Here is a 144,179-nt window from a genome sequence, read left to right as displayed (position 1 = left end):
TTTAAATTCTGGATCAGCTCTACAGTGGGTTCAACAACCTCCTAAATTTTATTTTCCTCTTGGGGTCTCTTTTCCAGAACCTTCAGGTGGGGGTGCCTTTGTGTACATGGCCTCTCTTTTGTTTGGTTTTTAATTGCTCTGGTGGCTTCTTTTGGGGAATACGGCTAATAGCAGGGAAATTCTAGGGTCTTGGAGTATGTTTTCCCTGCCTCTGAGTTCCCACCCTGCTTCTGGCTTGTTGTTTGGACCAGGATAAGATTTGGGGTTGCTGTTCAAAGACATTCAATGGGAGTGGCCGTGGCAAGGCACCTGGCACAGCCAAAAAGCTCTGGTTCCCCCACAGTCTTGTCTGAGAATAATGGGGTCTAAGTGGAAAGTATCCTTTATGTTCCTAAGGCATAAAAACAAAGCGTTTGTCAGTGAGGCCCAGCAGGAGAGAGACTATTGCCTCTTGAGAGGAGAATATATAGATATAGGTATAGAGATGTAGGTAGAGTTATAGGTTATAGTACAGTTATATAGATGTATCCTAATGGAGAAGTATTTCCACATTAAATTATATTATTGAAAATAATGAAGGAGTGAGGACATATAAGTTATATATGTATAATATACCTATACCTACATCTATACATTCCTCTCCATATCTACCTATAGTTACATAGATAGTTATATATAATACTAGAGGCCCAGTGTAGACAATTTGTGCACTGGACAGGGGAGGGTGTTCCTCACTGGGCCTGTGCCCTCTTGCAGCCTGGGACCCCTCAGAGGATGTCCAGGACTTCTCGCTCCTTACTGCCTGCCTGTAGCTTCTGGCTGAGCAGCGCTCCCCTGGTGGGACTGCACTGACCATCAGGGGGCAGCTCTTGCATTGAGCATCTGGCCCCTGGTGGTCAGTGTGCATCAAAGCAACCGGTTGTTCTACTGGTCATTCCACCGTTTGGTTGATTTGCATATTAGGGCTTTATTATATAGGATATAGTTATAACATAATATATAATTATGTTACTATATAATATATTGTAATATATAATGATTAGCAATATTTACTAATGTTAACATATATTATATAATATATAACTATATCTATTTATACCTATATTTACATCTACCGTGTTTCCCTGAAAAATAAAACATCCTCTGAAAATAAGGCCTACTTACAGGTTTCCTTCTGAGTGAAATATAAGGCATCCCCCGAAAATAAGGCTAAACATGAGAGACTTGGTCCACTGATTCTGAAAGAAATGGAGTCACAAGAAATTCACCAGGAAATTCAGGAATTGGATTGTTATGATGATGTTCCAGAAGATGATGACATGATTGTCATTGAATAAATGAGTAAATTCTTGATACTGTAGGATTCACAGTTTGTCTGGTTTGTGTTGACAACTACCGTACCATATACAGGTAATAAATTTCCTTTATTTTCATTTAACAATAAATGTGTACCGTATCCTTCTTCATGGAAAAATAAGACATCCCCTGAAAATAAGACCTAGCACATCTTTGGGAGCAAAAACTAATATAAGACACTGTCTTATTTTCGGGGAAACAGGGTACATATGTACCGGTACTTTGGTTTTGAGGGTATATTAAATGTAGCAGAGTCTGCAAGAAAGAAAATATTCTAAGGGAGATCCCTCTGGAAAAGCTCGTTGCTTTGACCAGTGTGGCAGTGGCTCTTTCAAACTGCCAGGGAGAAGACAGGAACAACTAACCCCGGCGCTGGGCAGGGTTGCCCTCGGAAGGCTTTGCTGCTGCTGATTGGCATCGGTGAGGGGCAGGTGAGGTGTGAAGGGGAGTGTGAGTGTGTCCCAGCCAGAGTACAGCTTACCCAGCACTGCCCTCTGAGTGGAGCCTGAAACGCAGTTCTGGGTAATAGGACAATTTATGTCAGAACAGCCTGCTCGTTCCTTGTGTAGGACATGCCCGGTTCTTTTCTGCCTCCTTCAGAAAACACCAGCAGTGCCCTAGCTGGTTTGGCTCAGTGGATAGAGCTTTGGCCTGCGGACTGACAGGTCCCAGGTTCAATTCTGGCCAAGGGCATGTACCTTGGTTGTGGGCACATCCCCAGTAGGGAGTGTGCAGGAGGCAGCTGATGGATGTTTCTCTCTCACCGATGTTTCTAACTCTCTATCCTTCTCCCTTCCTCTCTGTAAAAAATCAATAAAATATATTTTTAAAAAAGAAAAGACAAAACAAAACATCAGCAGGTTCATCTCTTGCTACCCAAGAAGCAAGCTTGGCATAGCAGCCGACAAGCCACCTTCCTAGCTGTTATTCAGCTGTAACTCAACTGTAACTCAGGAGAATTAACTTCTATCCCATTCAGTACTTAATAATCTCTTGTTGGTTGGTTGAGAGGCAAAGGACATTTTCGCCTTATAGATGTGCCATATGATCTCTTTAAAAGTCACCAGGATGTAGGGACATAAATATGGACTTTAGAGTAACGTAAGAATTGGGCTTAAACCTCTATTTTGTCTCTTATTAACTGCATATTCTTCAGCAAGTTGTTTCACTTATATATAAAACTAGAGGCCTGGTGCATGAAAATTCATGCACTAGAGTGGGGGGTCCCCTCAGCCCAGCCTGCCCCCTCCCATAGTCCAGGATTCCTCAGGGGCAGGAGGCAACCCGGCAATCAGGGAAAGGCGATGCCCCCATCACACCTCTGCTGCTGCCACTGCCGGCAGCACAAGCCTTGGAAGGCCCCAGTGACCTGAGCCTCAGGCTGGGCAGCCACCATGTGAGGCTTGCCTGCATCTTGGGCCAGCTCTGGGTGACTGGGGGGCTGAGGGGACTGGGGGATTCTAGAGGCAGGCGCGCAGAGCGGCCATGGGCCTGCCTCCCTGGCAGACTGAGGGGACTGGGCGCTGCCATCTTTGAGGGTGTGGCAGTCAATTAGCAATTCCCTCCTTATTGGCTGTGGGTGCTGCCATATTTCTGAGGGTGTGACAGTCAATTAGCATATTCCCTCTTTATTAGATAGGATGAGCTTAATAGTGGCTACCTAATGGGACTATTATAGAGATTAAACAAGCTCTTGTACATAAAATGCTTGCAACATTTAGTAGACAATAAATGTTGGTTAAACAATTTAAACTTTTTTATCTCTATTTTGTTAATTTTTTTAATATTCATTTTATTTTTATATATTTAAAAACCTGTAATTTTAACCTGCATGCCTATTCCTCAGTTTATTTTCTTAAAGGAAGAGCGTAACGATTTAAACAGTAAATGATGGTTTGTCTTTTCTGGAACACACACACACACACACACACACACACACACACCACATGTGTGCATACACACACAGAGGCAGATAGGTGACTTTTCAAAGTGCCTTCAATGTTGGGTTGTCATAGTAATTAAGAAGGGGACCTGGCTCATGTGAGAAAACACTGAAGCAGTTAATGCGCGGTGCATCATGGGAGATGTAGTCTTCCCTGATCTTTAAAAAACATGCTCTGAACTGAAGAGCCCAGAAGAAGTGGGATGTAGGCCCAATTGCCTGCTGGTGAGGACGACCAAATTCTGTGCACTTATGTTGGAAGGAAATTTAAAAACCAGAACCCAGCAATCGCTTGCTTTCATCCAACTCGATGGCAGCTGCTAATGAACATTACTGGCGATTAGTTTCACTCTGCCCTGGAACCTCTGGCAGGAAAACTGTAGGCAGAGCTGCAGCCAATAACTAGAAAAGACCGTGTCTCTGGAGAGAATAACCAGACCACGACCGGGGTTTCTTCTCTCTGTCCCAATTACCCTTATATTTTTATCTGACAGCGCCCTGTGCAGTGAGCCTTTCTGTTAGTGCTCGTTCGTAAATGGGGAGTGAGTCAAACACCCTTTCCCATTTCTCTCTTCTGCCGGGTGACTTTTTGTATTTGGTATTGCTCAAAGACAGGCGGGGTTCTGGAGAGTTCAACCAAAGGACTTGGATGCATGCATATAAGCACCACCAATGGACACAAGACTCTGGGAGTGTGGGATGAGGGCACATGACAGGGGTTAGGGGAGAGTGGGGTAAGGTCAATGGGGGAAAAAAGGAGATATATGTACTACTACATGTAATATTTAAACAATAAAATTTTTAAAAATAAGAAAATAACCTGAGGAATAGGCATGAGAGCAGGTTAAAATTATAGGTTTTTAAATATATAAAAAGAAAATGGGTATAACAAAAGTTAACAAGCCGGCCAGGCAGAGGGCTGGAGAAAGACTGGGGAGAGACCACTGTCCCCAGGTGGAAGGTCCCCAGAAAAATTGTGTTGGAAAATTAAAGGCCTAGGAGAGCACAAGAGAACGCTTTTATCTCAGAAGGCTACCAATCTTACAGTCAAAGGAGGAATTCTTTTAAAGCAGCCAACAAAGAAGAAAGACAGCTGGCAGGTTCTTTTTAAAACTTCAAAATAAGGAATGCAAAACCGTGGCTTTTAAATTTTTTATTTTATTTATTATTTTATTTTACTTTATTTTATTAAATTTCTTGGGGTGACACTGCTTAATAAGATTATATGTTTCAAGTGTTAATTCCATGTACCATCGTCTGCATATTGCATTGTATATTCACCACCCAAAGTCACGTCTCCTTCTATCACCAGGTATTTGACCCCCTTTACCCTCTTCAACCTCCCCCTTTCTCCCTCCCCCTTCCCCTCTGTAACCACCACACTAAAGCGCCAAAGTCCGGCTTCAGGTGTGACTGGTTAAGGGGTGGATGCAAGGGAAAGGAAATAGAAATAAAGACCTTGGGGAAGTGGGATGGTTTAGGAAGATGAGCTCCGTGTTATGGGCGACCCGCAAATGACGACCACCAGTCAGCCAAATTGGAATGTAGGAGGCCTTTATTATGAACTCGAGTCCGGGCTCACATCTTAACTGACACAGCAGGGAGCAACGAGAGCCCCGACCCACTCTAAGCATGCTACTTTATCCCCGTCTTAGGGATGCCTGGCAGATTATGATTGGCTAAAAGTTTTAACAAAGAAACGTCAGTTATAAGTTATAGAAAAATTCCACTAGTACAGTAACATTTAGTTTATACAACAGCTGGGGTGAGGGTTTATTTTCAGCTTAAGCAGTCTCTGTTTCACCTGATTTGGTCTGTTTGTCCGGCCTTGTGGCTACTGGAAACAGGACGTGCCTGCCTGGGGGTTGAGCCTTGCAGCAGAACTATTTTATGACTAACAGTTATGCTACATTCTTTGTTGTGGGTCTGGTTGCTCGTTCCTTCTCTGGCCTGGAGTCCTGCCTCGACAGGGTGTTGCTAGCCATCTGGAGCTCTGCCTCCACCGGGTCTTGCTGGCCACAACATCCGTCCAAGCACACACTGGGGAGACCCTTAAATCCTAAACGCGTCTCTCCTTTCAGGGATTTGCAGAAGGCCGGAATGCAGTGGCTGCTGAAGAAGCAGTTTCCAAAGCTGCGCCAGTGAAAAGGGGCCCCAGCTCAGGACAGAGCCTGTGGGGACCCCCGCTGTCCACCTCCAGCCGGTCCAGCCGGGGAAACAGCCCTGATGGGAGGCTGATGTGGAATGAAGAAAAGAAGTATAGCCTATCGCCCTAGGCTGAATGAAAGGAGGAGCGGAGCCCTGGGACTCCTGACACCACCTCCCATGTGCATGGGCACATTCACAGCCACGCTGAGGACTGGGGCCTGAGGCTCGGGACTTGGGGACCAAGGCATCCAGCCGGTCATCTCATGCCACTTACCCCTGTTTATGTCTTTTTCTGAACTCAAAGATCTTTCTTCATTCCTGCACACTTCCTGCAATTCAGTTCAGCATATCACATTTTGGACCCCATTTCCCACCTTTTCTCCTGAAATGCTTCCTCTGTGCCATCTGGAATTCATGATCAGCCATCAACAAAAGCCCGTCCCCTTTGCCTGTTCTCTGAACGCTCCCTTCTTCTTGTTCAAACTTGCTTTTCTGAGGACAGTGCTTCTCCTGTGGCTCTTCTAGTAGAGCCCACTCCCTTCCCACCCCAGTCCATTGATCCATTCCCCCGTTCCCAGTCCATCAACCCCTCACACCCTCTTTTCCCAACTTAAGTTCATGGGCCAATTATTATAATCACTTCCAAATGTACATCTCAAGCCAGGACTTCTCTTCTGAGCTAGAGTCAGTTGCCTACTTGACATCTCCACCTGGATGTCTAATGGGCTTCTCAAACTCTAGCTGGTCCAAAATCAAGCTTATGTTCTTTCCCATCCTGCAGTCTCCTCTGTGTCAGTGAATGGTCGCCTTTTCTTCTAATTGCTCAGGTCAAAGCACTTGTTGCATCTTTAGGACTCTCCTCACCCCTCAATATTGCAACTTATTGGAGATATACTAGTGAGTGCAATATAACATTGTGTGTGTTAAGGTTATGCAGCATGATGACTTGATGCATGTATAGATTGTGAAATGATTGCCACCATGATGTTAGTAAACACATCTATCACCTCACACAGATACCATTTTTCTGTGTGTGTGATGAGAATGTTTAATATTTACTCTCTTAGCAACTTTCGAGTGTACAATAAATACAATGTTGTTAACATAGCACCATGCTGTACATTAGGTTTCCAGAACCTAATTCATCTTATAACTAGAAGTTTATATCCTTTGACTGCCTCCCTCCATTTCCCCCAAGTCTCACACCTGGCAACCACCAGCCTAATCAGCCTACTCTCTATTTCTATGATTTTTTTTTTTTTTTTTTTTTTTTTTTTTTGTGTGTGTGTGTGTGTGTGTGTGTGTGTGTATGTTTTTTGTTTTGTTTTCAGATTCCACATACAAGTGAGGTCATATAGTATTTGTCTTTGTCTGACTTAACTTCATTTAGCACAATGTCCTCAAGTTCTATCCATGTTGTTGCAAATGGCAGGACTTCTTTCTTTCTCATGGCTCAATAAAATCCCATTGTGTATAAAAACATACCATTTAAAAAAAAAAACCCTCATTTGTCCATGAACACTTAGGTTATTTCCATGACTTGGCTATCTATATCTATATACCGTGTTTCCCCGAAAATAAGACATCCTCTGAAAATAAGACCTATTTACAGGTTTCCTTCCGAGTGAAATATAAGGCACCCCCTGAAAATAAGGCCCCCCCCTCTAGGCTAAACATGAGAGATTTGGTCAACTGATTCTGAAAGAAATGGAGTTACAAGAAATTCACCAGGAAATTCAGGAATTGGATTGTTATGATGATGTTCCAGAAGATGATGACATGATTGTCATTGAATAAATGAGTAAATTCTTGATACTGTAGGATTCACAGTTTGTCTGGTTTGTGTTGACAACTACCGTACTACCGTACTGTACACAGGTAATAAATTTCCTTTATTTTCATTTAACAATAAATGTGTACTGTATTCTTCTTCATGGAAAAATAAGACATCCCCTGAAAATAAGACCTAGCGCATCCTTGGGAGCAAAAATTAATATAAGACACTGTCTTATTTTCGGGGAAACAGGGTATATATAAAAGCCTAAGTGACCATTTGACTGGTAGCTATGATGCACACTGACCACTGGGAGGCAGATGCTCAACACAGGGGCATGGGAACATGAAACAGATTGATGACTCTCAGAGGGAAGGGGGGGGGAGAGGAAATGGGGGGGGGGGAGGAGGGGGGAAGAGATTAACCAAAGATCTTACATACATACTAGGGGCCTAGTGCATGGATTTGTGTACCAGTGGGGTCCCTTGGCCTGGCCTGCGGGGATCGGGCCAAAACCCACAGTCAGACATCCCACAAGGGGTCCCGGATTGCGAGAGAGTGCAGGCCATGCCGAAAGACGCCCCTGGTGCGCGGATCCTTGAACCAGGCCTCTAGTTGTGAATGATGTTTCAATGAACAGGGGAGCACAGGTATCTCTTCAAGGCAGTGATTTCATTTCCTTAAGAGATATATCCAGAGGTGGGATTGCTGGGACATATGGCAGTTCTGTTTTTAATTTCTTGAAACCCAATACTGTTTCTTATAGTGGCTGTACCCAGTCACATACCACCAATAGTGCACAACGGTTCCTTTTTCTCCACATCCTCATCTATACTTCTCTCTTGCTTTCTTGGTGACAACGATTCTAACATTTGTGAGGTATTATTTCATTGTGGTTTTGGTTTTCATTTTCCTGATGATTAGTGATGTTGAGTACATTTTCATGTACCAGTTGTCCATTTGTATGTCTTCTTTGGAAAAATATCTAGTGAAGTTCTTTAGGTCTTTTCTTTCTTTCAGATCTTGTCAACTGTCAACAAATCCTGCTGGCTCTACTTTTTAAAACTTTATTCTTGGTTTGACCACATTCCACCCTCACATCCTGGTCTGGCCACCATTCATCTCTTACCTGGATTCTGCAGTAGCCTCCTAATTATTATTACTATTTTTAAAAATATTTTTTAATTGATTTTTTACAGAGAGGAAGGGAGAGGGATAGAGAGTTAGAAACCTTGATCATCTTCCTCCTGCACACTCCCTACTGGGTATGTGCCCACAACCAAGGTACATGCCCTTGACCGGAATCGAACCTGGGACCCTTCAGTCCAAAGCCCGATGCTCTATCCACTGAGCCAAACTGGTTAGGGCCTAATTATTATTTCTTTCTCTCCTTCAGAATATCTCCTGCACAGCAGCCGGAGTGACCCTGCTAAAACTAAGACATACCAGGTCACCCCTCAGCTTGAAACCCTCCTATGACATCACACAGAGAAAAGCCAAGTCTTACAAGACCTATCTGGTCTGTATTCCAGCTCAGTCTCTGACCTCTTCTCCTGCTCTTCCCCTTGTATCCTGCTTCAGCCACACTGGCCTTTGAGTTCTTCCTCAAGGTACCAGGAATGGGCTTCTACCTCAGGGTTTTGCACTTGCCATTCCTTCCTATGTTTGGACCATCTCAAAGGGGCCCTGCCCTAGCCCGCCCCTCTAAGCCCCATTCCAGACTCAACTATCCCCTTTTCCTATTTTTATCACTGCCCAACACACTAATCTGTGATTGCTTTATCTTATCCTATTTGTTGTCTGCTTCCTTCTACTCCAAGAAGGGATAGACTTTTGTCTCTGCTGTTCACTGCTGAGTTCCCACTGCCCCAAACAGTGCCTGGCACACAGCCTTTAATAATGTGAATACTGCAGGCTCTGGGAGTGGATCGTTGGAGAGAGCACAGAGGAGGGAAGTGGGATTGGAATGCAGATATGATGGAACTGGGCTCTGGAGGAAGAGAAGATGTGGGAGGAAAACAGCTCCTTGGGAACAGAGTCTGCCTTATGGTCATCAAATTTCCACAGCATCAGGCACACAGCTATGCCTCCAGCAGCCACTGGAAATACACTGAACTAATGGACACACCTTCTTCATATTGAAGAGTCTGAAAAAGGTTTAAGGCAAAACCAATCTGATTTTTTTTTTTTTTTTCCAAAATCCTCCTATCACCTCAGATCGTCTCAAAGTTTATCAACAAGCTGTCCACTTGCTCGGTTAACTTTTTCTTTGCTATTTAAATTAAAACACCTCAAGTCTCGCCGGCCAAAAGCTATGGGATGTCTAGTGACCTCTCCAAAGGATCTCAGTGAACCCCTGGGGCCTGTGCTCTCTGAGCTCCCTCTCACTAGCTCCCCAGGCCTGCTAAGTCTCCATTAGATGTGTGTCAGAATCATCTTGGGCTGCTCCCCTCTCTCATCTGGGGAGACCACACCCCCACACACCCTAATAATACAGAGTAGTGTCTGCAGCGACTCATCCTAAAATTAGGAGCTATGCAACTCTTCGGCACATCAAACAATTAAGCTGAAAATTGTTCTTTGGCTCCCTGATGCCCCAGGACGTCTCACTGCACCACTTTTCTCCTCAGGCTACACACATGCGGCCCCCAGCGATCGCTCCCCTCCCTGGGGCTGGCAGCGAGTTCCCTGAAGACCCTCGCCTGCAGTGACAGGGCCATGGAGACTACGTCTCAGAAGCTGCTCTCCGTTTCAGTGAACTGTGTATGATTTAGATTTTAGAAACATGGTTTAGAATTATCTCAAATGTTTTATGAACACAAGTTCCCGCTTGCAAATAGTTACAAAAAAATTGCTTCCTTCTCAACCTAAGTGTGTTGTGGAAAATGAAGATCAATTTAAATGAGTCTCACCTTACCCAAGAGCTAATCATTCAGGCCACCAGCCCCACTCAAACCCTAAGTTAATCAGCCATTGTGATTTAGGAGAGGAAATAAGAGGCCAGGCATTGGGGTGAGAGAGGTGTGCTCTGTAGGAGCCCAGCAAACTGTGCCAGATGCTGCCTGCATTCCTTCATTTCACAATAACCCGAGAGCAGGTACTTCTTCTCCATGTTATCACTGAGAAAACACACAGGCGTGGGAACATGAAACAGATTGATGAATCTCAGAGGGAAGGGGAAAGAGGAAATGGGGGTGGGGAAAGAAATCAACCAAAGATCTTATATACATACTAGAGGCCTAGTGCATAAATTTGTGTACACAGTGGGGTCCCTTGGCCTGGCCTGCGGGGATCAGACCAAAACCAACAGTCTGACATCCGCCAAGGGATGTTATCACTGTTCCGGTTCACACAGGGAGCAAGTGGTGGGGCTAGATTTTACCCCAGAGGTTGGACTCTAAAACCCTGCCCTCACCTGCAAAATCCTGCCCTTCTGATTAGAAGCGGTGAGTGGATTTGCAGGGAAGCACGCGGTGAGCAGGAGGAAATGCTAAAGCGGGGAGGGGCCCCGAAGCCACAGCCAACAAACTTATGCTGCTCAGTAGCTCCACCAGCCACTACAGGGTGGTAACTGGTAACAAGAGTTCATTTCCACAAAGAAAAAGTTAGTATATGTTCACTTAAATCCAAAAGGTAGGAAGGTATGCAAATATTAAAAGGGCTAAAATGCAATATAGCTTTACATTAAATGGGTAAACACAAAATATCATTTATTTGCTTTTATGGAAAACAATTTATTTGCTGATAACAGCTGATTTTATGGAAAACAATCCACTTACTGGTAACAATTGGTTTAGCTAGATAAATGAGGTATTACCGCTGTGTACTTTGTTCAGGTGCATGGTGAGTTTTTCGAAGATTGGGTTTAGTGCTGAATTCTGGACAGAGGAAGAGCGTAGCCATTCCTTATTCCACCCATGAACTCTGGCTCCGATGGAGGCAGGCAGCTCAAAGCACGCCTTCTGCAGCCTGCGCAGCCGGCATCCTCTCAGGAATACACTGTCAACTAGAAAACTTACCAAAGTCAAGCAAATGTACCCACTTTGTTATTACTCTTATTGTTTTAATTAGCGTCTTCAGCAAACTCACCAATCTCATCATCCTGAAAAAAAAATCTATTCTTTCCCCCTGGTAACAAGGGAATAACTTATTAAAATAATGCCTCACAACACATATAATGATGCAATGATGGGCAACACGCAGACGGGTGGTTAATTAGTCCTGGGCCTCCTGCCTGCTCCTAATATGTTTATTAGTTTTGCCCTCGCAAGGTGGGGCTCTGGCACTCCCCACGCAACACCAGGGAAGTCGAAAGCATTCCTATTCTGAGGATGGAAGCAACATTAATTATTCCTTTGAATCCGATGGGGTGAAGTGGGACTTTTTTTTCTTCCCTTCCCCAAACACAACAGGGAGAATTATTTCCTAATAAAATTTCCACTAGGCCAGACAGTGCTGATGGAACATAATTTTTAGTATGCAGTGGGCAGGAATCTGACAGATACTGGCAGAGTGGGCGCCCCTGTTTTAAAAAGCCGAATGTGGCTGACAGTAATCTCACGGCTTCCTTATGTCTATTATAGTCGGTGCAAGGTTAGACAGATCCATTCCCACCAGCACAAAACAGCAACCTTCCAAAATGTATGTCAGCGGCGTATTTACAGCCAAATCCGGGAGGAGCGTGTACTTCTTATGCGGCTCCCATTAATGAGACAAATGTCAGCATCCACGAGCTATTTTTTTGTTCCTGCTTATCAAATCTTTCAAAAAATTGATAACTAGTCTTTATAGATTGTGAAAGTCAGATATAACTCTGAATGTATTGCTTCGCGGGACCCCTCGGGGTAAACTTATCACCTGGAAACCATTTTACATGGACGATTTGACTTTCATGTGGAGTGTCATAAAGCACCCTAGATGGAAATCGAAAATAAAATATCTGGACTGCAGCCTTCCTCTTGGTGGAATTTATGATTCCCTCAGCACAATAATTTTGAAAATTGTATCCCTTAAGCTACAAGACTTGATATATTATTAACTGCTTGAATTGAAGGAGCTTTCCAATAGGCTTACGCGCTATCCAGAGGCACGGATTAATTTCTATGGAACCGCAAGCTTTACCGCAAACTGTTTTTCAGCGATCTAAACTACCGGCTTCATCTTCTTCCCGGGACAGTGTCCGCTTCGTCTCTGGCAGCTCCTGGGCGCGCTGCTCTCAGCAAAGCTCTTCTGGAAGGCGATGGCCATTGATCCACCAGAGAATTGGCCGTGTTCAGTCAATCACACCCCGGAGAGAGAGACGGGCATCCCCGGGGGCTCTTATTTTCCCATTTCTTGTGGCATTTTCTGGTTTTAATCTCACTCTGGCCGAACTGAACGGGCCTGTAGAGAGAATGCTGGTCGGAGGGAGTCTGGAGGGCATTGTTTTCATCAAGTTAGAGATCAGCTTTTTTTTTAATTTTTAAAAAAATTTTATTGGAGGGGTTTGTGCTGCCAGAGGGAAACTCTGTTCAACTGTCCCCTGCTGCCTTCACCCTTCTTCCCTCATCACAGACACTGTGCCCTGAAAATCAGCAACAACTGACTGTCCCAAGGCAGAGAGGGCCAGAAATTGTCCCACAGACGTTCCCATAAAACGCTTCCCTCCTTCACCCATGTCACAATTGAGCTGAGAATACATTTATTTACATGCTTTGCAGTTGATTCTGTCTATAGCAAAGACATCGCTATCTGTCCTGATACAGGGACAGCTTCCACAGCCCTATTTCCACGGACACAAGCAGACAGAGCTTGAGAGCGCCTGCAACAGAACCCAATGCCCCGGGCCCGGTCCTGGGAGCCGGTGGGCGTGTTGAGGTTGGGCTGCTCCACAAGAACCCCTACCAGGGGGTTCGTGTAGGACAGAAACAGAGGTTTTTCTTGAGTTGACAACAATCCCAGAACGTTATGTCACATTACCGGTAGCAAGCTGTGGAGATGAAGTAAATTTCTTAAAGCTATTATTAATAAAAACCAAATTTTTATCTGCCACAGTAAAGGACGAACTGCAGCTGGAACAGAGGGGTGGAGCCAGCTAATCAAAGTGTGTTTGTTTGGTGTGTGTTTTGAGGTTTGTAATTGCTGTGATTTTTTTTTTAAAATTTATAATGTATTGGGATTTTTTTTTCTTCAATCTAAATAAATAGTCATTTTGTACCTAATTTTGTACCAGCCATTTTGTATTCTTTTTCGTAAAGAGAACCCTCCAAAGTGTATGTGCTTCAGGCCTCACAACTGCTGGTCCACCCCTGGGCAGTTTAGTCATCCTTCTCTCATCCTGGGGTTCCGAACTTTGGGTAACATAATCCTCTTCTTTGTGCATAATTTGATCAATTACCAGGATTAAGCTTTTAGAACTTGTCATTTAAAAATCTTTACTAAACCTTAAGTATCACGTGTATCTCCATAACACACTGACTCTATCGGCAAATAGACATTGAGATTCTTTTTTCATGTTCTCTAACGGCTCTTAAATTAAACATGGGTATTTACGGCAAATTTCTAAGTTTGCCTTTTTTTCCTGCTAGCTCTTTAGTTATTGACTAATCATCTTCAATCATCTCTTTTAAAAATACGTTGAGAACTAGATACCTGACTTATTGAAACAGCTCACGGATCTAATGCTGAGGAAAGTCTGTTACTTCAAGGAACACCAGGTACTATTTTTGTACAAGAAAACCAAGAGTGATCACTTAAAGTGACCATCCCTTACAGGAAAACCTTCGCGCTGAGGGGTCTGAAGGCTGGCTGGCCAGGTGGAGGTAGTGTTATATACTTCGGTGGCCTTCCGGCAGCCAAACACAACAAGCAGCTTCCACTTTGGGGAAGGAACCCATCATACTCTGATGCCGGGCCCAGACTCGGGCGGATTTCAGAGGAAGCCGCCTAGCCCTGCAGGTGGGGAGGGGAACCTGCCAGGAGGCGCGCCAGGCTGCCAGGGGCTGTGTCTGGCCAGCTGAGACGTGGCTGCAGGCCACAGGGTCAGCCGGCACTGGGCAGACTTGTGCGAATGTCTGAGCTGCGGTAATTTCTCCCTCATCTTGTACCCGGGCGGTTAGAAAACTTCTTAGAATATGGGAACCGGGAGCTTCCCCAGGGCCCTTTAGCGGAAGGCCGGCCCTGCAGGGACAGACTGAAACTGGGAAAGTGCCCCGGCCTTGTCCCCAGGAGGCCCCTGGGGGGCCACATCCCCCTTTGTTAGCGGATGGAAAAGTGGGCAACTTTGGCTGTCACAGAGCCTCTGCATTTGTAGAGCATTTAGCTTATTGACCTAAATGTTCTCATGTTTAGGGAGGGGGCGGGGGAAGAAACTTAATTAATTCACAATAAAAAAAAAAGCCTTCATTTCAGAGGAGATAAAACTCACATAACCCAAACAGAATTGAATGTGTGATAGGATGCAGTCATCAGCAGGTAGCCGCCTTAAAAATTACACTATCTGACCTTAATATGTGTGAATCTATCAGGATTCCATTGTCGACATGTATATTTTTTCAATATTCTTCTCCCAGCTGAAATCATGTCATTTATATGCAAATGACCACATCTTCCGCAGCTGCTGCTCCTCCGAGGCAGCCCAGGGACTTATTTGCACTTAATAAAGCCTCATAAATAGGTTTTGCCTCTAAACGGGCGGGGGCGGAAATCCGCCGCTAGCCTTTCGCAGCCACAAGCTGCTTTTTGTGTTGAAAGCGAGCAGCCACCTCTAACTGCACGGTTCTCAGTTGCAGGAGAAACAGTTCCTCGCACCCAGCCCGCTCTCCCCGTCCCTCCCGAGAAAGTCCGACCCCCATGGCGCCTTCCGCCCCTGGCCGCGGGGGGCGCTGTCCAGCCCCCGGCCGCTCCCGCCTCCCCGCCCCGCCCGCCGGGCTGCTCTGGCCACGTGGGAGGAGCAGGTCCGGGCCCCCAGAGTTGTCCCGGCTGAGGAGGCGGGGAGGGGGGAACTCCCGGGCAAGGGCAGAAGCCTTTCTCCTTTTGTGAGTATGAGTTTCCCCTTACACACACTCTCCCTAGGGAGCGGGCACATCTGGGAGCTGCGCATGCTGATGGCCCAACCAAACAGCATTAGGAGAACATGAAACACGCGCCCTAATTCGTGCTAAGTATTCGTGCTAATTCTCCTTTCCCCTACCACGCCCGTCTTCCTAGCTGGTGGTTCTTTTTCGACAGAATTCGATGGAAAGGGACAAGATTAGGTGCGTTTGGTGTGCACCATGCCATGAATTCTACCCATTTTCTCCGACTGTTCCTGTATAAAGCCACCCAGGCTTTTTGTACTTTGGGGTCAACAGAAACATTCTGTTTACCATTTAAGACCTGCTTTAAGGGGGGGGAGGAGGGGGGAAGAGAAGGAAAAAAAAGGATATTATGAGATAATTGTCTCCTGCTGTTAGACACTAAGACAAACCTGAGGCACTTATGGAAAATAATGACAGGCAGCAGGTCGTTTATTTTTAAGGCACCGCACTGCCGCTGATTTGGCAATAATGACCTATTATCCTTGTCAGAGTAATGACTGCTCCTGGAGCTTCGCTTCCGGTGTGTGAGCAACTTGCCTGGTAGGGATGATTGCACTGTCTGATAAATGTGTATAATCATCGAAGACACTGGTTGACAATACTATCATTAGATTGTCACTAGCTTGGCAAAGAGACAAACATCCCCACCACATCAGCCTACCAGAGATGTTTATAACTGCAAAATATCAAAGCATAATGTTAACGTAGATAACTGAAATCACACACACCTTAAAAATTCACACACACACACACACACACACACACTCACCTCAAAACACACACACACACACACACACACACTCACCTCAAAATACACACACACACACATACACACACACCTTAAAAATTCACACACACATACACACACCTCAAAATACACACACACACACCTTAAAAATTCACACACACATACACACACCTCAAAATACACACACACACACACTCACCTCAAAACACACACACACACACACACTCACCTCAAAACACACACACACACACACACACACACACTCACCTCAAAATACACACACACACACACACACACACACCCCTCAAAACCCAGACACGAGGAGCTAAGTTGGCCAGGGAGAGGTCCCAGTGGAGCAGTTCCTGGCCCTCAAGTCAGGAGTCTCGGAATCTAGTCTCATGTCTCTGAGCCTCCGTTTCTTTAATTCTAAAAATTGAGATAATGTCTGTACTGTCCATCTCACAATATGAGTATCAAAAATTTAAAACATGCTAAATACAAAGTTATCTAATAATAGATTCCATCTTGTACAAAGTTGCTCTTTTATAGTTAAAATTTTACATTGGTCTTTTAAAAAATTGTGCTAAAATGCATATAACATAAATGTACCATTTTAATCACTTTTAAGTGTACAGTCATCGATCCTTTATCCACATAACTCTTTCCATCTTGCATTATCCATTAAACAATTATTCCCTACTCCTGTCCCCCACCCCACAACCATCATTCTACCTTCTGTCGCTATGAATTTGACTATTCTCGGTATCTCATGGAATCACACAGTATTTGTCCTTTGGTGACTGGCTTATTTCACCCTCAAGGTTCATCCATGTGTCAGCATATGTAATAATTTCCTTTCTTTTTAAAGCTGAATAAGTGTGTGTGTGTGTGTGTGTGTGTGTGTGTGTGTGTATCACTTTTTTTTAATTCATTCATTCATTGATAGATACCCAGGTTGCTTCTACCTTTGGACTATTATGAATAATACTGTGATGAACATGGGTAAACAAATATCTCTTTGAGATCCTGCTTTGAATTCTTTTGGGTATATACCAAGAAGTGCATTTGCTATACCATGTGATAGTTCTATTTTTAATTTTTGAGGAACAACCATACTGGTGTTTTTTTTAGTGGCTGTATCAATCTGTACTCCCCACAACAGTGCATAAGGGTCCTGATGTCAGCACACTCTCACAAACAGGTATTTTCCGTTTCTTTTGGTGGTAGTCATCCAAATGGATACAAGGTGGTACACTTGATTTACTTTTTGATAAATGATACATAAGAACCACTATCTAATATTATGAAAGTTTCTGCATCTGGGATGACTTATTTTTTAAACCATAAATTAGATATTAATTTGCCAAGTGTACTTGCCGCTATGGTAGAGAGTGATTTAGAAGCTTCTCTGAAACTTGTCCCCTCAAATTATTTATATGCTTAATTATATACACACATATAAGAACTCATACATGACTAGTGATACCTAAGAAGTTTTATAATGTACATATGCCTACATCAATTATAAACCTTCTCAGTTCTATAGGCCCCGATGTCAGTATTTTGGTGATTCCAGTGAGCAACCAGTGTGGTGAACCACTGCTGACCTATCTGTATCCATCCCATTGCAATTTAAAATCTGATACTTCTGCGCTAGCCAGTTTGGCTCAGGTGACAGAGCATGAGCCCTCTGACAGAAGGGTTCCGGGTTCAGTTCCAGCCAAGGGCTCTTACCTTGGTTGCAGGGTTGGCCCTGGTTCGGGTGCGTGCAAGAGGCAACCAATGGATGAGTCTCACATCGACGTTTCTCTTTCTTTGTCTCTCCCCCTCCCTTCCACTCTCTAAAAATCAATGGGGAAAAACATCCTTGGTGAGGATTAACAGCAACAAAAGAAATCTGTTACTTCCTTGCTTTTCTATCTGTGGGTTTGGGCTCATCATCATCATCATCATCATCATCACCTGAGAGTTTAGAAATGCAGACTCTCAGGCTCCACCCCAGATCTACTGAGTCAGACAGAATCAGTTTCCACAAGATCCCCAGGCAATGCGGATGCAACTTAAAGTTTACGAAAAGCTCCTCGGTGAGATGGAGAGTTCACCGTTAACCACACACTAAGCCCTTTCAAATGCAGTTCGCACTGTGATATGAACCAGTCTCCACTGAAAATAGTCAACAAAAGAGAACGTTCATCTCAGCCTGTTGCAAGTGGATGGCAGCTCAGGTCGGATGGCAGGTGTCCAGGTAGCCCTGCCTGCCCTTCCCCGCTGTCATCACTGCTGTTGGTGTTGCATCAGTCTTGCTCAAGCCACACCCCAGGCAGCCACACTCCACCTGCCTGCTGGCTGCTGGGGTGTGGCTGTGTCCACGATACCGATACTGGGACTTATGGCTGAGCTGTCTGCAGGCGCCACTTCTCCCATTTCTGATCAGCAAAATGGAAGGTACCGCTTCTAGCCTTTTGGCCTCTCTGGTATGCAGCCTTTTCCTCACCTTCACCTTAGTGAACTCTGCTGAACAGGTCACCTCTCAGATCCTCAGGACGCGCAATGAATGGGGGAGGGAGGGGAGAGACACACAGGTGTCCTAAAACCTTGATGGTCATCTAGCACAGCCTGCCATCCACAGTGGAATCCCTTCAATGACATTCTGTCTAGTGTCTATCTTCTCTGCTTAAACATCTCCAGGGATGGAAGCAAAGCCCCACAATTGAGTTACACTGACCTTGCTCTTGAATAAAACCTCAAAACACACACACACACACACACACACACACACACACACACACACCTCATACCCTGCTTATAGAGTTTGATATTGGAATAAGGTAAAAAAAAAAAAAAAAAAGCATTTTTGTGGATAAATTTTGTGTAGTTTCATTTGGCTTGTTGTTTCAGCCAGATGGGAATATTTTGGAAACCTAATTTTGTGACTCGGCATTCTTTCATTGATTGCCATGCTATAGATGTTAGCAAAAATGTCACTAGTGAAAGTGTTGAAGAATTTAGGACAGAGAGGCCAACATCTAAGTAATTTCTCCTGGAAAACTTCCTCTGGGTGTATAATACTTCTTAACTATCGCTGTTTGGATTATTCAACAAGTTAACAATCCTCTTATCTGTAAAACCAGCCCACAGTTCTTTCATGGAGGCCGCATGAGATTCTCAGTCATGCTAAAATCACACTTGTTGTCTACAAAATTCCTGATCCCCACCTATAGCTCTTTGGAAAAAGGAGAATGCATTTCGGTTGGCATGATTTATTCTTACTGAAACTACGCTATTTTTAGAGATCACTATTTACTTTGGAAAGTAGTAAAACTATGTTTAAGTAATTAGTTCTAGTTTTATTGACTATTTACAATATTTATTCTTTGCATTCCTAAAGATTTCTGGTGTCATTCAAACTATTTAGTCTATAAAAATAATAAACTGGCCGAAACCAGTTTGGCTCAGTGGTAGAGCGTCGGTCTTCAGACTGAAAGGTCCCAGTCCCAGGTTCAATTCCGGTCAGGGGCATGTACGTTGGCTGCGGGCACATCCCCGGTAGGGGTTGTGCAAGAGGCAGCTAGTCGATGTTTCTCTCTCATCGACGTTTCTAGCTCTCTATCTCTCTCCCTTCCTCTCTGTAAAAAACCAATAAAATATATTAAAAATAATAATAAAATAAATAAATAAATAAACTGAACAGCTATTGTGCATTATTTATTATGGGCCAGAGGCTGTGTTAAAGTGCTTTACTTTGACTTGTCACCCTAACCCTAACAGGTATGTACTACTATTCCAATGTTAGAGGGGGAAATGGAAATTTGTAATCTGCTAGAAACAAAGTAGCCTCTAGGGTCTATCTGACTTCAAAGCTCTTTTTCTCAATCAATATGTTACCTTCCCTTGGATTCAGATGTGGAATCTTAGATGAGTTGGAGGCCCAGTTCCTTCTGATCAATATTCATTCCTTCCTTTTCAGTCAATTCACTGATTAGCAGTCTTCTTTCCCAGAAAAAAAAAAAAGTTGTAAAATAGGAGTGGACAAGATCTGCTTCCTCATTGCTGGTCCATGCAACCTAGCATCATTATTTTCAAGCTGGAGGCCTTTCGCTTCTCTGAACTCTTTCTCCCACTCTGAATTTCTTAGTTTCTTCAACATTTTTACCAGGTTCTGAGTGTTAGTCTTCCTCAAGACCTTGGGTATGTGTCCTCCTGTTCACCTTTCATCCATGCTCATCAAAAGCTTGCTGTCCAACCTAATTGGTACCCACCAGCTTTTCCTCCTCATGGCAGTGGACAGATCAGCCTGTGCACGCACTCATTTCCATTGTCCGCCTTACTTCGAACAGAGCCACTACCATCAGTGAGGAAGCTTTTCCATTGGACTGTGCGAATGAGTGTGCTTCAGAGAAAGCTGACTTGCGGTGCACAGTCTGCCCATCCTCTCGCTGCATTTGGCTTGGTATAATATTGGATGTAAACTGTAATTGAAAAAATAATTTTTAAATAGTTAATTAAAAAAAAGATTTTGCTTGGTGTTCATATGTGATATGTATGTTTCCTCAAGTAGCCCTTTTTATATTCTCAGGACTTTGCTGGGGCACTACAATTGGAACATCAAGAAAATAGCAAATCAGCCACGACTGTCAAACTCTCCGAGTTACAGCTCTATGGGACACAGAGAAAGGACAGAGGCGGTGAGTAACAGCTCCAGATTGGAGTGAGTCAAATCTACAGCAAGTCTGATATGGGGGATGGTGAGGATAGTGCCACTCCTTAAGCCTTAATTTCCTCAATGGGAACAAGAACTGAGGCCCCACGGGAGGATGAGGGATTGTGGAAAGCTTTATTTTTGTGGGTTTTAACCCCTGAGTTTCCAGTGTCCCATCTCCCCCATCTCACCATGGAAAAAGCCCGTTTGTCTTCAGAAGAACTAGGATGAAAGCCACTCCCCAGAATTTCCAGTCCATGTTTGCACAGTCCAGTCCAGCATCTGGTTAGGTTAGCCTGTGGTCACGGTTGAGTGCACTGCATGTGGGGTCCGCATGGCCATGGGCAGTGCAGCTTCTAGGGCCACGTGGTGGGTCAGCACGGTCACAGGTCATGGAACAAGCAAGAAACAGTAGCACAAGTGGCAAGAGAGAGCAGTAGTGGAGTGGAGTAGTGATGGTTAATTTGCATACTACTCTTTTATTAGATAGGATTACCACACATTTAGTAGCTTTAACAACACAACTTTAATATCTTAGATTTCTGGAGATCGTAAATATAGAGATCAGTGTCATTGAGCTAAATTCAAGGTTGCTTCATTTTCAAATCCAGGGCTGTGGTCCCTCTGGAGGTCGAGTGGGGAATCTGTGGCCTTACTCTTTCCAGCTCCCAGAGGCTGCCTGCGTTCCTTGGCTTGTGGTCCCTTCCTCCATATTCAAAGCCAGCAGTGCTGTCTGCTCAAATCTGTATCCCTCTCTTTCCCTTCCTTTCTCTGATGTTTGCTTCTATCCTCACATCTCTTTCTCTGACTTTCCTGCTTCCTTCTTCACTTATAAGGATGGTTGTGAGTACATGGGGGCCCACCCAGATAACCCAGTATAATCTCCCTACTTCAAGGTCCCTAACGTTACTTCTGCAAAGTCTGTAATATGACACAGTCACAAATTCGGGGGTTATCATGTGGACATCTTTAGGGGATCTTCTTTTGTCTGGCACAGGTGTGAAGTATACTTTCTTTCCTTAGTCACAGGGCCTGGATGTTATCAGTCCCAGTTTATATTTTGCAGTCAATACTTCAAATGGGACAATTTGGCATTCATAGAAGCTGAAGTTAATAAAATAAGAAGCAGGTATCAGCATGCACTTTATCACATCACCAAGAGAATCAAAACAGTATGATAGTAAATTTGACTTCTTGTCATGTTGAATTCTTCTTTCAGTGCTACGTTATCAGAAAGGCAGTATTTTTATAATGTAATTTATATAGTGCCTTCCCCTGAGTAATGAACAGAATATTCCTCGGTATCCTGGGAGAATTAGTCTATCTCTTTTTATCCCAGCTCAGCCACTCCAGCAATACAATATGCAGCTATATCATATCTGTCTGCAAGAAATAAATCAGACTCACCAAATTTAAGGATGTTCACTTAAAGAAATTCCTTTTGGAGTTTCTTTATCTTTTTTTTTTTTTCTCATTTGAAAAATGTTCTTCTTTGGGTTTTATAGAGCTGCTGGCCCTCCTTAGATTAATTAGATCAATTAGCCTTTATATAGTAATTACTGCTCAGATGGCTTTGAATAAGTCCCTTTTAATAAAGATGTGCCTTGAAAAGAGATTATCAACTTAAATTCCTGCCACATAGTAGCATTAGGAAAACATGCATTTAGCAATTTTTTTTTTTCCTGCAATGTGGCCTTGGGTATAGCAATGATATTGGGTAGAAAAAGCTTAAGGACTTTTCCTTGATGAGTTGATTATTCGAATTCACACATTGTTAAAAGCCACAGGGTATTTTCCATTCGGAGAGGCTGTTGGCAGTCCTGACAGCTGAGCCTAATTCGGAGCAACTCCCTTTCTTAAACCTGTCACTGGCCCGGCACCTGTGCTCAACTCTCACCCACCATCAGGATTATCTGAAATTTTTTGCTCTCTGCTTCTCCCCTTCAGCCACAATCCCATATTTTATCTTACTATTGCAATAGCTATCACTTAATGAGTATTTGCTAGGTCCCTGACATTTAACATTCATTATTTCTCGTTGTTACCTTGATCCTGAGAAACAGCCAAGTGGATATCCTCATCTACCTGTAATAGTTGAGGAAATTGAGATGGAGGAGGTCAGTGACCAGCTAGGGGTGTCGAACTCAATCAGAGAAGGGGCCAAAATCTAAAATCCAGCCTAAATCGTGGGCTGAATGGTTTACTGAACAGTCATAAACTGACAATGTCATAAACTGACAGCGGAGTGCAGTGATGACAACGTGGTGTGGGCTACATTGCAAGGCCTGGCGGGCTGGATTTGGCCCGAGGGCCTTGTGTTTGACACATGTGAAAGCCCAGGTCTAACGGGCTGCACAGCTCGGCTCTGCACACCCACCAGAGCCGTGGTATTGGACCTGCTGTCTGACTCAGTAGCTATGTTTGGAACTCTTTCGACTGTTTGGAGCATAAGGTTGCCAATGAAGTCTGAACCTTCAAGAAAACTTAAAAGGTACTTTCAGAATGAGGTTGAAAAGTAGAAAACTCAAATTACTTAGGACACAGGTCCCACCATTAGCAATTAAAGGCTTTAATTTTTTTTTTAACTTCAGGGTTCTAATGCATATAGAAGCACAAAGGAAGTTGATATACTATTTAAGTGAATGTGTGTAACTGGAAGGAGCAGTGCTGGGTGCTTTCTTTCCTGCTTTCTTTGCTGCAGTTCACTCAGTCCCCGGTTCTAAGTTGTCGGTTGTGCTCTATTGCTATCACATGTTTGTTACTCTTCAGTCTCCCATCAAATAGAGTGGATCTGTGAGTAGAATTACTCTATTGTTGAGATCTGGACACTTGGGTGTCTGAAATTAAAGATACTTTTGTTGGTTGATTGGTTTTACAAATATTTTACATTTTAGAACCTTGTAGGAATCAGAACGTTTCATAAGGGAAATGTAAAAATTGTATTTCTGGATGGCAATTGAACAATCTGTTTCAGTAATTTAAATATGTATTTGTAAAATAAGGCATAAAGGTAAAGATGTATAAGAATGCTCATTGTAACATTAGTTATAAACTGGAAATGACTTAAATACACATCATTATGGTAGTCATTAAATAAGTTATGTACATCCATGCATGTGCTACATAAAATGATTATATACGTCAACATGTTTATATTATACTAGAGACCTGTTGCACTAAGAAATTCATACAATAGTCCTTCCTTCCCCTGGCTGCTGGCACTGGTTTTCCTCTGGCACCCAGGACCCAGGCCTTCACTCTGCACTGCCTTCAGTCTTGGCTTCGGGTGGAGTGCCACGCCTGTAGCTCCCTCTGCCCCCGTCCTCTCCCTCATAGCAGGCTTCATGCCACACCAAGCCACTCTGTGATTGCATTTATGTTGCCCAGAGGGCCGGAGCGGCTGGGGGGCGGGGCCACCATCTTAATTTGTACAGTCACTCCTGATTGGCTTGTGGGCATAGCAAAGTGATAGTCAATTTGCATGTTTCTCTTTTATTAGTGTAGACTAGAGGCCATGTGGACAAAATTCATGCATGGGGGAGTGTCCCTCAGCCCAGACTGCACCCTCTCCGATCTGGGACATCTCTCTCACAATTTAGGACTGCTGGCTCCCAACTGCTCGCCTGCCTGCCTTCCTGATTGCCCTAACCACTTCTGCCTGCCAGCCTGATCACCCCCTAACCACTCCCCTGCCAGTCTGGTCACCCCTAACTGCCCGCCCCTGCAGGCCTGGACCCTCAACTTCCCTCCTCTGTTGGCCTGGTTCCTCCTAACTGCCCTCCCCTGCTGGCCCATCTTGTGGTGGACATCTTGTGTCCATATGGAGGCAGTCATTTTTGACCGGATGAGGGAAACCATCTTGTGTGTTGGAGTGATGGTCAATTTGCATATTACTCTTTTATTAGATAGGACAGAGGGCTGGTGCACTGGTGGGGGCCAGCTGGTTTGCCCTGAAGGGTGTCCTGGATCAGGGTGGGGGTTCCCTTGAGGCGTGGGGCAGCCTGGGTGAGGGGCCTGTGGTGGTTTTCAGGCCGGCCACACCCCCCCGGTGACCCAAATGGAGGCCCTGGTATCTGGGATTTAGAAGATATAGATAGATAAATAATCTTATATAATTGAGATTTTCTAGCCTTGAAGGAAGGCCAGGGCAGGCCAGGGCGGGCAGGAAGCTTGGCTTCCTCCATTGCCAGGAGCAACCCAAGCCTCCGGCTCTCTCCAGCTCCGTGGCTGCTGCTATTTTTGTGGGGATTTATTTATCTCCTATAATTGAAACTTTGTAGCCTTGAGCAGAGGCCAGGGCCGACCAGTGCAGGCAGGAAGCTTGGCTTCCTCCATCTCTGGGGGCAACCCAAGCCTCCTGCTAGCTCCAGCTCCATAGCCGCTGCCATATTTGTTGAGTTAATTTGCATACTCACTCCTGATTGGCTGGTGGGTATGGCTTGTGGGCGTAGCAGAAGTATGATCAATTTGCACGCTTCTCTTTTATTAGATAGGATTGTTAAATTAAAATAAAGATTAATAACAAATTAATAAGTTTGTGTGTATATGTGTATCTGAATGGATATGTTGCAAAATATGCTAACTGTGAAGCTCCATAACACAGCACTGCCCCACAAATAGCAGGATTCAGGGGTGATTTTTAACTTCTCTGTACAATTCTATATTATCTGAAAGTTCTTCTTTTATTCTCTTTTATTCACATTTTCCACTTAGATCATTCCAATTCTCCCCCTCCACACACACAACAACTATTCTAATGAACTTGATATCAATCTTTCAGTTTGTATGTATTCCTATAAAATATCTTTTTTTGTTTTTGTACAGGTATTTTAAATTTACTTAGTATTACATCCTGTTTCTTACATTTTTCACTTGGTATTACGTTTTTTAGATCTATATTGCTATGAGTACCAGTCTATTTCATATAACTGATATTTTTATCATATAGGAATTATAAATAAACATATGTATTTTCCATAATCAGAAAAAAATCTAATAACCATTTCTATTGGGAAAAAACACAATATTTATTCTATCAAAAGAGCATAAAGCCATACATTACTTTACATAATTTTGTCAATGGAAATACTATACAAATGTAGAAATAATTTTTACACCTTTATTTAAAATAAGTGGACACATGACACTCTTTTCTATAGATACATAAAATTCAAAGGGAAAAGAGAAATTTATTTTTATGAAGATCCTAAAATGCTTGACTTGCCAAAACTGGTTTGGCTCAGTGGATAGAGCGTCGGCCTGTGGATTGAAAGGTCCCAGGTTTGATTCCGTCAAGGGCATGTACCTTGGTTGCAGGTACATCCCCAGTAGGGGGTGTGCAGGAGGCAGCTGATCGATGTCTCTCTCTCATTGATGTTTCTGACTCTCTATCCCTCTCTCTTCCTCTCTGTAAAAAATCAATAAAAATATATTTAAAAAATAAAAATAAAAAAATGAAATAAAATGCTTGACTTATTTTAGGAGGCAAACATTTCAAAAGGCAAAGTTATTTTGAAAATGAAAAGTAATGAAATGAACTTATTGTAATATGTTCTCACTATATATTAAAAATGAAATTAAAATCATTTAAAACAAAAGAAACATGGCATTGTAATACAAACAGAAATTGAGGAAAATCCCAAAAGGATAGAAAACGGTTGATGGACAGCACAGGAAAATGAAAAGACAATCAGAAGAAGTAATAAAGTCTATTGGGGAAACCTGAAATTTATATATTGAAAGTTAATAATTTTTAACATAAAATCTAATAATAACTGCTAATCCCCTTCCTTTCTTTAAACTTTAATTTAAGATAAAAATAGAATTTCAAAAGTAACTTTGTTCAGTCATATTTTTATAAGATAGATATCAAATACTTTTAGTAATGATTTGTGTTTAACTTTCAAACTTTTCTTCAAAACAATATATTTCTAGATGAGAAGTATGGAAAAGACCACATATAACTATATATTAGGACAAAAAGAATGGGAAGATGAGAGCCATTTGACAGCAAATGTTACTGAAGAATCATGGTCCCAGAAAAGGTCAGAGGGAGCTGAGTTTCCTCTGTCTCTTACTCAGGCCAACTTCACTGACAGCAGCAGAGCTCTGTGCCACAGGCCGCCCCGCAAAGCCACGCTGCCTTTACGAAGAGTGTTTTGTTTAAAACAACCTCCTTCTCTCTCTTTTTCTCCAAAATATTGAGTTTCAGAATAAAGTGACCTAGGAAAAAATAAATAGTCTTCAGAAAATAGAAAAGCTTATACGTGAACACACAAACAGTGATCAGACAGTTCATAGCCAAATGGAAAGATGTCTACGAAAGTTATAGGTGAAATGCCTAGCACAATGAGCAGATGCAGTGTTTCCCAAACTTTTGTACCCCTTCTATCATTTTCGTATCGCTGAGTACCCCTCGTCCTCATGAGAACGTAGAATTAGGCGCAGCTAAGCACGGTGCAGTGCCTATCCCCACCAAACTCCGGTGCAACGCGTACCCCCACCAAACTCTTCCCGTACCCCTGGGGGTACGCGTACCACACTTTGGGAAACACTGAATTCTAGGGCATGGTCAGCATACCGCGGCTCGCGAGCCACATGCTGCTCTTTGGCCCCTTGAAGTGTGGCTCTTCCACAAAATACCACGTGAGGGCACACATGTACAGTGCAATTGAAACTTCGTTGCCCATGCACAGAAGTTGATTTTCTGCTCTCAAAAGAAATTTCAATCATTGTACTGTTGATATTTGGCTCTGTTGACTAATGAGTTTGCCTATCACTGATCTAGGGAGAAGGTCACAGCAGTCTTGCTTCTTTGGAAATCAGAGTAAAATGGGAGACCAATTTGTAGGATATGTCCTGGCTAAGAAATCTCGAATTTTCCTTAAATTCTTCAAGGGAAAAACTCTTGAGATTAAGAAAAGCATGAATGTTGATGATTAGATGTAGTCAGTTTTTCATCCATTTCTAGCCACAATGGCATTCATGCAAAGGATTCTCAAATCACACCAAGTTCAAGCTTTGTGCCCTTTGGCGATCTAGTTAGCTTATTCATGTATAAAATACTGTATCTCTAGTAATAAAAGGGTAATATTCTAATTAGACCAGACGTCATTCCGGACGTCCTTCCGGAGGAAGCCAGGGCTGCAAGGCAAGCTCGGGTCCCAGGTGTCTGCTGGTGGCCAGAAGGAAGCCCGGGTCCTGAGTGCCTTTCTTCACTGTAAAAGTAGTGAAATGAACTTATTACAGTATGGGCAAAGTCTATGAAACTTCTGTTTGCAAACACTGGATAACTGGTAATGCAGAATTTTGATCACTGAGAGAAGGGAAACAAAGGGAGAGAGCCCCAATATGTATCTCCCCGATTTTTTACCTGGAGAAAGTTTCTGGATCATATTAAATACATGGAAGGGAATTCTAAACAGAGCATGGTGGTCTCACTGCGTTGGGGAAACAGATCAGGGATCAGAGAGGCTGCAGTGGCTGGATTTTTGTGGGCCAGTGTATCAGAGGGAAGGGCATTGCCCAGATAAAGAGCCCCAAACATCTGTGTAGTGTTTCATTGAGTCTCTAGCTCAGGGGTCCTCAAACTTTTTAAAGTGGGGGCCAGATCACGGTCCCTCAGAGAGCTGGAGGGCCGGACTATATGAACTACTAATTCCTACTGTAACACCTTGGCTGCGCTCACTGCCCAAAAAACCTGGCGGGCAGGATCAGACTCCCCTGGGGGCTGCATGTGGCCCGCGGGCCGTAGTTTGAAGACCCCTGCCTAGCTGAATACTGTGCCCTGCATACTTAGAATGAGATTTCAAGTGGTTGGTCAAAAAACAATTACTGAGAACAGAGCAAACTATCAATAGTTGGAAGCTATAGGTTAAACAAATCCCAACACTGACAAAGAATAGAGAGATAGTAGAATTATGATCCCACCCAGTAATGAGACCTTTTTGAACATCTGGTACAATTAATAGAGATCCCAGAAGGGCCATGTCTTTTTTTTTTTTTTTTTTTTTTTTTTTTTACATTTTTTAAATTAAATTATTATCTGTGTACATATTTTAACCTTGCCTCTCCCTCCCATACATACCCTCCCTCCCCAGAGTTTTGTGTCCATTGGTTGTACTTATATGCATGTATACAAGTCCTTCGGTTGATCTAATATCTCTATATTAAGGTTAAATAGCCCTATTGTTAAAGCCACCATAAGTCCACACCAACAGAGCTTAAATTCAAGTCTTGAAAGTTGATCTGCTGTCCTTCAAGTAAAACTGCTCTTTAAAAGAAGAACAAAAAATTTAGACACTTAGCAATTACTTGGAAGAAGCAGGACAGTGGGAATCAAAATCAGGAAATATAGACTAAAAGAAAACCCAATAATGATTGAAAGCAGACAAGACTTTTAGACAGCTATTATAAATATGTTGAAGAACTTAAGGAAAGCATGAACATAATAAGGAGATAAATAGAAGATATAGAAAATAGTGAAATGTGCCATAGCTGATTAGGCTCAGTGGATAGAGCATCGGCCCATGGACTGAAGGGTCCTGAGTTCGATTCCAGTCAAAGGCATATGCCTGGGTTGCTGGCTTGATCCCCATTGTTTTTTGTGGGGAAGGGACATTTAGGAGGCAGCCAATCAATGATTCTCATCATTGATGTTTCTAACTCTCTTTCCCTCCCCTGTCTTTCTAAAATAAAAACATATGTAAAATTAAAAAAAAAAAAAAAAGGCAGCAATGTGGAACTTCTAGAAATAAAAGATCTTATATAATAAAAGGCTAATATGCAAATCACCTGAATGGCAGAACTGTCCGCTATGACACACACATACTTAGCACCAGGGGGCAGACACTCAACACAGGACCTGCCCCCTGGTGGTCAGTGAGCTCCCACAGGGGGAGTGCCGCTTAGCCAGAAGCCCTGAGCTGGGTTCATGGCTGGTGAGTGCAGCGGTGGTGACTGGATGTCCAACTGATGGATTAGGCCTTCCAGGCAGCTCTAGGGATATCTGACTGATGACTTAGGCCTGCTCCCGGACTACAAGAGGGCACAGGCAGGGCTGAGGGAATAGCCCTATGAGGTGAATTCTCTTATTGTGTATACCAGAGGTCCAGTGCACTAAATTCGTTCACTGGGCCTCCAGTGTACACAATAAGAGAATTTACCTCATAGGGCTATCAGAAGGATTAAACTAAATATGCCATCCATAGGGCTTAGGACAAGACCAGCACATAGTAGTATTCACTAATGTTAGCTAGTACTGGTAGCCGTTATGGTAAGACGGTTTTTTTTTAAAGGAGGTGTGTTTAGCATTAGAGTATCTACCTGGTCTGCTGATGAATCACCTTAATGTTGTTCTCCTTTCATTTTGGGGTATTGTTTTATGTTTGTTCTTTTTTTAATGTGGCCTTCACTGAGTTGATCTTTCGATAATCTGCAACCTGAATAATTTATACTGCTAAAATTTTAATAAACTTGAAGTGAGAAACTTGAAGTAAAATTCTTTTTTACTTTCAAACAATTTATTAAAAGTCTACATGATAAAAGGTTTAAATTTTCAAACTGATCAATATGGAAAAAAAGAAAGAAAAGAATGACTTTATTGTTTGTGTAGTTTCTAAAGGATTAAAGCCATCTACTGTCATAAAGAAGTACTTCAGGCAAAGCTGAATGTTATTTTTTTAGTTAAAACATTTATAGCTCAATATATAATGTGTGAGTACTGGCTTATGTACACTTGTCTAAATACTCTGAAGTTTGGCTTTTGTTTTGTTTTATTTTGTATTGATGAAGTATGTAGGGATTTTTAAGGCATATGTTAGTTTGTGGAATGGTTTCCAAATTGAAGTGTAAAAAAAAAAAAAAAAAAAAAAAAGCAAGACAAAGATGGCTCTTTTGGATCATCTGCTTTTATTATGTTAATTAAAATAAAACTCTATAAATTGTCTAAGTGTCTCTCAAGCTGCATAAAAAACAAACAAACACCCAGTTGATGCATGAGAATTATAAAGACAATTTACAGTTGGTGAAGAAAACAACCTCTTCTGAAAGGCAATTAAACAAGAGCTATATCACCATGCTACATTTAACATAGGGAATATATTGTATGTGCAGAAAATCAAGCAATCATCATTACTCTTATACTTGTCTTCCGTAATGGATTCTCTTAAAATTCTGATATTGCCTCCTTTTGTTTCCACTGTAAACAAGGCTTCTCACACTTGAATGTGCACACAATCGCCTGGAATTTTGTTAAAATGTAGGTTCTGATACATGAAGACCTGAGACCTAACCAGCTCCTGAGTTTTCAATGTTGCTGGGATTTGAATTAGACTTGATTAGCAAGAAGCCAGGAGTTGAAATGCCAAAGGGCAAGAAGTGTCAGGGCTTTCTTGTTTGTTTGTGCCACTAACTAACCAAAACCCACACTGAAATTCTTAGCTTACTTACTTAGCTTAATTCTTAGCTTAGCTTAGTTGACTCCTCTTTGCCCTGACTTCTTCACTGGTGCCTTCTCTGTTCCCACAAAGGCCAAGGTTTTTACATACAGACACCAGTTATCTAGGATGCCATGGGTAAATGTTACCCATCTAACCTGTACGCTTGAGTTCCCTACTATCCCAAATGAGTTTTTTTGTTTGTTTGTTTGTTTTGCTTTGCTTGTTTTTTACCAATGGGTTCATGATAAAGAGACCCTTTACCTGACGCTACTATGGAGTAAATTGTGCCAAAACCTGAGTGAATAATTCAGCCGTCATTTCTATTTGGCTTTAAAATATCTTATAATAGAATTTGCAGAGGCTTTATTTTCTAATTACATTTTACTTAAGGCAATATTAAAATAGATTTGTATGCTCTGACCATAAAGAAACTAAGAATGTTGGTGTGGAGGGGACGGAGATGAGGGCATCCATCTGAAAGCAGGAGGAAATATATGTAGGAGAGAAGTCTAGGATAAAATTTTCCCCATGGATGATACATCTGTGGAAAGTCAACAGTTCATTTGTCAAGTCCTATGAAATTTAGTGCAACTCAAACATGACAAATACTGTATTATTTCATCATTAATGGCTTATTTAAAGTGCTGTTAAGGACACTTTTTTAAAAATTACAAACAACTATCTTCATTGAGCATCAGCCCCTACACTATGAGCTTCCTATGCAGTGGCTATTAAATTCTCACTCCATACCTATGAGATAAATGCCATATTCCAACCTTACAGGTGAGAAAGATACAGCCTATTAAGGACATTTAAAAAACACACACAACTTTGTTATTGAGAGTATTACAGATGTCCTCCTTTGCACCCACCTTGTCCCCTTCCACCTGGTTCCCACCCAACCCCAAACCTTCAGCATCCTATTGTCTGTGTCCATAGGTAATGCATATATGTTTCTAAGTTTTTTGTTTAATCTCTTCCCAGTCTCTCTCCCCATTTCCCTCTGAGATTTTTCAGTCTGTTCCATGTTTCCGTGCCACTGGTTCTATTTTATTCACCAGTTTATTTTGTTTATTAGATTCCTTCCTTATTCATTTATTTTTATTTTTAGATTCAATTTTTGATAAGCATTTATTGCCATTTTATTGTTTATATTTTTCTTCTTCTTCTTCTTCTACTACTACTACTACTACTACTACTACTACTACTACTACTACGTTCTCTTCTTAAAGAATAGCCTTCAACATTTCATGTAATACTGGTTTGGTGGTGATGAACTCCTCTAGCTTTTTCTTGTCTTTGAAGCTCTTTATCTGACCTTCAATTCTAAATGATAGCTTTGCTGGATAGAGTAACCTTCATTGTAGGATTTTGTTATTCATCACTTTGAATGTTTCTTGCCACTCCCTTCTGGCCTGCATAGTTTGTTGAGAAATCAGCTGACAGCTGTATGAGCACCCCCTATTAGGTAACTGCTTTTCTCTTGCTGCTTTTAATATTCTCTCTTTGTCTTTAATCTTTTGCATTTTAATTATGATGTGTCTTGTGTGGGCCTTTTGGGTTCCTCTTGTTTCGGTCTCTCTGTGCTTCCTGGACTTGAAGTCTATTTCTTTCGTCAGGTAGGGGGAGTTTTCTGTCATTATTTCTTTGAACACGTTTTCAATATTTTGCTCTCTCTCTCTTCTCCTTCTGTCACTCCCATAATGTGAATGTTGCTATGCTTGAAGTTATCCCAGAAACTCCTTAACACTATTTTCATATTTTTGGATTTTTTCTTTTTTACTCTTCTGATTAGGTGTTTTCTGCTTCCTCATAGTCCAAATCGCTTATTTGATTCTTAGCATCCTCTATTGTTGAATCCTTTTAAATTATTCTTTATTTCAGTTGGTACATGCATAATTTCTGACTAGTCCTTTTTTGTGTCTTTGATGTTCTAAGATTCTTAAAATTCTCATTAAGCCTCTTGAAGATCTTAGAGTATCTATATAACCATTGTTTTGAACTCTGTATCTACTAGTTTGTTTGCTTCCATTTCATTTAGTTCTTTTTCTGCAGATTTCTTCTGTTCTTTCATTTGTGACATGTTTCTTTGTCTCTGCATTTTGCCTGTTTTCCTGTGCTTGTTGCTATGTCTCCTGGATTTGGTAGAGTGGCATTGTGTAGTAGGTGTCTTTTAGGGCCCAATGGTTCAGCTTCCCCAGTCACCTGAGCTGGGTACTCTAGGTGTGCCCCTGTATGGGCTATGTGAACAATCTTGTTGTAGTTGAGCCTTGATTGCTGTTGACGTCACTGGGAGGAACTGACCTCCAGGCCAGTTGGCTGTGAGGACCAGTTGTGACTACAGTGTAAGAGCTGCAGTACAGGAGATATCCCTATAAAACAGGACTTGCTACAGTGTGGCTTTGGTGATTACTAAGTCTGCCTCTTGAGCATATCACTCGTGGATGTGTAAAGCTATAATCTGGCATGGTCTGGAGCTGTCCACTGTGTGCACTGGCTTTGGGACATCCTGAAAGGTGCAAAGTCAGCCACTGCCTGGGGCTACCTGTCAGGAGCCACAGAGCTATCTGTAGTTGGCTATTACTTGTGTTAGCCTTGGAAGTGCCCAGGCAAGGGCAAACTATGAAGTAAGGCAGGTTGCCTTAGGCCTCATCTTGAATGGCATGGGACATACTAAAACCAATTGCGGCTTAAGATTTTAGGAGAGTCTGGAGCCTAAGTTAGGACAGGCCATTCATATGGGTGAGGCAACAGCTTGGGTGGGGCTGAAAATTGGATGGGACATGGTCTCAGGGAATCACCAGGGTGGGTCAAACAGTGTGAGCCAGGTTGATGGAGACTCAGATATGGCACCTGCTAGTCAGCTCTGTGATGGGGAAAGTCTCAGCATAGGAACAATGAATTCTGTGAGCACACCTATCTGGGAGAAAGCTGTCCCTGAGTTATTGCCTGGGTGTCAGACAATGCAGTTCCTCCCCAAATGCCCCTGGAGTCCCCCCCCACCCCCACCCCAAACCTCTGTCCAGTGCGGGAGCACAGAGGGAGCCATCTGAGTAAATCTGTGCACTGGCCCTTTAAGGAACTGCTGGGACTCCAGCAGCCTGTGTCACTCAGGTGGTCTGGGACCCCTTGCTCCTCACAGGAGGGCTCTACAGCCAAGATATCCCTCCCAACTAAAACCATGCCACACGTGGGTGTCAGAGAACCTGTTCCATGTCTCTGCCCCTCCTACCAGTCTCAGCATATTTTCTTATTTACTTTTTTAGCTGTAGGACTTCTATTCAGCCAGATTTCAGGTGGTTCTGAATGATGGTTGCGCTGTGTTTTAATTGTAATTTTGATGTGGTTGTGGGAAGCAGTGAGTGCTGAGTTTACCTATGCCACCATCTTGGTTTGTAAGGACCTTTTTACTAGAAATTGAAAAAGACTTTTGAAAAAATTTAACCCAACCAAGATTTTTGTTAAAAGATCTCGTGTATGGTTTGTTTTATATGAATAAGTAAAGCCACTATATTAAAACCTTAACTTACAAAATAGGAAACTTTAGGCTTATTATTCACCTCATCAAGAGAATACTCCTTTAAGTCAGAAGTATAGGAAGCAGGGTTCCGAGCTACATATATTTAACATACATATAACTTCCCAGATAGACATCTGCACAAAGTAAGATATGTCTATTATAACACTGTCAATATTTCACTTATTTTGATTACTTAGGAAGTAAACCTAGTATCTTCCTAAGTGTTTCCAAAATCGGCCTGATACATAATGACCTGGAAGATTATAGAACTGCCAGTCCTCTCCACTTGAAATTTCTGAATCTGGAGCTCTGAGGTGAGGTCTAGGAATTTACATAGTTAATATTTTATCCATATATTTCTTATGATCAGGCAAGTTTGGGAAACATTAGTCTGCTGAGTAAAGCTCAGTTTTTTTTCATCTTAGCATCTGAAGTCTTCCACAGTCTGGCCTTAAAATACATTTCAAACATCTCCTACAATATTTACCTGTGTTTAAAATAATCTATTTATTCACTGTTGTCAAACAGATACTTTTCTCCCTTAGAGTTTTGCTTAAGCTGTTCATTCTGCCTAGAATGTCCTTCTCTCATATATTTGTCCATCAGATCTTTCTTATTCATCTTTCAAGGCTCAACTCAAATTTGAACTTCTCTATAAAGGCTTTCCTGACCAGGACTATGTTCAGGACTATGTTTTCTCTCCTATGAACTCCCACAGCTCTTCCAACCTTTACTGCAGTGATTTCCAAAATGTGATCCCTGAATCAGCAGTATCAGTATCAGTATCAGCTGGGGACTTGTTAGAAAGCCAGATTTTGGGTCCCTTTCCAGACCTACTGAATCAGAAGCTCTGGGTATGATGCCCAGCAATGTTTTCAAACAAGCCCTCTACAATTCCAACACAGCCTGAAAAACACTTCTCTAATCCTACATAATAAAGAGGCAATATGCAAATTAACCCTCACACCCTCACAAGATGGCTGCCTATGACCAGGCCAGCAGGGGGGTTAGTGAGGGATGACCAAACGACTGAACAAGCAGGCTGCATGGAGTGACTAAGCCAGCAGAGGGGCTAGTAATGGACAACCAAAAGACTGAACAAACAGGCTTTGTGGGGCAACCAGGTCAGTAGGGGGGTTAGTGAGGGACGACCAAGTGACTGAACATCAGGCTGTGTGGGGTGACCAGAACTGCAGGGGGGGCGGGCAGTTGGGGGCAACTGGGCTGGCAGAGGGGGGAGTTGGGATGATTAGGCTGGCAGAGGGGGGCAATGAGGGGTGACAATGCCAGTAGGGGGGCAGCTGGGGGGGTGACCAGGCAAGCAGGGGGCAGTTGGAGGGTGACCAGGCAGGCAGGGACCAGTTGGGGATGACCAGGCCAACAGGGGAGCAATTGGGGGGTGACCAGGCGGGTAGAGGGGGCAGAGTTGGGGGGCAACCAGGCAGACTGGCAGGGAGGAAGTTGAGAGCAACTGGGGAGGCCAGCAGGGGGGCAGTTGGGAGTAACCAGGTAGGTCAGCAGGGGGACAGTTGGGGGGGGGCGACCAGGCAGGCAGGCAGGTGAGTGGTTAGGAGCCAGCGGTCCCAAATTGTGAGAGGGATGTCCAACTGCCGCAGGATCGGGCCTAAACCAGCAGTCAACTTCCCCAAGGGGTCCCTGCTTGGAGAGGGAGCAGGCTGGGCTAAAGGCCCCTCCCCCCCCTTTTGCACAAATTTTGTGCACAGGGCCTCTAGTCCTAATATAAAAAAAAAGCCAGGGACCATCACAACCTAAACAACCGGACGGACGACCAAAAAGCAGGCTGCGTGGGGTGGCCAGGTCGGCAGGAGGGGGCAGTGAGGGACAAGGCCAGCAGGGGGGTTAGTGAGGGATGACCAAACGACTGAACAGCAGGCTGCGTGGGGTGACCAGGCCAGCAGGGGGGTTAGTGAGGGATGACCAAACGACTGAACAGCAGGCTGCGTGGGGTGGCCAGGTCAGCAGGAGGGGGCAGTCAGAGGTGACCAGGCCAGAAGGGGGACAGTGAGAGGCAACCAGGCTGGCAGGCAGAGGTGGTTAGGGGTGATTAGGTCAGCAGAAGGGAGCAGTTGGGGGTGACCAGGCTGGCAGGGAGGCAGTTGGGGATGATCAGGCTGGCAGGGGGGAGGAGGGGAGTTAGGGGCGATCAAGCAGGCAGGCAGGTGAGCAGTTAGGAGCCAGTGGTTCTAGATTGAGAGACAGATGTCCAATTGCTGGTTTAGGTCTGATCCAGATACAGTCGGACATCCCCTGGGGGTCCCGGATTGGAGAGGAAGCAGGCTGGGCTGAGGGGACCTCCCCCCATGCATGAATTCCATGCATCGGGCCTCTAGTATATAGACTGAGTGGCCAGATCATTATTATATCTAAACACATAATAATCTGGCCACTCAGTATGTGTGTGTGTGTGTGTGTATTTATATATTAATTTGTGCATGGGTGGGGGTCCGGCCATCTTGGCCAGAGGGAGGGAACATGGGTGGTTGGCCGGCCTTCCTGCTAGTTGAACTCCTGGTCAAGGGGGAAATTTGCATATTAGCCTTTTATTATATAGGATCTACACTGAGTGGCCAGATTATTATGCGTTCAGAGATCATAATAATCTGGCCACTCAGTGTATATAAAAACCAAGTGATTGAACAATGGGATGACTGGAACGACTGTTCGCTATGACGAGCACTTTGGCGGCCAACTGGCCCAATTGTACCTCCCAACCTCCCCTGGCCCCTGCCCTCAGCCGGCCCCACCCCAGATTGCCCCTACATCATGGGCAGAGCCGGCCGGCCAACCTCCCGCAGTGCCCCCTCACCAGCCTGGCCCTGATTGGCCCCCATCTTGTCAGGCCATCTGGACCACACCCATGCACAAATTCGTGCACTGGGCCTCTAGTCAATACATAAAATTGAGATATAATTCATTGGAAAATAATGTGAAATACCTTTTGTTATAGTAAAAGCCAATATAAAGTTTTATGAGTTCACTAAATGAAAAGCTAAAAGGAGACAATAATCTATGTTGACTAATGTTTCATTTATTGCTTGAAGTTAAATAACAACAGGTTCAGATAGCTACTATTCTTTAAAATCTTTAGTAAGACAAAACAACATTGGTGAATAATTTATAATATTCACTAACTAGCATTATTTTGCTTTAACAGAATACCTTTCTTCTTAAAAAATATAATTTAAACTGGTTCTTGTTATAATTCAAAATATCTAATAATATAATTATTTCTAAGTAAAATTTAATTATTAGCTTGCTGAAACAAAGCCACTGTAAAAGTACTTTTCCTAAAGTTACAATATAATAGAAAAATAAATAAGTCCAGTTATTTTGTTGTGAAATTTCAACAAAACTGATCAAATACAAGAGAAGTAAACCAGAACAATTATTATCTACTTTTACAAATAAAAAAGCACGCTTTATAATTAGGTGTCTTTGTAATTTGTCTTACTAATATTAAGAGCACTTTCTTGTTTTTAGAAAATATCATCAAATATTCCCAGAAAAGACTTCATTTCGTCAGCTTCATCATCAGGATGGTACCTACTGGGGGGAAAAAAGCAAATGTAAATGTAACTATTATTGTAACACAATTTATTTAAAAATATATAATAAATAATGTAATAAATACAAAATGGATAAACTTGAAGAATGCTGAACTTAATATATCCAGTGAACTTCAATATGCATAACCTTGTGGGAAATCTTGTGGTGGAAAATTAAACTTCATACACTGTCAGCTAAGTTTCTTAGATATATATTTAAACATATTAGAAAATAATGTCATTTAATCAATATATCTTAGAATTTGACTATTCAAGAGGTAGGGGAAACTGCTACAGTTACTCATAAAAATAAGCAGTAGTGGGTCATTCATTAGACTTAATGTAACTTTTCCCTATTGAATATGTAGAATTATGAAAGAACTGGTTGGCTAAAATATAACTTGAACTTTTGAAATATTAGTTGATCTCATTTGGGTTTCTTATTTATTTATTTATTTATTTATTTATTTATTTATTTATTTATTTAAATTACTACAATATTATTGACTATATTCCCTATGCTGTACTTTACATCCCCATGAGGTGATTAGCTCACCAAAGATCTAAAATTTCAATGTCTTTAAGTAAATAAAATAACCAAGGAAAAGAATGCTGAGTTTCTCGTAAAAAGTTTTATTGGTATTTTGATATGTCTTTAAAGGGCTCTTACCTGAAATCCATTTTGTTTTTAGGTTCATTGTTCCTAACAAAGAAATCCACTTTCTTGGCAAAATTTGATGAATTTGATCTTTTTTCAGAGTGAGGAAAGCATAGCCTTTCGATCACTGGTGACAGACTTTGTTGTTTTCCTTTTTGTAAATGGACCTATATTTTGAGTTTTAAATAAAACAGCCATCATTGAAAGTTTAACTATTCAAATAGAGTTTAAAAGAAAAACAATGTAATACTTTAAAAAAGTATTTGCCCCAAATAAAAATAAAATAAAATAAAATAAAGGAAAAATAAAAAATGCTTCTTACAATATTTGTATTTTCATCTTGATGAGGAAATGTTGTCATGGAGGATGCACCAAACATGGATGTAGCAGAATTTAATAAATAAATATCTGGCTTCTCATGTGATGAAACAAAACTAAAAATCAAAGTTAATTATCTGTAAAATATGTCAAATAAGATAAACCATTCTAATTTAGATCAGTGATTCTTTGGGGAATATTATTGAAGTTTACCATATTTGTCACCATTAAGATTGATGCCCTATTAGACTCATGGAGACTCGGTGTACCTCCTTTCCATTGGAAAAAAACAACACACATATATATCCCAAATTAGGTAAGAATACTATTTTAAAGAGTGATAGAAATAACCACTCAACTGTTTTCTTTAAAAAAAAAAAAACAGCCTCATGCTTTATTGTTTTGATCTAGCAGTCTGTAAATCTTTTCTAGATTTCCCTTTTAATCTTCTTTCCTTATACTGGTCTCAGTGTGGACAGGCATTTCTAGTTACCTTCCTGTGTATAACTTTATACTAGAATTCACCTTTAATCTTCTGCATTAAATCCATTCATTAAAAAACACTTGTTATTTGCTTCCATATGTCAGATATTGTACTAGGATCTGAGAATAAAGTGATAAAGAAATCCTCAGGGAGTTACAGTTTAGTAGAGGAACAGACAATAAGTAAATACCTATCATTCTACAAATCCCTAGAATGATTTTTTTGTGATCAAACTGTTTATCCAGTGCTTAATAATCTTAGATGATACCTTACTGCCTACTATGGAGGTAAAAAACTAGAAGCCCCTAGGCTACATCCAAACTACAGACATTAGAATTATTACTTTTGGAGGAAAGTGCTAGAGATTATCACATTTTTTAAAATTACTTGTCAAAATTACAAGTCAGGAGATGTCACATAACATTTTAGATGCCAAGCATTTTATTTTTTAAATTAGAATATTTGACAACACTAGACACTCATTTCCTGCATAGCAATAGGAAGAGCTGAGTAGTGGTTTCTGTTTTTAGATGGGATACTCCACAGTTGGCTTTGAGTCACCAAGTCATGAAGACAGGTTGAGTCTGTAACCTACCAGATACAGGACAGGTGCCTAATATGGCATTTAAGGTTCTTCACAATCAGACCTCAGCAATCTCAGCCTTAATGCTGTGGCCACACAGACTACACTTTATTGACCCTTGAGCATAGGATGCCTTTTAAAACTTTACCCCTTGCACTTGCTTGTTCTACTTGCAATGCCTTATTGAACTCCTATTCAGCATTCAAGTCCTGTGAAAAATGAAGATTCCTGGGCTCCAGTCCCAGAGACCATGACTCAGCAAGTTGAGTGTGGGGCCCAGGAGTGTGCATTTTAAACATCACCCCCTACGTGATTCTGATGCAAGTGGTTTGACAACAGCACTTTGAAAAACACAGCTCTGAGATTAAGAGGATTTAGTTTGACTAATACTTTACAGCTTCTCTGACATCTTAAGACTTGATGCCCATCTCCAATTACATGTCAGGAGAATATAAAATTGTAAATGTTATACAAACTTGTATTCCAAACCCAAGTTCTAAAACTTGCCTGTTTGACATTTCTCTATGGAATTTGCTCTCTGACTCTTGGAGGCATAGTTCACTTTCCCTGGTAGTTGAACTCAAAGTGTTTCCAAATCCTATATAAAGAGATAACATTTTGAAATAAAATGCCCGGAAACAGCTGAATGGAGCTTTTCACAAGATCTACAAGGGCTCACTTTTTGCAACAGATATAACCTGGCTAAGGAAGGAATGCATAATTCTTCTCAGTAATAAAATTCCATTTGCATAGCGAAATAAGTGAACAAAGCTGAGAGAGTAAAACCAAAAATATGTAGGGTAGCTTGTTAGTGACTATATTAAAAAGTCTCTAAATCACTATTATTTACTTACTAGAGGGCTGATGCACAAAATTTGTGCAAGGGACTTGGCCCTGGCAGCCGCAGTGGCTTGCCTCGACCCTCGCAGCTTCATCTGGGAAGTTTCGTCCAAAAGGACGTCTGGAAGGTTGGCTGGCTGTCTGGTCTAATTCGCATATTATGCTTTTATTATTATAGATTTTTAATTCATGTGAATGATAAAATTGAAGTTCATTCAATATTTTCAATGGTCTACATGTAATTAAGTTAATTAAAATGTTTCTATGCACAGAAAACATATTGTAATTCATTTTCCCAGTGTCAAAGCTATGTCCTCATAGGATTAGGCTGCCTTGAATGATCAGTATAAATTGCTTCTTACTTGCAGTACTCAGTGACTTTTAATTTTGAGGTAGGGACCAATAGCTGTCTTGTAATATAGGAAATTGTGTCTACTGACCCCATGTTGGAGATTTTTCTGGTCTATGTTGTGAATGTGATCAAATCCTATTCCTTTTGAAAGCAGTATTAGCTCTTTAGGTAATTCTTAGAACCCTGAAACAATATTTCAACTTCTATTTGCTTCCTTAAGAAAGCCCTTTTAAAAATAGGACTGGGGTGGATACATTAAGAGTCAACTCTAATCCTGAGGAAATGATTTCCCTCATTGCAGCCATCATAGGAGAGACCATTTCCATCTCACTGTCGCGTCATACACTTACCAAGATTTTCACTTCACTGTTTTAGTGAGAAAGAGTAAATGTGCCAGTAACTCAATGAACCAAATCCCATTACTTTTGGATTGAATAGATTTAAATACAATATTCAAAGCAAGAGAAACAAATACTTTCATATTTATTTATACCTGATAAAGTTAATAGTTCTCCTAGAAATAAAAGTTATCTTTTTAAAAAATATATATTTTATTGATTTTTTTTACAGAGAGGAAGAGAGAGGGATAGAGAGTTAGAAACATCGATGAGAGAGAATCATCGATCAGCTGCCTCTTGCACACCCCCTATTGGGGAGGTGTTCCCAACCAAGGTACATGCCCTTGACCGGAATCAAACCTGGGACCTTTCAGTCTGCAGCTCTATCCACTGAGCCAAACTGGTTTTGGCTAAAAGTTATCTTTTATTTTCTTTGCTAGCAGATGAATACTTTTAGAAAGAAAATATTTTTGAACCAAATATTAGCAGACCATGTGTGATCTTAGAATGGAGAGCTGGATATGAGAAAAAATTGAATAAGCAATCTGAATTTGAATTGGGTCTTTAACTAAAGAGGGGAACAACAGAACAGAAAAAGCTCATTTGCATGCTATCCTTATGGAATGACCTCGACCCTGTCCTTGGGAGGAGGAAATGTTATCTGTGGAAGGGTCAAATTTTCAGTTCTGCTAAAAATTATAATCTTAACAAACCAAAGCTAATTAAGCAAGCAAATTTAAAAAAAGACAAAAAAATTAGTCCCAGAAGCTGAACTGAAAAACATTCAAAGAATTTCTCAAGAAATTATTTCATACTAACATACAATTTTACCTGATGTTTTTGTGTTCTTATCAGCTGAAAAGCTAGTAACTTCTATGAAGTTTTCATCATCAAAATCATCCCAAACTTCATTTTCCAATTCGAAGTTCACATTAAAAACTTCTGAAAATGGAGAGTTGTTTTTATCCACATGTATCAAATTCTGGTTTTTAGATGCAATAAGATTTCTGTTAAACAGCACTGCTTGAGGGGCTTTCTCATTTGAAGTTGTAGAATAGATCCAGCTAGAAAAAATCTGCCATGTGTATGTATAAGAGTGTAGGTACTTTTTAAACTATATTATCTACTGATCTATCAAACATATCAAGTATGAAACAGAGGCCTTGAATAGTAGTTTTCAAAAGTATTGGGTCAAGCATTATTGAATACTGTATTTAACCAATTCTATTCACTCAATTATGCACACTGATAGTTGAACTAACTTTAATTTTTAATGGACTCTTGTAGATTGAAAAAATTTTCTATCTTAATTCTTATATGAGAATAACCCACTCCAAGCTAGGGTTATTATTGGAAAATGGTCTTCCTCTTCTCCCTACAAGTTGATTTTGAGTATTTTTATGAAGTATATTTGTTCAAAATATGTCCTAATTTTTCTCCTGCTAAAAAAATCGTTAGTGTTATACATTGTTTGAAGGCTGAGCTTAGAGCCAGACTATCTGAGTGAAAATTCCACCTTCCTCATTTACTAGTTGTATGATCTTAGACAAGAAATTTAAACCCTCTAAGCCTGGTTTTCTCCTCTGTGGAATGATAATAATACAATATCTACAAGACAAGATTGTTACGAGGACTAACTGTTTTCTCTTATGCAATTTTCCATGCCAGTGTGTTAATAATTGTTTAATGACTGCTTCTCCAAAAAGTATGAATATACTAGTACAAACATATATGTTTGTTTTATGTATTATATGTATTATAAGCAAAGGATGTGCAGGACACAATTTTCAAATAATAAAATATACAGCATGCTTTATTATAAGTTCCATATATCTAATTGATTCTCACTGAATGTTTTCATTGAGTTTTGCCAAACTCTTTCACCTGTGGTTGCAACTGACAAGTGAATGTAGTTCTCACATGAATGTTGTTTGATATTTTTGTTGACATTAACAAATAGGATAAAAGTTAAATAACAAAGACATATGTTGGGACTTTACCTCTTCATCCACTGACTCAAGCAACTTCTTTGCTGAAATTGATTATATTTTTCAAATGCTAGATGAATACTCCCTCAGTTTTTTTGTGCTATTCACAATTCAATGACTACAGATACAATACACTTCTAAATTTAATTTGTACTATTAACATTCTCTTCATCATTTTCTTAAGTCTAAACAACAAACAAAACAATAAACCAAGCCTTGATTTGTAGTGTTTGCTGATTTCCATGGTATAAATACTTCCACTATGGTTGATTTTAAGTTATTAACATAACATCATTGAATGCAAAGTTGGAAAAGAAAAAAAAGGCTAACAGCACCCTATTGTATAATATTTTCACTATATATACAAATATAGAAGCAAAGAATCTCAAGATCACAGATAATAAAATGTAGTAGAATATGATGTGACTAGTTTTGAGTATTTATAGCCTTTGTTTTTAATATTGCATTTAATTGAAAGTTTATATACAATTAAACTTTTAACAATAGTTGAAAGATTTCCAAAATTTTAATAATAATCTCTCACTAGCCAGTACAAGCTTGCTCCAATCACTGCTAAGCTTCCTTCATTTAAAGATTCTCTATCTTCTTCTTTACCTTTGCAAATCCTATTTTGCCCTTCAACTGCACCTACAGCTACAGTTTACAATTTTCTACTTTGTCCTTAAACTTCACCTACAACTATAGTTCCCATTATTCTGCACATTGGTATACATTCACAATATAGTATGTCCTAAAAATAGAAGTAGGTACTAAGTGCCTAGAGAATAGAACCTAAACCTACAACGGCAGTCAGAGTAAACACCTTTCAGATAGTACATAGTAAGAAGGTAGCATTGGAATTTGAACTTGATAGAATTTTATGATTATGGATTAGGGCAAGAAAGAAAGTCAAGATTTTCCATGAAGGGAGAACAACATGTGAAAAGCATAGTAGTATGAGAGACAAGAGAATGCTTGGAAAACTATATGTTTTCATATTTTATGGAACACAAAATAGAAGGAGAAGGCAGGGCCCACTGAGATTGCAGACAGTTAAGTGTGAGATTGTGTTAAAGCTTGTTTGATGTTAAGCAATTCACTTTATTTTCCTAATAGGCAGTGAATATTAAAAATATTTTAGCAAGAGGCTTATATGATCAGGTATGCCTATTAGATCACTTGAAATAGTTATGAATTAGAGGATGAAATTGGAAGCCAAGAAAAAAGTTAAGAAAGCCACTGCAATAAGTGAGAAACAATGAATATTTTAGCTAGAGTAGGGGTGTCGAACTCAATCAGAGAAGGGGCCAAAATCTAAAATCCAGCCTAAATCGCGGGCCGAATGGTTTACTGAACAGTCATAAACTGACAATGTCATAAACTGACAGCGGAGTGCAGTGATGACAGCGTGGTGCGGGCCACATTGCAAGGCCTGGCGGGCTGGATTTGGCCCGCGGGCCTTGTGTTTGACACATGTGAGCTAGAGTATCAGCAGAAGAAACAGAGTGGAAAAAATAGATATAAAGATGTTTAGGTGGTAAGATACATAGGACTTAGTGATTGATTACATGTGAGGTAAGATATCTAGGCTGTTTTTTTTTGTTTTTTTTTCCTGCCTTTTAACAGCTTGGAAAATAGAGTTCTTTCATTCAGCTAAGGAAAAATGAAAAGAAGCAGAGTGAGGTATAGAGAAAATAGAAAGAAAGAGTTCAGATGCTGACATGTTAACTTTTAGGTGGATATGTCTAGAAAGGCAATGCATAGATGGGTCAGGAACTAGACAGAAAGATCTAGATGGGAGTATAGATTTAGAAATCATCCAATTATAGTTAGTAATTGAAGACATGGACTTAGGTGACATTGCCTAAGAAAGGTTTATAAAGTGAGAACAAACAAACAAAAAGAACCCTTTTGCAACATCATCAGAAAGAAAAGCCCAAGCAGTTGCAGAAGTAAAAGGAGACCCAATTTTGAGAGGTATAACCGAAACCAAAGGAGAGACTTCCAAAAGGAAGGACAAGACCAGTGTCAAACACTACAAAGCTCAAAGAAAAGGAAAGTTGAAAGGAGTTCATTGAATTCACGTAGGAGGTCACTTAAATGATCTGAGAAAAAGCGTTTCAAAAGAGTGATGGATAACTTAGATTTTAGTGGATGAAGAGTGATAAGGAGGTAAGGAAGTGAGCACAGTGAGTATAAATTGCTCTTTCAAGAATTTTTGTTTCAATGGGAAAGAAAGAGATAGAGAGTATAAAGACTAGTGATTCTGTTTTTTGTCTGCCTAGCATGCTTTTCTTTCTTTTAGTAGGAGTATCTTTCTTGTCCTTTGAGGAAACTGCCTCCAACATTCCATGTGATGCTGATGAGGATGTCAATCATTGCACCCTGGCTTCCCCAGGGCCACGGGGGTGGAACACATGACCCAGTCTCCAGGGTGCAGGGAATGTTTAAAGCAAGAGTGGGGAACATCCAGCCCGAGGACCATATAAGGCCCAAGAAATGATTTGGTTTGGCCCTGCCAAGGGATTAGGGGTGAGTTAATTAAACGTTTGACCAAATATAGTAGGCTAATTTTTAAGTTGATAATTTTGTATGGCCAGGAAATTATGTTTAGATATCCCAATGGCCCTTGGCAAATAAAAAGGTTTCCCACTCCTGGCTTAAAGAATGAACACAATACTCAAATGAGGCCAGTTAGGATGAACTCTGGTCTGCCAAAGCTAATAGGGAACACTGTATTTTTTTCTGCTGAAGTTGTTAAACTGAGAAATTGTGATTTGGGGGCATATTACCATGTGAGAAATCCCATTTAAAAAATAAAGCCAATTAGTAATCAGGATATCTAAATAAATGAGTGAAAACCAGAGGCACGATGGGATCGTTTGAATGCCTGGATCTAGCAAGATTAAAGCCAGATGCCTGTCTGGACTTAGCTTACATGAGATAATTAGTTTCCTTTTTTTAAAATATAATTTCTAGAAGTCACATACAACCAAAAAGGCCATAGCTAGTTGGATGGGACACGGAGCTGAAGAAGAAAGAGACTTGAGCATATTTATGTGCTAAAGAGAAAGAGACAATATGGAAGTGAGCTTGTAAAAATGTGGGGAAAAGGAGGAGGATAAATGGTCTCTAAGTCCCAAGTAAGATAGGTTTGGAAAGATTAAGATTGCCAGTGGAGAGTTAAACCTTGAATAGAAGAAAAGATCATTCTTTTAAGACAAATAGAAAGTTAATGATGGGTCAGAGAAAAAGAAATATAGAGTTGTGGGGTGGAAAGTTGAAAGAGCTCACATATTATTATCTCAATTTTTAATTCTTCACTGATAACTAAAAGTCAACTTCAATTTATAGAAATGGCATTGGACTGGGAATCAAAATATATGGATTCTATTTCTGGTTCTGCTATTAATTAGATGTGATTTTTTTGGTTTTTTTTTGTTTTGTTTTGTGTTTTTTTTTATTTTTTATTTTTTTTAATAAATTTTTATTGTTCATATTATTACAAATGTTCCTTTCCCCCCCTTCTCACCCCACCCTCTGTCCTTTCCCCAACCCCATTGTCCTCATCCATAGGTGCACAATTTATGTTCAGTCTCTTCCCACATCTCCCTCTCCCCTTTTCCCCAAGAATCATCAGTTCACTCCCCTTCCATACCTCTGATTCTATTATATTCAACAGTTAATATTGTTCCTCAGATTTTTTTTTAGTTTCCTTGGTTTTTAGATTCACTTGTTGATAGTTACGTATTTGTTGTTCATAATTTTTATCTTTATTTACTTTCTCTTCTGAAAGAACCCCCTTCAGCAATTCATATAATTCTGGTTTGGTGGTGATGAACTCCTTTAGCTTTTTTTTATTAGTGAAGCTCTTTATCTGACCTTCGAATCTGAGTGATAGCTTTGCTGGATAGATTATCTTTGGCTGTAGGTTCTTACTATTCATCACCTTGAATATTTCTTGCCATTCCCGTCTGACATGCATGGTTTCTGTTGAGAAATCAGCTGACAATCGTATAGGTGTTCCTTTATAGGTAACTACCTGCTTAGCTCTTGCTGCTTTTAATATTCTCTCTTTGTCTTTTGCTCTTGGAATCTTAATTATGATTTGTCTTGGTGTGGTCCTCTTTGGATTCCTTTTATTTGGAGTTCTGTGTGCTTCCTGGACTTGTAAGTCCACTTCTTTCACCAGGTGGGGGAAGTTTTCTGTCACTATTTCTTTCAGTATGTTTTCGATATCTTGCTCTCTTTCATCTTCTAGGACCCCCATAATTCTGATGTTGGATCGTTTGAAGTTGTCCCAGAGGTTTCTTACATCATCTTCAATTTTCTGGATTCTCTTGCCTTCTAGCTTCTGCAGAGGAGTGTCTTCTGGCTCTTTATGTTCCAAATCTTTGACTTGATTCTTGCGATCTTCTATTCTGTTTTTAGGACTCTGTATAATATTTTTTATTTCAGACAATGTATTCTTTATTTCTTGTTGATCCCTTTTCATATCCTCATAGGTCTCATTTATTTTATCGGCCTTTTCTAGGAGACTCTTGAAAAACCTTATAAGTGTGGTTTTGAACTCTATATCCAGTCGCTTTTTGTCCTCCATTTCTTTTGTTTGTGATCTATTTGGTTTAGGCATTTTCACAGGCAGCTTTCCTGATGGGGCGGGGTTTCAGGGTGGAGCCTACAGCCTTGGCTTCCGTCAGCCCCGCCCTATGCGACTCCTGAGACTCAGGGTCCTTCAGTACTTGTTGCAAGCGCCTCTGAGAGAAAGGTGCCCTCGATTTTCGCCTGCTGCCAAACTGTCTATGCTATCCCCCAATGAGTCCGGTATTGGGGTTCAGTTCAGTTGGAAGTGGAGTTGGAGGTGGCGTTCAGAGCTGTCTGGAGCCCCTGTCTCCTTCCCGTCAGGGCAATCCCGCGGCACAGCCGGCCGGCCCTTCTCTGCAAGCACTGTGCGCGCCTCCGGGACCTCCTCTCGCCGTTCCCTGGAGTTCCGCCTTACAGCCCAGCTCCCTATGGGTGAGCCTGGGTCCCCAGGGTCTGGCCTAGAATTGGGGTTCAGAGCAGTTGGAGCTGGGCCCAGCACAATCGGAGCTTTTCTCTGCTTCCCGCTTGGGAACGCCAGCCAGGCACTCAGCCTCCCCCTCCTCTCCGGCTCCGTCCTCTCCGCGCGCCGCGTGTCTCCGTACCTTAGGCTTTTACAGCTCCTCCGCGCTTCCTTCTGGTTTTCTCCTTGCTTCTTGTTGTAGGATTTCCAGTCAGTCGACTTTCCTGTAGTTCTGGGTAATGTCCATTTTATATTTTAGTTGTATTTTATTGAAATTGTTGTGTGCGGCTGCGGCTAGTTGCCTACCCGAGCAGCCATCTTGGATTCTCCTAATTAGATGTGACTTTGGACAAGTCATTTAAACTCTCAAAGTCTTAGCTTCCACCACGGTAAAATGAAGAATTAAAATTGTATGATTCAACATGCTTTCTCATAAAATTTCTAGCATTTTTCTTTTTCCCTTTTTGAAAATGAAATATAGATAGTAAAACTTGCTATGTTTTTCTAAAAACATTCTTAAGAGCAGTATTTGAATAGATTTATAGTATGTTTTGTCACTAAAGGCTAATGTGTGAAAAGTATAATTATACAATTATTAATAATAATAGTACCAAATACTATAAGAGTTTTACATACATTATCTCATTTAATGCTAAAATACAACCAGATGAGGGTATCAAGAAAAATGTGTAAGTATACTATAAAAGGCTACACAACTAAATGGCAGAGATAGAATATATTATATAAATCTTTCTTTCAAAAGAGGGGTAGTCGCTGCGGGGGAGGGGCAGATAGATGGTGGATGTGGTCATGGGCAGAGAAAAGTGCCAGGAGCAATGCCTCCTGTCACTGCCCCTTGTCCTGCATCTGGGTCATCATGAAGAGTTCGCCCTGCCCGAGGTGTCCAGAATCAACCAGGAAGTGCTCTTGCTCAGGGCTAAGGCTATGAAACTCTTTGTTCAATATCTAGCCACCTATTCCTACAGACCTGGCAGTGGAAAAGAAAAGAAAGCACTTAGAATGTTTTATCAAATACTGCAGAAGAATCAGAAACTTTCCAGTTTCTTGCAGACATATTACCAAAGAAGATACCAGCTAGTACATATCTAAAAATACTTAAGTAGAAGAGAGAAGAGGAGGAGGAGGGGAATAACAATGATGATGAAAGTGGTGATGAAGCAGAATCCTAAACCCAAAATGAAAAGCTTTTCAAATCCACCTCGTGAAAAGGATCCTGGATTAGCCCATCCTCATTCTCTGCACCTTTCAGAGGTTTCAGAGATACTGTGCTCCCCCCTGGGATGCAGGGCCTGATGCACCTACACCACAATGCCCAGAAGGAAAGTTGTCAGGCCCACAACGAGGTTGGAGGAAGCGAAGAGAGCTGTCTGTACAGCCAAAGACAATTCTGCTTAACTTTCATTTAGGGATGGAATTCGAAGAGCTTCTAAATACCAGTTATGTAAAAACAACTAAATTCAGTTTTAGCTCAATGCAATTTATGTTACATTTTGTTTCATTGGATGTAGTATGTTATGTTTACATTTTTGCATTTCAATAAAATTTGACTGTCTAAATACTGCATTTTGAACTGTAAAGAAAGTTTTTTTTTTAATTTAAAGTTGTATATATAGATCTAATTTTAGAACCCTCTATTATTCTGATGCCTTCCTTATTACCTGTGACACCTTAAATTGTAAAATTTAAAAATAAGCATTTCTAGCATTTTTATACCCAGAGAAAAATTTCAAGTCAAATCATAAATCTAAAAAGAAATATTACCTCTGAATAAGCATATTATTTTTAAACATTTTAGAACCTTTTGTATATTGAAGATATCTCATTTACTGTTTCTTTCTTTACACCCGTGGTAACTTTTTACTATCCACAAGAGAAAACTGTAAGCTCCACATTTTTTCACATTGGGTAAATTTCTTATCCTTTTAATCTTTTTTTAATTATGTCATTTACATCCAGTAAAAGCATCCTTTATGTTCAATCTGTTGATTGTGTAAGCAAGCAGTCAGTTCTATTACCCCAAATATTCCGACATACCTTTCCCCCTATTCCCAGGCAACCACTGATGTTTTTTGTCTCTCTTGTTTTTAAAGTTTATTTTTTAAATTAAAAAAAAAAGCGGGGGGGGGGGGGGAGAGCATTAAGCAACACAGTTATCATTGGAAGTTAAAGTATCATGATGAGACTTTAATATCATATATAAATTGGATTTGGAATAGTGGGTAGAAAAGAAATAAAAGTAGTAAAAACAACATAAAAGTAAGTACAGGGAAGGATAAACTCTGCTATGCAGTACACGGAGTAAATTAGAGGGCTATATGTTGAAGGCAGATAAAAAATAAGAGGGTTGAAAATCTTATGCCTTCTAAGCATGTTGAAATGATGTTCAGGCTTTGAACAAATTGGGAAAATGCTCTAGGTGAGGTCAGGGGATTCTTCTTAACCTTATATTGGGCCTAATGGTTATCATACTGTCTTAAGAAGTGATGGGAACTTCAGCCCCTACTTACTTAAGATCATAAATTAGGGCTATAAGAAGCATAATGATAGCTTAAAGAAAAGTGTGGCAATAGATATGAAATTATTTTCAGAAAACCCTACACTTATCATTTCTACATACAGCTACTGAAAAACAACTCTATGGCCAGGATTATTTCTCACATGTTTCAACAGACTGGTTATTAAACATGACCCAGAGAAATAATGGTCTCAATAGCAGGATACAGACTAATGATGAACTAGTCACAATATTGAAAAATGTATATGCATTATTTCATTAATTTAATGACAAACACTGATAAAAAACAAACCTAGATTACATACCAACTATATCCTACAAATTAGATTATATTCTTACTAGAGGCCCAGTGCATGAGTTTGTGCACCTGTGGGGTCCCTTGGCCTGGCCTGCAGGGATCAGGCTGAAACTGGCTCTGCAATATCCCCCAAGGGGGTCCCAGGTTGCAAGAGGGCGGTTTTCGAGTGATGCACACCGGAATTGAGCTCCCTCCTCTCTGGTTCTGGGTGTGTCACCTAAAAATTGCAGCTGCCAAGTCACCGCAGCTCAGCAGCTCCTGCATTGAGTGTCATCCCCCTGGTGGTCAGTTCGTGTCATAGCTCCTGGTTGACTCATCACTTAGGCTTTTTATATATATACATATATCACAGAAAATTTAAGAACCACAGGTTTTAGAAATATTAAAGGTCACCCAATTTAATCTCTTAATTTTAAAGCCAAGACCCAAAGAAATTAAATAATTTTCCCAAGGTCACACAGTCATTTTATAAAATTGGACTAGTTTTATAAACACAAAATTATTTTAAATAATTCTAAAGATATATAAAAAAATAGTTCAGCATTTTAATACTTTATGTCAGGGGTCCTCAAACTTTTTAAAGTGGGGGCCAGATCACGGTCCCTCAGAGAGCTGGAGGGCCGGACTATATGAACTACTAATTCCTACTGTAACACCTCGGCTGCGCTCACTGCCCAAAAAACCTGGCGGGCCGGATCAGACTCCTCTGCGGGCCGCATGTGGCCTGCGGGCCATAGTTTGAAGACCCCTGCTTTATGTATTCAGAGACCCATTTTTCCTCATATTATCTTTAAATAAAAATAGTCAACACTATATAGGGAAGATCTTTTTCTTAATCCTAAGACAGATATAGTAAGACCATCTCAAATAACAGACCCAAAGAATTTAAAATTGGTTCAATAACCCAAGAGAAAAATGTTGCCAAATTTATAATAATGATTTCAGATGTTGATTTTTCAATAACATTATTTGTTAATCCAAAATAATGATAAATCATATTCTCTCTCAAATCAATATCAATGGTAATTTACCTTTGTCTTGATAATCAGATGGTTCTTGTTGAACATTTGAACAGATTTCATGCTGATCCCTCTGCTCCAGCATAGATAATTCAGGTGTATTTAAATATTCTGACCTTTATAAAGATAAATAAAACTGTAAAAATTCTTTAAAAAATAATGAAATTAATCTGACTCTGAAGAAATACTTATTCATATAAATAAATAAAAAGGGATAGTTCATTCACTCAACATTTCTATGATAAACTGTACCAGCCTGGATAGTAAAAAGCAAAAACAGGTTTTAATGGAATCAAGAGGTAGACATCTTTATATGCCCCAAATATGTAGATTATCTGCTACCTATGTATAGCCTTAAAAATCTGTTGCTAATGCTATTTTCTGTTAGGAAAAAAAGCTAGGATCTTTTGAAGTAGTGTTGGTACCTGTTCTACATGAGTTAAGTATATTAAATATCATCCCTACCTATAAAATTCCCTTATCTGAATGGGAAATGACATATACTATGCTATGTAGACATCAAAACACAGGTAAAGAATGCTGACTTATTAACTAGGAATACGAGCATCAGTTATTTCATCTATAAAATGGAATAAAATATCTCATGTTAAGGGCAAAAGACATAATATATAAAAGTAAAATATTTTAATTATAAAGTATTTTGTAAATATGAGGTATTATTAATATACAGTGGACTACTAAATAGAAAAGATTAGACTTTGTACACAAACATGAATTCTCTTTTTAAACTATACTCTTGTCTCCTGTTAAATTTAGAGGGCAAACAGAGTCTGATAGAATGACATATAAGATGGATAGTTTCCCAGGGAAGACATTATTCAATGAATGTCAAAGTATTCTTTAACTGTAGAGTTCTAAGTAGTGTAGGGTCTGAAAGATAATGTAACTCTTATAATGTCATTACCTTATGTAACCAAATTATTACCATGATTTGAAAGTAGTAGTGACTATCTTTCTCTGAGTAAATGACTACTTGGAGAAATAGAGTTTATTATGAATATTTTACAAATATATTTATACCTTGATACACTAGGAAGAGAAGCTTTTGGAGTAAAACCAAACTCCTTAAGGTCCACACTTTGAAATTTATTCATTTGCATCTATTAATGAAAAAAAAAAGAAAAGGTTTGACTACCAATTTCACATCAACATCTTTAACAAATGAGCCAAATAGTAAAATTCCTGCTGGTAAATATAGACCAAAAATCAATGAATTATGAAACTCAGGTTAGTTCTCAAAATCATATTTCCACCTTAGCCCCTTCTTAAATGTAGATATTCTTCAAGGTCCTTTACTAGGAATTCTTCTCACTCCACAAATTCTTAAAAATTTCATCTACTCCCATAGATTCAGTGATTATCTACATGTGAATGACTCTCAAATCTATATTTCTAGCTTAGCTTTTTCTCCTAATTTTCAAATAGTTTTGACCGGCTATCTGTAAAAAAAACTTTAGTTAGACATATTGCAGGCCTCTGAATTCACTATTTCCCAAATTGAACTTACAGTGTCTCTACACCTCCAAGCTTGCTTTTCCTTTAGAGTTCCTACCCCAATGAGGCCCTACATTTTTTTCAGATGCTTAAGCCAGAAAGTTGGGCTCCCTCATAACCACTTAAGTACCAAGCTAGTTGATTCTATCTATGAAAATATTTTATATTTCTCTCCATTGCTACTTGCCACTACACTAGATTAGGCTGCCATCTTGTTGCATTATTGTAAAACCCAACTAATGAATCCTTATGTTCCTTTTGTATCATTCACTAATCCATTCTCTACATCGCATACATAATAAACTTTATCAATTGCAATTCTGATCATGTCACTGATTAAAGTCCTTCAATGACTTCCCAATACTTTCAGGATAAAGTCCAAGTCCTTAAAATAGCAAAACAGATGTTTATGATCTAGCTTCTACTTACTTTTCCAGTTTCATCTCTCTCCACTCCCCCATCACTTATAACTGAAGTCCAGACATTGTATTACTTCAATTTTCTAACTGAAGAGATCTCTAGCTCTTTCTCAACTCTGAAAGACCGAGTATTCTCTATGTCTAGAATACTTTTTTATCCCTCTCTACCAACACCCTGGTGCCCACCTCTTCATACTTGCCTTATGCCAATATATCCTTTAGGTCTCACTCACGTTTATTAAGAATATTTTCTTGACCTATCACATATAAAGTAAATATACTTTTTATCTAAGTGCAAGTTATCTTACACTTCTGCCACAGAATCACCTATCATACTATACTGGAAAAGCCCATTTACTTAGCTATCTCTTTCACTCAACTGAGAACTAGAGCTAAAACTGTCTTATTCACCACTGTATTTTAGCACCTATCATAGTGCTTGGCATATTTTTGGTGCTCAATGACTATGGAAAGGAAAAAAAAGAATATGGAATAAATATGAAAGAAAAGAAAGAAAAACTTGAGCAGCTAAAAAATTCTCTCAGATGGTAGTAATTTCAAACTGCATGCCTCTCCCTGTTTCCCAATATTCCTCTTGATTTAGTCTCATGATTTAGGATCTTCATTCTTATACAAGCCCTAGGAAAGAAATAGCCAATCTGTTATTTTCTTGACTTGGTTATTTTGCTGCCTGACCCATTATTTTGCCCTGGCTATGATGCCTTAGGCTTAGAATAAGTCCGCTAGTGACTAGCCTATCCAGCAGTAGGAACTCCCATTTCTCCATTATTTGGAAGGGAGGCTCTTGCTCAGTACTCATCTAGGTGCATGAATCAAAATCAGCGCAGCCTTCCCAGCCCAGTACAGCACAGACCAGGCAGGAAAGGGCAAGAATATCTAGTTTTAATTATTGAACCAAGCCAAGCTACAAATTCCTCCTTTCTGAAAACAAAACAAAACAAACAAACAAACAAAAAAACTAATGAGGGAAGAGTCTGTAAATATGTCCCAAATGTGTACTTACAGATTGATTATTAAGAACTACAATCACTTTTCCTTTAAAAACAGTGTTATGAATAATGGTAATTTTCCTAGTCAAACCCTCAAGTACACTGTGGCTACCTACTTAATTGATACTCAGTAAAGGAATATTCATATATATTTAATTATAGAACAAGGGATAAATGCTATTAAAACTAACCTTAAGACGTTTAACTGGAGGAAGAGATGAAAAAGCATTTCTGTTTCTTAAATCAGATAAATATGAAGAAATTGCTGACTCTTTCATTTCTGACTTCTGTGCAACTCCAGTTTTACCTATGAAAAGAAATATATATAAGGGTGGGGGTGGGGGCGGTGAGGGCATGTGCCAGGGGGTAGTGGAGGCCAGGGAAAGATCAATGGGGGAAAAAAGGAGACATATGTACTACTATTTGTAATACTTTAAACAATAAAATAAAAAAAATAAAGAGCATTCATACTAAAAAAAAAAAAAAAAGAAATTATAGATTCTTTAGATTAAACTTTAGGTATTGTTCGTAGAAAACAAAATTTCTTTAAAATTTCTAATCTAATCTAATATTTACTTTTTTCATGTTGCCCACAAGAGAAAGAAAATTATTTGTTACAAAATGCATAATTGAAATATCACAAATAATTAGAATGTTATTACTATTTATCAAAAACCTTTCAATTTTTAAAACCTGAAATAAACTTGTGTTATGGAACTCACAGCAGTCATGTCCACAAGTCTGTTTGTTTTTACAGTGATGATTACATTCTCGGTTCCCAGGTTTTTTGCAGGTAGTCATTCCTAAATTAATATAGGATAAACAAATCCATTTTTACTACATCTATTATAATGAATTTAATATAATTAAGTTATAATAGGCCTCTCCTTTCAAACAATATAAAAAGACTATGATTTTTTACATTTCCTCCAATATTAACCCATTTAATATGTAATTTTTACAAAGACAGTTCTGATAATAGTCCTGTCCCACTATTATGGCAACACAGCTTTTCACAAGCAGCACTGAGCATCTTTAAGCCTTTGTTAATTTCCCTGAAATAGAGTAAATCGGCACTTCTTGTCCTGAATGAGATAATGAATAAGGGTGGAGTTTTGAAACTTGTGCTGCTTTGTATGTAAGCCTAAAGAACTAGGAAAGAAACAAACCTCATGGCATTTTGATGCCATCACTCATAGCTGCTAGGAGATAGGACACCACACATATTTAATAGATGTTAAAATAAGTGCTTTAGGGGTATGAGAAATTTTATATAAATTCATAGAAAGGAGAGATTGCTTCCAACCTGATCCCCCAAACTAGAATTAATATATCTGAATATGTAATTTATCCACTTATTATACTTAAATAGTTTTTTCTTGATCTCAGTTCTCACTAGTAACAAGGAGGAAGGGAGAAATATTTGAACTGGTCCTTGAAGGACAGAAAGGACCTGGACTGAGAAGGGGAACAAAGGGAGATGTCCCAGGGGAAGGACATGTTATCCAAAGGCAGCAAACTACAAATGGTAGAAACAAAATCAGTTTACTTTTGCTAGAGAATAGATTTTAAGTAAACTAAAAATGTAGATAGTAAAGAGCTTTGAAACCTTTACAACCTTTTTTCACCTTTTACTCTTCATTTTTAGTGTCTTTGCTACATCAGCCTTTTTCAATGATAATACTGTGTACATATAGCGCCCTAGAGTAAATGAATAACCTGCTCACTACCATAGTCCTCAAGGTGAGGACTAAGCAGATCAATGTATTGGGTACCAATTAAGTAATAAAACATCCCTGGCAACTGGAAGCTAATAGCTGAACAATACTGTTCCCAATTGAGCATAAACAACTTTGGAAGAACATAAACAACACTCAGATGAGGCCACCCTGACTGTAGAAGACAGAGAGACCACCGTGCCGTTATTTCTAAAACTGGGATACTAGTAAGGACCCTCAAGAACCCGAAAAATAACTAAACACCCCCCTCTTCTGGTTGACACAAATGACTACTGTTTCTTTAATCCCTCAATCTCCAAGATAAAAAATACCCAGATATCCAACACTCCACTTTCTGAAAGCACCTAATACAGAACTGACCCCTGCTTTCTCTAAACCCTTCTAAGAATCACCCAGCACAAGTGGAAATCCTAAACTCCTCAACTCCCCGAGATGACTCAGTTCTGCCACTGCTATGCTCTTCAACACCAAATTCCCTCAAATACAGATGTGCTTCCAGCAATCTTTGGTTTAAAGGTTTTGAAATTGTACTCTACAAGGAAGGCTATGGCTTGCAAAGTTTTCTTGATCTTCTCTCTCACAGGGCCAGCTCAAACCACAACTAATCATGGAGCTCTATCCTAATCAGCCCATCTGATTTCATTTCCCTTTGAGCACCTTTGGCATTTTCTTTGTCCCTCTCTGCTTACTATATGCTGACTTATATTTACATAAAAAAAAACACAGTGCTGACTTATATTTACATAAAAAACTAGAGTAAGAGAACATGAGTTCTAATATGGGCTATTATCTGTAAAAAATAGAGATTAAAAATAATACCTGTTCTGTTTACCTCACAGAGATGACAAGATAAAATCAAATATGTGAAAGCACTTTACAAATCAAGGGATAAATATATTAGTGTATATGTTATCACTACTATTACATAATTAAAGCTTATATAGTAATTATAAAATTAAAATTGTTCTGAATGCTATAAAGGAGAGTGGTACAATGCTATTTGTTAACAGGGGATCTGTCCTGGTCAGTTCCTTAAGGAAGTGACAACTGGGCTGAGGAGTAAAAGTGGGAGTTAACAAGGCAAAAGATGGGAGAAAGTGTGTTTCAGACAGAATAACAGGTGCAAAAGCTCTATGACAAGAGAAAGCACTGAGAAACTGAAAGGTCAATGTGGCTGAGCTCAGGTGAGAGAGAGAGAGTGTAAGAGATGAAACTGTAGTAGAAAGGTCAACCTGTATTTGTAGGGCAACAGCTCCACCATGGCACCTGGCAACGCACATGGGCCATACAGGCAAGGCTCACCTATGTACAGAACGCCCTCTGATTCTATGTGGGCCATGTCAAGATAGGCATTCATGAGAAGTTAAAAGTCATTTTTTATCTGCCTCCTTAGCTTGAAGGAGGCTCTCTTGCAGTTTTCATCTACCTTCTGATTCCAGTAAGGCAGTGTTTCCCAAACTTCTCTCATGATGAGAATCACCTGGTGGAGTTGTTAAAATACAGATTCCTGAATCCCAGCTAAGAAGTGCTAAACTAGAATTTTTGGGAACATATAGGTAAAATTGTATACGTAACAACTCCACCAGGTGATTCTCATCATGAGAGAAGTTTGGGAAACACTGCAGTAAGGCATAAGAACTTTTCACCTCACCCCTTTCAGGGACAGCTGCAGGCTATAAAACCACTTAGCTGCAACCTAGGGTTGACTCTTTAAAAACAAAGCAGCCTACCATTCTCATCACATGCCCCCTCCCAGAAAGCAGTTGATACCTTGCTGATCTTGTTTTACTGGCTAAATATTAAACTGTCTAAATCTATTTGGGTCTCTTGTGTCCTTAAATAGCCAATTCTATGGAGGTGAGGCAAGTCTACATAACAGCTGTCACCACACAGCTACTTAGGGACTGACTGACCACCTGACAGTATGGAACCTGTTAATGTTTTGAATCTTCTATTCTAAAAGCTATGGGGAGCCACTGAAGTGTTTTAACCAAAGAAGGGACATGTTTGAATTTGCATTTAGAAAAAAAAATATCTATGGAGTACAATAAGGAGAATGGATTTGAGAGAGGACAGAGTGGATGCAAGAAAACTAGTTAACTTACATGTGGAATCTAAAAAACAAACAAAATTGAAACAGACTCATAGATATAGAGAAGTGGCTGGATGGTTGACAGAGGGGAGGAGGATTTGGGGTTGGGTGAAAAAGGTGAAGGAACTAAGAAGTACAAATTGGTAGTCACAAAATAGTCACAGAGATGTTAATTACAGAATAGGAAATATAGCAAGTAATATTGTAATAACTATGTATATAGTCAGGTGGGTAATTAAAATATAATTATCTACCACTATACTGTACATCTGAAACTATTACAGAATATTACTGAATGTAAACTGTAATTAAAAATATAATAAATAGATAAATAAAACTAGTTAAGTTACTGCAGTTATTTAAGCAAAAAAAATTAAAAAAAAAAGAAAAAAGAAAGTGACTCAGTCTAGGTGGTGGGAGAAATACAAAGAGAATGAACTGATTTGAGATATATATAGAAGGTAAAATATATTTTATGGAGAATTGCTGTCCCTTAAGTTTTATTGCCTTCCTTTTAGTCCAGCAATATCTACCTTAAGTTTAAGTTCATTTAATATTTCAAAGATAAAGACAAATACATGGAAACACTTCACCATTTATTCTCCCTTCATAGATACTTCCTTTCTAGAGGCCTCCGCCTTCCTCCTAATGCAATCTAGGCCTGTCCTACAGTTGTCATCCTGAAACATCCTTTCATTAAACTCCTGGACTGACTCTACTATTCCTAGATTCTTTGACTTTTCCTTTCTTGGTTAACTGCTTTGTTTTCTTGTGCTCATCCCCAAACTGCCCTAGAAAGGATATGTGACAGTTAAACTTCCTGAATCCTTGAATATATTAAAAAGTATCTTTATTTTTCTTTCAAACTTAATTAAAAGTTTGGCTGGATATAGGACACAGAGCTCAAAATCATTTTCTCCTGCATTTTAAGTCTGTTGTCTTCCAACATCCAGTGTTCCTAATAAAAAGACTAATACAACTTTAATTTTTATTCCTTGGAAGTATTTATGATTTTCTCTTTATTTGTGATGTTCTGAAATGTTACAATTAAGTCTTCTTTGTATTGTATATCTTCCTTCATTCATCCTAACTAGCACTAAGTCTTTTTGATGTGCAGATTTGTTTCATTTCAAGTCTACAAAATTTTCATAAATTATGTCTTCTGATTTGTTTCTTCTCTCTTTATGGTAAACTTATTAGTCAGCCATCAGACTCCTAGGTTGCTCCCTTTGTCTTTTATTTTTTGTCTCCTTGTCTTTTTGCTTTCATTTAGTTTGTACTGACTTTTATCTTTTGGCCCTCCAGCTAGGCTATTTTTTTTCAATCATAGTTTTTATTTTCTTGTACTTAATCTTATTAATAGCTTTTTTTCATGGCATCCTATTTTGTTTTATGATTGCAATTTAATATTTAATTTCTCTGAGGTTATTAATTAGTTTATGTTACATTTTATTACATTCCTGAAATATCCTGTTGCTCTTTATCCAATTTGTTTTATTTTGGGCTTTCTTTCATATGTTCCAGATTTCCCTCAAGTGTCTCTTCATCCTTGGCTGTCTGTCTATAAGGCAGTCCTATTAGAGCTCCATTTTACATATGAGAAAATTAATTCATACATAGGTTAAGTAACACAATCAGGACTATGCAGATAATAAATAACAAATTTGAGACTCTAATTCTGGCAGTCTAATTCCAGAGCCTGATCACTCAACCACCCTGCCTTCCTAGTTATACAGCTGCCTTAGTTTTCCAGAGAAAATGCATTTACTTTATTTAGGGAAAGAATCTACTGTTTTGGGGGTGGGAAGACTAGGAGGAAATGGCTGTTTCACAAAAAGGGATAGAGAATGCTTCATCCCTTAACCCAAGGACTTCTAACAGCTGCATTTCTAAACATTACCACAAGATGGTGCACAATGACTACACACATTTGTAGAGATTCTGGGACTCCCCAAAATTTCAAACCACTGTTACCAAGTCTTGTCTGGAATTAAGACTGTACACAAGTGTTTTTATAGAATTATAATATATGGACATTACCTAAGTGACAAAAACTTTTTACTATATTTCTGTTAGAAATGAATTTAGGAAATGTAAGTGCTCCCCTGCTTCCACTCCCCTCCCTATCTCCTGCAAATTGTCTGAATTTGTCTTAGCAAATAAAAGCTTACAGAGATTGATAACTCAAAAAATAAGGTTTAAAAAGATAACTGACCTAAGTTAAGCTATACTCTCAGGTATACTGTAAAGAGATTGCATATTTCATCACTATCATAATCTGAAATTCATATTTTTATAGTTTTGTCACATATTATGTTAAATTACATATAATTAATGAATGTTTTAAAGCCCCCAGTTCCAAGTACTTAAAGTAAAATAAATTTATTTTTATTTTGTCATTATTTTATTATTATTTTTAAATCTTTATTGTTCAGATTATTACAGTTGTTCCTTTTTCCCCCCATCGCTCCCCTCTGCAAAGTTCCCACCCCACCCTATGCCCTTACCCACCCACCCGCTTTTCCCATCCATAGGTGTACAGTTTTTGTTCAGTCTCTTCCCGCACCCCCCCATAACCCTTCCCCTGCCAAGGATTGTCAGTCAACTCCCTTTCTGTGCCCCTGATTCTATTCTATTCACCAGTTTATTCTGTTCATCAGATTTTTTATTCACTTGATTTTAAGATTAACTTATTGATAGATATGTATTAGTTGTTCATAATTTTTATCTTTACCTTTTTCTCCTTCCTCTTCTTAAAGAATACCTTTCAGCATTTCATATAATACTGGTTTGGTGGTGGTGAACTCCTTTAGCTTTTTCTTATCTGTGAAGCTCTTTATCTGCCCCTCAATTCTGAATGATAGCTTTGCTAGGTAGAGTAATCTTGGTTGTAGGTTCTTGCTATTCACCACTTTGAATATTTCTTGCCACTCCCTTCTGGCCTGCATAGTTTCTGTTGAGAAATCAGCTAACAATCATATGGGTACTTCCTTGTAGGTGACACTTTTTCTCTTGCTGCTTTTAATTTCTCTCACTGCTTTTAATTTTGCTCTTGGCATTTTAATTATTATGTGTCTTGGTGTAATCCTCTTTGGATTCCTTTTGTTTGGGGTTCTGTGTGCTTCCTGAACTTGTAAGTCTATTTCTTTCACCAGGTGGGGGAAGTTTTTGTCATTATTTCTTCTAATAGGTTTTTAATATCTTGCTCTTCCCCTTCTCCTGGCATCCCCATAATTCAGATGTTGGTACTCTTGAAGTTGTCCCAGAGGCTCCTTACACTATCTTCAAATTTTTGGATTCTTTTTTCTTTTTGCTTTTCTGGTTATTTTTTGCTTCTTTGTATTTCAAATCTTTGACTTGATTCTTGTGATCCTTGAGTCTGCTGTTGGATCTCTGTATATTATTATTTCAGTCAGTGTATATTTAATTTCTAGTTGGTCCTTTTTCATATCCTCAAGGGGCTCACTAAATTTATTGGCCTTTTCTAGAAAATTCTTGAAAAAAAATTCTTATAACCATGGTTTTGAACTCTTTATCCTCCATTTCTTTCATTTGTGACCTGTTTTTGTCTCCGCATTTTGGCTACTTCCCCGTGTTGATAGAGTGGCTTTGTGTGCTAAGTGTCCTATGGGGCCCAGTGGCTCAGCCTCCCCAGTTACCTGAGGTGGACACTCTTGGTGCACCCCTTTGAGGGCTGTGTGCCTTGATTGTTGTTGGTATCACTGGGAGGAATTGACCTCCAGGCCAATTGGCTGTGAGGATCAGCTGTCTACAATGGGAGAACTTCTGTACTGGAGACACCCGTAGGAGGCAAGATTTGCTTCAGTGGGGCTTTGGTGCTCACTCAGTCTGCTTCCTAAATGTGTCCCTTATGAATCTAAGGAGTTGTAATATGGATGGTCCCACTCTGACAACTGGGTACACTGGCTCTTGGATCTCCAAGGAGGTGCTAATTTAGCCTCTGCCTGAGGCCACCCAGTAGGAGCTAGAGAGAGATCTGCAGATTCTTCTCCTTTGTTTGGGTTTTGGAGTTGCCCAGATGAGGCCCAGCTGTGAAGCAATGCAAGCTGCTGTGGAGCCTTGGGCCTTCTTTTTGATGTTCTGGGTCTCACTGACTCAGCTACAGTTTGTTAGGTAAGTTTAGATTTCAAAGGACCAGGCCATTCATATAAAAAGCTTCTGTGCATAGCGTGGGTGGGGTGAGTTCTCAGGGGGAGTAAACAGTAATGACTAACTGTCAACCCTGCCATAAGAGGCCCATGGTCTCAGTGTCCCTCAGTAATTGCTGCAAGCACCTCTGAGAGAAAGTTGCTTTTGAGTTCTGCCTCATGCCAAACAGTTCAGTTTCTCCCCGTATGAGTCTGGGTCCACAGAGTCTCGCCTGTAACTGGAGTTCAGCACAGTTGGGAGCTTGTGTCTCCCTCCTGATTGAAAAAAGACAGCCATGTACTCAGTTTCCAGCCCTTTTCACACTCACGCCTCTGTACTTCTGCAATTTACTTCCACAGCTCCTCTGAGTCTCAGTGTGCTTTTCTCTTTCCTTCTAGTTGTAGAATTTCCACTCAGCCAGCCTTCCTGTGGTTCTGGATGATGTCTGTATTGTCTTTTAGTTGTAGTTTTGAAGTGTTTGTGCAAGGCAACAAGTTTAGCTGTTTACCAATGCCACCATCTTGGTTTCTCCGTAAAATAAATTTATTAATGTCAACTAGAAATGTATTTAAGCAAAATATTTAAAATTATTTTAACAGGGCCAATTATGGTTGCTGGAACAAGGATCAGTTGCTTAAAAAAAATCAGAGAAAGAAACTGAAATAGTGGCACCCATGACAAACTTAGCCTCACATCCTAATTTTTTAAAAAAATATATTTTATTGATTTTTTACAGAGAGGAAGAGAGAGGGATAGAGAGTTAGAAACATCAATGAGAGAGAATCATCTATCAGCTGCCTCTTGCACATCCCCTACTGGGGATGCGCCTGCAACCAATGTACATGCCCTTGACCGGAATCGAGCCCGGGACCTTTCAGTCTGCAGGCCAATGCTCTATCCACTGAGCCAAACTGGTCCGGCTCACATCCTAATTTTAAATTCAAATAATTTGGTCTGTACATAAGCTACTAGAGTTAATATTGTTAAAAGTATTACTTAGACTTTTGTAGTTTCTGATTTATATTAATCATACATTTATGCACAGAGTGATTTTATTTATAAACTAGAGGCCCAGTGCATGAAATTAGTCCCTCATCCTGGCCTGCACCCTCTCGCAGTCTGGAGCCGTCAGGGGATGTCCAACTGCCGTGACTAATAGGAGAGGCTCCCACCACTGCAGCTGTGGTCTCTAGCCATGAGCCTGGCTTCTGGCTGAGCAGTGCTCCCCTGTGGGATTACACTGACCACCAGTGGTCAGCTCCTGTGTTGAGCGTCTGCCTCCTGGTGGTCAGTACATGTCATAGCAATTTGCATATTAGCCTTTTATTATATAGGATGAGAACATCTTTTAATTTTTTGTCAAATATTATACTATAATTTTGTTATCTATTTATTAAGGAATGGATTATATTGCTGAATTAAAGTTCTTGATTTTGCTAATATACACCAAAGAGTATAAAGAAAAGTACTCCAGGCTGGTGAGCTCAGTGGCTAGAACATCGAATCTCGGACCTAAGGGTTGTAGATTTGATTCCTCATCAAGGGCAAGTATCTGGATTGCAGATTTGATCCCTAGTCCCGGTTGGGCACACGCAGGAAGCAATCTATCAATGTGTCCCTCTCACATTGATGTTTTTTTCTCTACCTCTCCCCCTCCCTTCCTCCCTCCCTCCTTTTCACTCTCTTTAAAAAGCAATGGGAAAAATATCCATGGATGAGGATTAACAACAACAAAAAAGGTTTAGTATTTTTTAGCCCTAGCAGAGTACACCAACCATTTTAAAACCATGTCTTCACTTGGTCTTCCCTCTGTGTGTGCTTGTATTCTAATTTCCTTTTCTTAAAGGATACCAGTCATATTGGATTAGGGCCCAACTAATTACCTCATTTTAACTTAAGTTACTTCTTTACAGGCTTCATATTCAAATAAAGAAAAATTCTGAGGTACTGGAGATTAGAACTTCAACATACACATTTTTGGACGACACAATTCAGCCCATAACAATAAGATATATGTAGTGCAATTTTTTTATGACACTCTTTGGTTGCTTTTCCCTCTCTTGATGGTGGTGTCTTGTTCTTAATTTTAACATGGTCAAATTCATCAAATGTTTTTATAATTAGCACTTTTTGTGTCCTATTTAAGAAATCAACCTACTCCAAGGTCTTGAAGATCTATTTTTATTTCTAAAGGTTTTATTGTTTTCCTTTCACTTTAAATCAACTATATATTGGAAAATAATTTTTGTGTAGAGTCTGAGGTCAGGGTCAAGACACTGATTTTGTCATAAATCAGTAACTGTACATCTATAGGTCCATTTCGGAACTCCAATCTATTCCACTGATTAATGTATCTACCCTATGCCTATGTCGCTTTCAATACCTACCTGTTTAACAAAAGGTCCTGCTATCTAGTAAATTAAATTGTGCAGTTATATTCTCTTCTTCAAGTTTATCTTTATTATTCCTATTCTTTTGAATTTTTGCATGAATTTTATAATCAGTGTGTTGTTTCAGAAAAAAAAACCCTTCTGATATTGGGATTGCATTGAATCTAAAAATTAATTTGGAGACAATTGAAAATAATATTGAATCTTTTAATCCTTAAAGTGGTATATCACTCAATTAATTATATTTTCCTTAATTTTCTTATAGTAATGATTTTTAGTTTTCATGTAGTGGTCTTAAATATTTTTGCTACTGTATTATTAAGTATTTGAGATTTCTGATGTAATTTTTAATGGTAGTTTTAAAATTATTTCTATCTCTTTTATTCAACTGGTATATAATGCAATTTATTTTTAAATTAAAATATAATTCATACCATAAAATCTATTCCTTTAAGTATACAATTCTATCTATTTTATTTTATTAAAATATATTTTATTGATTTTTTACAGAGAGTAAGGGAGAGGGATAGAGAGCTAGAAACATCGATGAAAGAGAAACATCAACCAGCTGCATGCCCTTGACCAGAATCGAAACTGGGACCCTTCAGTCCATAGACCGATGATCTATCCACTGAGCCAAACTGGTTTCAGCAATTCTATCTGTTTTAATATATTCTTAAGGTTGTGCAACTATCACCATACTTTAATTCCAAAACATTGTCATAACCACAAAAATAAATCACATGCTATTAGTAGTGGGTCCTCATTTTTTCCTATTCATGGTTTCTGTCAACCACTAATCTACACCTATATTCCTCTGCAGCCATATCTTTGCTTTAATGCAAAACAGGAATATATATAGCTACTTACCTTTATTGGGTTCTGCTATAGTAGATTTATCTGAATATTTAGAATTGGAAATCTCTTTTACTGATTTTTTTCGTATAATTATTTGATTTCCAAGCCTCTTGGGTCCTAAGTAAAAGACTGTAAATTTTCGCTGTATATCAAGTCCAACTGGAAAAAGGAAAAAAACATATAAATGATTATTCTCCTATATAATAAAAGCCTAATATGCTAAGTGTCTGGTCATCTATTCAACCAATCAAAGAGTAATATGCTAATGATATGCTAAGGTTGCTCAACCACTCGCTATGATGTGCACTGACCATCAGGGGGCAGATGCTCTGACTGGTAGATTAGCTTGCTGCTGGGGTCTGGTCAATCAGGACTGAGTGAGACAGGCTGGACAGACTCTGGAGCCCTCCCGCGATCCCTCTCCAGATGGCTAACCTCCTGTATTCCTCCCCCGCCCCGTTCATGCACTGGTGGGGTCCCTTGGCCTGGCCTGTGCCCTCTCGCAATCTGAGATCCCTCTGGGGATGTCAGAGAGCCAGTTTCGGCCCAACAGCAGAATGGCCAGTCACTATGATGTGCACTGACCACCAGGGGGCAGATGCGCAATGTATTGTAGAAGCTGCCCTTGGTGGTGCCAGAAGCCAGGCTCACGGTTGGTGAGCACAGAGGCAGTGGTAGGAGCCTCTCCCATGTCCACAGAAGTGATAAGGATGTCTGGCTGATGGCTTATGCCCACTCCTCTCTGGGAAAATGGGCCTAAACCATCAGTCAGACATCCCCCGAGGGCTCCTGGACTGGGAGAGGGCACAGGCCGGGCTGAGGGGAACCTGCCCCTGCTCCCTGAGTGCACAAATTTAGTGCACCGGGCCTCTAGTTTAAGTATAAATCTATACATGAGATCACTTGTTTTTATATCTCCTATACTGTTTGAACTAAAAGGTCTAATAAGCCCAGGAATGAGAAATGCAAAGAAAAAAAGTTTAAAAGTGAAAATTTATGCATTAGCATAAAAATAAAAACAATGTTCCCACAATAATTGATATTTACCTATCTTGGAAAATAAAATATGTATGAAAGAACAGATAAAAATTTCATTTTGTCATCCTTGTTATCCTTGATATTCCATGCTATTTTTTACATATCTAAATACATAAAATTTCCCTTTAAAATGATTAATGTTACTTAAATCAATTCTTTTTATATAATATCATTGGCATAGATTGTTTTGTTATAGCATAAAGGCAGTAATTTTTATTTATTTTATTTTTTTTAAATATATTTTATTGATTTTTTACAGAGAGGAAGTGAGAGGGACAGAGAGTTAGAAATATAGATGAGAGAGAATCATCGATCAGCTGCCTCTTGCACACCCCCCCACTGGGAATGTGCCCGCAACCAAGATACACGCCCTTGACCAAAATCGAACCCGGGACCTTTCAGTCCGCAGGCCGACGCTCTATCTATTGAGCCAAACCAGTTTCGGCAAATTTTTAAATGAATCATGTTCTTTACATTCATGTCTTTATTCCTTCAATAAACTTACCATAGTCAGAACTAATTATATTTATGCTAAGTTCTTCAGATTTAAGAGCTCTCTTTACATCAACCTTTTTAGTCCAATTTCCAGTTTTTAGCAAAACAGAATCCCTGAAAAAGAGTACTTTAATTAAAGTATCATTTAATTAATAATCTGAACACTAAATAAAATAATATGTTAATCTTTAAGAGCTGATTAATCCGAAGATATATCCTATCTGGTAGTAACTGAAGTCAGTATTGAAAGTTACTTTCCCCAAATTCTTGGAAGAGGAACTGGAATGTCAGTGGAACTACCATTACCATAATTTTCTTAATTACACATTGACCCAATAGCTGATTCCAAGTTGCATTGACTCACTTCAGGCCACCTAGATATATTGTTGCTATCAATAACCCATGAGCTAATTCCTTAATCACTATCACTGTAAAAATTGCTATACATAAATTACATGGCTTTATGAGAACTTCAATAGTGTAAGATTGATCTAAAATAGTTTATATTTAATAATACCACAAACAAATCAACAACCAATTTTGTGACTGAACTTATTTTAGTCTCATAATTAGATTTTGTTGTCAGAGAGAATAAAGATTTGTATAATGATACTAGAGGCCCAGTGCACAAAATTCATGCACTCGGAGGGGGGGGGGGAATCCCTTCAGCCCGACCTGCATCTTCTCACAGTCCAGGAGACCTCAGGGGACATCTGACTGATGGCTTATGTGGGGAGCGGGCCTAAGCCATTAGGCAGACATCCTTAGCGCTGCCGCAGAGGAGGGAGAGGCTCCCGCCACCACTGCTGCTGTGATCCCAGCTTCTGACCTAGTGGCGCTCCCCCTGTGAGAGTGCACTGACCACCAGTGGGCAGCTCCTGCATTGAGCATTTGGCCCCTGGTGGTTAGTACGCAAGTGACTGGTTGTTCTGCTGTTCAGTTGATTTGTATATTATCCTTTTATTATACAGGATTATTATATGGGATAGGATATTCTCTATAAGTGTGCCATGGTTAGTTGTAAGAACATAATTACCAGTGAAAGGGATATCCTATCAGTCACTGCAGTTTCTTTAGGAACCTTGCATGGGACATTTTAGGAAGGTATTCTCTATACACTAGCAACAATTAAGAGATTCCCATTTCGGAGTCACTGCCATTCCTGAATTTACAGGTACATACAATAATATGATTAGGAGCATAGGCTCTGCAGTCAGAATAGAATGGCTGGGTTCAAATCTAGACTTTAAAGTACCTATATGTCTTTGAACAAAACTGATTAAATTCTCTTGGTTTCAATTTCTTCTACAAAATATAAATAATAGTAGCATTTGTCCCCTATAAAGATTAAACAATTAAATACCTGGAACTGACTAATTGCTCAAAAAATATTAGCTATATCTATAATTGATATCCTTAGAGTTTGTTTATGACATCTTAGAAAAAAAGAGCAATATTAGAAAAACAACACAAATGAAAATTACAGAATGGCTTGCTAAAGAACTAGGTATAAAGGAAGTACCTCCTTTATATATATGATGATCTGGTTGGCTGGATCCTATAATGGAGCTATAGTAATTTGTTAGATTTAAATGTTGAAATAAAAGATATATTTGAAGTGAGTAGTAAGGTCATGAATGACTGAAGAAAAGCAAAAAATAAGAAAGTTCAGCATCAGTGGACTATAGATACTCCTAAAGCTTATCTATTCATTTGTTTCCAACTTTGTTCATTATAGTACCAAATATAATAATTTAAAACAACAGACTCAATGTTAATATCTTCTTTACAAGACAAACAGAAAAACTACCCCATTATAGCATCAGAAAAATCTAATTTAATTAATCCTACAGTGATTGTATTACTTTTTCTACTCAGTGGATTTTTTTCCTTTATACTATAGACTTAGAAATAAAATGAAGTAGAAATTTTTACACTTACATAATTTTGTGCTTAAAAACCAGTTGATTATCTGCATCACCTATGATTAAGGTAACATAGTGAAAATCTGGTGCTGTTCTTTTAGTTTGTAGCTGTTCAAAGTTTCTTAATGTAATAGTCACTAATATTTCCGCCATCGTGTCACTATATCTTGCAATCTTTAAAAAAGGATAGGCATAAAAATATTAAAAATAGCCTTACTACTCATACTCATCTCCAACTCAACTATGAGGAGCATTATTCCTGATAAGACAATCAAAATATCTAGAAAGCAAAATATTTACCTGTTCGACTGCGAGTTCATATTTTGGAAGATACATCACTGCTTCTTTTATCTGAGTTCCAAAAGGGGGATGCCTATTTAAAATCTAAAAACATTTATATCATTATATTCCGACCACACACTAAAAATTCTTTTAGTAAAATACTTTATATAACAAATAAGTTTTTTTGATATTGTTGTTAATTCTCACCCGAAGATGTTTTTCCCACTGATTTTGGAGACAGTGGAAGGGAGGGAGGAAGGGAGAGAGAGAGAGGAAAAGAAAGAAAGAAACTTCAATGTGAGAGAGATTGGGATCAAACCTGCAACCCAGGCATATTGCCCTTGACTGGGAATCAAACTCTCAACCCTTTGGTGCCAGGGCCAAAACCACTGACCACACCAGCCAGGGCTAGCCAGTAGTTTGAGTAATGCTTATTACTTAAAACCTTAAGTTAAAATACTTATGACTATGAAGAGAAAAATCATTTTACTAGAAATAAATATATGAGTTAGCTTAGCTTTAGCATATACATTAAGAATAGAGGTAATATTAGGAATAAGTGAATGTTAAATACCAGTTCAAGTTCCCTTGCATCTTTTTCTTCTATTTTTTTAAAGGAAGTCAAACCCGCATTAGCCATTGCATTCGACAATGTTATACCTGTGGAAAATTAATCAAATAGCAGTTTTTAAACAATCTATTTTTTTAAAATTATATTTAAATATTTAACTACATTAGTAAAAAAATTAGATTCAGACTAATAACTGATTTATATTTTTATTGATTTCAGAGAGGAAGAGATAGGGAGAGACTCATTGATTGGCTGCATCCTGCACACTGCCTACTGGGGATCAAGCCTGTAAGCCAGGCATGTGTCCTTGACTGATGTCAAATTTGGGACCCTACAGACTGTAGGTCAATGCTCTACCACTGAGCCAAACTGGCTAGGGCTCATTTTTAAAAGTTTTAAAAAATGTTTTCAGTTAAATTATTGATAGTTGGGCAGTGACATTATTCAGTTGTTTATATCTTTTTTCAAACTGAAATAAAACATGCATTTGCTTACTATACAAAAAAAGAGGAACTCTTTGGTTCACATGATGGCTCAGCCCTTAGTTTTATCATATGTTATCCATAAAGCAAGTACAAAGAGACACCTATTATTATACTCTTGTTTGAAAAAGGCAACATGATTCAGGGATGAGAATATTGCTTTATGAAACTATGGTATTCTGAGCATTTCTGTCTTAGACTTCTCTCTTGTCTGTACCTAAATAGATAATTTTACTCTCCTGCTTAAAATTTCTAATACCTTTCCATTGCATTTAGAATAAAATGACAATTTCCTTACTATGGTCAAACTCCCTTACCTATATGCCTTGACCACAGCCTACCTCTCCCATCTAATTTTCTACCCTTCCCCTCTTGCTGAATATTGTCCAGCCACAATATATATTTTGTTCCTTAAATATATTAAGTTTACTTCCATCTTTGGACCTTTTATTTTTCTTTATGCTTTAAAAAACTAAAATTTTAAATTATTACACTCATGAATGAATTTAACCAAGTCCCCATATAGAAAATATTGTCAGAAGTATAAAATTTCAAAATATTACCACTCTATCTACACACATATATTACTGATGATGACATGACACTTCTATTTCCTTACTCACATCCTTATTCTTTCATGGAAATTTTTCTTAATCTTAAGACACAACTACTATTCATAATTCCTTAATGTTAATTTTCATTTTCCCTCAAAAATTCTCCTGAATTTTCATTTTTTAGTTTATAAACATTGTTGAAAATCAATGTGTATTCTTTATTTCTTTCCTGATGCTCTTATAAGAGCTTAGATTTGCTTTTTTGCTTGATTCTCTCACTTTTCTATGATTAAATGTAGAAAAACGTTAGTGTTCAACAATTTGGGAGGTACAGAATTCAACCAACACCCAGACTGACAATATTCTTAGGTCAGAAAGACTGGCTTTTTTAAGTACAATGAAACTTTTATTAGTAACCATTTAATCTAATTTCATTTTTTTTCTGTAAATTGCTATTTCCTAAATCTTATATGGAACCTCCTTCACAATTCAGAACTCTTTGTCTTTGTGGGATGAGTGTGGCATTTGGTTTGGCAGAACTTCTGTAGGAAGGTGACCCTTTTCATCAGGAATCTCTCCTCGAATTGGACCTTACTTTCACCAGCCAATCCCCACCTTCACCTCAGCTTCCAGAACTAGTCTGCTCTCTGCTACCAACTGATTTCAAATTTCAAGGAAATAAAAAGTAGGAGATCTTTGTTCTAAGGAATAATAAGACAATCCTTAATGATCCCTTAAAGATCCCTTACGTGATTTTTTTCATGTCTCAAAATGCATATCCTATACAATAAGAGTGTAATATGCTAAGTGTCCAACCAATTGGTCAACCTTCAGTCAACTGCTCGACCAGTCACTATGATGTGCACTGACCACCAGGGGGCAGACACTCTGACTAGTAGCTTAGCTTGCTGCTGGGGTCCAAATGATCGGGACTGGGTAAGAGGGCTGGACACACCCTGGAGCCCTCCTGCAGTCCCTCCCCAACAGGCCAGCCCCATCAGCACTGATTGGGACTGGGTGAGATGGCCCTGGGTCCTGATTGGCCCAATCACTGGCCAGGACTAGACTGTTAGTCATGGGCTAACAACTCTCTTTTTATTTTTTATTTTTTTAATATATTTTATTGATTTTACACAGAGAGGAATTGAGAGGGACAGAGAGCTAGAAACGTCGATGAGAGAGAAACATCAACCAGCTGCCTCCTGCACACCCCCCACTGGGGATGTGCCTGCAACCAAGGCACATGCCCCTGACCGGAATCGAACCCGGGACCCTTCAGTCCACAGGCCGATGCTCTATCCACTGAGCCAAACCGGTCCCAGCACAACTCTCTTTTTAGAGTTCTATCTAAGAAGGAGGAGGGTCACAAAGCCAAAGGCAGCAAACTGGAAAACTTCAGAGTGCTTTAGTCATATCCCAGTCTTTGTAAATGTTCCCCTCTAAAGTTTTTCAGTGCACACCTTGAACTAGATCCCAAATAGACAGGAAATAATCAGGCATAATCTTTTGTCTGCAGAATCTTCATAAAGATTAGTACTAATATCATGCTGTTATTGAAAAAAATAAAGTTGAGATATAAATAAGAGGTATAATTTTCTATAATGAATTAAGAATGGCCAAGACTGCTAGCTCTGTACCTTGTTACTGAGATCAAAACAAAATAACTGAAAACTACAACTAAAAGACAAAATGAACATCATCCAGAACCACAGCAAAGCTGGCTGAGTGGAAATTCTACAACTAGAAGGAAAGAGGAAAGCACATGGAGAATCATAGGAGCTGCAAAAGGCTGAGGTACGAAGACAGGTGCACTAGAAGCTGAGTGCCTGGCTGGCTTTCTGTAGCTGGAAGGAGACAAAAGCTCCCAACTGCGCTGAACCCCAGTTCCAACTGCACTGAACCCCAGTTCTGGGCGAGATCCTGGGGACCCAGGCTTATAAAGGGGGAATCTGGACTGTCAGGTGGAAACTCAGCGGAGCTGCAAAAGGCAGAGGTCTGGAGGCGCGCACACGAGTGCGCAAAGAGAGGACTGACTGCTGAGTACGCTGCTGGATTTCTCTAGCAAGTGGGGAACAGAAGCTCCCCACTGTGCTGAACTCCAGTTCCAGGAGAGTATCTGGGAATCCAGATTCATAGGGGGAGAAACTGGACTGTCTAGCAGTGGGTGAAACTCGAGATCAGCTTTCTTAGAGGTGCTTGCACTGATTACCGAGGGACATTGAGACCTAGGGGCCTCATAGGGCAGGGCTGATGGGAAGCCAAGACTGTCTGCTCAGCCCTGAGACTCAGCCCTGAGACTCCAAACTGAGCAAAGAGGCTTTTGCAATTTTGCAAGTCTTGTTTCATAAGGCTGTCTCCAACACAGAAGTTCTCCCTGCGTAGACACAGCTGATCCTCACAGCTAATTGGCCTGGAGGTCAATTCCTCCCAGTGATACCAACAACATTCAAGACTTAACTACAACAAGGCTGTACACACAATCCACAAAGGGGTGTCCCTCAGGTAACTGGGGAGGCCGAGCCACTGAGCCCTATAGGACACCTAGCACACAAAGCTACCCTACCAACTCAGGGAAGCAGCAAAAATGCGAAGATAAATAAACAGATCACAAACTAAAGAAATGGAGGAAAACAAATGACTGGATATAGAGTTCAAAACCACGGTTATAAGGTTTTTCAAGATTCCCTAGAAAAGGCTGATAAATTTAGTGAGACCATTGAGGATATGAAAAAGGACCAACTAGAAATTAAACATATACTGACTGAAATAAAAAATAATATACAAAGATCCAACAGCAGACTAGAGGAATGCAAGACTCAAGTCAAAGATTTGAAATACAAAGAAGCAAAAAATACTCAACCAGAAAAGCAAAAAGAAAAAAGAATACAAAAATTTGAAGATAGTATAAGGAGCCTCTGGGACAACTTCAAGCGTACTTATATCATAATGGGGGTGCCAGAAGAAGAGAGAGAGAGAGAGTAAGATATTAAAAACCTATTTGAGGAAATAATGACAAAAAACTTCCCCCACCTGGTGAAAGAAATTGACTTACAAGTCCAAGAAGCACAAAGAACCCAAAACAAAAGGAATCCATAGAAGACCACACCAAGACACATCATAATTAAAATGACAAAGAAAAGACAGAGAGAATATTAAAAGCAGTAAGAGAAAAAGTTAGTTACCTACAAGGGAGTACCCATACGATTGTCAGCTGATTTCTCAACAGAAACTATGCAGGCCAGAAGGGAGTGGCAAGAAATATTCAAAGTGATGAATAGCAAAGACCCACAACCAAGATTACTCTACCTAGCAAAACTATTGTTATTCAGAATTGAGGAGCAGATAAAGAGCTTCACAGATAAGAAAAAGCTAAAGGAGTTCATCACCAATAAACCAGTATTATATGAAATGCTGAAAGGTATTCTTTAAGAAGAGGAAAAAGAAGAAAAAGGTAAAGATAAAAATTATGAACAACAAATACATATCTATCAACAAGTCAATCTAAAAATCAGTGAATTAAAAATCTGATGAACAGAAAAACAAAACAAAATAGTCATAAAAATGTAACTCATAGTTACCTAGTTACTAAAACAAAACTTCAGTTTTGATTTGAAAACAAATTCAAAAATAAGAATGATAGTTTTTATTGGGTTTCCTAATTAATTTAAAATGGAATCCTTTAGGCCAGAGTAAATAAAAATCTGACTTTCCAGATGAATAAAGTATAGTATCTCATTTAGGCCTATAAACATAGCTTTCCTTTATAGGTCTGTAATCATCATAAAATAATTTTCCTAACAGGAAAATACAAAATAAATTGCACACATTAACAAACTGTCTGCCTCTATTCGGTACTTACCAATTTTTTCCAGCTGTTTGGATACATGCAAAGAGTTTTCCCAAAGTTTACATCGAAAACATTTAGCTAAAATCAAACTGTTCAATAATACGGCAAACTTCTTTTCTTGAAGAGCCACAAATTCTGACAACCCTAAAAAAAAGTTTCCAATATTAAATTTAGTATACTAATTAACTAAAAAAATATTGAAAATACAAGATTCCTGTAACATACATCTTGTAATTCGTGAGCCACTTCTGAAAATCTTTGAGGTATCTTGTGTCAAAGCAAAGTCTTGTATGGGAATGCATCCTAACTGAGCCTGAATAAGACTGGGGAGGAAAAAAAAATGATTATTTACTTTTAAAAATTATTATCTCACAGTATTTGACATCATTGACTGAAAAAATCCTCTCTGCCTTCATTTCTATAACACGATCTACATTTTATATCATTATTGTTTCAAGTATTTTTAACTTCTTTCCCCCAATATCCCAAAGTTCAGTTCTCACTTCCCTTCTCTTCTTTATTCACTTTTCTCTGAAAAAAAAATCTAATTTCTTCTCAAGACTTTCATTATCTCTAGATTGATAAATTTCTAATGCTTATAGGGCACTATCACTTAGGCTTTTTCTTTAACCTCAACACATCTACACTATTGGTCATATATCCTTCAATAATATTCTGTCTTTGGGTTTTATTAAATGTAAGTATTATATAAAAACAATACAAACTGTATAATCAACAAATATTTATTAAATGCCTATAAGTAATTAGCATAATGTTAGGTGCTGATGATTCTGTTCAACAAAAGAATGTTTGACCCAATTTAAGGCAAGATAAAATTAAAATTGCAAATAGGAAATTCTCAAGAAGACACTTGGGGAAAAACACCTAGATTTGACTCAACAGTTAGTTGATGCTACAGAGTATATCAGAAAAAAAAACAAAGCAAGAGATCTAGGTTCTAGTTCTAGTTCAGTTCCAGGTACAGCAACATAACCTTGGGCAAGTCACAACTTCTCTAGGTATCACTTCATTTGTAAAATGGGAGGATTGGGAGATAATGATCTCTAAAGAACTAGAATTTCTAGAGAAATACAGCTAAGAAGCAGAACAATAACTTTTGTTGTCCAAGCTATAGTACAGCCTGATTAATTGTTTAGAAGTTTGTTTATGAGACATCAAGGTATTTGGAAGATAAAATTCAATGAGATATCATGAAATATCCCATAGAAGGAGTGACCTCCTCTAGCTAGGGAGGGTGAAAATTTCTCATTAGCACACTAAATCAACTGGTTTAATTGAGTACATACAAAAATCATTTTTACCTAAAACTGTATACTTGAAATCAAAAGGTTTAACACTAAGATCTAAATATTCAGAAAACCAAGCAGTTGGCATAGTACATCATTGCATTTATGATTGTAAACTGGGTAAAAGTGACTACAATTTACAATGTAATTTGTTTACTCTTCCAATTAAACTTATCATTATAAACTTCCCATTCTTGGCAGACTATTCATCTCACTGTCATATATGCATTCCTTTACCCATGCTTTTGCTCTCTCAGAATGCCACTGTCATTCAAAAGACATTTATTACACGTGTTTTCATACTGTCCATTATTTTTATATGTATAGTTCTCATTCAAGCTAACTTAAACACTAAGCATATCTTCTTTCTATCAAATATCTTGCCTGAACAAAACACAACCTCAATAAATATTTGTTGATTAAATTTTTTCACAAATCATCTGTTTAAATTAAAGTCTGAATTTTTAGAAATTAATTTCACACCTACATTCTCATTTTTATGTAAATCTATTCTTTTTTTGTACTGAGGAAAAATGTGAAATAAATTTTAAAACTATAAAATATGTATAAATATGAATAATGAACAGGTATTCAGTATTTTAAGACACTCAACAATGAATTATCTTTACCAATTTACTTTCATTTCTCTTGTTTTAATTTTTCCTTCCATTGGAAATCTGTAAATAAAAGCACAAGAAAAATTTTTATTATTACATATTTTAACAAAATAAAACTTTTAAAAATTGTTTAAAATATATTTAATTTCTGTACCTGATAGTTATTCGATTTGTACATTTGTTCAAAGTATTCAAAGTTTTCTTTTCACTTATCCTTAATTGTACATCTAGAAATTCCGTGCAGCTGGATATCATTTTGACCTATAAAATTTCAGCATTTGTCCATTTAATTATGTCCATTCTTTCCTGTCATCCATTTTCTCTATATTTTTCATTTGCCTTAAGACATCACAGTTTTATCATTTGGCATAATAGAGTTAAAAATTTGCTTTATACGTTTTGCTTCTTTAAGGATTCTCTCATTCATTTATAAAAAAAAGTTTACAAACACTTGTTATACATCAGACATTGTGCTAGACACTGGGACTAAGACTGTAAAGATTAACAAAATAAAATTTTAAATATTCACCCAGTACCAACCACATAGTAAGCCTTCAGTAAATGTTGCTCTTAATACTACTGTTACTACTATTATATTATTACTAGGAGCCCAGGGTGAGCATTCGCACGGTGCTGCCCATCCACCTGCAGCCCTACCTTGACACCCAAACTTGTCCACAAAGAGCTCCAGTGCACCTGGCACCAAACCCTCTGGCCTTCTCATGCCCTGCCCTCAGTCCCTCCAGTCACCTCAGGCTGGTCCCGCCTTTTCAGGGCACCTCTTGCTTCTGGCTCATCTCTGGAGCAACGTGGTGGCTCCTCCCCATCATGGCACCAGAGGAGAGCATGAAAGCCTCCCATCTGCTGCGTTGTGCTCCTTCCCCTGGCAGGTGGGCTGCGTGGCACTCAGAGTGCGATAGGTGGGTGGTGAAGGACTGGTGAGGGGGGTGCTATGGGCTCTCATCCCTTCCCCTCTCTGGCATGGGATGTTCCCGCCTTCTCCAGGCCTCCCTGTTTCTGGAGCAACGCCCCAAGTAATATGCTAATGACCTGGTCATTACCCATTACGGTGTATTGACCATTAGCATATTAGCTCTTTATTAGTATAGATTCACTAATTATATACTATAGTATATAATTAGTATAGATTCTATTAGTATAGATTCACTACTTATATATATACTATAGTATATAAGTAGTTTGCAAGCCATTATCTCTATTGAGGCTAACTTTGCAATAGAAAGAATGCTTTAGATATCATAGTTGTGCCACATGACTTTGAGCAAAGCATTCTCTCTGCTTTGGTTTCTTGCATCTGTAAAATGAAACTAATACCCATTCTAATTCTCTTACACATATACTGAACTCAAAATCAGATGAACTAATGTTAACATGAAGATTTTTCTACTCTTGATTTCTTCTTAAAAATAATTTTACATGTAAATAAAGCCTATTTTTCACCAATCTTTGTGCTATTTTTAGTATAATAATCCTATTAAAATAGTCAACTTAGATATTTTAAATAAAATAAATGGCTTAAATTTAAAAATAAATATAAATACCTTGTTTTATAGTCATGTCCCCAGTAAAGGGAGAAAGCACCAATACAGTTACCAGGTACCAACAACATGACTGTGGTTCTCTTCACTGCTATGGCTGCAAAGTTGCCACCACTGTTGATATCTTAGTACAACCTGTTTTTACTCCCATTTCCCTACAATCAATTCTTTTTTTCTGGTCTATCATCAATACTATTCTATTTCTACTGTTACTGTTATTCTGCTGCAAAAGGCTTAGGGAAGAGTTGCATGTATGCAGCACATGTGTCCCTTATTGTCCCTCACTCATGGCACTTTCCTAATATGACATGCCACATCATTTGGGGTTTTTCTCAACATATTGCACTTAGAAGTCACTACCAATGTAATTGGCATTCTCGTGTAAGTTGAAGGGTTACTGCCAACCCTACTTTGAGTATGTATAATACATAAATTTTCTTAGCCCTGATACACAGATACAACTGAAAATACATTCTAAGATGTAATATTGAATATCTCATGATCAAATGTACATAAGGATGGAGGAGACATAAGCACTATTATAATGCTTTCTTTTCTGCTCATTCATTCTTAAATTACATGATATACTATTTAATTGCTTCCCAATATTATTTTATACTGTAGTAGTCTGTATTTATTTTCTAATGAAAATGTATTTACCAGATCCAGTAAAGTTTCTTCTCCACTAACTGTATAAAATTTCTTCACTGTTTCAAATGTAATATAATACCAAGCCATCAACCTTCCAGTCTCTGTGGTAAAAGATGGAAAAATAAACATTTACTCCATCAGCTGAAACAACTTGCTTTTTCATGAGTTTAATAAACTTTTTTTTAACATCTATTTTGTGTCTGTAATGATATCAAGAACAAAAGACACACCAACAAATCTAGAAGATGCATTCTCTGAACTTATAGGATGGCTAGGTAGACAACCAGATGAAAATAACTGGACTAGAGAACAAAGTCCAATTAATAATAATATTTACATATGCAAACTTAAATACAGAGGAAATTAAACTTAAAAGAATGGTCAATGTAGGATGGCCTAATAGAGATAATGGGTCTATAACAGAATTTAAAAGTAACTAATATGCCTTGGCAGAAAGGATATAAAGCCATTATGACCTCAGGAAAGATAAAGATTTGCTAATAAAAAAAGTTAAAAAGATTATCATTAGAATACTGTTATGAGAGATGTATGGCTTGATAAAACTTATGGCTTGATCATATGCAGATTATTTTACATAATGTGGGAATAAGAAAATATTTCATGTTTATTGTAAAGATTAAATGCAATAATATATGTAGAGAATTTAGCATAGGGTTTAACATTAAATGTTGTCCACTTTCATTATCAAAACATGATGAATGATAGACTTACAGAGGCCCTGAAAGAGCTCTGAAATGCTATTAAAGGAGTTTAGATTTTAGATTTGATTTGTAAAATAAGAGTACCACTTAAAATTTTTGAGCAAAATTTAATTACATTGGAGTTAGAATATAAATTGCTTTAGAAATACAACACTGGATTGACTGGAGTAGGGGGGTTTGAGTGGGGTAAATAATTGATCAAATGGAATTTGTTTAAAAGGCTACTGGTTTTCAATTCTAAGTTGTCAAAAACATTACAGATAATTTCAAACCATGTAAAACAAAATGGCTGGGAACAGGAAAATGGCATGCTTTTCAAGAAAAGGATTAATGTATGTAAGTACTACAGCTTTTGCTGAAGAAGGGAAAAAATTGACATTCGTATAGACTTACTCATAGTATAGAAAATAAAACAGGAACAGAAAAATAACCAGAGCAGCTTAAAAGCTACTTTCTCAATTAGGAGCCTAGTGAATATATTCAGCAAAAATGTGAGTAATTCAATGGTTCATAAAATGATGCTTCTGAGAGCAATGTGTGAGATATCAAAAATATGGTTATCAAGGAAACTAAATATAACTAAGGCATATTTAAAGATGCTGCTCTTATCTTAAGTGTTTACAAATTAATATAGGCTATCCCTATTTGAGAAAATTAAAGGTTTTGATACTTTCTAGCTTTTTAGTAAGGATGAAGCTTTCATAAGCAAAGTATAAAAACAACATAGAAAGATTCCACAGTGGCTCTCTGAGGGAGCGTGTGGCTTAGTGTGGTCAATGTTAGCTTCCACCATGGTGTACCATGGCCAGGTTCAAAAGTGCAGAAAGGAGTTGGTGCAGCCCATCAACCTCATCTTCAGATGTTTGTAAAATAGATTTGATTTAAATGTGGCTTTATGAGCAATGGAATATGTGTATAGAAACCTGTATTCTTTGATTTTGATGAGTATATGAACCTCATAGTAGAAGATGCATAAGAGATATAATCTAAAAGAAAGTCAAGAAAACAACTAGAGCGGATCATGCAAAAAGGAGATAATATTACTCTTCATCAAAGTGCTTCCACCTAGAAATGACTTAATGAAATGAGAAATTATTGAGAAACAGTACAGTTTTTGTTTTTTAGGTGTCCTTTGTTGGAAGAATAGCTCTTACACATTTATTCATATTGGCTTACAATACCCTTATGTTACTACTAAGGTACAATAAATGATATTGAATTTTAAAAAATAACATGGGAAAGAAGCCATGAAGAAGGTGAGTCAAGGTAGAAGAAACAGAAAGAATTTAAAAAGATATGCAAGTGAAGAAAACAAATAAGGAGGCAACTTTGCTATCAATATAGCTAAGTGATTAATATTCTCATAGTAGCAAATCCAGGATAATTCAAAATAAAAGTTATACAGTTGGGGGTTGGGATGATGTAGAGGCCATCAGACTGCACCTCTCACAACTCCTACTGGAGATGACCCCAGCTACCATGTTCTGAATCCATCACCATGTTGATACTGAGATCACACTTCTCAAAGATGCTCCAAACCAATGACTAAGCTTTGCAGGAATGTTAAGGTAGGCCCATAAGACAAGGGACTCCTCGGATGGGCAATTTTGACTTCAAGATTCCCCATCAGCTTTGCCAAATAGTTTTAGGAATGCAAATTTTCCATCTTTCTTTCCTCCTTCTCACCCTCCGTCCTATAGAGGTTCAAGATGCAACCAGTTCATTAACTTTTCAAGCCTCTTTGCAGTTACATACCATTTTAAAAAGTTTAACCCTTACTAAGACTTGGCCTTTTGAGCCCTTCTCTTTTACACATTACCAGGTAGAATAACTAAAAAGTTCAAGAACATAAGCATACAAATGAAAATACCTAGATATTTCAGTACTATGACAATAAATTTAAAAATAAAAAAAACTGTATAAAGCAGAATTAAAACACAGAGGCTAAGAATTTAAATACAAAAAATAAACACTGCCCTAGCTGGTTTGACTCAGTGGACAGAGCGTTGGCCTGTGGACTGAAGAGTCCCAGGTTCAAATCTGGTCAAGGGCACATGCCTAGGTTGTGGGCCCCATCCTCAGGAGAGAGATCAATGATTCTCTCTCATTATTGATGTTTGTTTTCCTCTCTCCCTTCCTTTCTCTCTGAAATCAATAAAAATATATTTTTTAAAACTAAATACTGAAAAAGGTAAAAGAAAATATTAGTAATATGTAGGAACAAGAAGTCACAAAAAAGAATTTATTAGAAATACTATATAAGAATGTCCATCTACATTAATGGCAGGCTAAGTATGAATCAAACCTCCTGCTGAAGTCAACTAAAATAGCTAAATGAAATACAAGTATTTTTAATAAAATATCAAAGAACGAATAAGGTATTTATCTAGAAGAGGGCTTAAAACTAAAAGGATAAGTACACAAAATATTTACAAAAACTGATCACATACTAGGCCATAAACCAAGTCACAATAATTTCAAAAGATCATAATCAAAAGTACCATTAAAAAAAGATAACTAAAAAAAGCAAGTACAGAAATTAGAAACTATAGTTGCAAATAATCCATAGGTCAAAAAAGAATCATAATGGAAATATAAAAATATAACAAACCGATTAATAATAAAAATACTATAAATCAAAGCTAATAAAAATTATTAACCTTAAATAAATATATAGTATTCTTGAGTACTTACATACATATTTAATTTCAAAAATATACTATATATGCATTCCTATAAATTCTTGCATTCTGTAGAACTGCATACTAAATAGAACAGGGTTTATGAAATAAGTACTGATACAAACAACTAAAGAATCCATGCAACCTGGTAACAAGAACATTAACCTAAATAATAATCCTAATAAAAATGCAACCACAGCTAAAAAGATATGTTAAATTCCTCATAAAACTGTACATACATACATATAACATTGCTTTTTTTTTTAAGTAACTTGATGACAGAGGGTGTAACAAGAGGCTGCTGAGTTATAAACACAAAGGACAAAATGTCCAAAGATTGGGCATTGCATAATATATATTTTCAAGGCAAAATACATGGCTAATCTTGGCCCAGAGGAGGATCAGGTAAATGGGCATCATGTGCAAATAAGCTAGATTTGCATATTTTATGTTAAAATGCTGGAATAATGAAGTCAATATTACATCCCATGAAACTTCTAATCATGAGTGCTAAAACTGTAAAACATTCTTTCTTTTTTCTATTATACTCTAAATAGAATGAAAGTGAGACCATAAGTAATCAATGTTTGAATAATTTAGAACTGGGAAAAGGATATCTATAAGTTATAGCAAGTTTGAAACAACCCAAAGATTTGAGCATTTCATTCCTCTGCTAAAAGTTACCAGACTCAGTGAAGATAAATTCTATGCCAGTCAAAAAGAAGCTCTATAATTTTATAAATAGGATTCTTATATAAACTTATCATATTAATGATGATATCCTCTTGAGAACTGATATCCCAATTTAATTTTACCATCACCTAAGTTTAGTAGAACAAATTTCGCATTTAGTCTTAAGTAAGCAATTGTGTTTTTCTTGTGTGTGTGTTTTTGGTGTGTGTGTGTGTGTTTGTTGTTAATCCTCACCTGAGACCTTTATCCATTGATGTGTGTGTGTGTGTGTGTGTGTGTGTTTGTTGTTAATCCTCACCTGAGGACCTTTATCCATTGATGTGTGTGTGTGTGTGTGTGTGTGTGTGTGTGTGTGGAGGGGGGAAGTAGAAGGTAGGGAGAGAGACAGAAAGAGAAACATCCATGTGAGAGAGATGTATTAATTTGTTTGCCTCCCACACACAACTGGGGCTAGGATTGAGCGTGAAACCAAGGTACATGCCTCTGACAGGAATCAAACCCTCGAACCATCAGTCTGTGGGCTAGTGCTCTATCCACTGAGTGAAACTGGCTAGGGCAAGCAATTGTTAAATTTATTAGCTATTATGGAAAAGTTACCAGTTGGTTTGAAATTAACATCTTCATCCATTGTTATTAAGTCCAGAGATGATAAATCATTCAGATTCTTCAAACATAAATCTGTTAAAGTGTAGAAAACATTTTTATTTTAGCAAAATAAGGAAGCAGCACAAAATAAAATTTATTATTAAATATGCTAAAGTTATGTTTCTGTGTAATTGTTCTGGGAAGAACTGTAATCCCTACTTAAGTGGTAATAAAAAGCTCATTTTAATAAAAGAGTTGATAATATGCTAAAAAGATTTTCTAATAGTAACAATAATACAAATAAGTGATAAAACAGAGAGCTTTTACAACTTGGAACTTTAAAAATAATATATATGTATCATTTAATTTAATCCTCAAAATAACACAATAAGGTAGATGTATTAACATTATTTCCTGTACATGTTAGGAAACTGAAACATAAACTAGGAAACTTGCTGTAGGTCTAAATAACCACTTTGTTATATGACTTTAAATAAGGCAGTGGTTTCCTTTTTTAAACTTTTATCAAAGATATATCCACACAAAGTATAGAGTCAAATAGTTCTAAAAGATAAAGTGTCAAACAGTTCTCCAAAAAACACCAGTCTTTCCCCTCCTCTGAGTTTGCCACTCTTAAGGCAACCACTTATGATTATTTTAACTGATGCTTTTGGTATTTATCTGAATATGGCACTATAACTGCTTGGAAGGAACCTCTGATAGAAAGCAATGCAAGTCACTCTCACTGATGGATGGGGATCAGAGCAGTAGGCTGCTGCTTAGAGTGCTCTCTCTGTCCCATGCTATAAAGGCCCAGGAGACTGGAAACAGTTCAGAGCAGAGACTGGGATTGCAACAACCTGTTCAAGCTTAGGCAGCTTGATCATTTTAATTGTTCTGTTAAGTAAGTCTTTTGAAGGTTTTGCTAATTTTCTTAATTACCCACTATTAATTTAACCTTCAGAAAATTAATCAGCTAAAGAAGAATGCTTGCTAATGCTGAGCACTATTCTAATGTTCAGATTTATAGCAGTGGGCAAGACAAGGTTCCTTCTCTATAGAACTTTTTAATGAAGAAAGCAATCAATACACAAATAATAAATAATACAGTTTCAGGTATTGAGTACTATGAAGGAAAATAAAGCTGAGAAAGGACCTAGCGAATTATAGATTTTAGCTTTTAACTAAAGCTTATGTGTATTTCTGATATAAAGCTACATAGTTTCTGATATAGAGTAAGGATATAGTCATCCTAATTTTCAACATACATAAACACATTAGCTTTCCTAAGAACACAAAAAAATAGTAATAACAATATGGAAATCATTTTGCCTTCCCTTCTTAAGAGTAGGTTTAACTAAAGTACTAGTAGTCCAGGAGAAACTCTTTGAGCAGCAGATTATTTGGACAAAGACCTAAATGAAAGGAAGGTGCAGGCCATATAAAATATGTGAGAAATATTCTAAGAATAAGGACAGATAGTAACAAACCTAAAGTGGAAACAAGTTTGGTATGTTTAAGGAACAGCAAAGGAGCCAACTGGGAAAGACAGTAGAATAAAAGAGAGGAAATAAGAGATAAAGTCAGAGAAATAGGCAGCAAGATATCAAGTAGGACTTTGTGGGCTCCGGTGAAAGTATGTATTTTATTCTAAGAGTGATGGGGAGCTACTGGAAGACATTGAGTGAGAAAGTATAACCAAATTTAGAAACAGCACATTATATGCTAAAGACCCTTCTTAGGAGAATTAGGCAGACCTCTAAGGATACCAAAACATTATATTCAGTTCAAATATAGAGAAAACTTAGCTACCTTATAATGACTGAAGATAAGGCAAATATAAATTGTGATTCTGCCAATTTAACAAAAGTTAAATCATTAACAGTTATCAGAATATAGCAATATATTTCTTGGGGGGGGGGATAGTAGAAGAATATAATGTAAGGAAAAATATCCTGTAAGTAAATTACATCTAGAAAATTTTTACTTTAGAAAATTAACTTTCATTTGTAATGCTAACAGCAAGACACCCATATAAAACATACATGGTGTCAAAACAAGCCAAAGGAAAATCGTTTGGGAAAAAAATGAAAAAGGATCCCAAGTCAAATTTATAGAAAAGATTCCTTTATTAACTTTTGGTAGAGAATATGTTTGTATATTTTCAGAAAACAACTCCGAGACCATGTGGATCCCTGAAACAGAGAGGAATTGACAGGACTACTCCAGCCATGAAGACAGAAGAGAAACAGTCTAGAGATGGAAGACACTGACGATGCCTTGCCATACTAGCAGTCAGCAGCTGTGCGTCGCTGCAGGTTGCCCAGGACCAAACTAGAGAGGATCGGACCTGCATCACCACTATTTGTCCACCATCCAGAACTGAAATATCATTGCTGACATGTATACATAAGGAACTGTTTGACATAGAAACTGGGATTCTGTTGGCCCAGAAAAAAACTCACTACAGACTGATTCATTTGCCTCTCAGCATAACCATTATTGTTTGTCTCATTTTTGGTTCATATAAGTGTATTTCTAGTATCACATGAGCTCACCCATCTAGGGGAAATAATGAACATAGACTGATGAACAAGAACAAACCCGGAGGCAGAGAAGTTTTGATCAGACTGTCAGACCTCAGAGAGTAGGGGAGGGTAGGGATAAGGGGGAGAGATCAACCAAAGGACTTGTGTGCATGCATATGAGCCTAAACCAGTGTCATGAACAACAGGGGGGTGGGAGCATGCGTGGAGAGGGGTTTGAGATGGGAATGGGGGGATGAGGATGAATATGTGATACCTTAATCAATAAAGAAAAAAAAAGATATTTCTTGGTCTCTATGATTTCTTGTATGTATTTCATCACTATGATTATGATATATGCTTTTTAAAAAAAGCCTTTACAAAATTGGTCAACAAATAAAGAATATAACTGCTTTATAGATCTCTTTCTCAATAGTGTTATAAGCATATGTTATTGCTTATCACCATCTTTCAACAATATATTTATTCCTTAAGCAATACAATTTTATTGTTTCTTCTTTATCTCTTCTCTGAATTTTTATTTGTGATATATGTACACCCAAGTAGGGGATAAATTAAAATTGGCTAAATATTTTTAGTGGACCTAACATTTTTTTTTCTTTCATTGAAAAAGTTACAATGCAATGAAGAGGTAGGCATTTTTTAGATTTCTAACTCTAAAAAATGCTCAATAATCTCCTGATATTTTAAAAGATAGTTAATGAAATACTAAGTGACTAAAAAATAATGCTGGTTTTTTTATAGGAACACATTGTTAGTACAAATTAGAATAAGAAGCCCATAATCAAGTTAGGCTTATATTTTCAAACAAAATTAAACAAGAAAAATAGTGTCTCTATGCAACATTTTCAAAGACCAGAGTCATTTAAAAAAATAATCAGATTAACCTATAATAGAAAGGAAAATATTCTAATGGAATTAATACATAGATTAATTAAGAAAAAGGTGTATGTGCTGAACTTTATTTTGGTGTGAAAAAGAAATAACTCATGTTGGTTTTTTTCTTCAAACAATAGGTTACATTAAAAAAATAATTCCCAAAGAGTATTTTTACTTTCACAATAACTGACCTTTTTCATTAAAATTTATAGAATATAATTTTTTTAGAGGAAATACATCTAACCTTGTAATTTTGCTTCAATTCCATCTTTGTTCAAACCAGATGCAAAACCTGTATAAGTTATGAAAATGTGTGAAAAATAAAATAGAATGGACTGAATTCATCTTTATAGGCTCAGTTTATATCCTAGTTAACTAGAAAAGTATAGTCAAATTAAATATTAAATTAAAAAATAGCTTATGATTTTAAATAAAGCTTATATCTATAGACAATAGCCAGTGTTGAAATTATTTCAATATCAAATGGCTTATCTTTTGCTTATTTGATTGTATAACAGTGACTTGGAATACTCTACATACTATTTTTCCTTAGAGATCTGAATGTTTTGAACCTGTATCCCTAGAATGGTATTACAAGTCAGGTTTTAATTTGATATTCAACAATCTCAAGTATTTTTATTTTATAACCTGTACCACATGAAAGAAATCTCTAGAAGCAACATAACCAGATGTGTGTTACCTTTAGAAGTAGAATGAAAATTCCAGGAGCAATGGTAGTACTATATATTGGGTCGGCAGCTAAGTAATTGCGGATTTTTTAAAGAAAATCAAAGACAATTTTTTCATGGAACTAAATAACTTTATTCTTTAATGTATTGCCCATTTTGATCAATGACCTTTTGCCATCTTTCAGGCAGCATCATAATCCCACGTTCAAAAAACTTCTGTTTTTTATTAGCAAAAAAACTGAATCAGGTACGATTTGACATCATCATCATTATTGAAATTTTTACCATTCAAGGAGTTTTGTAAAGATCGAAACAAAAAGTAATCAGATGGTGCAAGGTCAGGACTATATGGTGGATGTGGCAAAACATCCCAACCAAGCTCCATTAATTTTTGCCGAGTGACCAAAGATGTGTGTGGCCTTGCATTGTCATGATGGAATACAACACCTTTTCGATTTGTCAATTCGGGCCGCTTTTCTTCAACTGCATTGTTTAATTTCGTTAGTTGTTCAATGTAGACATCAGAATTGATCGTTCGGTTGGGTGGTAAGAGTTCAAAGTAGACAATTCCTTTGTAATCCCACCAAACTGATAACAAAACCTTCTTTTGATGAATATCAGCTTTTGATGTTGTTTGAGTTGGTTCACCTGGCCTGCTCCACGATCTTTTCCGCTTGATATTGTTGTAAACAACCCATTTTTCATCGCCAGTTATCAGTCGTTTTAAAAATGGATCATTTTCATTACGTTTCTTTAGCAAATCGCAGCTGCTAATGCGTTGCGTTAACTGTGATTCTTTCAGTTCGTGAGGAACCCATGTATCGAGTTTTTGAACATAGCCAAGTTGTTTTAAGTGATTTTCAATGCATGTATGTGATACATGAAGCTTCTCTGCAATCTCACGTGTTGTACTGTGACAGTCCGAATTGATTATTGCTTTGATTAGGGCGTCATCAACTTCAACTGGACGACCAGAGCGTTTTTCATCTTTGAGTGAAAAATCACCAGAACGAAATTTGGCAAACCAATTTTGACACTGCCGTTCTTTTAAGGCTTCATCACCATAAACAGCACATAACTTTTTATGAGCTTGTGATGCGTTTTTCCCTTGCGGAAATAAAAAAGCAAAATATGACGAAAATGTTCCTTTTGATTTTCCATTTTTCAACGAACGCCAAACAAAAACTACAAAACAGATCAAAAAACTTTTTTTACTGATTAACAGCTGAATAGCCAACTATCAAATACAAAATGTGTTTTACATTTGTACTACGTCTGCAAACCTAAAAATTCAACTGAAGCCATATGTGTGTGAAACACGCAATTACTTAGTTGCCGACCCAATACTTTGATTTGAATGCTAGTTCAAATAAAATTCAAGAAATTTTTTACTTTATTTTAAACTAGAGGCTGGTACACGAAATTTGTGCACGGGAATGGGGGTGTCCCTCAGCTCAGCCTGCACCCTCTCCAATCTGGGACACGTCAAGGGATGGCCAAGTGCCCATTTAGGCCCACCGGGATTGGGTCTAAATGAGCAGTCGGACATCCCTCTCACAATCCAGGACTGCTGGCTCCCAACTGCTTGCCTGCCTGCCTTCCTTATTACACCTAACTGCTTCTACTTGCCAGCCTGATCACCCCCTAACCATTCCCCGGTCAGCCTGACTGATGTCTAACTGCTCCCCTGCCAGCCTGTTTGCCCCCAACTTCCTTCCTCTGCCAGCCTGATCACCCCTAACTGCTCTCCCCTGCAGGCTTGATCACCCCCAACTGCCCTCCCTTGCAGGCCTGGTCCCTCCCAAATGCCCTCTCCTGGCCATCTTGTGTGTTGGAGTGATGGTCAATCTTTTATTACATAGGATAGAGGCCTGGTGCATTTGGTGGGGGCCAGCTGGTTTGCTCTGAAGGATGTCCCAGGCTGCCCCATGTCCCGAATGGGGTTCCCTTGGGACATGGGGCAGCCTGGGTGAGGGGCCTTTGGTGGTTTGAAGGCTAGTCACACACCCCAGCAACCCAAGCGGAGACTCTGGTATCTGGGGTTTATTTATCTTCTACCAAATGAAACTTTGGTGGCAGGGGATTTATTTACCTTCTATAATTAAAACTCTGTAGCCTTAAGCGGAGGCCTGGGCCTGCCAGGGTGTGCAGAAAGCTTGGCTTCCTCCATTGCCTGGGAAACCCAAGCTCCCTCCTGCTTTCTCTGTGACCACAGACATCTTGGTTGGGGTTAATTTGTATACTTACTCTGATTGGCTTGCGGGTGTGGCTTGTGGGTATAGCAGAGTGGTGGTTAATTTACATATTACTATTTTATTAGATAGGATAATTTTAGGCATTTTTGTTATTTTTACTTGAATTAATTTTTTTCATAAAATGTCTGATTTCAAACCTTACTGAAAAACTAGAGGTGAAATAATAAAGATTATTCACATTTGTCTATTCTTGCCTCTAAATGTATTTATGACTCTTGTTACTTCTGTTTCTGCTACCTATCAGTTTCGGTAATCTATTTTGTTACCTATTAAAATAAATATACAATAGTTCCAACTGGTTTGAAAAAATTACTACTTTTCCAAGTAAAAGTAACAAACCATAATGAGTTGGATTTTTCAAGGCTCTGATATATAGCAAAGTTGATCGTATCCATTCCAAAGCAATATTTACATCTGTGATGGTATGTAATACTACCTCAGCATTCAAATGTTCAATAAGATGTCTGTGCAAACTAATTGGGAAAAGAATTTTTGCATTAATAACAGGTATTTCAATGCCACAGCTCTTGCTGATTTAAACTTCAATAATATTTAAATAATTAAATAATGTAACTGAATAATATACTTATTACTACTTTAATATTCATTAAGATAGATTAATTTTTAAAAATATGAGAAAACCATAAGTCAGTTCAACCTTTAGAAATATTACAGATTTCTCTCTATCCCATAGATTTAGAAGACATTATTATTTTAAAAAGAAGTGGGGAATGACAGCAAATATCGATAACAAGTGTTAATAGAATGTGGAGAAAAGAGAACCTTTTGTACACTGTTAGTGAGACTGTAAACTAGTGCAGCCACTCTGGAAAGCAGTATGGAGAGTCTTCAAAAAAATAAAAATAGAACTACCATGACCTAGCAATTCCACTTCTGAGTATTTATCTAAAGACAGCAAAAACCACAAATTTGAAAAGATATATGCACCCTTATGTTTACAATAGCAAAGATATGAAAAGTAACCTAAGTGTCTATTGATAGATGAATGGATAAAGAAAATGGGTACATATATACAATGGAACATTACTCAGCAAGAAAAAAAAATGAAATCTTGCCATTTATGACAACATACATAGACCTTGACAGTATTACATTAAGTAAAATAAGTCAGACAGAAAAACAAATATATTATTTCACTTATACCTGTATGTGGAATCTAAAAAAAACAAAATGAAACAAAAACAAACTCATAGATACAGAGAATAAACTGATGGCTGTCAGAAGGAAGAAGGCCAGGGAGTTGAGCAGAAAAGGGAAGGGTATTAAGAAGTAATAAAATAAGTCATAAAGTCATAAAATAAGTCACAGAGATGTAATGTACAGCATAGATGTAATGTACAGAACAGAGTTGAAAATACGGCAGTAACTATGTATGGTGACAGATAGTTATTAAACTTACTGTGTTGATCACTTTGTAAGTTATATAAATGTTGAATCACTGTTGTACACCTGAAACTAATATAATATTGTATGTTGCATGGCAGCTATAATTAAAAAATGAATAAAATTTGTTCTGGCTGAATAGGTCAGTTGCTTAGAGCATCATTCTGATACCTCAAGGTTGCAGGGCACATAAAAGAATCAACCAATTAATGCATAAATAAGTGGAAAAACAAATAGATGTTTCTCTCTCTCAACCCTCTCTCTTCCTCTTGAATCAATAAATTAAAATAAATAAATAAAATGTAAAAAAAAAAAAAAGCTAAGGTGTGACCCTGACCAGTTTGGCTCAATGGATAGAGCAACGGCCTGCGGACTGAAGGGTCCCGGGTTCGATACCAGTCAAGGCATGCACATCCTTAGTAGGAGGTGTGTAGGAGGCAACTGATAGATGTTTCTAACTCTCTATCCCTCTCCCTTCCTCTCTGTAGAAAAATCAATAAAATATATTTTTTAAAAAAGCTAGGGTGTAAATTATATCCTATTCCCTCCAAGAGGATTATAATCAAATACTTTACTAAAAGGACTCAGTTTGCTTACCTATCATTAATCAAATTTTAAATATGTATAGAGAAGTAAAAATTATATTCCTCTTCATATGACTAATTTGGACTTTTTATAACAAGGACACATGATACTGCATGCTAAGAAACACTGATGAATAAAAATATTGTATTTTTTAACTATTAAATTTCTTAAAAGGACATACATTTTCTAGTTAAGATACCGAAAAGTTTCAAGCAAATGGTCTAATCCAATTTCCCTTTAATATATTTTAAAAATATTGGCTATAGTAACAATATCTTGTTGGATATTTTATTACCTGCTTTCTACAGTGTCACTACAAGCTAACATCTGAATATACTTCTCTTTTGTACTTAACCGAGTCATAATAACTGCAGTAGCTGTAGTGTCAAACTGGGGAGAAAAACACACACACACACACAAAGAGAGAGACAGAAATTTAATAAACATGAGCACATGTTGATACCAGTCCTTTTCAATAACTCAAGACTTTGATTCTATAATAAACAGTCCCTTGCATTAAATAACAGGTCAAAATGACCTTAAAAATACTTCTGAATTTGAATGTTAACTGACATTTTAATTCAAAATATCCTAAGAATATAGATATAAAAATTCCATTTTGGTTTCAATATAACATAACTTTGATAGTGGTGAAATTAAAACAATCTTAGGTAACTATAAAAAGTTGTAATATTTGGTGTTCATACATAATTAATTTATCCTATAAAATTATATATTTGTTTAACACAGTGTTTTAATATTTGAAAAGATATTCTTCCTAAATATTCCCTTAGTACCTAAATGAATGACTTCTCTACTCAAGTATTTGGCAGAGGCATGTTTGGTAATATGTATGAGCTGATTTTTAATTGTCACAATACTTGGAGACCATTACTGGCATTGTGTGCTAGGATCCAGGGATGCTACATGTTCTGCAATGCATGACAGTCCTACACAATGAAAAACTGTCCCATACAAAATGCCAATAGCATCTCCATTTAGAGTAAAAAAAAACAAAGAAACTTTAACGACATACACATTTATAAACCCAACCATTTACCAACCAATGCTAGATGGAGTGAAGGGAGTTATATCTTTTTTAGTGAGACTTGTTTTACTTCTGTTCCTCTATTAGACTGTTTAAGTTACATTTATTTTTAAACCTAATCCAAAATCCAAACATGAAATCTTAATCTTTTGTTTAACAAAAAATACACAAAAAGGATTTTGCCGTTTACTTTGTCTTTAAACTAAGTTACAAAAAGTAAAGAACTGTCACTTACTTGTGGTCGACCAGCTCTTCCAATCATCTGTAGAATATCTGTTTCACTGTACTCTTCAAACATTCCTCCAACATAATGCATGGTAGATTTTACAACTACTAGGTGAGCAGGCAAATTTACTCCCATAGCTAAAGTACTGGTAGTAACTGCATCAGATTAAGGAATATTACTTTCAAGCCAGATAATTTTAATGCTCAGGTGTTTCCTTATAAAAGATGTATTTTTATAATGTAACACTCATATATATGGAATTTATTTAAAAATGAAGAAAACACTATAATGTAAAATAATACATCTTTCAAAATTATTAAATTCTCAATTTTCAAATTGTACTATGTGCAGTAACATGATTAAGAACTAAAACTGCAACAAGTTTAGCTAAAACATGTATAGTACATGAATAGTTACATAATTTTGGACTTGAGAAAAAAAGCATAAATAAGTCAGAGTACTTGAGCTTTTTATTTTATTGTCTTAAAAATAATTTTCCAAAATATCTACTAATATCCACAAGAATATACTTTACTTACAAAGAGCCGGTAGATCTCCAGCAGTAAAAGCTCCTTCAACCACTTTTCTATCTGACAGCTCCATACCAGCATGGTGATAAGCAACACCATGTATTAAGATCTCTATAATATAAATATATCACCTGTTATATACTGTTAATATTTAATCAGTAATTGACTATTTTTAACTACAGCTGAAATACTATTCAAAAATAACCTCTAAACCTACCTCTCAGTTTTGAATCTCTTATGGAATACGCATGCTTCTGTAACCTATTTTAAAATACCATAAAATTATTGTTAGTTCCAGGAGTATAGAAAACCTCTTAAATAGTTTATTTTGAGGCTTACAGATATAAAAATATTTTCACAATATCATTATTTGAAAACCATTTTTAAGAAGTAGAGAACATCTAATTTTCACAGTCAAAAATCCCTAATTTTACAACGAAGTAAAATAAATAAATAAATAAATAAATAAATAATCAAATAACCTAATTTAAAAATGGGCAAAGGACCTAAATAGAAATTTTTCCAAAGAAGACATACAAATGACCAACAGTAGGTGAAAAGGTGGTCCATATCACTAATCATTAGGGAAATGCAAATCAAAATTACAATTACAATGCACCTCATACCTATTAGAATTGCTATTACCAAAAAGACAAGTGGTGGAGAGGATATGGAAATATGGGAGCCCAGGGCATTGTTGGTGGGAATATAAACTGGTACAGACACTATGGAATATAGTACGGAGATTACTAAAAACTTAAAATAGACCCAGCAGTTGCACTTCTGGATTATATCCAAAGGATACAAAATTAGTATCTCAAAGAAGTATCTGTATTCCCATGTTCATTACAGCATTATTTCACATAGTCAAGTATGGAAACAACTTCAAGTGTCCATTGACAGATGAAGGATAAAGAAGATGTAGATATAGATATAGATATAGATATCAAATGCAGTATTATTCAGCCTTAAAAAAGAAAAAAATTCTACCTTTTTCAACAACATGGATGAACCTGGAGGGTTCAAATGTGTTAGAGACTCCTATGAGATTAATCTTTTGGTGAGAGATAAAAACAGATATGGGATTGAATGTGGATTAAAAAAAAATAAAAACAGCAATATAAATAATGTTTCAAGAAATCTGGCTATGAAATAAAGACAGAATCATAGCTGCACAAAGATTCAGTATTTCGCTTAATCCTCTGAATTAGTATTATCTTTATTTCACAGATGAGGAAACTAAAGCTTGGGGAGATCAAGTCACTTGAAAAGTTTACAAAATGAACCCAGTTTTCTTATCTCTTCTAGATAATCCCTAAGTCTTTCTACCTACAAGAAAAGAAAAAATATACCTCTGTTTCTGTTCCATAGTCATAATAAATTTAGCATTTTTCTCAAGAACAGAAGCAGCCTGTTGCACACCTTTCCTTGTGGCACAAAACTAAAAATAAATGAATAATTTTTGTATTAATCATATTTAAAAGCTGAGCATTACACTAAAAAATAAGCAAACAACAATCCATACCACAAGTGTAGGTTTCTGATCAGAGTACTCTTGTATAACACTGGCAATTTTGTAGTTGAGGGATAAATCAAACTTAAATTCAGTTTGGTCACTAAAACAGGGAAATCCAAGGACCACTTTCCGAAGTTTCACTGGTCTATGTCTTTCATCCATTTTCAGACATATAGCAGGTCTTTCACCATTTGAAAGCCATTCTGCAATCTTGAAATAATAGAAATACATGCAGTAAGAGTTTTTTCTAATGAAGTTTATGGCTAAATATAACCCAAATTATAGACTACTTTAAAGTAAAAGTATAAAAATATTTCATCAAATACAGGCAGTCCTCAGGTTACGTTGTTTCGTGGTTACATCGCCATCTCCCATTTATTTATTAAAAAAAAAAGTTCCGTTATTTTGACGTTTGTATAATACATATGTGCTTTATGCTTTTTATTATTTAGTTACCATAAATAAATGTCAGGAATTGTTATCTTTCTTTTAAATTTTTCCTACTGTTTCACTTCATTACTGCTGTGTATGTGCTCCATGTGAGTGACATAGGTGCATAGAAATTTTCTTTAAAAATTACAGAATTTTGATATTTAATAATAGCTTATAAATCAATAAGAAAAATAGCTTATAAATCAATAAGAAAATTTTTATTAAATATCTAGCAAATTGCAAAAAAAGAACTTAAAGTAGTAGAGAATATATTAAAAATATTTATCAAAGTAGAAATGAAATCAAAATTTTCAAATAAAGTTCCATTTTAAACAAAAAATTTGACAACTATTCAAAAGTAATAATAATTTCATTATTATACTGTCCAGTGTTATAACACAGAGAAATTGCTGAAGGTAGAAGTATAAATGAGTATAACATATTTTGAAAGTACTGTGTCCTTAGACTTAATTATTCTACTTACGATGTTTTTAAAGATATATTAATTTCGGCACTATTTATAATAGCAAAAAGTGAAAACAATCTTCCAACATTAAAACATTGGATAAATTATAATAAAACTGCAAAAATTGTATTAAAGAAAACTAATGACATGGAAACATTTGTATGTGACATGCAAATCAAAAAGAGTATGTATATTATGATTCCATCTATACATGTATATCTGGAAAAACAAACACTGGACTTTTGTTGTTTATATATATACTTTATAATTTTCTCTGTAGAACAGCTTATTTTGTTCATATTCTCTTGAACAAAATATTCTCTTGAATATGAACAAAATAAGCTGTTACTTTAAGAACAAAAATGATTGTGTCAAGTTAAAGATAAAAACAAAATTTTCCATTGGATTAGGCCCTAAAACAGCTATTTGTGAAAACAATTTCTAAGAAGTAGCAAGAGGGAAAAGTCACATTCTAGTGGGCTGAGAAGTAAATAGGATTAAGAAAGCAGTGAGACTATACTATTTTTAAAATATATTTTATTGATTTTTACAGAGAGTTAGGGAAAGGGATAGAGTTAGAAACATTGATAAGAGAGAAACATTGATCAGCTGCCTCCTACACACTCCCCTATTGGGTATGTGCCTGCAACTAAGGTACATGCCCTTGACTGGAATCAAACCTGGGACCCTTGAGTGTGCATGACGTTGCTCTATCCACTGAGCCAAACTGGTTAGTGTGAAACTATACTTACTTTTCAAGTTTCCAAAAAAATCAAGAAAGAAATAGAAAATATTTCTATACATTATAGAAAGTATAAAAATGCATATAATTATTTATTTTCATGTCCGTAAATTCCAGTAACCATAATATTATCCTCAAGGACAGGGTCTATATGTTTTCACTTTTGCATCTTTTCATTAGTGCTTATCTTACCACAATGCTAGGCCACAGAATTGAGGGAGGTCATTGGTAATCATCTAACCAATTATTTTTACTCCCCACCATACTTTGTTATACAATTGAATTCAACTGGTTACAACAACCATAACATAATATTAGCAAAGATATTACAAAGTATTTGAAACTCATAAAACTAGTAAACAACAGACTTGTACCAAAAATGCTGTATTAAAAAGAATCATCCAAATTTTATGGTTTTAATTCTGCCTTTCCTAAGAAATTTAATCATTACCTCCTACAACATACTTTCCTATTTAATTGGTTAGGACATGATTAACAAACAAACAAACAAACACTTTTTTCAAGATTAAAATGTCTAATTGTTTCACTAGTTATAAAAAATATTATAAACTAAAATTCTAACTCACATCCTCAGCATTTGGAATTGTTGCAGACACAGCTACAAATCTCATTGGAATAATAGTGTTGGTATTTTCTAAAGCATGAGAAAAAGACTGCACGGTTTTCATTCTGCTCACTACAACTTCAAGAGTTGGTCCACGAATTTCATCTTTTACAACGTGTACCTAAGAAAGAAAGCAAGGAAAAAATCATTAGCAACAAAAATAGAAATCTAATCAATTAAAATGTGAAAGAACATTAACACTTTCTTTTAAAAAATTGAAGGAATAAAACAAACATATAGTTTGGTTGAAATATCTTGCTTCTGTCTATTCATTCTAGTCATCATTTATATTTATCTCTGAAGATGAATAATGTGTTCACTACCTCATCAATGAGAAATAGTCGAACCAGTTGGACCAAAGAGTTGTCTCTCCATTTTCTAGTCATGCTATCCCATTTCTCCTAGAGAAAAAATGCAAGTGGTTTAATGTAAGGGATTATAATGAATGTTATTAAGATGTATCAATAAAATTTTTAACCTAACATGTGACAAATAATTGGTAGTATTTTAGTTAACATCTTATAAGTATCCTGAAAAATATTTTTAAAATTTGTAAGGATTATGACAGTCATACAAGTATTTAAAAAATGGACCCCATTTACTTTTAGTTTAACCAAAATACTCAAAATTATAGTCTAATTACCTCTTTTAAGCTCTAACAAGATCCTCCCTCTGTAATACATAATACTTGGATAGAAGAATATAAGCAATAAATATGATTACAAATTATCTACAATAACCTATTCATACCTTTTGTCTGTTTTTCTTATTTGTCTTCTGCTTACTGATTTGTAAATATCCCTTATATATCCTGAATATTACCTTTTGTTTGTTTTTTAATGCAAATATGTTTATTCTTCTACTTTGTATTTCTCTTTTAACTTTTTTCTTAATGAATATAAGTAGATATTTTCTAATGAACCAAGGAAATAATAAAGTATAAATAACACCTACTGGAGTTGTCATAATAATATGGGCATGCTGAATCTCAAATAGGTCATCCATTATTGTATCACCAGTGAGTTCTTTACAATTCAATCCTATTGGTCCAAACTTTTCTTTCCAGTCATCAAAACGCTGACTACACAGGGCTTTTATTGGTGCCACTATAACAATATAATATATTTATTTTGAAATTTTAAAGTTTTCACAAAAAATGTTGGTTAATAAAGTTATAATAAAAATAACATACTCAGGAGCTACCTAATAGTTATAAATTAAAAGTTAACAATAGAAGCATATCATTTAGCATTATAAATATAATCAAACAAAACTAAAAATAGAAAAAGAAGTGACTGCTTAATAAATTGTATCTAAGAGTAAAGAGAGGTAGGACAAGAGATTATTGTTTTTCATTATAAATCCATTTGGTAATAATTTGTTTTTTTAACTATGTGCATAAATTACTTTGATGAAAAATTTATAATATATATATATATACTTAAGAAGAGTTCAAGTGGAAATCTTTAGAATTACAAAGTGTTTAATTTTGTTTGTTCATCTTGCCTGTCTTTTTAAAAATAAACATGTAGCCCGGCTGAGATAATTCAGTGATTGAGCATCATTGACTCATGAACCAGGACACACTTCAATTCCCAGCCTGGGCATAAGCCCTGGGTTGCAGGCTAGATCCTTAGTAGGGGATGTGCAAGAGGCATTGATGTTTCTATCTCTCTCTCTCTTACTTCCCCTCTGAAATAATAAAACATATATTTAAAAAATAAACTTGTAAAGGCCAAATTCTCAATTCAAATATTACTTTGTATGTGTAACTGAGAAAATGTATTTTGAATTTAATGTAACAGATGGCAAAAAAATGTGGTATGTTTTTATGAAAATATATATTTTTTATTTATTTGGTTTTCCATACTTTTTCATAAAAACATACCACATTTTCTTACTTTATCCTCAGTGGTTTCTCATTATTATAATTATTACTCTTAAAATTACAAATACTTACTGTAAACAATTTTAATGTTTGACCATGGCAATGGTACTTCCATTAACAATCTTGTTATTGCAAGTTCAAATACTACAGTTTTCCCAGAACCAGTTGGAGCACAAATCACAAAATTCCTATCTGTGTAAAGAAGCTAAAATATAAAACTTGATCAATCATGGATATATAGAATTTTTCACTCCCATTCTCAATTTATTAGAAATTATGCCATAGAAAGACTCTAAGGAATAATAAATAGCTCAAACATTTTCAACTTTAAATTTATTAAAATTATTACCACTCTCATAAAATAACTATTAAAAATTTACCATCTTATTTTATTTGTCAAAGTAATATGCCAGACCTAGAAGAAAATAATTTCTTTAGCTCCAGAGAAAGTTTCATAAATCTAATAAATACAAACCAACCCCCCTATAAAAATCACATGCATTCATTTAACAAACATTTTTTGAGCTCCTATAATGTCAGAGTGTGGCACTGGGATCATAAAGATGAATGTGATCTAGTCCCTGCCCTAGAGGGCAAACAATCTAGTGAGAACAAGCAGGTAAGTAAATAATTATAATAAAATACTTACATCATCAAAGGCTTTGGACTGTATATAGTTGAAATATGGGAATTCTTTGAAAATACTTCTAAATTTTGCCGCTTAGAATAACATTAAGGAAATATTTGGGAATTTTAAAAATTGGTTACTTTTAATTTAAAAATTAAATTGAATTAATATTGACTGACAATATTTAATGATGTGCCATTAATACTTGCTATTTTGACATCATAAGAAAGGAATTAACATATATAGAGGAAGGGACCAAGATGGCAACATAGTATGCTCCTGAACTTACCCCTTCCACAGACCCACAAAATGCACACCTACAAGCAAAAAATATGATTGCACCTACACACACATTTCCCTCTGAGAGAGATCCTGAAACTTCAAGTTGAGTGATTACTATACATTGGACAAATGAGAAAACATGAATTTAAACAGACAGGAAAGGCTGAAACAACTCTCACCACAAATCCTACCCCTAGCACAGCACCATACAAGTGGGAAAGAACCCCCAACTCCCATCTTTTCCCTGAAGAGCAAGGGGTTGAAAACATACATCTAGTGACCAACTTTTAAAACTTCCACCTGAAGGACAGTCCCCCAAAACACCCATCGCTGTGAGCCAATAGAGCTTGCATTCACTAGTTCCACAGGACCATAGCAAAGAAGTACTTTTTAAATGGGCACACTGTCCATGGAACACTGTCCCCCCCTCCCCCCCCCCCCCCACACACACACACGGAGGTACACATCCAAGCTCAATACAGAAGGGACAGGCTCATCTTCAGTTTCTCTCTGGAAGGAATATAACTGCATACTTTCTCAGCTGCTGCCTAAGATTCTAGCTTCTAATCATAACACAAATACATAGTTATTTAAGCAATTATATTTTTATGAAGACATACAAAAACTGCTGGATTGTGATGTGTCCCTGTTAAAAGTTAAATAAGAGCATATTACTTCTCTGCTCAAATTCCCTCCTTTCTCTCAAAGTGTATGGCTAAAAAGCCCTACATAATCTTGCCTCCTCACCTCCACCTTTATGTTTCTGACCTCATGTCCTGCCTGATTAATCTCCTCTCCGTATATTGAATTCTTTTCTGGTTTTCAAAAGGATCACCCAGACTATTGTCCAGACTGTTCTTCCTTTCATATTTCCTTGGCTCTTTCACTTCCTTCTATTGGTTACATCTCAACTTCTCAGAAAGACCTACCCTAATTACTCTGTCTATCCTATATAATAAAAGCCTAATATGCTAAGTGTCTGGTTGACTGGTCAGCAGTTCAACCAATCAAAGTGTAATATGCTAATGATATGATAAGGCCTCTCAACCACTTGCTATGATGTGCACCGACCACCAGGGAGCAGATGGTCGATCTGTTGCTATGACATACATTTAACACCAGTGGGCAGATGCTCCTACTGGTTGGTTAGCTTGCTGGTGGGGTCCAGCATATTGGGAATGAACGAGACAGGTGGACACACTGTGGAGCCCTCTTATGGTCCCTCCCCGGCTGAACTCCGCATCCCTCTTCAGCTCCGATTGTACACTGGTGGGGTCCCTCTGCCAGGCCTGTGCCCTCTTGCAATTCGGGATCCCTTGGGGAATGTCAGAGAGCCAGTTTTGGCACAACAGCAGAACCACCAGTCAGTATGATGTGCACTGACCACCAGAGGGCAGACGTTCAATGCAGGAGCTGCCCCCTGGTGGTCAGTGTGCTCCCATAGGGAGAGCGCCGCTCAGCCAGAAGCCAGGCTCATGGCTGGTGAGTGCAGCAGTGGTGGCGGGAGTCTCTCTAACCTCCACAGCAGCGCTAAGAATGACTGATGGCTTAGGCTCTCTCCCCTCTGGGAGAGCGGGCCTAAGCTCCCCCCAAGAGCTCCGGGACTGGGAGAGGGCACAGGCTGGGCTGAGCGAACTCCCTTCACTGAGTGTATGAATTTCATGCACTGGGCCTCTAGTTTAAGTAAAATAAAACCATACATGAGATCACTTATTTGTTCTTATCTCTTATACTTTTATGCCTTTTGAACTAAAAGGTCTAATAGGCCCAGGAATGAAAAATGCAAAGAAAAAAAGTTTAAAAGTGAAAATTTATGCATTAGCATAAAAATAAAAACAATGTTCCCACAATAATTGATATTTACCTATCTTGGAAAATAAAATATGTATAAATGAACAGATAAAATTTTCATTTTGTTATCCTAGTCCATGCTATCTTTTACATATCTAAATATATAGTTTCCTTTAAAATGATTCATGTTACTTAAATCAATTATTTTTATATAATACTAGAAGCCCAATGCACAAAATTTGTGCACTGGTGTGTGGGGGGGTGTCCCTCAGCCCAGCCTGCACCTTCTTCAATTTGGGACCCCTTGAGAGTTCCAGATTGTTGGACATCCCTTTCACAATCCAAGACTGCTGGCTCCCAACTGCTCGTCTGCCTGCCTTCCTGTTTGCCCCCAACTTCCCTCGTCTGCCAGCCTGGTAATCCCTAACTGACCTCCCCTGCAGGCTGATCGCCTCCAACTGCCCTCCCTTGCAGACCTGGTCCTTCCCAACTGCCCTCCCCTGCCGGCCTGATCACCCACAACTGCCCTCCCTTGCAGGCCTGGTCCCTCCCAACTACCCTCCCCTGCTGGCCATCTTGTAGTGGCCATCTTATGTCCACATGGGGGCAGGACCTTTGACCACATGGGGGCAGCCATCTTGTGTTTTGCAATGATGGACAATCTGCATATTACTCTTTTATTAGATAGGATAGAGGCCTGGTGCATGGGTGGGGGCCAGCTGGTTTGCCCTGAAGGGTGTCCTGGATCAGAGTGGGGATTCCCTAGGGGTGTGGGGCAGCCTGGGTGAGGGGCTTGTGGTGGTTTGCAGACTGGTCACACCTCCTGGCGACCCAAGCAGAGGCCCTGGTATCTGAGGTTTATTTATCTTCTACAATTGAAACTTTGTAGCCTTGAGTGGAGCCAAGCCTCTGCTCGCACAGTGGTGGCAGCACTTCTGTTGGGATTTATTTATCTTCTATAATGGAAACTTTGTAGCCTTAAGCTGAGGCCTGGGTCAGTCAGGGTGTGTGGAAAGCTTGGCTTCCTCCATTGTCGGGAAAACTCAAGCTGCCCTCCTGCTCTCTCTGTGGCCGCAGCCATCTTGGTTGGGTTAATTTGCATAGTCACTACTGATTGGCTGGTGGGTGTGGCTTGTGGGTGTAGTGGAGTGATGGTTAATGTGCATATTACTTTTATTAGATAGGATCATTTACATATAGTTGTTATAGCATAAAGGCAATAATTTTTAAATGATATCATAATCTTGCCCTGACCGGTTCAGCTCAGTGGATAGAACGATGGCCTGCAGACTGAAAGGTCCCAGGTTCAATTCTGGTCAAGGGCATGTACCTTGGTTGTGGGCACATCCCCAGTGGGAGGTGTGCAGGAGGCAGTTGATGGATGTTTCTCTCTCATCAATGTTTCTAACTCTCTATCCCTCTCCCTTCCTCTCTGTAAAAAAATCAATAAAATATATTTTTTAAAATTAAAAATAAATAAATGATATCATATTCTTTACATTCAGGTCTTCATTCCTTCTGTGTACTTATCATATTCAGAACTAATCAGATTTATGCTAAGTTCTTCAGATTCCCTCCCCAGCCCTAATCGTGCACCAGCAGGGTCCCTTGGCCTGGTCTGCACCCTCTCTCAATCCAGGACCCCTCAAGGGATGTCAGAGAGCCAGTTTTGGCCCAATCCCACAGGGGGAGTGCTGCTCAGCCTGAAACCAGGCTCATGGCTGGTGAGCGCAGCAGTGGGGATGGGAGTCCCTCATGGCTGGCAGTGGTAAAGATGACAGAGCTGGGCTCATGGCTGGGAGCACTAAGGATGTCTGACTGCCGACTTAGGCCCACTCCCTCTAGGGTTCCCAGACTGAGAGAGGGCACAGGCCAGCCTCAGGAACCCCCTGAGTTCATGAATTTCATACACTGGGTCTCTAATCTATATATGTAAAAGGCTAAATGACTGGTCAACAGCAGAATGACGGGTCTCTACGACACACACTGACCACCAGGGGGAAGCTCCTGCGTTGAGTGTCTGCCCCCTGGTGGTCAGTGTGCTCCCATAGTGGGAGTACCGCTCAGCTGACCAATGGGTACTAAACACCAGGATCATGGCTGGCAAGTGCAGCTGTGGCAACATGATCCTCTCCACCTGTGTGCCCCTCCCCCATCCAGACTGGGACTGGGATGGGGACTGGCATCAGGACTGACTGAGCACGAGTCCATGGCTGCTTCTCGATCATGGGTGCACTGGCATCACCCTAGGATGGGCGTATGAAGACTGCAGTGGAGTGGAAGTGAGCCTACCAAGCAGTGGCAGAGGCAGGAGCAGGGGGGCTGGGATGAGGGGGAGTGGAGCACCTGGCCCGGGCTCAGGCTCCTCCCTGGCCACCTGCCACTTTGGGCACTACTACATCCTTTGGGGGATGTAGGACTGCTAGTTTGAGCCTATCCCCACAGGCCAGGCTGAGGGACTCCACTGGTGCAGAATCCACACACTGGGCTTCTAGTATAATTATAATCCTGAATCCCTGATCCCAGCATTTCCAAGTTAATCATCTTTACTCTGCTCCACTTTTTCCTTTCTCCCTATTACTCATCACCTTCTCAAATACTATATGACTTATTTATACATTTATAATTGTTCAAATCTATCCTCTTTCCAAAGAAAGTTAAGTCCTCAAGGACAATGATTCATTGTCTGTTTTCTTAACTGACATATCCCAAATACCTGAACAGTGCCTGGCACATAGTAAACAGCCAATTAATATCATTTGCATTTATTAGGTCAAGCAAATAATTTACAAATTTTCATTTTACTTTCAGTTTTGCAGTGTCAGAATATTTGTACCAAGACAAAATGTAACTTTGAATTTTTTACTCCAGCAGCTTTTGCAGGAATCTTATTTTTCCTCAAAAGACGTCTCTTCCTATAAAATATTTATTTGTAACAAGCCCACATGTGGGCCATCATGCTGGTTTTTCTCTCATTAGGTAGTTCCACATTCACAAAAATGAATCTCTAATTCCAAGTAATATAGAATCAGTTTTACACTCATGGGAAAACTCAGCTACTAACATTGTTTATCATCACTATCTATCAACACTTGATATCAAATATTTCCTTTCATTCAACAAACTCAGCAGTTGTCACTGCCATTATGTTATTACATGTAGGAAAATGTCTGCAGAACTGAAAATGACAAAATTACTGTGGAAACATCAATCTGACCAAACTTCTATTGTCCTAAGGATTCAAATACAGTAAAATATTAATAAAGAAGCAGAACATAAGTTATATCCCCAAACTCTAAAATTATCATCAATAGTCTTCATTATTCAACTTTATTTTTTTTAAATACGTTTTTGTTATTGATTTCAGAGAAAAGGGAGAGCAAGAGATAGAAACATTAATGATGAGAGAGAATAATCAATTGGCTGCCTCCTGCATGCCCTCCCCCTCACTGGGGATCGAGCCCACAACCTGGGTGTGTGCCCTGATTGTGAATTGAACTGTGACCTCCTGGTTCATGGGTCCATGCTCAACCATTGAGCCACACCAGCTGGACTCAACTGTAATTTAAATACTATAGGTCTGGTGAACAAATTTGTGCATGGGTGGGGTCCATCAGCCTGGCAGGCGATCAAGGCCTATTAGGGGGGGGACGGCCAATTGGGGGGAAGGACCACAGGAGGTTGGTTCTGGGAGCGCACTGACCATCAGGGGGCAGTTCCTGCATTGAGCATCTGCCCCCTGGTGGTCAGTGCGCATTATTGCGACTGGTCAAACTGGTCAAGCGGTCGTTCTGGTCATTCTAGTCATTAGGTCGTATGACCTCTCAGGCATTTATATATATAGATATGTTTGGAAACAATAAAGTATAATAACTCAGTGAGCTTGACAGCAAATGAACTTTTTGAAAAATATAATGGACACAATAGTAGCTAGTAGTCTTAATCAACAAAGAGACCTAAATAATAGAATCACTTCAGCTATACTAATATAACATGAAAAAAAAAAAAAAAAGAGAGAGGAAGGAAAAGAATACTATATTTTATAGAAAAAATAAGGGCAACAAAACAATTAAATGTCAAAATTTTAACACTGACTATTAATATTAAATTATTTCTCCCCCCCCAAAAAAAAAAAAATCTCTAAAATTCTCCAAAAGTTATTGTCATATTATGGATATTATGGCAAGTTCCAGTAAGGGATCAGAAGAATTTCTCATTATACAGACAATAAAACTAACCGAAACCAGTTTGGCTCAGTGGATAGAGCGTCGGCCTGCGGACTGAAAGGTCTCAGGTTCAATTCTGGTTAAGGGCATGTACCTTGGTTGCGGGCACATCCCCAGTGGGGGGGGGGGGGGGTGTGCAGGAGGCAGCTGATTGATGACTCTCTCTCACTCTCTCAGAGTTACCCACAATTAGAATTACTCTCTCCTAGATATTTCTAACTCTCTATCCCTTTCTCTTCCTCTCTGTAAAAAATCAATAAAATATATTTTAAAAAACACACAAAAACTAACTTCAAATGTTACTCACAACCTATTTCCCATGTTCCCACCCTATTTAGATCACCTTAGAGAAGGAAGCACAGCAGGAATGAGACCACACAGTGAACAGAGCACTAAAAGCTGGCTATGTTTAAAATTATCACATCATCATATGTAAAACCTCTTATTGATCCCTCCCCCATTCTAACACAGTTCAGTTATCTGCATTGGACACAACTTTTCACAAGAGATCAGGCAAGTATTTTTTACTTTATTTTATTTTGATTAATCCTCACCAGAGGATATTTTTTTCCATTGATTTTTAGAGAGTGGGAGGGACAGGAAGAGACAGAGAGAGAAACATCACTGTGAGAGACATATGGATTAGTTGCCTCCCATGTGTTCCCTGACAGAGTAGAGATTGAGCCTATAACCAAAGTATGTTCTTGACTGGAATCAAACTGAGAACCTTCAGTCCATGGGCATATGCTCTATCCACTAAGCCAAAAGTGGTTAGGGCCAGGCAAGTATTTTTTAACGTTGGTTCAGAATTATCTCAATATTCAGAGTACCCACAATTAGAATTACTCTCTCCTAGATTTTTCTAGCTCAACTGCCCAATATCTGGAATTTACTTTCTGTTTTGACAATTATAACTTTTTGTTGAATTTAAGTGCCTTTCCCCAGCTTTTGAGTCACTAATTCTGTACTCCTAAAGCACGATTTTGATGATATAACTTAACCTGGTCAAAAATTCTGCATGGTTTCTCCTCATTGCTTAATAAATTTATTAAAAATAAAAACTTTTGACCTTGGTATTCATGGCAGTAAATGTTCTGATCCTAAGATACTTATCCAACATTATTTCCTACTACTGACTTAATCATAACTTTCATTTCAACCAAACTGGAATGCTTGTTCTTTCTAAACACATTCCACACTTTTACCCTCACAGATCCTTGCTCGTGGATATACTTTTGCAAGAACATCTTTGTTAATTAATCGGCCTTTCAGTGTATAGGGTGTCCCCCCAAAAAATATGTATATATACTTTAACAGCTGATAACTCAATTTTGAAAATGAAAAGTATTTTAATAAACACTGCCTTTATATTTATTCAAAGTATACATACATTTATACAAAGTATATATACATTTGGAGATAGGAAAATAAATAAGGTCCTTGCCTTCATAAAGTCCATAGATCATAGGGAAATAGTCATAAAAACAACTAATGAATTATAATGAAACAGAATAAGTGCACTCTTATAGATATAACTGGGTATCAAAGAAGCAAAAAAAGATGTTATCTCTAGAATATACATATGCACCCTAAATATGTAAATCAGATTATAAATATAAACCACTAATTAGGTTCTTTAAAAAAATATTAGATTTTTAAAAATGTCCCAATCCACTGTATGCCCCATTCTCATTCATTTTTCTCCTTCCCATGTTGATCCCAATATGTTTTCCTTCCCAAAGTATAAAAATTGTATCAATTTGTAAGTAAATATGCTCAGAGTTCATCCAATAATACACTCATTTCTGTAGTTATCTTGTCCCAGACTGGTAACAAGCAGTTTAAAAACTGGCACCAGACTGCAGACCACACATTGAATAGCAGTATCACGCATACTGGGTCTCTTACATGACCCAAAATATTCACTTTTCCCTCTTTTTTTGTCAACCAAAATAAACAGAGACACAATGAAACAATGTTTAAAAATTATAATTTCAAATAAAAGCTACTGTACTACAATTTAAAGGATACGAATTTCTGTGACAGCCTTCAAGGAATCTAAATCATTTTCTGTTACCCCTAAAAAGAAAATCCTAATGTGTATATAGATATTTTTTAACCTTTTGGCAGTGCTAAGGGTGTCTGACTGCCGGCTTAGGCACGCTCCCCACAGTTTAGAATGTAATGCAATTTAATTAGAAAATGCAGCAATTGCATAAAGAGTGTTACCTTTTCAAATTTACTATATTTTTGTATTCTTCCCTATGCTAAGAAATGCAGACTAGTTTATACTTTTATAAACCAAGTGAAAAAACAAGGAATTACCTTGAGCTTCATGAGGCTGGGGTGCAACTGAAAAAGATGGTGCTTTGAATATGCCTTCTCTGATTTCAGAAGCAGAAAAAGCATCACTTGCTGTAAACATGTTAACATCTGAATATTGACGTTTCTGCTTACTATTGCTAAATTTCCAAGATTTCCCTTTGTTCGTTTCTCTTTGGGAAATTTTCCCTGAGCCAACATGAGAATCCAAGTTCGCACTGTCATTAGAATAAGCACTTCCATGTATATTGTCAGATATTTTAAATAACCTGCAAAAAAAAAAAAGGAAAAACATGTGTACATGTGAAAAACTACCATAAAATTGGTCCCTTTAAAAATACCTGTAAATTGTGGTTTAAACACAAAAATTAATCATTCTCTTAAAAGATAATTTGTTAAGTTTATCTCTGAATTATGTATTTTCACTTTCCTAAAACTCAGATAAATCTATTTGTGGTACCCAGTCTCTGAGATAGCTCCAATGATTCTTGTCTCCTGGTATTCACACCTTTCTGAAGTTTCCTACTTCAAATCAGAACTAGCTGTGTGCCTCGTAGAGTACTATGGAATCCAAATTTATAAAAGCATAAAAAGCAATAAATACTTGGGAATAAATTTAACAAAAATAAGTATAAGACTTGTCCACAAAACATCATTGAAAAAAATGTAAAAACTTAAATGGAAAGATATCCCGTGTTCATAGATTGGAAGACTTACTGTTATTAAGATAAGCAATGCTCCTCAAATGTATCTTTAGATTCAATACAATACCTATCAAAATCCCAGCTGGCTTCATTGTAGAAATTTACCCTAAAATTCATATGAAAATGCAAGAACCAAGAATAGCCAAAAACAATGTTGAAAAAAGGAACAAAGTTGGAGGACTCACCACTTGCTGATTTAAGATCTTACTATAAAACTACAGCAATTAAGACATGTAGGGTATGCCAGTATGGGATATATCCTTATGCCAGGCATAAGTACATAAATATTGATCAATGGTATAGAATTTAGAGTTCAGAAATAAACCTTTATGTGATATAATAGGAAATATAAATTTGGTCTTCTTTTTTCCAGCTCCTGGCACAGAGGAACCCTTGCAATTTCCTGTGTAATAGAAGTATCTTTCATTATTTATAAGAAGCCCCTTTCCATCATAATTGAGTTTATGCTAGTGAAGTGACTCTTCTAGGGCCCCTTCTAGGATGGGGATGATGCCAGAAAGACAAAACCTTGATTACAGGTTTGAAACTTTTAGCCCCACTGCTGATATCTGTTATTTACACTTAGTTTATTCTATTCCTCCTTCAAGTTAAACTTAAATACCATTTATTCAGAAAAGTCTTCTCTGACAGTCCTGAATAGATTAGGTCCCCTGCTATATGCTCTAACAGCAGTTCTCAAAGGATGGTGGAGACTAATTCAAGAAGTTCATAAAATCAAAACTATTTTCATAATACTACTAAGGCATTATTTGCCCTTTTCTCTCTTATTCTTGCTAGTTAACATGGAGTTTTCCAGAGGCTCCAAGTCATGTGTTATTTATTACAACAAACTGAATGCAAAAGCATATATGAGAACCCAATTATTTTTTATGAGTCAGAAATTTAAAACATTTGTAAAATCATAAAACAATATCACTCTTCTTCACAGAATTCTTTTTTGTTTCAGAAAATAATATTTAGTAAAAATATATTATTTAATTTAAACTAGAGGCCTGAATACACGAAGACTGATGAAAGATGGGCCTTCCTTCCCCTGGCTGCCGGCACTGCCTTCGCTCCGGCCAGAGCCACCTTTCTGCCTTCACTCCTTGCTACCACCCAGAGCCGCCTTTCTGCCTTCCCACACTGCCCAGAGGTCTGGTGCTGCTGGGGCAGTGTGGAATGCCTGCATCGTCACCATGGTGATGACACAAGAGTCCCATCCTGCAACCAGCCACTCAGCACCTGTGTATGCAAATTAACCTGCCATCGTTGTGGGGTTAATTTGTATACTCACTCCTGATAGGCTAGTGGGTGTTGTGAAGGTACGTTCAATTTGCATCTTTCTGTTTTATTAGTGTAGATGTATTAGTATATAAATATTTTTCAAATTTTTTGTTTTAATTTCTAATATGGTTAAACATTAATACTTAAATATAAAAAATAACCCACATAAACAAAAGTTCTTTGAATATCCTCAATCATTTTTAAGTGTAAAGGAGTTCTAACAAAAAAGTTTGAAAACCTCTAATCTAACCATATACTTCAGCAAAAATAACTGTCGTACTATTATATTTAGTTATTTACTATCAGTCTTTCCCCCTATTAAGTTGTAAGTTACTCTAAGGCAAAAACCTATAACTAGAATCCCAAAGTTAATGGAGTGTCTGGTACATAATAGACTCTATTGATTGTTTTTCTCATTCAGATTCTACCACATTTCATACTTTTGGACATATACATAACTATTCAACTTTATCACTGAATGTTATTTATTTCATTTAATCCATTACCTTTTTCTGAAGGCTGATGTGCTCTCTCCTTTTTCTTCTGCAAAATTAACTAATTTTGAATCATCTGGAATATTTTTCTCAGGTGCTATGTCAGTGCCAATGTGATTTCTGAATTTCTGAGAACCATATGTCAGCTTGCCAGAAACTTGCAATAAGTCATTGTTGCCTGTACCTCCTAAATTTAGATCATCTTCTTCAGACTTATTAGAGAAAAAGGCAAATTGGAATTTTTGCATTGGTGAAATATAATTTGTGTTTTCATTAGTTATCTTTAAATTTGATGTTAACATTGTTTGCCTCTTTTCCATACCTACAAAAATGGAATATATTAATTATTACATGTTCTCCATGAAAATAAAATTTCAAAAGCATGATGAAAAATTAAATAAAAATTTTCAGAAAGGTTTACTAGGTAAATATGACAGCAAAAAGAAACGTATTAGTACAATAATAAGATAACCTGAAATATTATGTGAGGTTTTTAAATATAGGTGACTGTCACTTAACGGTATATCATATCACCAAAGGGCCCTCAGAAATTAAGATTTAAATTAAATTTGAAATTTATACAAAATCTATAAAGTATTATAAAATAGGTTTAATTCCTGACCCATAAAAATAACCATATTTGTAATATTTAAGTATTTTATCTACTACAAATGATATAATTATACAAATAATTATAAAGATTTAAAACTTACATAAGCAATTTATACACAGAAATACAATGACCAACCATATAAAATGTTACTATGATTCAGTATTAAAATATACAACACAATGTTTTTAACTTTGTAATGTTGCCTCTAAAATTAAGATAAAGGAATGCTTTCATTAGGATTACAAAATTATAGGTTTCTTTACAGATACTTTACAAGCATCTTTGAGAGGTCTGGGGGGAGTTTGGAGGCTTTAGTAGGGTTTGAATTTACTTTACTACATATATGTATATATATGTGTGTGTGTGTGTGTGTATATATATATATATATATATCCCCACATATATGCACTATGGTATATGTATATATTGTATAATTTGTATATTATTTGGTACATGCAATAGAATATATATGTTTGCATTTATAAATATATGTAAATTATGAAGCTTAATTAATAAAATATAAATGCATGAACCTACCCCCCAATTTAAAAATGAAAATTTTGCCAACAGTATTACATTAGATCACATATACTGTTTGAGTGTGCTCATTTTTTTAGCTTTACAAAATGATAGTATCAAACTACATATGATCATATGCCTCTTGTTGTTTTCATTTAATAAATCTGTTTCCTTAAAGCAGAGGATCCGACTTTTAATCAAGGGCAAGGCGAAAACTAAATAGCAGTGATAGTTTTGATAGTAAGAGGAAACAAAATTCACAGAAGAGAATGCATACTATATGTGGTAGTATATTGTGTGCATGTGATATGTATATATGTAGATGTAGATGTAGATAAGGAAAATGTTTCAGATTTTCAGATTTGGTGAACATTAATCTTAATAAGAGCAGTCTCTAACTTTTATTTTATTCCATTAAAAATAAAAGGAATTAAAGTGTTATTAAATTATTTTTACATTGACATGAGTTGCATGGGTTTGGCTTTATAACAGATGCAGTATATGATAATTTACCTAACAGTTTATGACATTCTATTTCTTCTTCCAATGCTTGAGTATCTGGAATTTCTGAAACCAATGGAGCAGGTGGGAGAAAACAATCCAATGATTTTCCACTACCTGGATAGCTATATAAAATACAAAAATGTAAATATACATGTTAATATGATATAACATCAGAAACTATGTATTTATCAATTAAACATTGCTCTATTAGACTCTTATACATCCTGTAAATTGACTGTCTGTAGTAACTTTGATTTATCCCTATATAACAGTGTTCTCAATATTTTTTCCTTATGTGTAACATAACATTAATGACATTGCTATGTGAGATATGTTACCTGAATAATGGCTATATCTCCATATCCTTTTCTCCAATTCAAATTCTTGTGACAGAAGTCTTAAATATGTTCCAATATTGTTTAAAAAATAATAAATCATTCTGAAACTTTAGTACCTTAACTATTACAAGTGACAAATTACTTTTGACACACTTTATACCGTATTTTTCGGACCATAAGACGCACTTTTTTCCCCCCAGAAGTGGGGGGGAAAAGTCCCTGCGTCTTATGGTCCAAATATAGCCTACACATATACTGTAAAAAAAAAGTTTTTTTACTTGCCCGGCTCTGTGTGGTCTCTGTGTGCTTGCCCGGCTCTAAAATGGTTCTAAATGCTGCTGTTTACTTTACAGGGTTGATTACATGTGTTTATGACTGTGATGTTGGGTTTTAATGCACATAAAATATTTTAGGACACTATTTGTTTCAGAATCTTTTTTTCTTCATTTCCCTTCTCTAAAAACTGGTGCGTCTTGTGGTCCGGTGCGTCTTATGGTCCGAAAAATACGGTAACTAATCATGGGTCATCAGTTTAAATGACACAATTACTAATATTCTAGACCTAGAGGATTCCTTAAGCATTATTATAAATTAATGTCCTAATCCAAATATTCTTTGTCCAGAACCATTAAAAGAAACCCAGAAAATCCAAGAAGCCAGTTGAAAGTGACAATCATTTCGTAAACCAACAGCAATTGACCAGATTATTGCCATCCTGTTAGCACTGATAACTAACAATCTCCTTATCTTGCAGCTGTGATCCTATTAACAGATAATGCTTTAATGTTTTCTTTCCAAAGTTGACTTGTCCTTCCTTAGAACAAAAAGATAAGTGTTAGGTGACAGGCAATAAAGTTGGGAATTGCACCACATGTATTTCCTATGCCAAGTCCCAAGAATTTTATTATTTGTTTCTTATCTCTTCATTTAGGATTTCAAACCCTTGGAAGCGAGAGACTCAGTCTTTACATTTCTGCATCTTACACACCTAGCACATAGGAATTATGGCTATATTTTCCAAATAAAAAAAATCTACAACAAATTATCTGACATTGTTGATATACTGTCTGACAAAAGGCCAAAACATTTGCTGCAAATCAAAACAACAAGCTACCACCTCAGACCTGTCAGAATGGCTAGCATCAATAAATCAAGAAACAAATGTTGGCAAGGATGTGGAGAAAAGAGAACCCTAGTTTGTCCTGGGAACCCTAGTTTGCACTGTTTGTAGGAATGCAGATTGATCCAACTACTAAGGAAAACAGTGTGGAGGGCCCACAAAGAATTAAAAATGGAACTGCCTTATGACCCAGCAATTCTACTTCTGGGTATATATTCAAAGAAACCTGAAACACTAATTTAAGGGAATATCTGCACCCCATTGCAGCATTATTTAAAATAGCCAAGATATGTAAGCAATGTAAATGGCCACCAATAGACAAGTGGATAAAAAGTTGTGGTACATATAAACAACATACTACTACTTGGCCATAAAAAAGAATGACATTTTACCTTTTGCAATAGCATGGATAGACCTACAGGGTATTATGCTAAGCAAAATAAGTCAGACAAATAAACACTGCAAGATTTCACTTATATGTGTAATCTAAAGAACAAAATAAACATACAAACAAATAGAAACAGACTAATAAATACAAAGAACTCATGCTTATGGGGTGAAGTTCTGGGGAAACGAGGCACAAGTTTCCAAAGGTGCTCTCCTAGTGAGTAACACAGGATGTGCTTAATTCCCCCAGCAATGAGGGAAATTTATTAGAGATTCAATGCCCAGGGTTTTTATTGGGAACTAATCATGTGGGCATAGTTTCTAAGATACATTCCAGATTCCCAGAAACAAAAGCAGATGTTCAGCATAAATGATATTACTTTTATAAACAGTTTATGTACTGTAAGCCACTCTTATCAGTTCACTAGAGACTCAGTGCATGAATTTGTGCATGGGTAGAGTCCCTCAGCCTAGCCAGCTGGCAGGGCCGGCCGGGGGGAGGGACAGCGAGAGGTTGGCCCACTGGCCCCACCCCTGATTGGGGTCCATCGGGCCGGGTTGAGCATTTGGAGTGAGGATGCTGTGGGAGGTTGGCCAACCTGGGGGAGGGACTGCGGGAGGTTGGCTGGCCACCAGCCTCGAGAGGTTGGCTGTGGGAACACACTGACCATCAGGGAAAGGCTCCTGCACTGAGCATCTGCCTGGTGGTCAGTGCATGTCTTAGTGACCAGTCATTTGGTCATAATGGTTGTTTAGGCTTTAATTGTCAGAGTCCAGCAAAGGCCAACCTTGCAAGCAGTTGGCCTTTACTATATAGAGAACTACTATATTAACTTTTTTCTGCACAGAGGCTATTCTAGAAAATCCAAGAAAGATGTTAAGATACAAAAAACACACATTTAGCTCTACTGTTCACCCTTCCCATAAAGTCAAATCTTCCTTATGATTTCCCTATTTTCCAGAGGTGCCATAATTTCCCCAGTCACTATAGTATAGTTTTCCTCAGTATACCCAGATACCTACCAGGTCTTATTGCATCCTATAAATTTTCTTGAATTCATCATTTTCTTTCCTACTGTCATTCTCCTAATCAAGAAAATAATCAACTTATGTTTGGTTGAGAACAATGGTGTCTTAACTGGTCTCACTGGCTCCAGGCTTTCTCTCTCTAATATACTTTATTGACTCCTATCATATTTATTTAGAATTGTTTTCATCATATTATTCCATTCAAAATCCTTCAGTCATATCTGAATAATGCCAAACTTCCAAGTGTTCAGAGACCACCTTACAGTTTTAACTCTCCTACATGTATCTTATAGTCCAGACCAAAGTGATAGGTAATGCATTTTGTCCCTCCCCATCTTTGTTCAGAACATTTCCTTTACTTAGCTTTCCCCTATACCTGACCCTCGCACCATTTCTACTATTGTACAACTGTTTTATTCACTCATCAATCCATTCAATTATTTACTAAGAACTATGTGCCAAGCACTGTTCCAGGCACTAGAGTTTACATACATTCAAATTCCAGCTCAAACCCTACCTGGTTTTGTTCAGTGGAGAGAGCAGGGGGGCGGGGAGGCCTGTGGACTGAAGGATCTCAGGTTCAATTCCAATCAAGGGCATATGCCTGGGTTGCGGGCTTGATCCCCAGTAGGGGACGTGCAGGAAGCAGACAATCAGTGATTCTCTCTCATCATTGATGTTTCTATCTTTCTCCCTCTCCCTTCTTCTCTGAAATCAATAAAAATATATTTTTAAAGATTCCAGCTCAAGTCCTACTTTCATGAAATCCTCTGGTTCTCTAAGATTTTCTCCTCCTCTCTTTTTTCTTTATTTTTTTGTTAATCATCTCCTGAAGACATTTTTTCCATTGATTTTTTTTTTTAATTTTCATTTTCTTAATATATTTTTATTGATTTTTTACAGAGAGGAAGAGAGAGGGATAGAGTCAGAAACATCGATGAGAGAGAAACATCGATCAACTGCCTCTTGCACACACCCCACTGAGGATATGCCCACAACCAAGGTACATGCCCTTGACTGGAATCGAACCTGGGATCTTTCAATCCCCAGGCTGATGCTCTATCCACTGAGCCAAACCGGTTTTGGCTTTCCATTGATTTTTCGAGAGAAGGAAGGAATGGATGGAGGGAAGGGCAGAGAGACATCGATGGTTGACTCTCACATGCACAGGCCGACACTCTAACCACTGAGGACACTGGCCAGGGGGTCTCCTCCCTCTTAAGTACTGTTTGAACCTATGTATTTATCTCAGTCCTCCTTGTATTGACAATAGAAAGATGACAGATAGATCTGCTATCCCCTCTAGATTGTAAACACCTAAGGGTTTTGTTTTTACTTCCATTTACATTGATAGTATTGATCAGTGTTTTGTATAAGGCATATTATACAATAAGCTAGAAGCGTAGCGCATGAATTAGTGCACTGGTGGGTCCCTCGGCGTGCCTGCAGGGATTGGGGTGGAACCAGCAGTCCAACACCGCTTGCTGCTCCTGCCTGGAACTACTGCTCATCCTGGCCCACTGCGCCTGCTACAGGCTCTCGCCCAGTCAGTCCTGATCAGGAGAGGCTGGCACCACCACAGTGGTACTCACCAGCCATGAGCCCTGGCACCCTGTTGCTGGGAACCAAGATCAACAATAATTAATATAAATGTAAGAAGTCTGGTCAGAAAGTTGAATGGGGCTCTTTGATATTCACAGGGTGAATATCTGCATTTTATTACCTATTGCTGATGATTCAATGGCCTAAAGCAAACTCCCCCAATCTGATAATCTTACTGTTTACTAAACAATCACCTTTAATATGTCTGTTCGCATTCCTTGAAGGCAATTGTGTATTCTAGCAAATAAAAGTAGATGGGAACAGAGATTCAGTGGAATTTGGTCCCTTGTACCAAGTGTACAATTGGCTTCCCCCATAATTTCCAAATTTATATTTCTTGTCTTGTGTATTAATTTGCACATCAGCCCTTTCTCCAAGTCTTTGAACCCGAAGCCACGTGGGCTGTGGCTTCCCACCCATTCCAAAGCCTTGATCAGAGGCCAAGGTAGGCCAGGGCAGGCGGAAATCTTGGTTTCCTCCATTGCCAGGGAAAACTCAAGCCTCCTGCTCTCTGTGTGGCCACAGCCATCTTGGTTGGGTTAATTTGCATACTTGCTACTGATTGCCTGGTGCGAGTGGCTTGTGGGTGTAGTGGAGGTATGGCCAATTTGCATATTACTCTTGTATTACATAGGATACTAGCCCCTAAAAATACTGTGAATCATCCCATCTCAATTCTTTTTTCTCTTGCTGTTATACCCCAGAATTAGCAAAACCTTCAAAGCCTCCCACCACTTCTACAAAGTGTGACCTGATCAGTGTAGCCCAAGTGTCCTTCCAAATCTGAAATTTCATTGCGTACATATAAATGTTTATCATTTGCTGTGCAATATTTTTTTCACTATTTTTATTGTCAGAAGGTCAAACATATGTTCCAGTTTGCCTAAGCCAGTGCTGATTAATACTGGTTGTCCCAGTTAGTTGGATACAACTCTTTCACTCTCAAGCTTATCATTTGTTTTGCACTCTTTTTTGACTTTGTATTATTAGAAGGTCAAACATATGTCCCAATTTATCTAAGCCAGTCCTGATTAACACTTGTTGCCCCAGTTATTTGAAACTCTTTCATCCCAATCTAAATGATGAATTACATGGTCACATTATTTATTAATGAACTTTCCATATTTGTGTCTAATTTCCTCAAGCAAATTTTAGTGTTGGTTTCTTTTTTAAGTAAAAGTCTGTTTTAACCTTTTTATATCCTTTTTAGCATTCAGTCAATAATTGAATTAATATTTGAATGAATGAAAGAATAAATGAAATGCCAGGCTGGAATGGCTCAATGTTGAGTGTCAACCTATGAACTAAGAGGTCATGGTCAATTCCTGGTCAGGGCATTTGCCTGAATTGTGGGCTTGATCCCCAGTGTGGGGTATGCAGGAGGCAGCTGATCAATGATTCTCTTTCATCACTGATATTTCTCTCTCTCTCTCCTTCTCCCTTCCTCTCTGAAATCAATAAAAATATATTTAAAAAAAATAAATGAAGTATGCAGTTTATTCAATGTTTCACTTAAAAGGGATAATAGAACAAATGCATAGAAATGTTACAATTTAAGAGCAATAATACATATGTGAAAATCCATAAACCGACTACCTATTCTCTATTCTTATTTCCCCTTGTACTTCCTGCCTGCACTGAAGTTGCCTATGCCACTTGGTTTTTAGTACACTGCCCTTTCTGTTTCCAAAAGATATCATCATTACTTCTTGTAGTGAGCTATTTTTTGACCATTACTTCTAATCTTTACCTTAGCCAAAAACAATTTAAACATAAAAGCAAATAAATAAAAGCCAAGTAGGCAAGACATTACTCTATTTTTTAAATTATAATATGTAAGATGTTAAACTTTAGCTACTTCTTTATATCTGAATTCCATGTTTGCCAAATATATACCTAAGACATTACTCTGTTTATCCATTATTTTTATGTACATATTCACCAGAGAGGAAATTATAATTCCCTAAACATCAAAAAAGCCTAAAGCAATATACTGTGCTATCATTCTTAAAGGCAGACTTACTTTTCAGCTTCATCTGGTTTTTCGAAAAACAAATTATCCAAAGAAAACAAGGAGTCATTTGATTTCGACATGTCAAAAATTGGATTTTGTCATAAATCTAAAAAACATAGAAAAAGAAGTTTATATTTTACTTAAAAAAATGTAGAAAATATTTCTGGCTACATGAACTATAATCATAAATTTCTCAGAATAACCACAAGACTACCTTCCTAGTTGCATCTCCTGCAACTTCCTCCAAAGAACCTCAATATTCAAATACATTATTCTCTGTTCTCCACTCTTTCATGCATTTCACACTTGTACCTCTTTTTATACTGTACCAATGTTTAGAATGTGTTTTCTTTTATTCTCCACCTGGCATAGTGTAGCTCAAAGGTCATTTATCCTTCCACAGCTTCTCTAAATTTGTCCTCTTAACCAAGTCAGAATTAATCATGCCTTTCGGGCTTTTATAATATTTTGTTCATACCATTATTTTCAGTTAGGATAGTGCATTTTATTGTGAATGCATATGTCTCTAACAATAATACTATGTATTATTGCAGGGACTTGCTTCAAAATATGCAGGGACTTGCTTCAAAATATAGGTGGAGAGGTAGAGCTATATTGATGAAACAAGATTGGCAATTATTTGATAATTGCTAAAGCTATGTAATATGTATGTGGATTTCATTATAATGCTCTGTTTTGCCTAGGTATGTATGTTTGAACTTTTCCAATATAAAAAAAAATTTACAAGTTTAACATATAGTAGATTTAAGTTTACATTCATACTACATAACATATATAAATGTTTACATTCCTTTTTAAAATATAATTTTTACATTCAGAGATGTTATTTAAAGGCAAAAAACATTCAGCATTGGCTCCTGGAAATAGAATAAAATATAGAGCACAAAAAGCCTCAAATTTGATAGGAAATAGAACCATTTCTACACACATATGTTGCTTCCTTCACATTGTCATTCTTACCCCTGCACATGAACACTACATCCCATTTTCCTAAATTCTAAACATGATAGAAAATTCTATATAACAAAACATGAATCAGATACACTAATCATAAAACATAAATCACAATTCTATTTATTCTGTGATAATTAATATGTACACTTCAAATCTTTGCTTAGGATAGAAGCTAAAATCAAAAATACTATATGAGTGCCATCTCAAGGAGAAATACACATTACCAAATAATGTCCCTTCAATTTTCAGTCCTCCCTGATGTGGGATGGGACACATGTGGGAGTATGTAGAAACATGCACCTTTTGACAACACATTACACATAGGGCTACATTTGTGTATACTGTATGTTGTGAGGTTTTTCTCTGTTCAGTTATTGTGTTTTTCACCCTTCCATATGTCTAACTTAATTGCCTTCTTCATTTTTCTCAATATATTAGTAATCATGTAGTCACCAACAAAAAGAAATAGTAAAATAAATTAGCATGGTTCTTTAAGTGTCTAAAACAATTTTTGACTAGATGAAAAATAGAAGCCTAGGATAACAAAGTGGGAGGCAGAAGGGAGGCAGAAATATGCTAACAGAGTCTTTAGCATCTTTACTTAAGTAAACAATTTCAGAACTTGAAAATAATTACCTGATCAAGTATAAATGAAAATGCTAATCATGTTTCTTTTTTATCCAAAAAGTAACCTAAAAAATGTTCCCTTTCTAGTCTTAGGAGAACTATATAATATTAAATAACAAAAAAACTTGCAAAATTAAAACTCACCAGGCCACTTTTATATGGCTTTGCTATCTCAGAATTTAAGTAGAAATCTTAAGGTTACCATATCTATTTGAACTTATTATTTTAAAAGAAAGTGCAAAACAATGATAAAACTACAAATTAAAAGTATTTATTTCAGAAAAAATTACTTCATAAACTAATTGAAAATACCCCTAAATGCATAGCAAATATTAAAACAAACAAACAAACAAAACCCTTTTGATTTGATTTCTAGTTCTGGCATAAAAGAGAATATAACTTGTTTGAGTTCAGAATAAAAACATGAAAAAAACCAAACATTATGCATTATTTTAGTCCTGATGTATCCCTATTAAAGAAAACACCTCTGACATAAAATTCTCTATCCCCATGATGTGCATTGTTTTTCTTCATAGCACTAATTGATAACTGGAATGATCTTATATGTTTATTTTGCTTTCTCTAGATTAGGGGTGTCGAACTCAATCAGAGGAGGGGCCAAAATCTAAAATCCAGCCTAAATCTCGGGCCGAATGGTTTACTGAACAGTCATAAACTGACAATGTCATAAACTGACAGCGGAGTGCAGTGATGACAGCGCGGTGCGGGCCACATTGCAAGGCCTGGCGGGCTGGATTTGGCCCGCGGGCCTTGTGTTTGACACATGTGCTCTAGATTGAGCAGGGATTTTTTCGCTCAATGTATTTCAATCACCCAGAACAGTGCCTGGCACATAATAAGTGGTCCATAAGAATTTAGTGTGGAATAAATGCCTGAGCAATGATCAGTTTATAAAAATAATTTCAAATAAAAATAATTTCTATCAACTCTGAAACTTAAAATTCTACCCCCAAACCTTTAAGGTTCAGTTTTAAAATGTGAATTTTTTTCTAATTCAGTATTTATGTAATCAAATGATGATGGTTCTAAAGGACCATAAATTTGAAACTTTCATTATGTAAATATTTTTTGAAAACACAGTCCCTACAAGGGACCTTAGCACATTTCTAAGAGTTTGTAATTGTTGTAGACCCTAGATTTTGAATTCATTAAAATTTTAGGTCTAGAGTCAGATTTTCTATGTCAGTTTCCATTTGGATTATTTTTTACAAAGTTTTCATTCCAGCATGTGGTATAAAATTATAACAATTATTTTATGTTTTTGTGTTTGCTTTGCCTCTGGTCTAGTCGCTCTTAAAATACTTAAACTCTTTCTGTGACTACATAATTTGTTTGGTGAGATGACTTGCACCTTATCTTAGTGTCAATTCAGAACTTTCTTACTGCTTATAATCCTTACGGAATAAAATGCTCAGGCCTATTAGTTATCTTTTACAGTTTCTACTCTCAGAAATATACTCCTTATTTCAAGAGTGAAAAAATCCTATGAAATATCGATTTGCCAGAAATCGGTTCGTCACCGAAGAAGCCAAGAGACCAACATTCTCTGAAAAAACCAACCATCACAAATGAAGGTCATGGCTGGAAACGGGGACAAACCACGATGGTCCCTGAGTCTCGGCAGGGAGAGATCCACACAGTGGGGCCCCTGGTCCCCAGCACCGCCCCTGGGGCACCCACAAGAACCGATTCAGGGCCTGAAGCAAAAACCCCCGGTGGACCTCCTGAGGAACACCTTAGATCCAAGCAAGCTCCTTGCAGACTCGCGGCAACAAGGCAGGAGCCTCCTGGGCCCGGTCCGGTCCCACACCCGAGCCGGCATGACGCGGGGCCACGCCACTCCGCCGCGGGCCTAGGTTCCCACTGCGTCAAACAAAATGGCCACACCACCACACACACAGGCCCACCAGCTCTGCTCTGGGGCTACACACCTGGAGGTAAACACTAGGGGCTCCGGGAGCCACCAAAACAGCCTCCCAGCCAGCTCCGTGGGTGCGCCGCGGCCACAGTCCACGCGAGCTGAAGCCCAGGCCTCGCGGGCCGCTGGCTGGAACGTGGCTGAGGGGCGCCGGGCCAGGGGCCGGAAGTGTGTGTGCGTCTGCAACTCCCCTACGCTTCCGCCGCAGCCCTGGTGCTCGCTGCAAAAGGCCACCCCTGACAGGAAGGCTACCCAGGGTCTGGTTGTCCAGTTCTGACCTGCCCACCAGATATCCGGGCCCCAGTTCCCCCCTCCCTCAGTTCCCCCCTCCCTCAGGAGTCTCCCCCTCCCTCAGTTCCCCCTTCCTCAGTTCCCCCTCCCTCAGTTCCCCCTTCCCTCAGGAGTCTCCCCCTCTCTTAGTTCCCCCCTCCCTCAGTTCCCCCTCCTTCAGTTTCCCCTTCCCTCAGTCTAAACTAGTGTTAATCTTGTAGTCATTAATATTCTCAATATTAACCTGTTAACCAGGGAGTTCCCTTTTTAATGACTCAACCTGTAACAGGCGCGTACTCTTTCGCTAGGATGTGTCAGTACGTCACACCAGGAGGACGTAATTTCTTATTTATTTTTTTATTTATACTTAATGAAAATAAATTATATATATATATATATATATATATATATATATATATATATATTCGTTTGTTTATATATATAAAGCACAAAGGAAAATACAAAATTACAAAAAAAATAGAAAAGAATACCGACAAAAAAAAAATGGACACGTCGAATTAAAAAATTATAAATTTTACAAACAATGATAAAGATTACAAAAAATAGCTGAAACCGGTTTGGCTCAGTGGATAGAGCGTCGACCTTCGGACCTAAAGATCCCGGGTTCGATTCCGGTCAAGGGCATGTACCTTGGTTGCCGGCACATCCCCAGTGGGGGGTGTGCAAGAGGCAGCTGATCGATGTTTCTCTCTCATCTCATCGATATTTCTAACTCTCTATCCCTCCCCTTTCCTTCCTCTCTGTAAAAAATCAATAAAATATTTAAAAAAAAATGATTACAAAACATATATACCGTCCCTCTCGGGGCACAACATATGTTTCCAGGACGTATTCATACGTCCTACCCGTTCCCGATATTGTTTACGTTTCAAGTATTTATAGGTCCCGCTCGGTTAACAGGTTAATCACTTGTCATATATATAATTTGAAAATATTTTCTTCCATTCAATATGTTATCTTTTTGCTTTTTTTTTTTTTTTTTAATCCTTATAATAGGTATTGATGACACAGGAACAAGATAGGCCTCTGCTAATACAACTGATGCCATGGATTCTGACTCATAACTTCAACATAGCCAAAAAAAAAAAAATTTCTGCTTCCTAATCTCCTTCTTTTAAACTCTGATCAGGAAGAATAAATATGAAAAAATTAGTGCTGATGACCCCAGATAAGCAAGAACCAAGAAATGTTGAAGTTTTAGGGCCAGCCAGAGATGTGTTGTGTAATTGCTGTCAGACTAGGGGAAAGATAAATTTTTTTTTTTTTAAAGAGAAAGGTAAGATCAATTCTGAAAATTGTAGAATTAATGTCTAAGGGAAGGAAAGGAAAGAAGAGGGGGGGAGGGAATCTAAATCTGGTATTGTGGGATTCTTGGGAGGAAAGAAAAATTTAAAGAGTTATGCCCAATTCTATGAAGAAGAGTCCAATGTTATCTATGTATTTAGTAGATGCTTAAATAGCAAATGGATGAATTAATGAAAATCAAAGGATACATTTTTATTTAGGGAAACACTTAGCGATTCTCTATGTAATCAAGAAAATTAATGGCATAAGTTGGTTAGAAAGTAATTCCTTGAGTTCCAATTATGGGAGTATGTTTAATGATGAGGCAGAAGAGACTTGTTATCTATATTTCAGAAACCTGTTTGTTTTTCAGGCAGAAATTCACTGCTCCAGCCAACATGAATTTAAAAGACCTTGTTTCCCGAAGCCAAGAATGTTGATTCTAATGGAACTGCCAGACAGGGTGTTCCAATTAGACCCAAACCAAAGCATCCCATAGCCACAGCCAAACATTATATTATTACAAAGAGTACCAGCTTCCCATAGAAATCAGTTGATAAAGATTCAGTATTCAAGGCTTATGTAATTACATATGTCTAAAATACAGTAACACAAACTCTGAAGTAAAAGGCAAACATCCCAGAACAGAAACGTTGGGACAAAGAGCAATATTCTATTCTGGAATATAATTATTTCCTAATTAAAAATTATTACCAGTTCCTTCAGGAGTAAGTGGAGACTGACTGGTCACCAATATATATTCTCTATGGTAGTTGTATTTAGATTTATGTAACAAATTGTACACACATCTCCTTACAGAGTATATTAGTTTTAGACATCCTTACCAAATTCTGCCATTATTATAAAGTCCCTGTGTAAATAGGAATGAATATATTCCTTTGAGTGGTTAGTATCTAAATGTGGTATACTTTATAACTATTATAATCAAGATTCAGGAATACAGAAACTTATATAACCTACATATATAAAAGCCTAAGTGACAGGACAACCAGACGACCAGCCAGTAGCTATGACACACACTGAACTCCAAGGGGCAGACGCTCGATGCAGGAGCTGCCCTCTGGTGGTCAGTGTGCTCCCACAGTGGGAGCACCACTCAGCTGGCCAACGGGCGCCAGACTCAGGGCTCATGGCTGGCTGCTGCAGCCCAGACACCGCAGCCGAGCAGCAGCGCAGCAGCGAGCCTATTGATCAGTGGAGGCAAGCACAGCAGGGCCAGGATGAGCAGGAATGGCAGGCAGGAGTGGTAGGTGCTGTTGGACTGCTGGTTTTGGCCTATTCCTACAGGCCATACCAAGGGACCCCACCAGTGCATGAATCCTCTAGTCTTATATAAGACCATCTTAATGATGCATGGAATACATTACATTAGCAAAAATTATTTAAAGGAACTTTTAAAGGCCACTGAAAGACATTTATAGATACTAGTGGCACAGTGCATGAAATTCATGCACATCAAAGGGGATTAATTAGAAGAAATATTTTAATATTGCTATTTGTCTTTCTCTATAATAGAAGTGTCAGAGATGAAAGAAAATTAGTAAAATGTATTTGAAAATCTTCCTCCTGTCAGATTCTGGGGTGTGCTGCATGACCCAGACCCAGTCAGCCCCACCCCCATTGGGTGAGATCCAGACCTGCCTGGGCCCACCCTTGTCAAGCCCTGCTGGGTAGGAGGTGCAGCCTCAGGTCCACCAGCACTTGCCAGGGTAGGGGGTGCAGCCTGAGGTCCCCCATAAAGCCCCCCCCGATGGGGGACGTGGCCTGAAGTTCCCTGTCAAACCCCTCTGGGTGGGGGGACACAGCTCAGGTCCCCCAGCCCCCAGGTGGGGAGTGCAGCCTGAGGTCCCCTCGCCTGGGGTGGGGGAGCAACCTGAGGTCCCCCAGCCCAGAATCAGGGCAGGGAGCACACCTTGAGGTCCCCCATCAAGATCCCCAAGGTGGGAGGTGTGGCCTGAAGTCCCCCAGCCTGGCGCCAGGGCAGGGGGCACTGCCTGAGGTCTCCTATCAGGCCCTACTGGATGGGGGCGTAGCCTCAGTTCCCTTGCTCTGGGCCAAAGCCATGCAGCCTCAGGTGCCTGCTAATTGCTCGTTAAGGCTAGTTATGGAAACTCATCCTCCACTGTGGGTACAGCCATCTTGTGTTATGGAAACCCTGTCTCCACTGTTGTTACTGCCATCTTTGTTACAGAATGATGGTCAATTTGCATATCCCCTCTTTATTAGATAGGATTTACATGTCAGGAATCAGAATATAAAATAGATTTTAAGAACAGGCATTCTTGGTTTTGTTTTCGAAATCTTATAGTAATATGATCAAAGACTTATATTATTTATATAGTGTTTAAAAATAAGATAGTTTTTGAGGTGATAAAATTTTGTAGTTATTAAAGAGATTTTCAATGTTACAAAGTAACCAGTTAATATACTGGAGAGATTGGGGTATGGGCTGAATAATGGAGGTAAGAAACACTAAGAAGAAACAGGTATAATGCATCTGCCTAGAATCCTTTCCAGGAAGGGGAAGGGAGTCATGAGAGATGCTATTGCAGCTTGCAGAGAATCATTCATTTGTGATATATATTGAGTTAGGATACATTTGAGAATGGATTATCTCATGTTTAAATAGGTCAAAGCATTGGGAAAGGAGAGTGCATATAATAGCATATATTGTAACATTTTTTAATGATCCCTGGAACATAGTTGGGAGAGCTGTATCCATGTCTGCCCAGAGTCTGAAGCCACCACAAAGAGAAATAGACATGTCCATTTTCTCAAAACAGCTTGTCACCATCAGCAATCACCAGAGAAGAGAAAGGGGCTAAATCTAAAAATATCCTCTAGAAATGTTGGCTGTTCATGGCTCCAGCCAGGCCTGTAAACAGGAGACATCTTTCTGGAGGAAGAGTAGATATATTGAGTGGGCATGCATAAGAAATAAAGTTACCTGAATGCTGAGGTTAGAGATCCCCTCTCCCCCAAATCAGGGCATCTTAAAAAAGATTCATTTGCATCCAGGAATCAACAAACTCAGCAAGAAGCAGCAAGAGAAGTTGTATGGACCAGGCTGTGGAGGAGAGGCAGCTAACCAATGCTCAGAGACCATTCCCAGGGCCCATCCCCACTGAGTCTTCCAGAGTGAAAGGTCCTGCCTTGGGAGAGATCTGCTGGACTCAGAGGAACACATTGCCCAAGCGGAGGTGGTGAAATGGGTTGCAGAAGTGAGCCTGGCTTATGAGAAGTATATGCTATTTATAAAAGTTAATTGGATTGATTGCTAAAGACAGGAGAGTTGGTAAAGCCTCATCCTCCAGTTGTCAGCTGGGAAATACGAGAGATAATTAGGGGTGTGTGTGTGTGTGGGGGGAGGGGGGGTGCCAGAGAAACTGGGATTCCAGCAATGAGGGGGCATGGTTTCAGAGTAATGATCTGTTTTGTTGTCTTTGATGGGGGAGGGGGAAAGAGTTACCTGCATTGTGTAACTCAGATTAGTGGTCCCTGAAACACCGGTGTCACAACATAATGCATATAGCACTCTACAGTTTATAAATATTTGTTAATTTAATGGATGAGTAAAATGTCTGAGAACTCATGCAAATGGTGTGTGTGCATGTCTGAGAGAGGAGGTGAGAGAGTAGATGCACTGTATGTGTGTGCTAAGAGGAAGGTAGAATGGGACCAAATGAATGGAGACTAACTGAGAAGGAATATTGTCCTTCACTAGTAAATATAGCAGTGTGGGTTAAAGCACAACCAGCTGAGAGCATTCTGGCCAGGAACACACTTCCAAAAGGTGAAGACTGCAGACAAAAGAAAATACATGAAGATTGAGAGGGAAATAAAAACCCCATAAGCCTAGGTAAAAGCACATAAGGTAAGAGAATAATTAACATGAATGTGGAACAAGTTAATGTGTATGTCTAGAAAATTTTCTAGACAACTGTGGAATAAAAGCTGTCAAATTGTAAGGTGTTGTTGAATATTAGGAATTTTATTCACCTATTTTATGTCCTTCATTGACAGAACACTTAAAACATGCTATCCTAAGAAAAGAAATTACAGAATTAACTCTAGAAAGAAGTCCCTCCCAACCCCATAGCCTGTGTTCACACTTTCCCTTCTATTCACCCATGTAGACATGGGTGAATGACCAGTAAAACACTGCTTTTTCCAGCAGGATGCTTTGTATCACAAGTTATCTGAGGAACTTTTGACTAAATAAATTATTTTGTAAGCGATAATCCTATATAATAAAAGCCTAATATGCAAATTGACCTAACAGCAGAACTGGAATGACCAGTCCCTATGATGTGAACTGACCACCAAAGGCCAGATGCTCAATGCAGGAGCTGCCCTCAGCCCTCAGGACCCAGGCCAGCCAAGAGGGGTGCCAGCCCCTGATTGCCCCACCGGTCACCCTGTAGATCGACCCTGATTGCCTAGGGACCATACCCGGGCATGAATTTCGTGCACAGGGCCTCTACTATATAATATGGAGAATTAGAATTTTTTTTTTTTCTGGCTAAAAATAGAATACACTGGCTGGTCAATGTTTCTCTCTCTCTTTTTATTATTCTATTTCTGAAAATAAATTTTAAAAAACCTTGGTGAGGATTTATTTTAAAGTGCCACTCACAAAATTTAGCTGACATTTTCCCCAAATCAAATGATTTGATTTCAATTATAGTGATTTTTCTAGAATTGCCCTATACCTGGTCCTTGGCTCTTTCTAAAAACCATCCTACTTCCCTTAAACAGCAGTTGTCACTGAATTTTGTTGTTACTTTTTTTTAATATATTTTATTGATTTTTTACAGAGAGGAAGGGAGAGAGATAGAGAGAGTTAGAAACATCGATGAGAGAGAGTCATGGATCAGCTGCCTCTTGCACACCCCCTACTGGGGATATGCCCACAACCAAGGTACATGCCCTTGACCAGAATTGAACCTGGGACCCTTCAGTCCCCAAGCCGAAGCTCTATCCATTGAGCCAAACCGTCTTGGGCTGTTGTTACTATTTAAATGTTGCAATTAGAAAAAGTATATATATATTTTTAATATGGTTTTCATGTTTTTTATTGATTTAGAGAGAGAGAGCCAGTAAGATGGAGTGTGAGAAACACTGATGAGAGGAGAAACATCAATCAGCTGCCTCCTGCACATCCCCTACTGGGAATTGAGCTTAAAAACTGGGCATTTACCCTAACCAAGGATCGAACTGATAATCTCTTGGTGCATGGGATGACACTCAACCAACGCAGCCACACCAGCCACGGCTAGAAAAAAACTATATTTTAAAAATATCTCTGGCTTAATATAATAATTTCCCTTTTTATTTGCAACATCTGCTGTTACCTAGAGCAGACAAAGTATACAGAAGATATAGCCTTCCTTAGACTTTACCAACATATTCATATACACAAATCACATAAAATATATATAGCAAAGCATCTTCTAACCAACTTTAAATTGTTTTTAATATTTTTTATTTCTCCCTCCCATCTGAACTGCCATGTTTTGAAATTTTCCAACTCATGGAGATTGCATAGCAAGTCACAAACCTGCATAATGTAAAGTACATGACTGAAAAATTTCTGACACAGACCTTGAGGGTCATTGATCCTCATGCAAATGGGAAAATGTACATACACATCTCAAACACAAATCTGCTAAAAATATATATTTATCAAGTCACAAAATGTTGGCTTTTTGCCTTGGTCATTTATAAACAGAATGCCTCAGTTGATTTATGTTTCCTAACTAATAAAGTTTCTCAAAGGTTTCTTACCTGTGTTTTCATTTCTAAATGCTAAAAATGAATAAAATCTTAGGCCAAATAAAAATCTCCAGCTTTCTTATTATACTGAGAAATTAACAGTAATAGTTACTCACTGGCAGAATCAGAGAACTCAAATTTCCCTATACCTTGTCCCCTTCTCTTTCTATATACCATACACTCCCTTGAACAAAACTTACTAGATAATATATAGCACATTGCATTCAGGTTTGGATGATTCATTTTTGTTTTTTGTTTTTTTAATTTTTATTTATTTTTTAAAATATATTTCATTGATTTTTTACAGAGAGGAAGGGAGAGAGATAGTTAAAAACATCGATGACAGAGAGAGAGTCATCAATCAGCTGCCTCTTGTACAACCCCACTGGGGATGTGCCCACACCAAGGTATATGCCCTTGACCGGAATCGAACCCGGAACACTTCAGTCTGCAGGCCGATGCTCTACCTCTGAGCCAAACCGGCCTCATCATTTTGTAAGTAACTAGAGGTCTTGTGCACAAATTCATGCATGGGTGGGGTCCAGCTGGCCCGAACCTGATCAGGGTCGGGGGGCTAATCGGGGATAGGCCTGGCTAGGGGGAGGAACCATGGGTGGTTGGCTGGCAGGCCCCAACCCCTGGTTGAACTCACAGTCAATCTCCTGGTTGAGGGGACAATTTGCATATTGATATGGTTTTAATTTGTATGGTTTTAATTATGATTTTAATTTGTATTTTTCTAGTGACAAATAAAGTTAAGCATATTTTCATGTATACAAAATAGACTTCTTTTATGAGGTGTTATTGAGTTGTTAGTCTTATTGCTGAGATGAAGAAATCATTATCTATTCTGAATACCAGTCAGTCTTTTGTCAGATATATGATGGAGAATTTTTCTTCTGTTTGGCTTGCTTTTTCATTTTCTTCATAGTGTCTTTCAAAGAGAAACTATTTCATTTTTATCAAGTCCAATTTATAAATTTTCTTCTTGTATTCTAGCTAAGAAATTTTTGTGGATTTGGAATCTATTTTATTTTCTAATAGTTTTACAGTTTTAGCTTTTACTTTTAGATTCAGTGTATTTGAGTAAATTTTGGGTATTGTGTGAAGTAAGGGTCAATTTTTTTCCATATGGATATCCAGTTTTTCCAGTTTGTTGATCTTTTCTCTTTCACATTAAATTGCCTTGGGCACTTTGCTAAAAAACAATTGAACACGTACATATGCTTCTATTTATAGACTATTGATTCCATTAATGTATACATACATAATTTTATCTTACATGCATATTTATATTTTAAGAGCATCTTTATATTTAAAGTACATCTCTGGTAGTCAGCAGATGATTCTTCTGCTTTTTAACCCATTATGTTAGTCTTTGTTTCTTCATTTAATTGTTTAGTCTATTTACATTTCATGTAAATATTGATATGGTTGTATTTAGGTCTACTATTTTATTTTCATTTTAAAAATATTTTTATTTATTTCAGAGAGAAAGGGAGAGGAAAAGAGAGATAGAAACGTCAATGATAAGAGAGAATCATCAATTGGCTGCCTCCTGCACGCCCCCAAAGGGGATGGAGCCCCTAACCTGGGCATGTGCCCTGACCAGGAATCCAACCATGACCTCCTGGTTCACAGGTTGATGCACAACCACTGAGCTTTACTATTTTATTAATATTCTGTTTGTTAACTCAATTTTTTGTTTCTCTCAGGTCCTTTTCCTAAATATATTTTAGTTTGTCTCTTTCCTTTTTAACTATACATCTTAACATTTTTTTAAGCGGTAGCTTTAGATATTACAATATTCATTCTCTATGCCACCTCCCTCCACTGTGACTGCAAGGCCCTTGGAACAAAACATCCAAAAGAAAAAAGGGGAAGGGGGGCGTTTATTCCAGTGATAAAATTAATAAGGTCTGAGAATCTAACATGCAAGGTGATTATAGCTAATAATAATATATTATATACTTAAATGTTTCTAAGAAAGTAGATTTTAAATGTTTTCACCACACAAAGGAAATGGTAATTATGTGATAAGACAGAGGTGTTAGCTAATGCTACAGTGGTAATCATTTTGCAATATATAATTGTATCAAAACATGTACACATTAAATTTATGCAACGTCAATTCTCAATAAAGCTGGGAATAAGTGAATAGGGACATTTGTTCTAGTCACATGATTGTTAAAGTTTTGCTTCAAACTTTGTCTGCCTTTGTTCAGTCTCCAGAATCCTTATGTAGTCTTATTTTTCTGTATTTTTTTCCAGAGTATTTCCATTTTTTATTCATGAGAGGACTGGTTTGTTAGATACTCAAACTGCTCCATATCAAAAGCAGACCAGAACTTACTTAAATTTTGTATTGTTATTAAAATGTTGGACACAAATATGTGATTTCTTTTACATACACCAATATTTGTAAAAAACTTTCTTAGGATCTAGTTAGTGACAAGCCAAAATAAAAACGTAATATTATTTTTCAGTAGTTACTCATGTACTCTAAATCACAAAAATCTTAGTTTCTGTATTAACACTTCTACGCTTTAAGTATATTAGTATGAACTTTCAAAAGAAAACTTTCAGAATGATTGCACCATGGAGTTACTCTAAAAAGGAATGTCTACCTTCATTTTTAAAAATAATAACTATTCTTCTCCTGACATTCAATGAGTTTGCTTATTTATAGTTAACAATTTGATTTTGGAAAGGAGGGGACAGAAAATCTTAAAGATATAGATTCTGAAATCTTGGCTCTTTAAAGATGTCAGAATTGGGAATAAAGCTTCTCTAAAAGTGTAGTACACATTGGTAGTTTTAAAAAATGATAATTTTCAGAATTTGTGAATATTTTATAACAAATGTTATTACCATTATGTTGTTTTAATAATATATGTAAAATAATTCAAATGGTTCTGTTTTACTCCCTTTATTCTCTCTGGATGAATACTGTAGATGCCCACCAAAACTCATTTTTCCTATCTTCCATACAAAGTTTTAACTAGACCTGTTAGCTAGGGACAACAGATGTGACTCTCACTTGCAGTTAAGTGTAGCCACATGACTGAGTTCCTGTCAATCAAATGGGATACAAGTAAAGTGTGTCACTTCTGACTCAGTCTTAAGATACATTCTCTTTCCCACCAGCTAGAACTCATGGTGACCCAGTTTTGACCATTCAGGTGGCAGTAATGCCTCTAGATGAAAGCACACCATGATAGATAGAACACGGGTCCCTAAATGGTCAAAACCAGTAGGGCTGTCTGCCAATTGCAACACTCACAGCATACCATTACATGAGAGAGAAATAAAATGTACCTTCTTTAAGAAACTGAAGTAACGTTAGGTGTCTTGTTTTAGCAGGTTAATCTTACCCTAATACATTCTGGGTTTGGTCTCAACTCTTCTAGGCAGCAGATTCTACCATTGCTCTGCCCCAAGCCCTTTCACACAGGGCACCAGAGGCAAGAGCACCTGTCACTCCAACTATAAGACACCTTCCAGGCAGCTGTGTCAGTTGATTGAACTTTGGAAACAGGTAGTTAGAAGTTATTGTCTATAGTAACTTTGACTAAGGCCAACATAAGAAATAACAATTATGGTTCATTCCCAGAAACTCTCTTAAATGAGAGGGCTAAAAATAACTGTCTTAAAATTGCTCACATTCTCCCCTTTCTGACCTCATTCTTTGTCTCTGGTACAGACTCACCCAACCATACTTCTTCCAAAGTGAAGCTAAGAGGATCAAGAACATCATTTTTAACAACTCCAGGAATTGCCATACACATCAGGGTTCAATTATTGTTTTGTACACTTGTTTTTCCCTGTCACTGTATAATGCTATTACCATTAGGTTCAGGTCCCAACTATGAGATAGTAGGAAGTAGCTGAAAATTTCATCTTTTCTTGTGGCAATTCAACCCTTCTTGATTAAATTTGTACCATGTTCTTGGCTTACCTGAGTCTTGAGAGCAAAAGAATCTGTTTGGCACATTTCCCTGTTTGGCACATGTTCAGTTTTGGCAAGTACTGCCACTCCATTTTCAAAGTAGTTATATCCATTGACTTTCCCTACAATAGCTCCACGTCCTAGCTAATTCGTTGTTAATTGTTTAATGTCAACTATCCTGATAGGTGTGAATATTATCCCATTGCAGTTTTAATTTGTATTTCTCTTATGATTAAGGAGGCTGAGCATCTATTCATATGTTTATTGGCCATTTATATAATCTATTTTTGCATATGTGAAATGCCAAACCCAGATTTTTACCCCCTCCTTTGATGTAGGCATTCTGTATATATTCCAGGCATGAGTGTTTTGTCAGCTAGGCATATTGTAAATATTTTCTCCCACTCTGTAGCTTGCCTTTCACCCACTTAACAGTGACTCTTAATAAAAAGAAGTTCTTAATTTTAATGATTTCAATCTATCAATATTTCCCATTTTGGTTAGTGTCCAGTTTAAGAAATCTTGGCCTACTCCATGTCCATAAAGATATTCTCCTATGTTTTCTTTTAGAATGTTATTACTTTGGTTTCCACAAGAACTGACTTTTGTGTTGATTTTCTGTGTGGATATTACATTGTCCTGGCACTATTTATTGAAAAGAACATCCTTTTTCCCACTGCCCTTCAGTGGCACCTTTGCCATATGCAAAGTGTGAGCTTATTTTGGAACTCTATTCTTTTCCATTGGACTAGTTGTCTATCATCTGTTTTAATTATCACTTTACAATAAGTCTTGGTATTTGGTAATAAAAGTTTTCCAACTTTATTCATCTTTAAGACTTTCTTTTTATATGTGTCCCCATGTAAATTCTAGAATTGGTTTGTCAATTTCTAAAAAAAAATGCTACTGGGATTTTGATTAGCATTGCATTGAATCAATAGATTAATTTGGAGAAAATGGAAATCATATAATATTATTATTATTAGGTGATTTCCTGTCTATTAATTTATATTTTTATTTTCTTTGTTTTGTGAATTGGGATATTAGTTCCATGGGAGCAGGAATTTTATCTATTTTGTTTGTTGCTCCATCCCCAAAGCTAGCACACTGTAGGTTCTCAATAAATATTTTTTGAAGTAGTTAATTAATACTCTATTGAAATGCCATTTTTATGTTCCTTTCCTTCTTTCCTTGGCAATTGCAAATTATATGCCATTTCTTTGGGGGAACTTTTTCCTGATGTCCAAAGTGGACCAGACCCACCTCTTCTCAGTTCCCTGTTATGACATCTTGTACTTCTCTTTCTTAGCACTTACCTACATACTAACAGAAATAATTATTACACAATGTTACATAATTATTCGATGTCAATCTTCCATCTTTGAATGTAAGCTCTGTGAGTACAAGGACCAAGTCTGTCTTAATTTTTTATTCAATCTATACTTCCAGTACCTGGTCTGGTACTGTGCACAGGTAAGTGTCAAAAAAAATTTAAGATATTTTCTAAAAGAGGCCTAGACTCCCTCTACTGTTTATTAAAAATGAAGTAATTATAGGCCAATGCTTTGATATCATAACATCAAAAAAAAAATCTCTCTAGATGCTTTCTGCTGCTTTCATCCTCTGGATTATTTGGTGAAAATTCTCTATCAGATATCATGGGATAGAGAGGAAGTCCTTCATGACCCTTACCCAGACTGGCTGAATCAGAAGATTCTGCTAAAATGGAACTCAGGAGGCTACATTGCTAAGAAACTCTGTGAGTAACTGGAGCAGCGATGAGTTTGGTGCACTTCTTTGCATTACATTCATGACACTGCTGCTTCTTAATCTCTCTGCACTCCATGATTTTCTAACACTGCTCTGGGTCCCGTTTCTCTCATCATCCCTGCCCATGTATGTTCTGCTTCTGATCTCAGGCTGCACTTTCTCTTTGGCCATCTGCCCTCCAAGGACAGCTGGAAGGCCACCCTGCCTGGTTAAAAACCTCATTAATCGCAGCTTTATCTTTCTGGTCATGCTGACCACCCGGGCTACCGAGGCCACACACTGTCACAGCTCTCTGATCCAACTTCAGAGACAGTAAAAAGGGAATAGCCTGAGATTTAGGGAATTTTGAACCAGGAAACCACAATTGGCTGTCTGTGGACCTTCAAAATGCCACTTAACTGCTCTTCACTCCAGGTACAATAATACCTGCCATCCCTATTTCAGAAGTGTTGTGAGAGTCAAATAATATCATGTATCATGTCAAAGCTTCATAAAACTATTAATGGATATATAAGTATTCATTATAATTAATAACCTCAACCATTCAACTCTTTGCATGATGGGAGGGACTATTTACACGGTGTGGTGTTTGATGAGAAAGGACATCCTTCCTGACACTGCTTTGTTCCTCCTAAGGAATAAGTCAACTGGCTAACTGTTGTCTCCTCTGACTTCAAAATGTCCCATACACTGTAGTTATGGCTGAACAGCAAAATCTCTTAATTTTTTTTTTTTTTACATTGCAATATTTAGTTATGCTTTATTTTTAGTTGGGTTCTCTTAGCATTTTTGAGCCTGTTTATTTTTCACTACTCATCTGTATGAGTTACATAAACTTGCTTTGGCAAAAATTAATATTTTTCAAGTAATGAAAGTAGAAACGTCTCAAGTTGTTCTTTCAAAAACTAAATAATATTGATCTATTAGGTGAAAGAATGACTCCCACCTCTGCAATGAACTTTTAATAATCCCTCCTCTGTAGTCTATCACCCAATCCTGTTCATTCTATGATAATCTATAATGAGCAATTCTGTCCTTTCTCCTTCACTTCTGCTGCCATTGTTTTACACCATTTCCTTCTGACTTAACTGCCTTCATTTGCTGGCTTCCAATTCTCCCTTTACACTGCCATCTGGGGTCAGCAAACTATGGCTCATGGGCCAAGGCCGGCCCATAACGTTTTCTTCGATCACAGCTACACTCCTTCATTTACATGATGTCCATAACTGCTTTGGTGCTACAACTCCAGATCTGAGTAGTTTTGAAAGAGACTATATAGCCTGCATAGTGGGTTGAATAATGGGCCCCCAAGAAATATGTTCACCTCCAAATCCCTGGAACCTGTCAGGGGTCCTCAAACTTTTTAAAGTGGGGGCCAGATCACGGTCCCTCAGAGAGCTGGAGGGCCGGACTATATGAACTACTAATTCCTACTGTAACACCTTGGCTGCGCTCACTGCCCAAAAAACCTGGCGGGCAGGATCAGACTCCTCTGTGGGCCGCATGTGGCCCGTGGGCCGTAGTTTGAAGACCCCTGCTAGTAATGTTACCTTTTTGCAGATGTGACTGATTAAATAAAGGATCTTGAGGTGAGATCATCCTGGATTATTCAGGTGAGCCCTAAATTCACTGTCAAGTGCTCTTTTATTTGAGACACATGGAGAAGAAAACACAGAGAAGGTGATGTGAGGATGGAGGCAGAGATTGGAATAATGTGGCCACAAGCCAAGGAAGGAAGGGATGCCTGGCATCACCAGAAGCTGGAAGGCACAAGGAACAGAATCTGCCTCCTAGAGCCAGTGGAGGGAACATAGCATTTCTGACATCTTGATTTTGGACATCAAGCCTCCAGAATTGTGAGAAAATTAATTTCTGATTATTTTAAGCCACCAAGAGTGGGAATTATTTACAATAGTGTTAGGAAATTAATGCATCACACAATTCTAAAATATTCACTATCTGGTCCTTGAAGACAATGTTTGCTGACCCTTGCATTGGAGTCATCTCTTCTAAAGTACAATTCAGCAAAAAACAAACAAACAAACAAACAAAACCCAGACTTATTAGCATGATAACGAGGAATTTCTTAACTAACTCCTGTCTGTTTCTTCAGCTGTATATTGCCTACTTTCTCACTCTTCTCTTTTCTTTTTTTTAAATAAACTTTTAATTTTATAATACTTTTAGATTTACTAAATAATTGTGATTCCCTTATATGAACCCAGTTTTTTTTTATTAACATTTTACATTAGTGTAACATATTTGTCACAGTTGACAAACCAGTATTGATACATTATTAACTAAAGCACATTCATTATTCAGATTTCCTTTCTTTTTCTTTTTACCTATTTTCTGTCCAAGGATCTCATTCAGGATACTATATCACATTGAGTCATCATATCTCTCTTTTTATCTCTTTCCCCTTTTCCTTTTTTCTTTCTCTTTCCTTATTGCTTCTGGGCATATAAACAAACAGTTTTTCCTTAAAAAGTGTAGAGAGGGCCTGGCCAATGTGCTCAGTGGTTAGAGTGTGAGCCTGTGCACCGAGGGTTTCAGATTTGATTCCTGGTCAAGGGCGCTTACCTGGGCTGCAGATTTGGATCCCTGGCCTTGGTGGGGCGTATGAAGGAAGCAACCAATCAATGTGTCTCTCTCACATTGATGTTTATCTTTCTCCCTCTTCCCCTCCCTCCCTCCCTTCCACACTCTCTAAAAATCAATGGGAAAAAATATCCTCAGGTGAGGATTAACAAGGACAACAAAAAAATCTAGAGATGAAAATTGAAAATGGAAAGTTAACAAATGAATTAATTAGATATTATAGTTGAGATAAATGCTAGAATGAGCATGAATAGTAGACAGACAGAAGCCATGTTAAACAGAGCCATAGTAAGGAGTAACTAACTCCGCCTGAGTTTCTTTTTGTTTGTTTGTTTTTTTTAAATTTTTTTCTTAGTGGGAATAAAAATGGCAGCAGAAGTGCTAATTAAGTAAGCTATTGCAATAGTTCAGGTTAAAGATAACAGTGGTTTGAATTGAGCTGGTATAGTGAAGATGGAATTAGAGATATTAGCCCTAGCTAGTTTGGCTCAGTGGACCAAAGGGTTCCAAGTTCAATTCTGGTCAAGGGCATGTATCTTGGTTGCAGGTTTTCCCTGGCCTTCGTTTCCTCCCTCCACTCTACTTCCCTGAGTTGGGGTGCATCCACCCTCTCTCTTCCCACAGAGCTCATGCATTCTTGTAGCATCCTATACTGCGCTGTTATGATTTGCTTACATATCTGTCCCTGGAAGGCATTGCATCATATTCAGAGTACAGTCCCTAGCACAGAGAGAAGTAAGTTAATGTTTAATTGATGAAGTCTTCACTATAATTTCTCAGAAACAGAAAACAAATTACTTATAAGTTTCATATAAGAAAGCCAGTATCGAAACAATCACTGGTACATCTAAAATATAACTAATGTCACCCACAGTGTACTTGCAACTTTTGATCTTTTGCAAGCACATTCCTTGTCATTCTAAAATATATTTCATGGAACTGTCTATTCAGAGGCATCTGTAGCAAAGCCATGTTATTTGTAGTTTCAGCCTTCAGTTTTAAATTCCATTGATCTTTTGGTTTTAAGTAAGAACCATAGTCACCTTTTTTTTTTTTTAACTTTTATTTATTAATTTGAGAGAAAGATAGAAACATTGATTTGTTGTTCCCTAATTTATGCACTCATTGGTTGATTCTTGTAGGTGCCCTGAGAGGAATTGAACCTGCAACCTTAGCATAAGGGGATGGCACTCTAACCAACTGAACTACCTGGCCAGAGCCACAGTCTTCCTTTCTAAAAGTTAAGAATCACTAATGCAAGTCAAAGAACTAAAACCCTAAATATTTATTATTTGAAAGTTTGTGTGAATGTTTTTAAACATGGTGTGTGTGTGCGTGCCTGTATGTGTGTGTGTTTCTATTCCTTATCTTTTAGAATACTCTATTCTGTTTCAACAAAATTAGATTATGGTTATTAACTTAATTATCTTGATGTATAAATGTAATCAGTTTATGGAGATATTTTCCTTTTTATAAAGTTACTTGCCTTGTATTTCTTTTCATATTAGAAATATGTTCACAAGTTGGTTATCTATACTAATAAAAGGGTAATATGCAAATTGTCAGGATGCTCTCATGCATAATGACTGATCAGCATGCTGCTGCACAGCAGGTGTGGGTGGGCGGGGGCTTGCAGCATCGGAGACTTGAGTCACACTGTCACAACCCATCACCAGGAAGCTTCCATGTGGCCTGGTCTGGGGGCGGGGCCTGGAGAAGGCCTCCACATGGCGAAGCCTGAGGGTCCTGTGGCTCCACTCGGTGCAGAGGCGGGACCCCCAGCTCTGGCCTACCTCTTTAGGGTGATCCATTGAGGAGCCCTAGATGGGTAGGCAGGCCCTACCTCTTTGGGGTGAAGAATCTCAGGGCTCCTGCACTGTGACAGGACACAGGCCAGGCTCGGGGGGGGGGGGGGGGGGCCGGGAGGAGGGAGCCTTCCCCAAGTGCCCAAATTTTGTGCACTGGGCCATTAGTATTTTTACAAATAATAGACACTGCATTTTCCAAGATCAACAGCAACTGCCAGCATCTATGCCTTATTCAACTTTTTATAGGTTCCTTTCAAGAGTTTCTCAGGGGGGAAAAATGTTCTGCTTGGTATTGTTTTCTTGTCTACTTCAGCATATTGTAGTATAAAATGCTATAAAACTCTGAGGTTGAGGTTGTACAAATGTAGCTATTTTACACAACATTTCATCTTAAAATGCCAGCTAATTCTCTGTGAAGTCTTAACTCCAGAGTGAAAGTCAGAAAGTTGTGGCTTATTTCTAGACCACAAGGGTTCAAAGTTGGTCACTATACTTATACAGACTACAAAGACTTTGCTATTTATTCCTGTTATGTGTAGGATACTATTGCTTACATTTACTTGTTATTTTGAATCAAAAATACCAATTTTCCATATAAATTCCTAGAAGTCGGGATCTAATTCTGTTAAAAATACTCTGTTTTGTATTTTAGGTACTGATATGTGTACATATGGATGTTTTAAAAATAATATTTAATGACAATATGGCAATTTTCAAAAGTTCTTTCTGGAAAAATACTCTTCCCCCAAACATAAATAAGATAGTTTGATGAGTCATATCCAATTAAAAGTACTCTTTTAAATCGTCTTTCACTATTAAAGAATTCTGACCTTTGACCTTGCTTTATTTTTAATGAGAAAATTTGACCAACTGTAGGCTGGACTCCTCTTTGGATACAGTTTCCCTGCCTCCATCATCTCCAGAGCTTAGATGGGAAGTCTTTTATTTGCATTCCATACTGGCCCAGTTCATATTTTGACTAAATCAACTATGTCTGAGCCAACTCAATTAAAATGCTGTTAAGCTGCTATTAAGTATCTTCAGGGCAGGAGATAACACTCAGCATTTCTACTGATAACAGTGTGTGTGGGAAGAAGAGAAAGGAGAAGGAAAATGAGAAGAAAAGGAGGGTCAGGGAAGGGAAATCCTTAGAGGAGCCTTGAAAACTCTTGCTTTTCTTATTAAAATATTTCTCAGTCTCATCAAGATTTGAGCAGACGAGAATGGCAGAACATCTGGTGTTATGCTCCAACAGCCCCTGGAGTTTCCTCAGCACCAGCACCAGGCCCGGGTTCCATGCCCCATAGACACTTGGCTCTTTTTTAAAAGGTTGATACACCATTTGAGGACTGAGGACAGAATACTGAGGTTGTTAAAATTTTCTAATAATATTCAAAAGCTTAGCAAAAATGTCAGAAGGAATCAAACAATCTTATCACAGGTAAAATGTTAAATTTTAGCTTTAAACAGGGAGCAATCAGTATTTTGATAACAGTTTGCAGAAAGAATTGACATTCTTCTGTTCAAACTAGTGGGAAGAAAATGAGGATATCTGGAAAATATGATAATTTGGACTATATGCATAATATCTCAAATAATATACTTTATCTATAATAAAAGTATAATATGCTAATTAGACCAGACAGCCGAATGACCTTCCAAGTGTCCTTCCAGATGAAGCCGGGGCTGTGAGGGCTGAATACCTTGTATGAATTTCATGCAGTGGACTTCTAGTTTTATCAATAAGAAAGTATGTGGGAAGTATAAGAGAAAGATCAAAAAATAAAATGAGCTCTGACTGGTGTGGCTCAGTTGGTTGGACATCATTCTGTGCGCCAGGAGGTTGCTGGTTTGACTCTCTGTCAAGGGCACAGGGTTGTGGGCCTGATCCCTGGTAAGGAGAGTGCAGGAGGCAGCCGATCCAACCTGTGCTCTCTCACATCGATGTTTCTCTCCCTTTCCCTCTCACTCTAAAAATCAATAAACTTAAAGAAATACTGACTAAACAACCTTAAAATGCTAAAAAATGAGCTAAGTGAGAAATGAGAGAATAATAATAAAATTGACTATTGATTTTCAGAAAAAAACTAAGTTCAAAAATTCAATTGAGAAATTGGTGAGAGAATCCCACAGACCACAGACTCCGAGTATTGGTAAAACAGAAAAAGCTTGAAAAGAAATGAGTATATTATTTATTTCAGAGTGCAAGAGAGAGGAAGAGAGAGATAGAAATATCAATGATGAGAAAGAATCTTTGGTCTGCTGCCTCCTGTACACTCCCTCCTGGAGACAGAGCCCAAAACCCAGGCATGTGACCTGATTGGGAATTGAACTGTGACCTCCTGGTTGGTGGAGTGACGCTCAACCGCTGAGCCACACCAGCTGAGCCAGTATATACTGATTTTTAAAACAGCATGTATTATTCATTTGATAGAGAGAGGATGAAAGTGGGTGCAGATTTAGATAAGGATGGGGGTACTGGGAGTGAGTAATGGACTGGGTTGTAAATTCAACTTCATATGAATTTGCCCCAGATTGGGAATGAGGGCAAAGGTGACCA

General features: G+C 37.9%; 1 protein-coding gene across 1 annotated transcript; it reads right to left on the bottom strand.

The window, feature by feature from the left end:
• Positions 1-38,115: 38,115 nt before the first annotated feature.
• HFM1 (helicase for meiosis 1) lies at positions 38,116-120,659 on the bottom strand (the record flags this gene model as incomplete). The annotated part of the gene is made up of 38 exons (XM_084873378.1): positions 38,116-38,250; positions 38,920-39,074; positions 39,230-39,341; positions 40,800-40,890; positions 42,654-42,764; positions 52,720-52,823; positions 53,749-53,828; positions 55,843-55,958; positions 56,374-56,454; positions 66,892-67,038; positions 68,423-68,526; positions 70,354-70,511; positions 70,638-70,721; positions 71,194-71,279; positions 76,086-76,217; positions 76,299-76,396; positions 78,010-78,057; positions 78,152-78,258; positions 80,217-80,308; positions 84,901-84,981; positions 88,558-88,605; positions 91,597-91,730; positions 93,542-93,636; positions 94,530-94,675; positions 95,060-95,161; positions 95,268-95,311; positions 96,403-96,491; positions 96,576-96,776; positions 98,794-98,952; positions 99,155-99,232; positions 99,786-99,937; positions 100,792-100,924; positions 101,369-101,439; positions 109,678-109,725; positions 109,972-110,237; positions 112,466-112,775; positions 114,099-114,211; positions 120,589-120,659. 38 exons carry the CDS (start codon positions 120,657-120,659, stop codon positions 38,181-38,183), a joined length of 4,317 nt encoding a protein of 1,438 aa, XP_084729504.1. The 3' UTR covers positions 38,116-38,180.
• Positions 120,660-144,179: the final 23,520 nt, after the last annotated feature.

The sequence above is a fragment of the Pipistrellus hanaki genome, assembly GCF_964339955.1.
Source record: "Pipistrellus hanaki genome assembly, chromosome: 2".
NCBI lineage: Eukaryota > Metazoa > Chordata > Mammalia > Chiroptera > Vespertilionidae > Pipistrellus > Pipistrellus hanaki.
The sequence above is the reverse complement of the archived record's forward strand: the minus strand, read 5'-3'. Positions and strand labels throughout refer to the sequence as shown.